This window comes from Numenius arquata, chromosome 13, assembly GCF_964106895.1.
Source record: "Numenius arquata chromosome 13, bNumArq3.hap1.1, whole genome shotgun sequence".
In the NCBI taxonomy this organism is placed as follows: domain Eukaryota; kingdom Metazoa; phylum Chordata; class Aves; order Charadriiformes; family Scolopacidae; genus Numenius; species Numenius arquata.
In genome coordinates this window covers 1,160,076-1,304,254 of record NC_133588.1, presented here as the reverse complement: position 1 = coordinate 1,304,254, position 144,179 = coordinate 1,160,076, and the positions used below count along the sequence as shown (strand labels likewise).

Below are 144,179 nucleotides of genomic sequence, written 5' to 3'. Positions count from 1 at the left end.
GGTGTAGTTGTGGCAACCCACTCTCCTGGTGTTGAAAGTGGACAAACTCCTGCAAACCATGATTTGCGTTGGTACAATTTATTGCAATTTCAGATGAGTGCAAACAGTGCACATTTTGGGGGAGTTCTTTGGTTAAGGAAAGCAGCATAGTGTCTGTAAACTCAAGATGTGCTTGAGACTGATGTTTGAGGGCATTGGTGAGGTGAGAAACCAAGGACTATCAGATGTTTATAGAGGATTAAGAAGCTTTAGAATTGTTAGCCTCTGGTAATTCAACTTCTGGTCAGACAGGAAGGATTATCACTGGAAAAAGCAGAATAATCTTTTCGCCCTTTTTTTCTTTTCCCCCTTTTTTTCTTTTCCCCCTTTTTTCTTTACTTTCTTTTACGTCTTTTCTCTCATCAAGAAAATAAATGTTACTTCAAAGATAAAAATGTAAAAGATAAATCTTGAAAATTTCTAAATGAGGATTTTTAAAACGAACACAATATATTGTGTTAAGATGAGAATAACGGAAAATAACAGGACTGTTGCCGTTTGAGTTAGGACCAAGTGTACGTGTCTGGAAATACGTGCACCAGTGTAAGGTGATCACAATATTGCAGTGCTAAAGGACTGTCTTTTTGTGACACTGGATGACACAGGTCTCAGCAATCATTTGGTGTTATAATCTGCATGACTACATATCAAGGTGCTTTGAAACTAATTGCACACAATAGCAGACAAATTTTAATGAGTAAATAAAAGGATATGGGGACTGGTGGGTAGAGCCCACATGAGAAGGAAGAGAGGCGCTTACAGCACATTTCTGTAGATTCGCAGATGATGGAGAGATTTGGACGAGATTTGCAAATGTCTCCTGTGAAAGACTTGCATATACAGATCTGTCATCATAACATCCCCAGCTGGGGAGTATTTTCATGTGGGACTATGTTAATTCCTTGGGAATGGTAAAGGGAAAAAGCATAAAGAGCTACTTAGTGTGTAAAAAGAAAGGGGGATGTGGTAAGCGGGTAACCATGAGCTAAGTGCCCGTTAAGAGAAAAATTCTTTAAGTTGATCTTCTTCCTTAACACTCCTTCCTCATCCGTTCACAGATATATCCATTGCCTTTCTAAGTATGCATACAGATGGAAGGCTTGTACCGGATGAATCAACTTTATATTTTATTTTTTCATATTTCATAGTTTGTATTTTAAAGATGTTTGTAAAAGTGAAGTTTTCTTTCTATATAACCACTTGCCTAATTCTGTTTATACAACAATTTAATATAAGATACTTAAAAGGAGAACAGATATAGTAGGAAAAGAAAGTGAATTTTTGAATGTTGCAACTAAGAATGTGAAAGGCTAGTAGTAAAGAGTGTTAGACCCGAGTTCAAATCTGGAGTTGCAATGTGACAGTTCCAAACTCAGCAGCTGGTGCTTATCTAGATGTCTGACAGAGCAGAGCTTTGACTTCAGTAACACATACTCTAATAATTCAAATGTTATTTAGTTTATATATGCATCAGGGAAGACCCTTTGCAGTTGAAGTCATTATTTTGTAATCCTTTTAAGGTAAACCCTGTGCTTGCTGGTCCTCTGAGTTCTACGCTAAGTGTGGCTGGGTAAATGACAGCAAAAACTTCCTAGCAGCCTTAACTCTTTCCAAAATCATGATTTTGGAGTGATTTTACTGCCTCCTGCTGCGTGTTGGGGAAGTTTGGACTAATATTCCCTGTCTGCAGCGCTGTGTACTGAAGAGCTTTGGGCTAATATTTCCTAGATGATGGGCAGAACACTCACCTTCTAACTGGTATGTTGGTTGTTGATCCCATCAAGGACAAAAAGCTGACTGTGTTGATAAGTCAGTGGAGGAAGTTGGGAAAGTGAAAAAAATCATTAGTTAAATGCTTTGAAATGACTGTGGAGAGTACCCACACTGGGTGAGTGCTCGGTTCAAGCCGCAGTTCCTTTGAAGGTGTACCAGTGCCCATCTGCAATGGAGGAACAAGCCTGGGGAGGCCAACAGGGTGGCACAGTTTTCTTGCAGCCTTGTGAAATGATTGTCAGAGTTTTAACTAAGTAACAGAGTGTCTTTAAACAGCTAATTCCATCTAGTTTCTTGCTCGTGTTATTGGTGATTTCGAATACTAAACTCTAAAGGTAGCTTTCAGGATGAACTGTCTGGCAAAGTAGTTCCGAGGGTTCCTCCCTCACATCCAGGCGCCTAAAACCTAAGGAAAGAAATGGCTTTCAGGTATCTGTAAGAATAGAAGTTTTCTGTTAGATAACAGCCAGTTTCTTTACTTGTTCAGGACATCCTTGGAAAATAATCTTTCATCTTCCTTCCCCCATATTCCCTTCCCCATGCAATGTTTTAGGTGATAAAATAATATAGCTTTAAAGCACCTGAGATTAGATACCCTTCTGAGACCACATGTAAGAGACTAAGATATGAAAATGATGTACAACTCATTGCATTCCTATAATTAGGTAAGAGAGAGCACAGTATGTCTCAGAACACAGAAAGGAGGGTGAAAGAAGATTTATAAATTTTTTTTTGAAGGGAAGATGTGGCAGCAGTATGATAATGATCTTGTGCCCTGATTCTTCATCACTCATATACTGTAAGAGCTGCCATTGTGAAGCAGATTAATGTCACAAAAAGGTAGTATAAAACATATTATGTCTTTCTTTTCATACAGTTTTAGAAACATGATTCCACCCGAGTTTGTGTACTTTTTTGTGTAATTATTATTACTCTGTGCAAACTTCATTTTAGTGAAGCATAAATTTGAGTAGTAGTTCACACTTTCATTTAATGAAAGCTGATCTCTAAGGCAGCTGGAATACCCATTTTAAAAACAGTGCTTGTATTTGGAATATGTATTATTTGATTCTTGTGAGTTAAATACTCTGAAAGACATGGTTCTCTACAGAGTTCTCATTAAACTTTACCTTAATAGTTGAGCAAGATTTTTATTTTTTTTTTTTTAGGGTCCTACTTGAAAACTCATCTGCTTCATCTGACTGTAGATTCAGTGTATAGAATAAACTCAAGCTATATAAAAGGGTTAACAGGCTTAGGTTAAAAGAAAAGCATCTTCCTGGATCATCCAGGGAAAAGCATCTTCCTGGATCAGTTTTTTAAATTGTTTTGGGAGGTCTGCAAATGAAAAGATAGGGAAAGTATATGTATATGGACAAATACATATATGTGTGTGTACATCTATGTATTATATAAATGTATTGCAGAAATATGAATATATATGTATTTTTATATATATTATATATAAAAAGTAAAAGCATACATATACAACTTTTATTTATACATGTAAAGAGAATGATGAATTGACCAAGTGTTTCCTCTGGATTTATTTTTTTTAGTAAAAACATTGGAAGTGCTACTTCTGAATACCGTAAAGCCTCCTGAGATTTAAAATAACCTGTTGGCTGTGCTTGCAGTTGTATCACATGGTAGTTAAGCGTGTTAGCACCAACTATATTACTAGCACCCTGGGAGGATCCACTTCTGCCTCCAGAAACTGATGTCAGCAAATAATTTTGAAAATGGTCTCACTTAATGTAGCTCTGCTGGCAAGCAATGATTGGTAAGAATGGAACAGATTTTTCTTTTTTTAATAAAAGCGATTACTGTAAAATGTTCCAGTAGTGACCTTGAAGAGTGAAGTAGATCAGTTTTCAAAGACTGACATTGAAAATGGATTTTGGGATACAGTCCGTATCTATTGCAAATTATATTTGGTCTCAGTCCAAAGGTGATATTAAACCTTGAAAATAAATTCCTCTCCACTAACCCAATTTATATAAAATTTGTGTTTCCTTTGTATATAATCTTTTTCCCCCCAAAGATAGAACTAATGTAAAGTTTCATGTCTACGCATACTTCTCTAGTAGAAAGTCCATAGCTAAGCTAAGATCCTTAAGGCTTGCATATCATTGCTTGTCCCCCTGCTTAGAAGCCCTTACCTTAAAATTGAATATTCTTTGGCAGTTGCTCACAGTGGCTCTGACAGCCTGGTACTTTCTTGCCCATGTAAGCTTCTGAAGAATTTTTTTACTGGTGCAAAGTTTGCTTTTTTTTGTTTGTTGCTACCATGTTTTGTGGATACTTTTCAAGAATTTGTAAGGTTCCATTTGATTTTTATTTATGTATTTTTAATTTTTTAAAAATTTATTTGTGGGTCTTGCTGCAGTAGGTCAGCCTGCATCTGGAAGGGAGAGACAGGGTTGTTACCACTGTTACAAACTGGCATAGAACTAAGTTGTCAGAGTCCTGCAAGGTAAGGTGGAGTCTTATCTGAGCTACTGACTTCTAAGGAGACCAGAAGACCCCAGCTTCGATGCTTTGTGTATGTGGAGGGGTACATCTCATTCTTAATTCCAAGAAACTGTGTAAATCTACGTTGCTCTGTTTGTAGAGGAGGAACAGAGCACTGATTTGTAATGTTGGAAAAAGTCAGAGCTGTAACTGAATGACTTCCCTGGTGGCTTTCTATCAAAGACATTTTTAAAGGTATTTAAGCACCAAACTGTTCTTTGTGCCTTTCAAAAATCCCTCCTGTGAAAACAAAGGTAGTTTAGAAAGGCTTTTCAATTGGAACGCCTTTGATAAGACTTCATACTGGTTTCACAATTTTAGGACAAACATTCTTAATCTAATACCTGCTTGCTTACAAACAAACTTGTGCTTCCCCAAATGCATTCTTGGTAATAAGGAGGCCAATGCTACTCTTGGGCTATGGACTCAGTTTCCTAACACAAAATCAGTCGTGGTGTTCATTTTATTCCATGCCACGTAAGGGGTTCCCGTGAGGTCAGGGCCTCACTACGCTTCAGGCGTATTGAGATGCCATCAAAACACAGCTGTTGCTGCAAAAAGTTGTAGAACCTTTGAGGACAAGGTGTAGGTCATAATCACAGTGATGGAGGGTCGCTCTTCCTGCATTTATCAAATACTCATCTCTACGCAAAAATACATCTTAGTGACTATTTTTAGGATCGTGTCCAAAAAAACGTTGCTTTTTTATATTCAGATTGCATGTATTTTCAATAATCATGTTACTTCTGCTGTAGATCTGGGGGGGATATGCCTTTGTTGTTTAATAGTAGAGCTAGTTTAATTTTCTGATTTCAGATCTTGTTAACACAAACTGCATTTGAAAATGGTATTTTTCATTTAGTGAAATTGCATTAATGGGGCTAAAACTTGCTCAATAACTGCATGGCATTTTAAAGAATTTTGTGATAATTTTTGTATGCCATGTGGTACCAGTTTACAGTACTTGGTGTCCTTTTTAAGGAATGTAAGACTAGAAGGGACCATCTGGGTTATCAAATACAAAGTCCTCGCAATTGCAGGCAACAGAGAGAGAAGTCTCGCTGGTGCAGAAAGGCCCAGAGAGGGTGGTTTTTTTCATGCACTCTCCCTCGCCAAAGCCAATACAGATAAAGCACTTCCCAAAACCCTAAAATAAAGTAAAAAAATATTTTTAATTAAGAAAGTGAACGACCGTTTCAGGTTTTATCGTGGCCAAGAAGAAAAGCCAAAGTGTAATGCATTGCATACAAATTGCAAGAAAAAAGAAAGCACTTAAAATTAGCTGAGAACAGGATTTAGAAGAGCTGAGAGTTTTTGCAGGTTACTTATTGTCGACTGTATTTCTGAAAGCAAAAAGCGAGCCATTAGTTGGGACACAGACTGTGTATAAACCTCTTAGCAGTTTGGAAGGGCCATCAAGGCTCTTGGGGCATGGCTGTCCAAAGCACAACTCTCATTCTGAGCCACAAGGAACATGTCATTTCATAGGATAAATTATCTTTGTCTTCAAGATGAATATAAACTAACGGTTATGAGAAGATAGTCTAGTAATGCAGCTATTCATTGTAAACATTTTTTAGTGGGTTGATTTCAAGTTAATTTGGAAAAACAGCATCTTTTGTTCGGAGAAAGAGACTGCATGTGTTACCGTAACATTATGCAGATCAGCACTCATTACAGTAACATTTAAGTTGATTTTAATAGGAGAAAGTTTTCAGAGCCATAAAGGGGACAGTCAGTTGTTTAGTTCCTTAATGAGATCCTTGTTTCTGTCTTAGTGTTTCTTGAAAGATGTATCTTTTTTCCATATTTGGGAGAAAATGAACAGATGAATGTATAGTCTATGTATTTGGAGTTTCTTAATCCACAGGGGCACATACTATATTAAATTAATCTCCAGAAGAGATTTGCACATGAGGGATTTTCCTCTTCCCTGACCCTTTCTCCCTTGGGATCTCTATACACAGTAGAGAGATAAATTCCTGCTGAGTTTTAGGTTTGGGGTTTGGTTTTTTTTGTATATTATCTGTGATTACTTTTAATTCTTTTCTGTTGTTTTTAGGAAAATTTTAAATCATAAAGTAAAAACACATTGCCCTTTTCTGAATGAAAGAAATAATTTAATCCTATGGAGAAGGATGGACTGGCAGTATTAAACATGCAGATACGCACTAAAATAAATCCACCAGCTCTTTTCTACAGCTCTTATATGAGCGATTAGACAACAGCTTATCAGTTCTGCTAGTCATTGTTAATATATGCAAATACATACATGAATGTTCATGCACACCTACACACTCGTCAGTTCATATAGATGAAGTCTTAGGTGAAGAAAGTCATGAGTGTGGTTAAGGTGGTATAGAGTAAGTTCCCTCCTGAAGACAGGATTTCCAGTGCTCCCAGTTATTTTTTGACATGTCTCCCAGCTCCTGCCTTTTGGCTTTGTTACTGTCAAAGTCACACGGTTGCCATGACCCGTTCCTGGGGAACACGGAAGGAACAGAGTTGGGACTGGTGGACACATTCTGTCTTTGGGTCTGTACAGCTCCCACTTGCTCAGACTTGAGCTGCTCAGGGAAATACAAGGAGAAGAGCTGGTCTACAAGAGTAACACACACAAGGAAAGACTGAAATACACGAACGTGTGGCTGTTTGTCTGCTGTTGGCTCCAACTGCTTATTCCCAGTGAGGGTGCCTGGTCTGCTGAGAGGTTAGGAGCAGGTTGTGCTTCATTAATAGAAAATCTAAAAGTGAGGTTAGGTTGTTTGCCATAACTATATTATTAAACTGCACATACTTGTGGATTTTAAATAATTGTGTTTCTTGCTGTTTGTGCAGATTTTTCAGCTCACTTTAGTATATCTTGAAAGGGTTTTAAGTGTTACCCTCAGATGATTTTCGGTGATACCTAGAGAAGTTAATTGATTTTGGAAAAAACAAGTATATGCATTAGAATGATTATTTTAAAATAATGATTTGTGTTTAAGAGTTGGAAGCTGGTAACTGTGGCCCTCTCCTCTAGCTCTTATTTAGATACAGCTCAGGTAAAGCTTTATTAATTTGATTGGGAATTTTGCCTAGCAGAGATTGTAAGATTTGTTTCCAAGTGTCATGTTTAATTTATATAGAACCCATACTTATTTAATTTACAATAATAACAGAAATTATCTAAAGACTTTCAAAATGCCTTTTAAAATTATAGTAATATTCAGTTAGAGCAGTAGGATATAAAGCTATTAAATAACTTTGTAGATGCCAACAGAAGTTTTAATTAAAATAATTTAGGTTTCCTCATGCTTCCATAAACTCAGCACACAATCCGGGAAGTACAGAATGCTAGATAACAAATTCCAGAGTGTTAAAACAGGTGGAAATTAAAAAAATAAAGCATAATAAATAAAAAAATGCCCCCAAAATCCCTGTTTATTTCTCCAGTGACTGGGAAGCTCTCTCTTTTCCTTCTCTTTCCGAACCCTTGCAAAGAAATAAACCACCGCAGGAACAGAAGCAGATACTGTTTCATCACTCATGCACTGCGTAACCTCAACACTTGCAGGGGTTTTTGCCTGTTACTATCTATATCTGTTTTAAAAACTGTACTGTTGGAGAAAAAATTCTGCTTAGCATTTCCAGTGCAAGCACATAAAACAACAAATCTGACAAACAGTCCATTACTGAACACTTTAAAAAGTGCTGAATAGCATTTAGTTCAGAATTTCCGAGTGATACTCTAACAGCGTTGTTCTGAAAGATAGGCAGCAATCATGCTGGTTAAGCAGTGTTATTTCTTTGTTGGGAGCTTCTTGCATTATTTTTATGAATATAATATTGCTTACTCTTTATTGTTGTTTCTTATTGTTTCATGTTGCTTTACTGTTTGCATTGAAAGGGTTATTCCTTGCGAAGTTCACGTTTTATGTCTGAAGGAGACAACGAGTAGCTTTAAATAATCCCTCTGACAACATTTAGTAGACTGTGCTGAGAGCTAACAGTTCTTGGAATTTTATCCGGAGTATCTCAGGGTGTGATACCAGATAAGAGTTGAGGAGTTTCAGCAGACTTAGATTGAACTAACCTTCTTTGATTAAAAATAAAATCCTCAGAAATTACTGTGAGGCCCCTCCAGCAGACAGAAGCCTTCTCTGGGATAAGTTGGCCCTAACATTTATGTTTCCCCTCAGTAAGATATAGGAAGAATTTCCTCCTTCTAATTCTTTCTTCCATTGCTGTATTCCCATGTGTAATTAGACAGTATTAATTTTGAAAGTCATTCTGGGTCTCTCCATTTACTCAGTGGTCTCAGCTCGTCTGGCAGCTGCAATGCTGCCTGATTGCCTTGGCTGAGAAACGGGTGAAGGAAGGTTCAGTTACTTGGGGCATTATGACTTGAGGGATGATGCAGTTGTACCTCAAGGGTCCGATCTTTCTGGGGATGCATTTCTAAGGATCCCTCAAAAAGATTGCAGACTGCAAAGGTGCAGATTAGCCTACAAGAGCCATAAAGCCTAGCTGAAGAACTATGGAAGATAACTGTAGGTTTTGTGTAGCCGCAGCAGGGGGGCTGCCTGGATGAACCTGTTCTTTCCCTTAGTCTTGAGGTCTTTGCAACTGATGCTCTTTGATCTGTTTGTAATGACAATTTGTTGGAGGACTCCAGTGTGGGTCATTACAGTGAATAATATATTAATATGCTGAATGCTTCCAATTGGTTAGTCGGGGTGTATGTATGTATTTATTTTTTTGCCAGAAAATTATTTTGGTGGGTGGCCAAATCAATGTAAAATTAAGTAGATCACAGCAGACAATTTTAATGTTAAATAGTTGTGGCTACCGTGAGCTACTCTTGGTATGAGCTTTCTCTGTGAACCAAATATAGCATCTATCTTTCGTGCATTCCGGATTTGTACTGATGTAATGATTCTGAAGTCACAATTAATAAACTGAGAGTGAGTTAGTCATTATATCTAAGTATTGTGTCCTTTCCCGGGAATTTAATCAGTAATACCATCTACAATTAATTTCAACAACCCTAAGCAGGTTACAACAGACACAGGAGCAAGCATATATTCGTTACAATCAGGCAACACCTTTATTAACTGTTCAGATTAAAATTATAATTTGAATTAAAATTCAAGTGAGGCCCATTTGCCTTTAACCAGTTTCTTGGAAATAATCACTGCTGAAGTACCTATTGAGCCATTTCATTAACCTTTAGGAGAATGCCTCTAAGTGTTGCTCCTTGGCTGAGATGTTAATATGCTAGTCGTGCTGATGACCAGTTCACAAAAGCTGAATTAGCAGCTGCATTTTCATTGATCTACGAATGAAGAGTGCTATTTTAGAGCTGAGGGCTGTTCTCAAACAGGGATAATATAGCAAACATTAATTATGTTGATGAAAATGCATCAGTTTTTAATGTGATGAGTATGAAACATATCTTATTATATATATGATGAGAAATCTTATACAATGAATAACAATTTGTCCATCAAAGACACCAAGATAGACAGTTACTGCACTCCTAAAAGCTTATGGTGTGAAGGGGTGAGACACAGGGCAAGAAATCAAGTGATCTCAGTGGGGAAAGCTGCTTGACTAGCATTACACAGCTGATTGTTGCCTCCAAGAATAAAATTCTTGTCTGTTTTCAGAGGGCAGCTTGTCTTCCGGTACGCTGACTGCCTGCAGGTCCACTAGCTCATTGGGCTCCTGATCAGTGAGGTACCTCCCTAACCAGCTGTGCCTAAATTCAAGGTGTAGCACAGCGCAGAACTCTAGCAGGTAAGTCAGCTTGGACTGGGAAATGGGGCAGTGAATGAGGAGATGCCCACAGAGGTCCAGAAGCTTGCCTAAGGGCATTTGACAGGTATAGCAGCAGGAATTAGCTTTGTGTCTCTGCCACAGCTCCTGCCGCTCAGCTGTTCCTGCATCCCCCAGTCTCAGCTGCTTGTGTTGTGCACTGGCGAGGAGGCAAAGGCTGGGCAGCACTTGAATTGGGACCATACAGAGATGGCAGAAACGGTCAAGCACGTCTAGAAGTTTGTGAATCACTGCTTTGTCCTGTATTGTCTGCCATAACCTGATCATTGCTCTTGTCATCAAGGCTTTTCCTCCTACCAGTGCAATAAAAGAAGAGTGTTAGAATTACAGTGTTAGGCTGTTGTGGAGGTCACTCTTTAGTCCTGGCTTGACAGTTCAGTTAGTTCACTATCACTGTCTCTTTGAGATAAAAGCCAGTGACAAGAAATGCATCTCTGGTTCATTCCTGTAATATTTCTCTTTAATTTAGCGTATCTTGAAGGTAGGGTTTTAAATCTCAAGGTAGGTAAAAGTGCTACCTTGAAAGCAGTCATATGTTGTTTAACTAGAAATGAGTAGAAACAAGATGTATTAGTAGCACTTACATGTCTGAGCGCATGAAAAGAAGACTGTGAAATAGAAGATGTTAGGCACAGGATAAAACAAGGCATGTTGTAAGATTTGGGTTTCCTGCTGTGTGAATGGCAAAGTCTTTTGTTTTTGATGATGTGTTTTGTGTAGGTGTACCTAAACTGTTCCTCTTTGGGGAGTTTCCCTAAAGAAGTAGTAGTAATAGTAGAAATAACAGTACTACAGTTATACTCCCTCAAATAAGAAGAAATAGAAGTGATCCAAAGGATTTTTCTAAGGGAAAGAAAGATGTGGTCACAGACCATACAGAAAAAGAAATGGGGACGTATATGTCTAATAGCTAGTAAATCACTAAAAACTAGGGCTAACAGGTTAGTCTCATAAAGCAAAACAGAATGTGAAGTCACACACCCTGCATTATGATTACTTTGAGTATTTGATGGGAACATTGCCTAAATTATCCATTTATAAATATGAGGGTTTTTTTTTCATTGAATTTATGCTTGAAGTCTGTCCTAGCCTAACCATGTGAAACTGAAATGATAGTGGTGAAAGCTCATCTGCTTGCAGCCTCCTCGTATGAGGCACAATATCAACTACTCCTCTTCAGCTGTTTTCCCTGCGGTTGCTGGAGTTACAGCTGATGGCTGTGTGGTGTGCTGCCCGCCAAGTCTCGAGAGTGTTGCCGCAGACAGAGACCAGCTCTTTTGCAGGTAACGGGAGAATTCAGACTGAGGGCATTCAGGATACAAATGTATTTTGTCGTTAGGAATCGGCGTGTTTTCTGATGACAGTGATAGTTTGAGGGTCTGACTACTCAGTGCCTGTCTGGGAAACATGCTGAAATCTGTAGTTTGTGACTTAGCTTGTAAGGAAATATGATCTCTATATATCATAAAAATTACTTAATGGTGATAGTTATGTGTTGATTCTTCTGCTGATGATATTTTAATATGAAGCATTGTGTATTTTGTAAAAGCAAGCAAAGATGTAGTTAGAGGAGAGCTAACCAAAGCTCTCTTCTCTTCACATTGTGACTTGGGAGAGATGACTGGATTAAAGAAGAAGTGACGTACCAAAGCAAGATAGCAGTACGGTTGGTAACCAAAGTGTGCACGGTTTGTTAATTATTCTGATTATCCCAGAGATATAATCCCAGAGATTATTCTCTTTTGAAAAAATGCAGTTTTCTGGTAATCATTTAAAGCATTTGGGAACTGAAATCGTGCGCGTGCACAGCAAGGTGACACAATGCCACCAGTGGCATTCGGAGCTTTCACAGTCTAAAACACGCCATCCATGTGCTTTGTTGAGGGCAACTTTTTTTTCTGTTTATGGCACTGCATATTAAAACCTAGGTTTTTATAGGTGAATTCTTATTTCAAATTCACATGAGCCATCCCTATCCATTTAGACCTCAAAAACCCAGTGGGGTAAGAATTGAGCACTCGCCTCGGTGCTTCCCGGTGTTTGGGCTGGGAGGTGATATGTACAGGCTGTCCTAATTCAATTCTGTCTGCCTTCTCTGCATGTCACTCTGTTAGCATTTCCAATGTTGTTTCTAACATGCAGTTTTTTTGAAATGCAATCAAATTAAGGAAGAAAAGGTCAGTAATAGGAGATCTCCCTTGGAGGAGTTTGTGGCATCTGACACCTGTACCCAGGTCCCTTGTGTCCTGGTGACAGAAGCTGGCATTCAGCTGCTGTGGTATTAATTTAATTTGCAGGTGGCACCACCTTTTGTGTGTAGCAATAAAAGGGAAAGCAAGCATTTTGCATTCAGTATTATTCAAGTCCTTTACCCTGACATTTATTTTAAAATATAGCACTGGTAGTGATGAGTATTAATCTGTGTTTTCCAGCATATTGTTTGAAGCCTATCCTGAGGTTACCAAAGAAGGTCTTGTGGGAGGTTGCTTAGGAGGTATAGGGGCGTGTAGGAAGTCAGAAAAAACATTTTTCTTTTCATTTATTTATAGAAACTTCCCCCCAGAAAGCCCATAAACCTTTCTGTTATTTCAACTTTCCAAATATTCTACTAAGTGCAACACAGTAGAGAAACGTTTGGGGGTGAACTCTGCCCTATAAGACAATCAGTGTCTGTGCTGTGAGAGTAATGCAAAGTTTGAGGTTGCTGAACTTCTTTCCTCTACCAAGTCAAGTTTTGCTTCAGAGCACTTTTTTCACATGGGCGTTGCCACAAGTAGATGATGTGAGTGTCTTCAGAGACTGACACCGATTGTAACTGATGCAACGGCGTGCTTGAAAAGCCACAGCTACGGTCTGGAAAAGGCTTAGACCTGGCTGAACTGCTCGTGTAGATTTGTGGGTACGAGTTTCCAGTGTGTACTTTTATAAATGTGACATGTAAATATGTGTTCTATAACTGTAGCTAGTGAATGGAAATAGCTCGCTAGAGGCCCAAGACGGGGAACAGCCAATGCACGTTTGCCTGTAGACATCAATGTTGATTACATAAGCAGCCTTTCCCTCAAAACTTGTTTGTCAGAGTTCTTACAACTGAAAAGAGGGATGAATGCAGTAAAACAAGGCAGCTATTTGGCTTCTAAAAAATATTCACAACCACAGAATTAAGGCTTTTATTTGTTGTTGTTCCGCTTTGTTTGTTTGCAGATAATGTTGCAGCATAGAAAGTCCTGGGATGTAGACAAGAATAATCAGTAAACCTGCATTTAAGTAATGCTTGACTTCAAAGAGCATCTTTCATACTAGAGAATCGTTTTTGGAACTCAGATGAATTTGCTTTGAATTTACTTAGCTTGTATTCATACCTTCCTTTCTTCTGTCAGTTCCTTGTAATTTCATGGATACTGTGCATCAACTGTGTAGTTAAAAACATAGTATAATGGTGACATAATCAGTATGCCAAGCAGCATGCAAACGAATCTTGACAGGTTCGTGGTTTACCAACAACAGCTTTACAAGATTAGGCTGGAGCTTTCAAACTGGCCGATGTGAGTTGGTCACTTGATTTCTCATAATGCTGAAAATCAAGTTGTGTTATCAGGGGAGCGAGCAGCAAAGTGGCCCTGGCTCCACTGCTTACCAGTCGCGCTTCTTTGCCTTATTGGAGCCAGTCGTAATTCGCAGTTAGTTTCAGTATAATAATTTCAGAGAGTAATCTTGATCTCTGCTACAAAATTACTTCTTCAAGTGCACAAGACAGTCTGAAATACAAAGGAAAAAATATTCATTAGAAAAAAGGGAACATAGTAATGCTTTTGGGGAATTAAAATTGGGGAATTCCCCCCACTGTTAGTGGGGGAAATGATTTGGTTGTACTTCAGTTCTGAACATAACTCTTAAAAAAGTGGGAGTTTTCCATTTAAAAGGTACGATGAAAGTAAGCATTTCAAATTTTCAACAAAAATCGGGTTGGAACTTGATGATCTTTAAGGTCCCTTCCAACTCTACCCATTCTATGATTCTATGATAGAACAAAAAAAAACAGAACACAAACTTTCTTTATTTTAGTACAAGAGTTTTTTGTCTTTGGAAGGATGAAATGGCTTAATCTTGCGTGTCCTGGCCTTACGGATTTCACCCTGTAGTATTTCCCATCAAAACAGATCAATGATCCCGTGTCACCAGCTGGTGTTACCTGCTCCCGGTGTCCTGTGGCAGGTCAGTGGTCTCAGCCCAGGCCCCGGCCAGCACTCACTACAAAGTGCATCAGCGGTGCCCGGGAACGTGGCTGTGGTTTTGGCTGTAGGGCTCAAGGGGGAGTGAACATGGCTTGTCAATAAATAACTTCTCCTCCCTAGGAAAAGGTCAGTCCCTTTCGGATAACTGTGTAGCCTGTGGGTTATGCTTGTCGGTGGTGTCTTTGTGGGACCAGTCTGCTACTTACAGCTACCACAGTTACTTCTCTCAAACCTATTACAATGAGTTGTCCTTTTGATGTGGAAAGCTTGACATTTAATTCCATAGACACGAGTTTATTGTTACCTGTAGCCAAGAGACACTGGAATGTGAAGTTCTGCTTCCCGTGCTGTGCTCTGTAGCTGTATGTCAATACATGAGGCTTCTGGTCTCTTAATTTATCAGTTTAACAACTGTCAGATTCATACAACAAATTCAGAATAAAAATAAAAGTTCTCTTTTGTGAATTCGCTTCACTAGAGGTAATTCAAAGACTTTATTTCTTCAGTTTTGCTGGTGCGTTTACTGCACATAGAAATAATTATCTGAGATAAAAATCTACTGTACTTTGACTCCTGTTGATAGTGAAGCTCATTACACCCCCATTATAATTATTAACCTCTTTACGTATACCTTGTTAAACACTTCAAAAACAGGCATCCAGGGGATGCTGTTTTAAGAAACTATTTAAGTGATCAGGATGAATTATGTAAGATACTAACAGTATGTTCCCTCTACATGATCTCAAATCTTACAAAATTTGGGATGCATAATAATCAGAATTCTATAAATAATGTTATTCTGTCTAACCATGCTCTGGTACTTTCCCAGTGTGCATTTGCTTCACTAATGCAAATTTACCTCTGGGAGTAGTCCTGTTAAAGGCAGTGGAGTAGGACAAGCCACGGCCAACAAACAAATGGCATCTTTGCCTACAGTACTCGTGTAAATATATGTCCTGCAAAGTGTAGCACAGGCACGGGGCAGTTTGCAGAGGCAGAAATGTAACTAAGAGCTACTAAAGATCGCATGGCCTTTTAAAAAAGAAGGACAGTTGCTGTTTCATCACTGAAGCTGTGCCATTCAAACACAGGCTCTCAGATACTGGGATGTGACACCGTCAGGTTTGTAGTGGGCATGGGATAACCCAAAGCCAAGGAGATGAAAAGACCAGAAATGAAGCATTCCATGACTTACATCTTTTTCTTTGACAACTGTCCTGTTCCATGCAGGAGATAATGCTTCCCCTGGAATGTGAATTTCATTTCAGTGCTGAAGAGCTTCACTTCCAACACCATAGCCTTGGCCACACAAAGGCCTGCTTTTCTCATAAAGACAGCTGAATTTTTTTTAGGAATGTATTTCTGCTCTACAGAATAACTCTTAAAAATTGAATTCTGAAGTGAATCACAGTGCAAAGTGAGTTTATTTAAAGGCAGGACAAGACTATGCTGGTTTGGAAGATGCAGCAAAAGTCTTTCTAGCTTTAGGCTATTAACGAAGATTCTGCTGTGTGAGTGCTGCAGTTAGCACTTGTATCACCCTAATAATATGCACAGGTATTGTACATGTCTAAGGATGCTCTTTGAACATAATGGACTGCACAGATGGCCCGAGGAATAGAACAAACTTGACAAATGCATTGATGCAGGTCTTTTCAAACCAAAGCACCATTTTACTTGCCACGGTAAAACTGGTTGTGTAGAAGCTGCTAACACCAAACTTTGTGAAGGCAAAATTAGTTGCTTGCACTGTGAGTATGCATCAGAGAGTTGGTAAAAAAAGAGAAATGCCAGTTCTTTGTTTTTTCTGACTATGTTTTGACCAAATTTTAACACAGTCTTTTTCTCCTCCCCTAAAATAGCAGTATTTATTTGTAGTATCATGTCATCTTGCTGAACGGTTGCAACAGTAAAGCCGACCTGAGTAAAAGCAGCGGTGAGGATGCAGGATGCCTCCTCTGCATCCTACAGGTAACACTGAGATCAAGCTTCTATTGGAGATAGGCCCAGTCAACACTTCTGCTTCTCTAAAGATTTGTTATTTGGATTTAGATCTTCACTTGATGTGAATCTTCACCTGTGTGATTCCTATTGATGTTCATGGAATCATGGGATTGTCAGAGTTGGAAGGGACCTCTACAGATCATCCAGTCCAACTCCCCTGCTAAAGCAGGGTTGCCCAGAGCACATCACTCAGGACTGCATCCAGGCGGGTCTTGAAGATCTCCAGAGAAGGGGACTCCACCACCTCCCTGGGCAGCCTGTTCCAGGGCTCTGGCACCCTCACCGGAAAGAAGTTTTTCCTCATATTTGAATGGAACTTCCCATGTTCCAGCTTGTGCCCGTTGCCCCTCGTCCTATCGCTGGGAACCACTGAAAAGAGTCTGACTCCATCCTCCCTCAAACTCCTCTTTAGATACTTATAAGCATTAATAAGGTCTCCCCTCAGCCTTCTCTTCTCCAGGCTAGAGTCCCAGCTCTCTCAGCCTTTCCTCATCAGGGAGATTCTCCAATCCCTTAATCATCTATGTTGCCCTATGCTGGACTCTTTCCAGTAGTTCCCTGTCTCTCTTGAACTGGGGAGCCCAGAACTGGACGCAGTATTCCAGTTGTGGCCTCAGCAGTGCAGAGCAGAGGGGGAGAATGACCTCCCTCGACCTACTGGCCACACTCTTCCCTATGCAGCCCAGGATCCCGTTGGCCCTCTTGGTGACACATTGCTGGCTCATGGAAAGTTTACTATCCACCAGGACTCCCAGATCCTTCTCCTCAGAAGTGCTTTCCAGCAAGTCCATCCCTAACCTATATTGGTGTCTGGCATTCTTCCCCGCCCAGGTGCAGGACCCTACACTTGCCCTTGTTGAACCTCATTAGGTTCTTCTCTGCCCAGCTCTCCAGCCTGTCCAGGTCACACTGGATGGCGGCACAGCCCTCTGGGGTGTTGGCCAGCCCTCCCAGTTTGGTATCATCAGCAAACTTGCTGAGGATACACTCTGTCCCCTCGTCCAGGTCATTGATGAATATGTTGAACAGGACTGGGCCGAGTATTGACCCCTGGGGGACACCGCTGGTTTCAGGCCTCCAACTCGACCCTGCTCCATTAATTACAACGCTCTGAGCTCTGTCACACAGCCAGCTCTCAATCCACCTCACTGCCCCCTCATCTAGCCCACACTTCCTCAGTTTCCTAATGAGGATGTTATGGGAGACAGTGTCAAAAGCCTTGCTGAAGTCAAGGTAGATGACATCTGCTGCTCTCCCCTCATCTGGCCATCTGGTTATAACATCATAGAAGGCTATCAGATTGGTCAAGCACGATTTACCCTTGGTAAATCCATGTTGACCACTTCCAATAACTTCCTGTTCTTCAACGTGTTTGGAGATGACTTCCAAAACGAATCGCTCCATTACCTTCCCAGGGACAGAGGTGAGGCTAACTGGCCTGTAGTTTCCCGGGTCCTCCAGCTTGCCCTTTCTGAAGACTGAAGTGATATTTGCCTTCCTCCAGTCCTCAGGTAGCTCTCCTGTTCTCCATGACCTTTTGCAGATGATAGAGAGTGGCCCAGCAGTAACATCTGCCAGTTCTCTCAGCACTCATAGGTGCATCCCATCAGGGCCCATGGACTTATGGATATCCAGTTTGCCCAAGTGGTCTCTAACCCAGTCCTCCCCTACAGAGGGAAAATCTTCCTCTCTCCAGACCTTCCCCCTTGTCTCCAGGGTCTGGGATTCATGAGGGACAGCTTTAGCAGTGAAGACCGAAGCAAAGAAGGCATTCAGCAACTCCACCTTCTCTGTGTCTTCCACCACTAGGGCACTCACTTCATTCATCAGTGGGCCTACATTTTCCCTAGTCTTCCTTTTTCTGTTGATATACTGAAAAAAAACTTTTCTTGTTGTCTTTAACCGTAGTGGCCAAGCTGAGTTCTGTTTGAGCTTTTGCTGTTCGAATTTTCCCCCTGCATAGCTTTACCACATCTTGATATTCCTCATAAGTTGCCAACCCTCTTTTTCAAAGACCATAAACTTTCCTTTTATTCCTGAGGTCCAGCCAAAGCCCTCTATTTAGCCAGGCTGGTCTTCTTTCCCATCGGCTCATTTTTCGGGACCCGGGGATGGCCCTCTCCTGTGCTTTTGAGAGTTCCTCCTTGAAGCATGACCAGCCTTCCTGGGCACCTGCGCAGGTGAAATACCATGCATTCATGTGCACAGCTTCTGGTTATTTGTTAAAAGCTGTTTCAATTAAACATTTTACTTTCAGTCACAATGAAAAAACTGGTAATAGTTCCACTCAGTAGAAGTTTTTAAAAGCATATTAAATATTTAAACTTTTTTTTTTTTTTTCTGCTGATGGCTAAGAGAGGCATCTAGTGTGCATCATCTGTTGGTGATCACAAGAACACTGCAGGGATTCCTTTTAAATATGTAAATAAACTACTCCGTCCCTCCTGCTCATTGTGGATGTAGAAAACTTGCTGATTTCATTGTAGTTGCAAGAGTAATTAAAAAATGTAGTTGCAAGGGTCAGGGGTGTAAAATGAAATACCTGTACATTGTCCTCATCTTCACAACTGCATTTAGTAACAGAAAAACGTAAACTACTGTATTTTTAAGGAAAATAAAAATCTACAAAATAGCAAGGGGAACTTTGTGTGCAGATATGCATACCCAAATGAAGTAGCTGCTCATTTTCACTCAGTTGTTGTCTTTTCCTTTTAAATTCTTGTTGTGTTCTCTTACTGGCTTTTGCTATTCTCTGATAGTGGTAGAAGTGTTATAATGTTTGTATTTAGCAGAGCTTCTCTTGTTTCTTTTCTAAACATGGACCACTTTGAGGAACAACACGACAATTTTGATATTTCAGGGTGTATTATGGATTAAGCATCATTTTGTCCATGCTACAAAAATCAGATTTCCCTTTTTTGTTGTTTTTCCACAGAGATATGACATCTTTTAGCTTAGAGATAAGATTCCCCTCTTCCCAGCCTGCTTCAAATGTTGTGTTCACTTTGTTCTACCAAGTCCATGTTGTCATCCCCCGCCAACTCCTGCCCAGAAACACAGTTATGTGTGTGGAGTAGGAATCTCTGAAACATGGAACCTGAAAGGCTGGAAGCACCCAGATGTGAGCCAGGATCTGTTCTGCCAGCAGAACAGCAGACCCTTAGGCGATATAGCGGAGAGTGCCAGAAACCTGGTTCCTATCAGGCAGCGCTAGCAGACTCCAAAGGATGCTTCGGAACTGAACGTTGCTTCCTGGGCTCTAACAGGCCAGAATGTACTGAGCATCTTTCCCAGTTTGTCAGGAAGGATCAGAATTTTCTGTATAACCCAACGCTTAATAGAAAGTGTAATAAGATTTAGGATGACTAGGGAATATATTGCAGTCCTTCTGGTTTGCATTCTTGTGAAAGTCTAGAAGAATTTAATTTTTTTTTCAAGAATGCTGTTTTGGTGGCAAACACATTTTAGAAACTCCTGCAGGGTGTCTCTACAAACGGGCAGAAGAAGAGTTGTGCAGTTGGATAGTCAGTGGGTTCTTGGCATGGGTCTTATTAGGTGTAACTCACTGTTCTTCCAGAGACAGGCAGTGTGCAAGCAGCGTGTCACTCTGGGGCAGGTGGGGAAGAGCCAAAACGGGTCTGCACCACTGCTCTGCGATGGGTTTCCTAGGTGTAGGTGGCAGGAGGCTTCCTAGAATAAACCTGCACAAAATCTTCTCTCTGCTTTCTTAGGAGTGGTTTTAAGACAAATCACTGAACAGATTTTGTGGTTTTAAGTATTTCATTCAGGAGTATTTGAGAGATTAATATCTTTGTAATAGCTAAGCAAAATTCAGCCATGTTTTATGTAAAGATGGCAATGAATGTTCTTAGACAAGGCACAAACTGATTGCATGGCATTTTTTTTTAAAAAATCATATATTGCAAACTATCTTTTTTTTATGTCTTACTCTGTAGCAAGAAATGAAAATACAAGAGGATTGGTGTACTTCAGTCTACCAGTGTATTACAGTGAAATGGATTTACAAATGAATAAACAAAATATTTTTGCTTGAATTTGTTACCACATTCGAAAATTCAAAAGTGTAGAGTGCTGTGGGTTGTTCTTTTTCTTTTGTTTTTAAACAGAAGTTTAATAGACTTGTTTGAGAAATATGCAACTAAAATACTTACGCTTTCTCAGAACAATTTAGTCTTTAAGAAAACCTGGAGTTTGAATTCCTGCATTTTTGTCAGAGGCTGATATGGTAACAAGTTTTGGGGGAAAGATTCAATATTTATGTGCTTGGAGTATTGTTGATTCTTTTATGATTATCCACCGTACATTTAGATTGCTGTGAATCCTGAGGAAACATGACTTTGTCAGTACAGCAGGAAATTGTGAATTAAGGAGTCTAATCTCAGGGTTTCCATAAAAACTAGCTAAGTTACAAATGCTGTTTTTCCAATTTTCCATTTGTAGGAGATGAATAAATGTACTTTAATTTTGTTTATAGTGGTAGCTGTATTTTAATTCAGTCGAGTTGTATTTTAATTTCCTTTATAAAGAATTTTGAGAATTGTAGGTGACCTTTTTTATAGAACAGATATTTAGAGGAGGGATTTGTGTTGGATTTACCGTAGGCTAAGATAACTTTTCTTTGCCAGCTGTTAAGAACAACTTCAACAGTATAAAAATACCCACTCTGGGGAAAATTGATGACTTGAGAATTCTATCTCATCAGCTGTATTGGACTAACCAGAAGCCTGAAGGCTCAAAGTGCTGCCTGAGAAAGTCCAGCTTTTCATTTTTGGGGCGCCTGTGCTCCCTGACCGTTTCTGGAGACGTGGCTGTAATCAAGGCCTCTGGGTTTCAGATGGTGAAAGATGAGTAGGAAAATCTTTTATCGCCAATTCTGTCTTGGGCACCCAAAGCTAATACTGTTCCATCTCACTAAGATTTGTTAAACAAACCATCTACAAAGATCAGATTTATTTAGCCATTATTGAATTACTCCAGCTCCTGTAAAATACGAGGCTAAAGCACACTAAAAGGTGATTTTGTAAATAAAGCCCATTCCATTTCTATTGTATAAACAGAGCTTAGTGTCACAGACTCATGCATTTGAATGCTGCAGTTGTCTCACTACTGAAGTGCACCAAATAAGGTCTCAAAATAGAGAGTGTTTAGCTTTCCAGGTACTGAGTGAGATCACCAAGTGGTCAGATTAATTTTTTTTTGGTCTAAATCTTGCCTGATAGCAAAGCTTTTCTGCAAACTTAAAGCTGTAGGAAGTATTTGCTGTTATTTTCAGGCATTACAGGATACGCCGGTGATTCTACTTCTTACCAGTTCCGAAGGCCATAAATATGAATTGGTAATTTGGAAATATGTGATTGTGTCTCCTGTACAAGAAGAGACAGTTTTGCAGATTAGGACTTTTTGGTATGAATTCCTGAAGAAGTTACTCAAACAATACACTTAAATTTGTTTTAAAGTAATGTCCTTCCTGATCATAACTGGCATTGGTCCTCATGTTACTTAGTTTGCATAACCATAGATATTTTTAGAGGCATTTGTGGCACCGGTGCCTCTAAAATACAACAGAAACTGTGAGTCTGTTTCTGTTTCCACTGAAATAAAAATAATTGATGAAAGTTTCTGGAGTCTGGATTTTTAGATGAGTCTTTGCACTGTACAGTGAAGTCGAACTAAATGCCTTATTAAAAAATGCCTACATGGCACGTATCTGACTAGTGAGTTTACAGGCTGCTATTGATGAACTCACATTCAAATAACAGAACGCACAGAGTTTTAGAGGTATATTTCAGAATTTGGAGTTGGATTGGTGAAGTTTTCTGGGTTTGGGTCAGGCCTGCTGGGAGCCATTAACTCCAGCTGGTGTGTGGCTCAGTGTAGACACACGAACTCTCTGTCCATGGTTGGGATTGCAGTTCATATGTGTAAAGTAAAGAATAAATCTCTTCTAGACTTGAAAGACATGATGTATCCCTTTATGACACCAGATCTAAGTTTTAAGCACGTAAAATCTGTTGTGTCAAGGTGGAATCAAGGTTGCTGGCAGGAATATAAAAGCTGGTTGTTGAATCACAGAATCATAGAATGGTTGGAGTTGGAAGCGACCTTAAAGATCATCGAGTTCCACCCCCTGCCCTGGGCAGGGACACCTCCCACCAGACCAGGTTGCTCAAAGCCCCATCCAGCCTGGCCTTGAACCCCTCCAGGGATGGGGCAGCCACAGCTTCTCTGGGCAACCTGGGCCAGGCTCTCACCACCCTCACAGCAAAGAATTTCTTCCTGAGATCTAATCTAAATCTCCCCTCTTTCAGTGTAAAACCATTACCCCTCATCGTATTGCTCCACTCCCTGATAGAGTCCCTCCCCATCTCTCCTGTAGCCCCCTTCAGGTACTGGAAGGCCGTTATTTGGTCTCCCCAGAGCTTCTCTTCTCCAGGCTGAACAACCCCAGCTCTCTCAGTCTGTCTTCACAGGAGAGGTGCTCCATCCCTCTGATCATTTTCGTGGCCCTTTGCTGGACCTGTTCCAACAGGTCCATGTCCTTCCTGTGCTGAAGACTCCAAAGCTGGACACAGTACTCCAGGTGGGGTCTCACGAGAGCAGAGTAGAGGGGTAGAATCAACGAATTCAGCTTCAATTTTCCATCCATTTTGAAAGAAAAAACCTGACATATTTCTCATGTTTTTCTATTGGTTATAATTGTTTGGATATATTTTTAATGTGTGTTTCCATATATTAACATAATTGAATTTATATTTTAATATTAAGTTTAAAACTTCATCCAGTTTAATTTAGGTAGCAGAATGTGTGTGGGTATGGTTTTTGGCCTAGGAATACGATCTGGGACTAACAAAATGAGATGGTTTGCTTTTGTAGATAAGACTCCGTTGCCATGCCACACATCACTGTAAAGCACAGAGCAAGTTTCACACTCTGATCATAAGCAAGTTTTCAGCTCTGTGCCAGAAGATCTCCCATTGGGGGTGAGGAGGCATATGGGGTACCATGCTGGCATGAGGCTTACTTTCTCACTCAAGGTGATCAAGCAGGAGACCAGCTACAGCCAGTCTTCTGTCAAATGAAGAGGATTACCATCTCCCTTCATTGTGGTGGCATATAGGTGACAAGAGCTCCCTTTGTCACTACCCACCCAACGCCAGTACGGTGGGCTTGTTACAGAAGGGCTGGTTTGCTCTGAGTAGTCAATAGACTTTTTAGCCCTCTTTGAGGTCCCTTAAGCTACCGAGGCTGTGGTTAATGACAGCACCGTATTGGCTTAAATGTACAGCTTTTACAGAAATCCAGTGAGAGGCATCACTGAGGTTCCAAAGACCCCTTTTGAAAATTTAGCCTAAGTGCTCGGTGCCTCTTTATTTGGAAGAGAGATTGCATCATCATAACCCTGCTCCTCACTGAATACACCAGAGGCCTGAGCAGCCTCTGTGAACTTGTGGGGGTGGTTTTGTTCTTTTTTTCTGCAGACACGTACTTAACTGCTGACATCACTGGTATTCAGTAAGACTTGTAAATTCACACTCCTTAATTTTTTTTTTTTTTTACAGGTTAGTTCAATTAAGCTAGACATCTTGTTTATAATGGCTTCTTGCCTTCTGGCAGCCTATGGACGTAAACGAGACAAGCTGCAGAGTAGCTGGGTGATATTTGATTGCCTTCTTTATAAAGAAGGAAGAAAGTTTAGGGAGAAACTGGTAAATGAACATCACAATGGCAAGTCTGCAAAAACATTTTCCTCCTCCCCTTCTCGTTCTGACAAATCCTTAGTTTGAATGGGTACTGCTTTATTCATCAGTATACACTGAATTCAACTTCTCGTATCATAGTAGATCCATGTTTTTACTAAGTTTTTGCTTAGATGTTCAAAAGCTGTAAAACTGTTATTGACTTAAGCAGAAGATAAGGTGAGCCAGTAAGTGCTGCTTAAATTCCCTTACCCTACATCTTGAACTGCTTCATGGGGTGACTCCTGTACAGAATGACAGGATTCAATTAAAACATCAAGCTGTGAGGTGATCACAAGAGAACAGGAAGACATCTGCCTTAGAGCCACTGACACCTTGAGATGGCTGCATCTCTGTAATCACAGTCATGGAATCAAGCATGCAAAACAGTTCACCCCTACGCTGCCTTTTGGAGTAGGTTTTTTTTTCAGAAGGGTAGTTAGATGTTGAACTAGACACTAATTAAAAGCATGTATAAGAATAATCAGGTGAAGGGGACTGGCTGAAGAAAGGAAGAATCTCTGAAGTGTGTATGGGAGCAAAACTAGATGACACCATGGAGGAAAGCAGAGATTAAGTTGTGGCTTGTCTGATAAGAAAGTATGGCAGCCCGAGTGAGAATTCTCCCAGATCCTCATTTCACCCATTCTCACTTTCAAACACAAGTTTTTGCTCTTTTGCATGGCGTAGTGATAGCTTTGCTGTAAGCTCTGTTTCTCTGCTTCAAATTGCAATGACAATAATGAAATAAAGTTAACAAGAAGTCAACACCATCTAAATAAATCACTTTTCTAGAATCCAGCTTTAGATACATACTGCTACAACTTTCACTAAAGACCAAGCAATTGTCAGGATTCAAGAAAAACTAGTTTTAATGAATGTGTGTGAATTATGTCAGGCTACCCATAGAGAAACTTCCCAAATCACTTCAGTGGTTTTATTCTGTCTTTTTAAAAAAACCCTGATCTTGCAGTGATTTACATGTATTTTAACAATACAGTTGAGATGTTAATAGCAAATTTGAAGAAATTTGAGTTGCCTGATTTTGAAAGTGTATTTTAGTTTTCTAAGAAAAAGGAAGTTCAAACTTTTCTGACCATTTCTAGACTGTCCGTGTAACCTTGTTATTGTACCATTTGTTGTTTTTCTTCTCTTTCTCTATCATTTGTTGACTTGTATTGTCCTTTATTTAGTTTGCAAGTTGTACTGGAGCTAGGAACATCTCTTTTGATCTATGATGTCTCTAGCATACTTCTGGGCATAATTATAATCATAAAAATCTTTGAAACCTTTCCACCTGATGTCTTGTTATCGCTAAAGTTGAGATGTTCTATACTGGCACCATAAAAAAAAATTAAATAAAGTCTTTTTTTAGCCTTCAAACACTTAGGAAATAATAAAAAGAACTAAACAAGACTGCAGTTTACGTCTTTGTAGCGTACAAAAATATCTGTTTCATTGCAATATCTTAAATTCTCCCTTAATCTCTCAAACCCCTATGAATAAAGCATTGGATTACCAAGTAATACCTTTCATCACAAGGAATTAGGCACTTTAGCTTTAGGCTGCATCTAAACCGTTGCATTAGGAGAGATGTTACTAATGTCATATTTTCCAAGTTGCAGTTGACTCACGTGGTGCTTTCCCTCACCCTTTAAATCCTTGCAGAGACAAAATGTGTTTCTCGTGACTCTCTCCATTCTCTCTTTTTGGGTGGCTTCGAGGGACTACCCTGCGTATGGTTTTGTAGCAAAGAGACGGGAGTAGGAGACCTAGTTCCTGTTCCTGTGTGTGCCAGTGAGGCTGGAACAGAGCTTTGGGGAATTGTGGGATTTTCTTCATCTATAAGATTAATAAATTAGGATAATATTTTACTTGCAAGAAGAGTATTTTTAATTAGGGCCTTGGTGTGCTGATGTTTTCTGTCTGTAATATGCAAAAATTTAAAGGTCATCCAGCTCATGATTCCCTCCTCCCTTTTCTCTAGCTATTGTATTTTAAAACTTGCTGTGGTACCAGAGTTTTGGTACTTCCATATCATTAGTTGTGAGAATTCTATGAGAATTCATAGAATAAAATGGATGAAATGCGTTTACTCAAATCCCTATTGGCTAGAACTGAGGAATGCAGCTGGCGCCTGCTCAAAAACTGTCAAGCAAATCCCTGATTTTCAAAGGTACTATCCCTGTTTGAGGCAGAGGAAGTGTAGGAGTCCCTGGTGTGGCCTTGAACCATTGATCAGGCCTCAGCGTTTACAAAGAATTACATTCTTGCTAAATGTTGTTAAAACAGACTTCAGTCTGAACCAATTTGCTTTATGACACTTGTGTCATCTTATCCTTCTGACTGCATTCATTTCTCTTCCTTTTGTGCTAATACACATGATGGTGTGTTGTATCTACAGTAAGCACAAATTCCTTAGATTTAGCATGTCCCCATAATCTGGATAATTGCTTTTGTCAAGCCATTTTAATTGAGTATTTTATGGTTTGCTGGACAACTGTGTGTCTTGTACATTATCAATGCTACAGTTCCGTAACAGAACCAGCATGGGTTATGTTGGATTGATTTTTTTACTTCATCACATCATCGAGCAGGCGTTGACTACTCTATTTACAAAATTGTCACTTGAAGTCACATTTCACTAGGAGTTGTAACACCCTGTCATCATACGCTTCAGAAAAAACTTATCTATAGAAAACCCAATTAGACAAATTATTAGGGATCCATTGGGGTTCTGCACTTTTTCTGGTGTGTTATTTTAAAATAGTAAAAGTCAAATTGACCTTATTGTCTGCAGCACAACTGCAGCTTCCAGCAGAAAGGTCGTTAGCCTGAAAGTTGGAATACAAGGCTTGCAGTCTGTCCTCACTTCCCATGCCCCAACCAACAGTGTTCTGCTTACCCTTGGCACTGCTGTGAACAGGAACCTCTCTGGTCCGCTGAGCGATTATGTAAAGAGACAGGGCTTTTAGAAAGCGTTTTAAGCATCCAATAGAACAGAATAACTACTTTAGAGTTTTTTCTTGTCTAATGGTAATTACATAATTGGACAGGTTTTAAGTTATTTTTTTCAATCTGATATGTAGATGCCAGAGTCTCTTTTGAACATTCTTACTAAAGAGTCCTAAACATCATTCAGGAAAACAAATCTGCCAGGCTTCCCCCTATTATCAACAGCCTAAAATGCCTTTGGCAATGAGTAAATACCAAGCATTTGTTATTTGACACTGACTAGTCACTCATTTATTTAAACTCAAACATGTTGCATAAGATTGTGAAAGTTATGCTAAGCTAATAATTAAAAACAACAAAAAGCCCCACCAACCTCCCTTGATCCAACCTGTCAAATTTCCATCTAAATAGTACCATCAGGGCAAAAATACAAGGTACCGTATCTCCCACTACACATACGTGACTGCCTGGTGTTGGCCAAAGGTGCAGTTGGCTGGGGGCAGTTGCAGGGGTGTTATCACACTCAGAAGGCTGGGGGGATGTTGCTGCAGTACAGCAGCTGCTTTTTCTTCTTCCCCCCACTTTGTATTTTCAGTCAGGTTTTGGTAATCTTTCCCCGATAGTAGTGCATGCGTATTTATTAAGCGCCATTTGCTGCCTTGAAGATTCTACATCTCTGGGATAGAGCTGTCCTTGCACGCCCAGGGCACAGCGGTTGAAAGCAGTTTTCTGTTGTGGTGCTGCCATCCTTCTTAATGCCTGTGCTCACGGACTCTGCCTTCTCTACGCTGTTTGGGTACCAACTGCTTGGTTTCGCTTTTGAACGCCTTTATAATCTTGTCCCCACTCAACCTGATTTTTCTCATTCTATTTTAGAATTTGTTTCCCTTCTCCAGTCAGTTTTTGTTATGAGCCCTTGTCATCACCTTACTAGGTTTTTCAGACTGACACTCACTTCCTTGGCCCAGGGTTGTCTTCACTTCTGGGAAGAAATACCTACAAAACGATCTCATCTTCATCTGTTCCTTTATTAAACAACTTCTTTGCCGTGGGGCCTACCAAAAATGTGTGGCTACCAATCTGATGTGCTGTGACTACTCTCAGTCCTGCTGATAGAGAATCTAGACTGAGGGAAGAATTTTCTTATCATTAATAAACAAAAAATATGTATGGTAAAAAGAGAGCTAGTTAAGCCATTTATGTTAATACCTTACTGCTTCTGACCTGTACACTAGACTCTCTGTTGGCAAGCTGGTATTGCATGTGTACCACCATTAAAAATATGCTGACAGTAGGAACATAAATCAGTTGCAAGGGCTTGGTTTAAAGAAACAGAAATCTAAAAGGTGAGAGAAAATTGAAGAACTGCATTTTTATTCTGATTCTAAGGCGGCACTGCTTTATAAAACTGTATTTCTCTCTTCTATGTCCCGTATCATTGTTTTATTTGCTATTAAATAGAAATGCCCTTCTGTCTCTGGGTGCCCTGCAGAATGTTTAAAATACACATCAAACCACTATTTCTTAATTTTGGCTCCCTGGGAGCCCCAAATTTTAATTGAACTTGTGGCAATAAATATACGTATGTAATTTTCATCTCTCCAAGATGTCAAAAATAAAGATGGGGTTTGAAGCATGGTCCAATGTAGATCCTCTGTTTTGCTCATTTGGTGAATGAATTTATCCAGTGCTGCTTAATATTATTTACATTCTACACTTGACACTTGAAACATTATAGATGGGAATTCTGCCATCATCAGCCATCCAGCTTTGCTCTTCTTACTGCGTAATGTCACAGTTGCAGTTTATGGGGGGTGACATTGCATTCACAGGTGATACCATTCTCAAGGCTGAGAAAGTTTGATTAACGCGAGTGCTTCTTTTTTAAAAATAATTTACATTTCATATTAGCAAAACCTGTGCTAAAACCTCAACTTACTACAAGTTGTTAAGATGACTTAAATTACTTTCTTAAAAAGTATGTAAGCTCTATGCTTACAGGAAAGCTTTTTTTTATTATAAGATCAGACCCCTCACAATTTGAGGTCTTTGGTTAATCATAACATTTTCTAAATACCTCAGATCAGAGTTTGCCAACTGGTGGCAAAACTTTTGAAAGATATCAACTGTCTTCAGAGGAAAGATGTGAAACTGTTTTTCTTACTTGAAATATTCAATTAATATTGTTTCTTTCAAAGCTGAAAATTGGAATTTAAAAACAATGATGTTAATGATGATTAATTTATCTTTTGCTTAATTATTCACTATATGTAAGAAACCTGTAATAGGAAATCTTATCAGGAGGTTTTCTGGGCTTTAGCTGAATGAACTGAACTGCAGCTTGAAATAAGTAGTGAGCATTAAATACCTAAATATTAAAGCAAAGTAGTTTGACTTAGTAGTTTTAATAAACTGAATATTAAAAATTTTAAACCCTATTCAACCATACATAGAGTATTTTAATTGATTTAAATAAACTCATTTTGTTTTAAAGGGCAGCAAAGCAAATAATATTTTATAGCAAACAAATGTTTTCTGCTCTTAAATACAAGGTGCCGTTGCTGTTGTCATTGCCACCACATTACTTTTTTTTTTTTCTTAGGACTTTGGCAACTCAAGCAAATATAACTCTAGTGATAAAATACTAGATGCAATAGTCTTTTAGAGAAGCCTAGAGATAACTTCTAAACACCATTTGCAAGGTTCCATTTGCACGTTAATATAAATAAATATAAATATTAGTGTGAATGGATTATAAAAGAAAATAAACTCCAAACTGTATTTCTCAACGTAAGGCTTAAAATTCATAATAGAAATGTGTTTCATGATAACATTAGTCACGTGCAGTAAATGGTCAATGGACTGCTTTCATTTGCAGAAATACCAGTCCCTTGTTGTTGGAGTTGCCCTAGATCCATTGTCTTTGTTAACTGGCTATCAAAAATGCTAAATTAAACCAAAAAAAAAAAAAGGGGAATAATTTAGATTACAAGGCAAAATTGGTATGAGAAAATCTGCTTTAAACTTTGAATAACTGTTGCATATGTTTTGTGTCTTTTGTTTTTACAGATTTCCTTTTTGCCTCGGGAGCGATTCGTTATGGCAGCCTCCAGTGAACAATGACATCCTTTGACAAACCTAGATGCCAAAAAGTCAGACGAAAACAGTGGCCTTGTTTCACTTTTACTCTGGGACAGTGAAATGGTGCTCTTAAAGTTTTGTTATTGACTCTCACTGGAAAAAAACAAACTCCTGACTGGACGTTTTTTCCCCAGCCCTCCCAGTGTTCTTATGGATGCTTGACACAGTGACATCATGTAGTAGGCCCTGAAGTGTTGTCATAATTAAGTTGCAATGGTTTTATACACTTCCCCATTTCCCAACAGCTTTCTGTCAGTTCTGCATTCTTTTTCCTGGGGCCTGATTTTCCCATGTTACTGGTTAGCGGATAGGCTTGTAGCCTCTTTTGTTCCAACCACCTATGAAAAACGTCAAAGAGCAGATGATCCATGCTATTTTCATGCGCTCTGCATCATTATTACCACTCCCATCTACCTGGCACTCTTGGTAGCCTCTCTTCCTTTTGCTCTGATTGGCTTCTTGTTATGGTCCCCGCTCCAGTCAGCCAGGCGGCCCTACATCTACTCCAGACTAGAAGACAAGACCCACGCCAATGGAGCCACGCTGCTCACTGAGTGGAAGGCTGCAGGGAATGGGAAAAGCTTCTGCTTTGGCAGTGCCAATGTTTGCCTGCTGCCGGATTCTCTGGCAAGATTTAATAATGTTTTCAATACACAGGCTAGGGCTAAAGAGATTGGCCGCAGGATCCGGAATGGGGCGAGCAGACCACAGATCAAAATATACATAGATTCTCCTACCAACACATCCATCAGCGCAGCAAGTTTTAGCAGCTTGGTCTCCCCCCAGGGTGGAGAGAACACTAATCGTACTGTTAATGCTGGCATCAAAAGGACAACATCAATGGAGTATAAAGGAGACAATTCTGGCTCAAACAACAGTGAGGATAGTCGAGAAGATAAAGGTGGAGCTGGAGAGTCAAATGAGGGAGAAGAAAACACTTGCATTGTCCGCATAAACGGAGAGGATAACGGCCACATGTCAGACACAGAACCAGATCCCGTCAATGGCCAGGCTCATGCCAGTGGCCCAGCAGAGCCCTCACTGGAGGGTGACACAGAGATCTCAAAAACACCAAACCACAAACAGAAAGAAGGTGATTCTGGGAGTTTAGACAGCTACTCCGCTTCACGAGAGTCCTTAGTTAAAGTTCGCGTTGGAGATGGTACAGTGGACCAAAGCACTGTCAACAACAAGCTCCTCTACAAAGCTTCAATCATGAAGAAAACTTCAGTGCGGAAAAAGAAACATACAGATGAGACCTTTGATCACGAGATCTCCGCTTTCTTCCCTGCCAACTTGGACTTTCTGTGTTTGCAGGAAGTGTTTGACAAAAGAGCTGCGGAGAAATTGAAAGAGCAGCTTCATCACTATTTTGAATACATTGTCTATGATGTTGGGGTCTATAGTTGCCATGGCTGCTGTAGCTTTAAGTTCGTGAACAGTGGTCTACTTTTTGCCAGCCGCTATCCGGTTATGGATGCTGCCTATCACTGTTACCCCAATGGAAGAGGAACGGACTCCTTGGCTTCCAAGGGAGCCTTGTTTCTCAAGGTAAGAGCCTTTTTGAAGCCATAAATATTGACTCTATAGATGTGACAAGTTATAAAGTTACATATTTTCTCTCAGTCATTTCTGTTAGCGTTGAAAGAGTCACTATTCAGATCTAGATTACCTGATCTAACCTATATATAGGTTTTGTGGCCTAGATACTGTGTTGAAGTGATGGATGTGCATGAAATAATGAAGGACTTCTGGAGGCAGAACTTGAGTATAATTTCAAGTGTCAAAAACGGACGTAGTTTTCGTGTCATTTTAGTTTCTTTGTTACAGAAATCTCTTTAGTAACATGCACAAATTCTAAGCTTCATAACAAAGGATCGTACAACAGACGTTACAGTTGGAAACCAGCTTATGCATGTTGTGTGTTTGTGAGGGAATCAAAAGTCCAAATGCCAGTAGAATAAAACTGAAATAATTGCAATGAAACAAATGGCTGTCCCTCTCTCTTGGCTGCAAAAGAATTGTTAAGGAGAGTAAACAAAAGGATGCCTGGGACACAGGGGAGCAGAGAGGTTTTTCACTTTATTAACACAGTTTACTTAAATTAACTAATAGTAGTGAGAGCAGGAAACCTGGGGTTATACTTCAGTAAATCATGAAAAGTAGAAATAAAAGCCTGCACGTAATGATCACGAGTCTTTTCCAAGAGTGCATAATTCTTGGATGAGTCTGGCTGTGCTCTTTATAAACTGGAAAGCGAACTCTTCTGATTTGTGATTAATCGAGAACCAAAACTCTGTGCAGAGATCCAAATCTGTAGAACCAAACCTAGACAGATCTGAAGATCTCCCAGGACACAGAATTTCAGATTTTATGATTTAGTCACAGTTTGGAATGGGTTTCACTGACTAAAAACTGGACTTTTTTCGAATGCTAGCAAAATACATTAGGTGCTCAAATTATATGTACTTTCTACTGCATGTTCTCACAACAAAAAAATTTCATTTTTCAAAAAAAATCATTTGTTCTCAACAAAAGCCATTAATAGCCATTAAAAATATGGATTGTTAATAAGGATCAGTGGGGGGTTTTGTACCCGCTGTTTGTAATTTGTAAAAGAAGCAAAAACTTTTGGTATTGTGGCTTATAAACCCCCCAAATATTAGAATTTGCAGTCTGATAGTACTCCCATATTTCATATACATTTGACATAAACAAAAGCCTATCTATATATGAATACAGGTTTCCAAAAATTGGGTCTGAGCTTTCTATACTGTACTCTTACGTGTTTATAAACAGCTAAAGTTTATTTTTTTCATCATAAACTGCTGCATGCAAAAAATGAACATACACATTGTCCAATGTAAATATTGCCAGGGTCATAAAAGACTACCCTTCAACATATGCATACAGTAGGGATTAAGAGATTAAAACCAATCTGCTTTCAGCTGCCCGTTGCTGAGTCACTGGTTTGCTGCCCTGCCTGGCAGGCTGCAGTGGATCCATTTCTCTTGCAGAAAATTAAGCCTCTTTTCAAAATTCCACTGGGAAGATGAACTTAATTATGGATTCGAGTTGTTAAATAATGTTACAGTTGGGCAGGGAATAGGGACCAATTATTAGGAAGATTCAAAGACGACGAGATTCTTTTAAAATGACAAAATTCTGGCCCAGCTAAAAGACTGTTTTTCCTCATGGCTATGTCATTCTGACATACTGTACTTCATACCTAAAATATTTTTCATTCTGAGTTAAGTCTATCCTGATACAAAATTACTTTCTGTCTTAATTGTACATTAAGTGATCATTGGTCATTTCTTTGTTTGACAAAAAAAAAAAAAGAAAAAAAAAAAGCAGGAATTATCTATTTAATTTTAGCTTTGAAACAAAGTAGGTTTGAAGGTTGTTTTTCTTGATGTAGCGTTTAATCCGCAACTGAGTGTGTGTGGACTCCGGAGACAAAAGCTACATTAAGTAAAAGCCTGGCTTGTTTTTGACATCAATGAGAATCAATCCATTAACTTCAGAAGCCCCGAGGTCTTACGCTTTGGTACCTCGCTGCCGCCCCCGCGAATCCGAACTGTGGTTGGAAGTGTCTTTCTAGCCAGTATGCTGCCATTGGAAACGGACAGCTTATCCATACTTCTTTTACTGGCTCTTACAATATTCTGTATGTATCCAGTCTGGTTTATATCCATTTTTTTTTTATCTCCAATATATTAAAATAATCTGTATTATTCCGGTCTGGAATTTACCTCAGTGTGGTTACAAAGACAGTAAGATAGCATTGTGGAACAAGAGCTTCCTGCTCGCTCCCCATCCCGTAGTGGCACGCCGTTACGTCTCTCTGTCCCCTGCACTCTCTGCGTTTGTCGATTCCTGACCCCTGTGGGAAGCACGGTGCTCCCATCTCTGAAGTAGAAAAGACATCAATTGAGTTTTGGTTTGGAGGTATACTTATGAAGACTCTTCCCCTTGCACAGCTTCCAGCTCTGAATAAAGGAGCAATTGCTCTGTATATTGTTTATAAACAAAAAGTTGTGAAAAGCGAGTGATTGTATGTTTTGAAAATATGGATAAAATCACTTAATGTTTCCACTCACTGGAAGGATGAAGCCTTTTTTCAAATCTTTCTGAATCTCAGGAAAGACCCAACATCCAAATTCCTAAGAATGTTCTGAGAAAGAAACTGGTTCTCATTTAATGAGTGCGGTTTGGCTCCTTACTACAAATATAAATTAAAAGCCTCAGAACTAAACATTTAATGAAGGTTGAATTATTTTGAACAAAAAGGCAAAACTGTCTTGGGGATGTTGTGTTACTTAACAGATCCCTACTGCTGAGGTCCAAGTGTTTCACACATTTCTGTGCTTTCGGAATAGGTTCTGTTTCCAGTGAAGAGGAAATGATTTTCCATTGCCCGCCTCCTCCCTGCCCTGTCCTCACCATCTAGATTGTAAAGTTCAGGTGGAGCTTTGGAAGGATTTGAGAGATTTCCTTAGTCATACAGAATTATTTTACCTGAGAGACTTACACAGCTCAAGGGTTATTATTAGTAGCTATAATCACCATCAGCTCTTACGCACTGCTTTTCATTCATGTGTCTCAGCGCGTAACAAAGAAAGGTCAATATCTGCTTGAGAAGGAGAAACTGAAGCACAGGCAGGTAAAGTGATTTGATTGTGGCTTAACACCAGGGGTGTCACAGCCAGGGAAAGAAGTTGGAAGTAAATCATGGAGGCTTTTAAGGCTCTTTCATGCTACTGACTTCCTGCTGCCCAACAGCTATCCGGAGACCTGCGCAAAGGGATGTTGCTCGCCGTGGCCTGTTCTTTTCCGAAAGACGTCTGCCACACCGGGTGCTGCCGCCAGCCTTTTCCTGACAGGTTACAGACTGTTTTTTGCATTGGTGTAGGCTGATACTTTCCAGGTCAACCTCCAAGAAGGCATGAGGGTGACGTAGCTGTGAGGAGCTGTTGTGTAAAGCCATTTTCTTGATAACTGCAGGACTAATTTACGTTCAGCACTTTGATCTCTTCAAATTCTGGCCGTGTTTCTGTCTCCAATGTGGGGGTCTTGTTGGGATGAAAGAGGGACACAGTGACAGAAAAAATATCATAGAAGGAGGGGGGAAATGTCAGTTGCATCCAAGTGACACTTTCACGTCTGAAGTGTTAAACCAGTGTTCCCAGTTGCCGCTAAGGGCTCAGAGGAGAAGTTAGCAAATACATAAATCAGCCAATCCATTTTCATACTTTGACATTCTGGGCCCTTGGGAGACTCTGTCATGACTCGCTGTTCTAGCGTTGCATTTCACATTAATTTAAAATGCCTGAGAAAAGAACCCTTTAGTCTGCTTTGTAGGTTTTATAACTCCAATTGTCTCTTGCTGCTGCTCTGCTACAGAGAGGGGAGGGAGATGGGACTGACGCAGATGCTACTCCCTGCTGGCGATTCCAACTGAAAAGCGAGCTTGTGTGGATCTATATGTGCCGCGGTGCAGGTTGCAGTGGTCTCAGTTACTCTGCAGCTGTTGGCTTGATACGTAGATAATTTTAATTCACAGTGGTTTCGATGAATTTAAAGGGAGTTTCAAAATACAGTTTCAGAAACTGGGTGATGACTTTGCAGCCAAATCAAGTGTAGAAGGTACCAGTGAGCGCTGAGCAGAAACTGCGTAATGTGTCACCTGTTTGTAATTTACCAGAAGGTTTCAAACCATCATCAGTCCTTAGAGAGAGGGGTTAGTATGTAGCCTTAGACTGTCTTTCAGGGATGCTGTGTAAGATTCGGACAGTAGCGTAATAAAAGGAGAAAACAGTCTTGACCTGATGCGTTACTGAATTGGAGAGCTTGTCCATATTTTTCCAGATGTATCAATCTAATAAAAACTGTCACTTCTGCTGCCAAGCTTTGCCTCTCTCTTATCCTTAAATTGTGATAGCTGTAACTGTAAATCTAAGCCATACAAGACATGTAAATGCATACTTGGGGTAGGGGGGTGAATGAAAGAGGTATTTTTCTCAAAATGGCTATTAACTGAGGAGGTTTTGGAGTGGTTTTCCTCCCACTGAGACTGGGAGATATGGGAATACATTGCATAGAAGGCTGTTCTTCCTGTTGTTCTTAGTAGAAAATTATTCTAGGTTTTGGCATCTGCCAAGAGAGAGATTTTTAGCAAAAATAAGAATGCTTGCTTAAAACACATTGTGTGAGCATAGAGCAAAAGCAAAACTGCAGTCTGATGTACGTTGTTTGAAGAGCTAATAGTATTCTAACAAAAGCAAGAGGAAAAAAATAGGTCTTGTGCTTTTTTGCTAAATTTCTGGAAGAACTTGTGTTTAATTAATATTAATTCCTAAGCTTATTAACAGATTTACTTTTCAAATTCTCTGAAAATTAATGCTGTTCTCAGGAAGTACAGTAATTGTGCAGAGAACATGTTATTATTCATTGCTTAAAGGAAACCTAGCAACCTTTGCTTTATGTGCAAAGCTGGACTTGTTTCCAGAAGAGCTGCTCCGGCGGTGACAGATGGTGGAAGGAGCAGTAGCTCTGACTGTACAACTCCTTTGAAGCCCAGTTTTCACTCTTTGCTACTCTCCAGGTGCCCGTTTTGTCTGGTAAAATGAGGGTTCCCTGAATTATTGTGATTCTCCTTTTTGATATTACTGATGCAGATACACGTTGCTTGGGTAATTATGCTGTCCTTACTGTCCCATCCCAACTTCGGTGTGTTGTGGCTGAGAGCGAAGGGGCAGCTTGAGCTAGGCAGCTGCACAGCATATTGAGGGGAAGCTTTTTTTACCCAAGGATCGCACAGAAAAGGGGACTGGTTGTTTCCTGAGCCCAGTAAAAAACATCATCTCAAGATTTCAATGGTTAGATTTTCTTGTCCGTGATCAGTTGTCCAGTACCAACAGTTATCCCGAGATGTATAAAAGAAATGTCTAGTGCTGTTCACGAATTTGTTTAGAGAGCTCTACAGCTGTGCCGTTTAAGTCAGGAGGGTAACCTAAACATTTTCCACATGTTCGGTTTCTGCTATAAAACGTTAATGCAGAAATTGGATAGAGTCCAATAAGCTGCCTGAGACTTTTTTAAAAAAGAAAAAAAGGACCTTACCGTGGCACTGTACCATGTTCCTTCACTTTAATTAATGTTACTAATCACAGTCTTTTTCTCCTTCATTAATGGGGACAAATTAAAACTGTTGTGCACAATGAAATACAGGTTTAAGAGAATGTGAGTTGTGGGCTTTATCCTCTTCAGCAGAGGAAGAGCCCTTCGTTCATGGCACCAATTTACAGCTACTTTCCCCTCACATAAAAGCTTAATGAAGCTTCGCCAAATAACTAGTTCTCTGAGTTCGTGGAACAGTAATTGTTGTCATGTGGTAGGTGGGGAAAAATAGGATTCTGAAATAATGAAGTACAAATGTGGCTAGAAAAAAATGCAGAGCACCAATTGGAATTTTAAGCTGACCTCTATAACATTTTAAACTTTTTACATTTAATATGCATTAGTAATATATTTATTATAATAAATTCATAATTTAACTAATGCATCTTATTTAGAAGCTGCTGCATATCCCTGAAGGCAGAAGGCGGAGCTGTCAAAGTACTAAAAATAAGATAGGTCTTTTTACACTGTATCTAAATTAACCAAAAAACTACTACAAAGAACACAAAGTACAGGAATAAAATACATCTTACCGCTAACCTACGTCATCTCTGTGGGACAGGAATGTTTCAGTTGTGAATGTGAGTAGCTGCAAGTTTTCCTTGGCACCGGAACAGTAGCAGGAGTGAAGATTGTGCACAGTTTGACTGACTGTTCCAGTTAGTTTCCTGGTGCCAACCCTCCTGTTTGTCTTGGGCATGTGCTGAAATGAAAAAAAAAAAATGTCCAGAAGATACAATTTGGGAGATAATGGAAAAGTTGTACTGGAAAAAAAGACAAGCTATATTTTCTATTTCTTTCATTTGTCTTCCTCACTCTATTGTTTGCTCATTATTTTTGCACAGGCTGTCTATAGCGACAGTCCCACAGTCGCTGAAATAGGGAGGTACAAACACTGTACTGTTACCAGCACGTCCCAGAGCATCAACCCGGGGAGCTCTGAGCCACGAGCGCACGTGGGGACACACTCCTTGTGCACATACAGTTGCTTTATCTGCAATAATTCACTTGAATCTCATGCTCCTGGATTTTTAATGGAGCTTCCCTTGAACTTAAACAATATTGGCTACATATGGTAAGCTGAATATTTTTGTGGGAGTAAGTCACTGTCACATCTCCTGTAGAGTCTGTTTCTCTGCCCTGCTCTTATTATCCATCTGGGTGTTTTATTTCCAAGATAAACAGTAACTCGAGGCCCCCACTTAGACGACATTCTTTACAAATGCAGTGTTCATGCTTTTGTTTCTAAGCAGAGGGTTTTTCCCACAGAGCGTGCAGATGTGCTTTTCAGACTGGCTAGTTTTAATTCATAATATAAGCATCATTAGCTTGGTTCTTGCCACGACTGGGAGTTTGTTTGCTGTAGGGCTCGAGACTTTGGAGACACCCTCTTCCAAAGAACAATGCAGGAATCAGTACTACGCTTTACATTTGTTCCAACTGCAAAACTGACACCTTTATGGGCAACTAAGCTGATGAAATGAATGGTTTTGCTCATTACAGTCCAAGATGTGATTAAATATAATGGCTGAAGCTAGAGCTATTCCGTGTAGCATCCCATCTCCCTGAAGGAGTCTTGGTGTTGCAGTCAGATTATTTACCTTTCCCAGTTTGTATGGATAGAAACCCTTCACGTTGCAGGGTACACATTTAAGAACCTGTCTCCTTCGTTTCAGATTTTTTTGAATGGCTCCCTCCTGGCCATGGGAAGCTTCTAGACATTGTCGCTAAAGGTTAAGTTCCCCTCATAACAAACCTCTTGGCTTTGTCTATGCATTACTGGTCAGTGTTTGAGAACCTAGTTTCACTCTTTAATCAAGTGAGATTTCTCATGTATGGCACGGCCCAAAGAACATTTCCTTCCAAGTAGCTGATGATTTATTAGCACAGCAATGACACGTTTGAAGCTGATATTGAAATCTCCCTGCTATTTAGGTAGCATTTCCCTGGTCTTTGTTTAAGTATCTGTTGATGCTTTTCTTGACATCCGGATGTAATAGAACCGTTTTGCATTGCTGGGACAGATGTGTGTAAATATAAATGGTTAAAGACAAGATACTTGTCATGTTTGCAGCTTTGTATATGTATTATACTAGGGTATGGTAAACATGAGATGTACAAGATTTTCCAGTTACCTCAGAAAATTCCCATGATAGCAAGTAATGAGATTGAATTTACAGTTATTTCCTTCACTCAAGCTCTAAAATTTCAACTATTGCTAATTATATTTTTTTTCTTGTCAACAAGATTCTTTCTGCCATAGCCTTGTTGGCTTGATTTCTTTCATGAGCACTATTTATTACCTGACGCCAGTCTAACTGGAGGACATACAATCCTCAGTCCATATAGGACCAGTTTCTGATACACAGTTACGGGAACATACCGGTTTGCATGGTACAGCACAGTACCAGCATGGGCTCTCCAGCAGACTCTACTAATGTGCTATGGCATAGAGATTAAACCTTCTAATAAAAAGTACTTGATGTCAAGTACTTTTCTCTACTCCGACTGAAAATAAAAATTCAGCGCTGTCAGTTTCACATTTATTTAATTTACAGGCAGAGGACAAATGTAAATATGTAGAAACTGGCATTTTGAATTCCAAACACAACCTTAGTGCGCTTTCTCCTTTATGGAAAAAAGCCTCTTTCTTAGTGGTAATGAGCTTTTTATGCCGCTCCAACAGCTAACAAAATGTGACGTTCAGTAACAAGATCAGACTCTACTCCTACCTTCCGAAGGTTTGACTAGTTTGATTACTTAAACTTTGCAGATGTACGGAGAATTGGAATATATTTTGCATATTTCAGCATAATATTGAAAAATATTAACTCGTTTCTGTCAAAATTATATAATTAGGACACTTTACTAAACCATGGATAAATTTTCTCAGTTTTAATTTTACCTCTGTATAACATAAGAATTTAACAGGATATAGCATAAACTTTTTCCTGTTGTAATAATTATCCTATTTTAAAACATTGGGAACTTAATTTAGATATTACCTTCCTATAAATTTCCATAGATACAGAAGAGTGGTCCATGATGCAACTAAGACGATAGAATGATTTTTAGAAAGCACCATCTGAAGTAGTCCCCTACCGAAGGGGATACAGATACAGAGCTACTAAAATGCAATGGTTGAAGCGAACTTAAGCCAGGCTTTTGGTGAAGGAGCCGCTCTGCTTATTTGCTTATTCCAGAGGTCAAGTAGTTTTCCTGTCTGTACATCCCATAGTCCTTGTCCATCTGTGAAATACCAAATTACACTGAAGAAACAGATTTTCCTTACTGCTTTATTTCAGACCATATTTAATGTACTTGTGCTTCTGCTGGGGACTGACTAGGTAGCTGCAAGGATATTTATTTTCTCTCCGAGCAGTTGTCACAAATGTTTGCCTCCGTTATCATTACACTCAAAGTGATGGTGGGTTACATTAATACTGCCGGTCAAAAAAACCAACCCAACCCCAAAAGTCAAAAAAGTTGGAGGAAATGGAAAATCTGGGAGGCAAGCTGCTTTGGATGTACTTCCACGCCGGCACTTTCCAAGGAAATTCTTCTTATCTTAATGTCTTCAGCTCTTGCTTTTCAGCTTTTTTAAAATTAGCAGGGTGTTTATGAAAGCCCCTTTCCTTTTCCCCTCAGGGGTGTGTGCAAAGCAGCCATTGCTCCGGGCACATCAGAGCCCTGGGGCACTAGCCCCTGGGGCGGCGACCCCCGAGGGCTGCGCTTGCCCACCTGCGCAGAGCAGTGGTTGGTCTTTCTTCTTAGAAAGGTCCTCTCTTCCTGTCATTCTTTGAGAGGGAAAGATCCCAAGTCCATTTCAGTACAGATATGTTCACATTAGGGACACCACACCATACATATTTATTTATGATTAATGGAGATGACTGTGATCCTCTGCCTAAACTGCTTGGTGAGTACAAGGCCCCGTCAGGCGCTCCGTTAAGGCTGCACAGGAAATTCTAAAGCCAATTTCCGTTGACTTTTTTTCTCAACTGACTATAATTTATGTTTGGGTGTTCAGATTTTCAACTTAAATCTTTTATGCTTTTTGGATAGAGACACTGAAAATGATTCCATCTGCTTTACAGAATCCCAGAATGATATGGGGTTGGAAGGGACCTCTGGAGATCATCTAGTGCAACCCCCTGCCAGAGCAGGGCCACCCAGAGCAGGTTGCACAGGAACTTGTCCAGGCGGGTTTGGAATGTCTCCAGAGACAGAGACTAAACCACCTCCCTGGGCTGCCTATTCCAGGGCTCACAGGAAAGAAGTTCCTCGTCATGTTTAGATGGAACTTCTTACATTCAAGTTTGTGCCCATTCCCTCTTGTCCTGTCACTGGGCACCACTGGAAAAAGACTGGCCCCATCCTCCTGACACCCATCCTTTAAGTTTTTATAGGCGTTGATCAGATCCCCCCTCAGTCTTCTCTTCTCCAGACTAAAAAGACCCAAGTCCCTCAGCCTTTCCTCATCAGAGAGAAGTTCTAGTCCCCTCATCATCTTTGTAGCCCTCTGCTGTACTCTCTCCAGCAGTCCCCTGTCCTTGTTGAACTGGGGAGCCCAGAACTGGACACAGTGCTCCAGATGCGGCAGAATAGAGGGGCAGGGTTGTTCAGCTTGGAGAAGAGGAGGCTCCGGGGAGACCTCATAGCGGCCTTCCAGTACCTGAGGGGGGCCTACAGGAAGGCTGGGGAGGGTCTGTTTACAAAGGCCTGCAGCGACAGGACGAGGGGCAATGGTTTTAAGCTGGAGAAGGGGAGATTTAGATTGGATATTAGGAAAAAGTTCTTTACCGTGAGGGTGGTGGAACACTGGAACAGGTTGCCCAGGGAGGTGGTTGAGGCCCCTTCCCTTGAGATATTCAAGGTGAAGCTCGACGAGGCCCTGGGCAACCTGGTCTAGTTGGGGGTGTCCCTGCTGACTGCGGGGGGGTCGGACTAGATGACCTTTGGAGGTCCCTTCCGGCCTGGACCAATCTATGAATCTATGAATCTAACCCACACTTCCTTAGCTCACCTATGAGGATGATATGGGAGACAGTGTCAAAAGCCTTGCTGAAGTCCAGGTAGACAACATCCACCGCTCTCCCCTCATCTATCCATCCAGTCATGCCATCATAGAAGGCTATCAGGTTAGTCAGACATGACTTCCCCGTGGTGAATCCATGTTGACTACTTCTGATAGCTTTCTTTTCCTCCATATGCTTTGAGATGATGCCCAGAACAAGCTGTTCCGTCATCTTTCCAGGGAAGGAAGTGAGGCTGACCGCCCTGTAGCTTTCTGGGTCCTTCTTCGTGCCCTTTTTGAAGACCGGGATGACGTTGGCTTTCCTCCAGCCCTCGGGCACCTCGCCTGTTCTCCAGGACCTTTCAAAGATGATGGGGAGCGGCCCAGCAATGACTTCTGCCAGCTCCCTCAGCACTCGCGGGTGCATCCCGTGAGGACCCATGGACTTGCGGATATCTAGTTTGCCCAAGTGTTCCATAACTTGATCTTCCTCAACCAAGGGGAAGTCTTCCTTTGTCCAGACTTTCTCTGTTACCTCCAAAGTCTGGGACTCCTGAGCAGTAAAGACTGAAGCCAAGAAGACATTCAGCAATTCCACCTTCTCTGCATCCTCTGTCACCAGGGCACCCGTCTCATTCAACAGCGAGCCCACATTTTCTCTAGTTTTCCTTTTACTTCCAATATACTTGAAAAAGCGCTTCTTGTTGACTTTCACATCCCTTGCCAGGTGTAATTCCAAGGAGACCCTGGCTTTCCTCATTTCATCCCTGCATACTCTAATGGCATTCCTGTAATCTTCCCAAGTGGTCAGTCCCTTCTTCCACGCACCGTAAACTTCCTTCTTCCACTTGTGCTTTTTCAGGATCTCCCTGCTCAACCACGCAGGTCTCCTGCTTCCCTTGCCTGATTTTTTTGCTCTTAGGGATGCACCGATCCTGAGCTTGGAGAAAGCGATATTTGAATATCAACCAACCCTCTTGAGCCCCCCCCCACCTTCCAGAGCCCTAACCCATGGGATTTCTCCAAGCAGTTTCTTGAAGAGGTCAAAGTTAGCCCTCCTGAAATCCAAGGTTTCAGTCCTACTTGTTGTTTTGCACATACTACCCATGATCCTGAAATCTATCTTTCCGTGGTCACTGCAGCCAAGGCTGCCCCCAACCTTAATGTCCTCCACCAGTCCCTCTTTGTCTGTCAGAACTAGGTCCAGTAGTGCTTCTCTCCTTGTTGGATCCTCCACCACCTGAGTCAAGAAATTACCATCAATACACTGGAGGAACCTCCTGGCCTGTGCAGCCTTCCCAGCAGATCTCAGGGTGATTGAAGTCCCCCATGAGAACCAAGGCCTGTGATTGCGAGGCTACTTTGAGCTGACTTTAAAAGGTCTCATCAGCTTCCCCATCCTGATCAGGTGGCCTGTAATAAACACCCACAACAGTGTCCCTCATATTGGCCTGCCCCTTAATCCTCACCCACAAGCTCTCAACTCTCTCTTCATCTGACCCCAGGGAGGACTTTAGGGACATCTCCTCACTCTCTATCCATATCCATCGCTTTAGTCAATAAGAGGATTATAAGCAGCACATTCTTGTTGTAAGGCAGAAAACTTCACATGCAGTATTTTCAGTGTGGTTACAGTAGATGGCATTAAAGATGTACGACATGCATACCTTTTCTCTACAGGAAGAGAGACTCCCAAATTGTAAACTAGTAGAGACTTTACAATATATAGTTTTCAGAGAAAATCTGATTTTGAATTACTAAGTTTGGAAAATATAATTCATACACATTGTCTGGCCTAGATACTAGAGGATATAAACTAATGGTTTCCCACTTTTCTATTGGAATGGCGTATGTTGCATAAAAAATTGAGAGAGAATGCTCCTTTAATTCACCAGTGACATTGTGATCTTCACACCAAGGCAGCCTGAGGGAGGTCTGTGTAGCAAAGCTTCTGCAGTAGTCACTAACAGCCATCCTACAGATCAGCATATCCTTTGGGACTCTGCTACAGCCTTGTGAGTTTAGGAGAATTCTCTGGCCTAGGGGCAGATCCACCAGTGATTGTATTTTCCTCATCTTCCTCTGCCTTCGCTCTCCCTGAAGCTGGTTAACTGCATGGGAACAGCAGAACACCATCAATATCTGTTTGGAAAACTGTCTAAAGAAGGACTGAACAGACTGAGGACAGAATAATGCAAGTTGTTTATTACTCTTCTAGCTGGAACAAAACCTGAAAGTTACCAAGGCATTGTTGAGCAAAATGACTTCTAAATTCACTCACTGCAAAGCTGACTTTCCAGTTATAAAATGAATCAGATGGTTCTTGGATAGCTGAAAAACAAGAAAACCAACCAACCTGGCAAAATTGCGTCTGTATCAAATGTAGCTCTACATGTTATTTAGAGGTGTCAGATGAAATTTGAGCCTGGCCTTGTGAAGGAGTCATCTGTGGGTTTGGTTTCTGAGCCCTGGGTACAGCTTTCCTCTGTGGGCATTTTCTTTAGTAGTCCATGCAGTGTTCCCACATTAATTCTCAACAGGAAAACCATATGCTCAAACTACTTTCTTGCCTCAATCCAAATCTTGATCCTCAATCATCAGGAATTTTGATTTGCAGCTGTGTAAGTCCTGAACCGCCAAAACCTTCAATAGAGTTGAAAACCTAAACCAGAACTTGATTCTAATTTGCTTGTGTGTTCACCAGCAAATACATTTTTAAAAGATTGTTGCATATGATACAGCTGAGGAATCATACTACATTCCAGCTTCCCTGAAAGCCCTGCCTCTTCTGCATGTAAGAGCAGGGGCACACATTGTGTTTTCATCTGGTTGACAGATCTGGAGGCTGCTGCCGTGAGCTGAAGAATGTAAACACTTGGCTGAGACACAGCACCTTTGTAGAAGAATGTAAAAAAATCCATGAAAACCCAAAACTTGCTGTGGAATGCAGAAAACATAGACAAACCCAGTATTTATTTCATGTTTCATCCTTTTCCCCAGACTCCCTTGGCATTTTTTCCTTCTGCATGCTACACACCGAGCACGAGACTGCTGATGGGATTACATGGCACTTCAGTGGTGGGCCTGGGTCTTGCCCACAAGCAAGAGCTGGGATGCAAAAGGGTGGCAACACAGCCGGGACAGAACTTCACAGGAATGTGAAGAATGGGAGGAAGTCAAATGTTTGCGTGTGTTGCAGATCCAAAATCAAAACACTGAAGTAGTGGCGGTCAGGCAGGAGTCAGTGTGCCAGCAGTAAGTGGGACACCAGTAAGCTCCAGCGTGTCTCTGGTGGTTTTTTGTGTGCATGTTTTCAAAATGGACCTGGATGGAAGGAGTGGTGGAAGAGGCCAATAATGTGTACAGAGGCCGTGCAGCCGGGGTTAGAAGTGGAGTTGTATGAGCTCTTCCATTAATCAGCTTTTTATTTCTTCCTTCCCTTCCAGGTGCAAGTGGGAAGTACACCTCAGGACCAAAGAATCGTGGGATACATTTCCTGCACTCACTTGCAAGCTATTGCAGGTACTGTCCCAATTTTCACTATTTCTAGGCCTGTGGGGGTGGTATTGTGCAAAAGTAGCAAGCATTGCTCCTCCGGTATTTCTGACAAAGTGCAATGTGCATTGCAAATGGCAGCGAAATAGCGAAGACAGACAAGCATTTCCCCAAAGCTTCACATTTTCAATCTCAGAGTAATTAAATATTATAGGACACAAACAAAGAATATCCTTTGAGAGCTTTTCTTCTCTTGCTCCCTCTTTACCAAATACTGTTATTTTAGCTAGTACATTTCTATCATCATTACTCAATAGTATTTAACAACTCATATTAACATATAAACTAAAATTTCTTTGTACATAACTGAGGGATTATCAGAAGATAGAAGTTGGGACAGTTTTTCCATCAGAAGTCAGCAGCTGGTATAAGCCCAAATTCTCTGGTTTTTGACCTGCAAATTTCAAATATAAATGTCTAGAAAGTTAATACCCTTACTAAGAATTCTGTTGGTCATGTTTAAAAGCAGTTCCACTATTACATTTAACACACCGTGTCACAGCATGCTCTGTTTATTTTGCATCGTAGCTATCAGTTCTATACTTAGAGTAGGTGTAGTGATAAAATAAAAGCCAAATCTACAAACCTTTACTTTGTGCAAGATCCAAATTTAGTTTAGCCAGAGGGTTTAGTTTAGCTAAGGGATATCAGGTTGGATATTAGGAAACATTTCTTTACTGAAAGGGTTATCAGGCATTGGAATGGGCTGCCCAGGGAGGTGGTGGAGTCACCATCCCTGGAGGTATTTAAGAAACGTGTAGACATGGTTCTTCAGGGCATGCTCTAGTGTCCAAGATTACTGGTTTGTGGTGGGGTGCTGTGTGGGTGGGTGATGGTTTTTGGTTTGGTTGTTGTTGTTGTGTGTTCAGGTGGTGGGTGGTGGTTTTGTTTGTGGTGTTTTTTTTTTGTTTGTTTGTTTTGGTTTTTTTTGTTTTGGGTTTTTTTTTTTGTTTTTTTTTTTTTTTACTGTTGGTTGGACTCGATGATCTCTGAGGTCCCTTCCAACCACTACGATTCTGATTCTGATTCTGATTCTGATATCCTTAGTTGCATCTATCCTTAGATGCAACTGCGATTCTCGTGCTGCCGAGAGCTGGAGAGCTTGACACAGCCCTCCCAGCCTGCCTGAAGACAGCGCCTCTGCCGCAGACTGAGGCGAGATGGTCACGTATTATAAATGGTAGAACTTTGAACCTCTGCGCTACAGCGTGTCTAGGGTAACCCCGCCAGGCAGCTCGCTTGCCTTCTACTTTGTCAGTGCTTCAGTCGCAGAGAGACAGGCTTGGGAACAAAACTGCCAGTCCCTGAAGTCCATGAGAGAGACTGGATAGTTCTAAAGAAGACTCATGAATTTTTCAGCTACATTTTAACAATGTAACGTCCTTCTCTGGCTTTCTATTTTTAGCTCTGGAATTATGGTAATGTACTGTGAGATTGCTTTGTGGAGCTGAGATTTGTTGCTGTTCTAGTTTAGGTTATAAACCTCCACTTCCAGTCCTGTTCCTTTTTACTACCTAGTCATGTATTCTCAGTAGGTCTTTGATAACCACATTGTGAAATCCCTGAAATATTAAAGAGGAAGAGGGGGCAGGGAAGAATAATGGGGAAGTAATGTTCTGTTTTCAAAGTCAGCCTAAAGCTTCTTCAAGGGTAAAACACAACCTTTCATTTTCCTACTTGTTTTTGCTTCGTATTTTTAGGCTTATCTGGTTCAAACTACATTCAAATAGAGCAGACAATGATGTAAGAGTCTAACTGTCCTTTGATATATCATATTAGTTTATGTAAGGAAATGAAAAACTAAAGTTCATAAGTTTGGCAGAGCTGTGCTTTCTGATTTGTATAATCTGATTCATAACATTTCACACATTTAAAAAATTATCCGAAAAACACTTCAAGGATGTAAAGATGTGGTATCTATAAAAACAAGCGCTGTTTAAAAGGTTAGCCTTTAAATCATCTTGTCATACATGGCTGAGTGCAATTTGGCTTCCCTTCTAGGCTACATAAACTTACACTTGACAGTTCTGATACTTACATGAGTATAAAATGAAGGGATCTGACTGCTTATGGTCGGGGATGAACTACTAATGCTTTTATGAAGAGACGGGCTGGCTCAACTCTGTTCTGAGCAATTACTATTTCTTCAGACCTGACATTCACCTTTTTCAATAAAACCTTAGAATTAGATTTAGTTTATCCTTTCAGTTCTCTACCTATTACTGAACAGTGCTAGGAAGCAGCTCTCTATTTCCACTGTGGAAATAGCTGCGTTTCAGTGACAAATGAGGGGATCCTTTAATGAGACTTGAACGTAATTATTTTCCAAGGGGCTGTTAAGTTTACATGGTTCTTTTTTGTCTTTCAATTAGTCAGTGATTAATGTTCTGGACAGGTTTTGCTGCCTAGAATCCACCCACCTCCCAAGTCCCTTTGAGTCACGCCTTTCAGACACCTCACCAAGCCATGAAAACAGAGTCAGCCTCAGGCTACTCCAGCCCAGGCCCAGCTGATGTAGGATGCTGGATTCTGGCTCATAACCCCGTTCATGTCGCAGTTGGGCGTTCAGCGTGAATCTGGTCATCAGCAGTGCAGGTACTGGCAGCTCGTGCTTCTCTAGTGTCAAGTTCCACAAGCCTACACACAGCTTAAGCAGAACTCGGCTCAGTCCTGAGAGATCCCTCAGTGTTTGGAGGGATCTGATGGTGCAATCAGGAGTAACCTCAGTGCTAAGCATCCCTAGGCAGTGATTCCACAGATGTTTCTGAAACAGCAAGGCTGGCATATCCCCACCGTGGCAGCCTGCCCTTGCCCCCTCCTCTCAGTTGTGCCAGGCTCCCTGTCAGTATATCCCATAGCATGTAGCGGTTAAAAACCTCCACTGGATCTTTTCATTTCCTCTGTCTAGACCTGTCAGCTGCTTTGTTCAACATCTTTTCAGAGTAGGACAAAACAGTCTTCCTCAGCCTGTAGTACCTACCTGCAGCTCTAACTAAAGCCAGTATTTCACTTAAGCATTTCCAAAGCGAATGGAAAGTGCAGGTATGATTATCTTATAATGAACAAAGGTGAAGTATTTATTTATGGTGGCTGAGGTTTCCCACACTACCCTTTCATCCTTCCACAAAACTTGAAGCTGAAGAGAACTTGTGAAGAATTTGGAAAGGCTGACTGCAGGAACCAGTCACAACACAATTATTTGCATTTTTCCAGGCCAGTTACTGAGGAAAAGAGTGTAAAGCAATTAGTACAAATCTGTATTCTCTGGTTAATCACTGGTGGCAGTCAATCAGACCAGTGATTCTATCTGAATGTTTAATTAGAGCTGAAGGCTGGAAGAAGGAGAAGTTGAATGTTAGTGTTGGGAGTTACTACCTAGTTCTCTTCTGTTAATACTTATTGATGCTATTTCATTTCAGCAGCAGTTTTTGAAATGTCTGCTCCCCTGATTGTTCTGGATACAGGTTTGGCTTCTCCTCTACTCAGGTGATAGTTCAGTTATCTTCATTCTTCATCTCCAAAGCTATTGATCACTGGGAGCTGGTCAGACTGAGTCTCACTGGTGACTTTTGCATACAGACACATGCAGTACCTGCTGTGGAGCTGCAATAAGCTGGATACCGTTAGTTTAATATTAATCTCAGAAAACAGTTATATTCCAGTTGCGTTACGAGGATCCCATCTTTTGTCATGGTAGTGTACTAAAGTGCAATTACTTCTGTGACCTCTAGTGGGCATCATCAGAGATGTCAGATTATCACAAGTTCTACCCTTTTTCTAAAAAGAAATGAAAGTCATCTGTTTCTAGATTTCCGAGGCTATTTTTCTGTAGAGCCCTGAGGTCATCTGGTGTCTAGTGCTGCTACAAAAGCTCAGCTTTCTTACCAGGCAGATGTATGTCACTATGTAGTTAATGCTTTTTTAATAATAGCAGTGCACGTTACCAGACAACTTTTGCAATATCCTCCTAAAATGTTTTTGCCTGTCTGGTTTTTTTCCCAAGGGTTTTCTGTTTTGGAGAATTTTACCTTTGTGCATTTCAGTTAAGTGGGTTTGCTACATCGTTCATGCTGGTCTGTGACAGGTTGCTGCCTGAGTTTTATGCCCATATGGTAATGGCTGCATTATTTTATCACTCATCCTAGTGAAACCATGCTAGATGGGTAATTCACAGAAAATGCAAAAAGACCTGGACAGTTCAGGGATATAAAAGCTGGTCTTAGTTGAGCAATTGACATAATCAGGATTTGTAGAGAGCAATTTATATAATCAGGACTTTGTGGGGATGTTACTGCATTCTTGACAACACGCACCATGCCTAAAAGTTACGCTATGAGGAGACAAAGGCAGGCCAGAAGAAAGTACTGGCCTAAGGAGATGAGACAGAATAGAAAGATTCAGTTGCTGCAAAATAAGGACAGTCCATGAATTTGAATAAGCTTCACCAGGACTGTGAAGGCTGGGCCTGTTCAGCTGCAGGAGGAGAAGGCTCAGGAAGGATCTTACCGAAGTGTGTAAATACCCACTGGGAGGGCTGTAAGGAAGGTGGCAGCAGACTCTCCTCAGTGGGGCCCAGTGACAGGACGAGAGGCAATGGGCACAAACTGAAATGCAAGAAATGCCGTGGAAACAAAGGAGAACATTTTTTATTGCAAAGGTGACTAAGCACTGGAATGGGATACCCAAAGGCTATGGACTCTCTAACCATGGCGCTATTCAAAGCCTGCCTGGACATGGTCCTGAGCCGGCTGTGGGTGACCCCGCCTGAGCAGAGGGGTTGGGCTAGATGATCTCCAGAGGTCCCTTGCAAGCTCCTGCTTGCTGTGAATCTGTAATTTTGCTGTATCTTTAGTTAAGCAGAATGTGTATGTTAGTCATGCACACCTTTTGTGGTTAGTGTCACCTGCCCCAGGCTGTATTTATTCCACGTGACCTATTTCTTGTGCTTTTGTCTAGCTACATCTTCACTGTAGGGCTTTCTTGTGCTGCTGTAGCAAGGGAGTTTCTTGAGTTGCTGTAGCAAGAACACATCGGTCTGGATTTACATCAAGCTGTGCGAGTAGGTAGTGTGTGAGCTGGAGGTACAAGTAACTAGAAGCTTTAGGTTAGGGAACAGATCCAGGAAGCACTTGTACCTGCTTTTATATTACAGCCCAACTGGTAAAGATTTGTTGGGAATAACACGAGTGGAAGAAACAAATCAGATTATTTGCTGTTGGAATTACCAGTCTGAAGAGATAAGTCAGTGTCAGAACCTACTTAAAGCTCTCCCTTTCCCTGGTCATGCTGTTTTTAATATTTCTTTTAATTATTTAGGATTGTATCAAATCATGCTTGGTTGAACATTTCTGATTCAGTTTATATTTAACTGTTGTTTTACCAACCCCCCCCCCGGACCCGAGATGTACTTGACAATTCCAACCCTTCACAGGTTAATAGTGGTAGGAAAATGAAGAGCTAAGGCCTGAAGTCTGTCCGTAGGTTAACGCAGCTCCCGAGCACTGCCCCGTCCACGTTTTGAAAGCCTGTAGAGTGCTGGTGACAGCTGCAGTTGAGACGAGTGAGTAACAAGCTATGAGGACGCAGACTTAAATACTCCCCATCTCCATAGTGGCCACTGACAGCAGCTTTGGACGTATACGTAACTGATGTTTCTAATTTGTGTTTTACACCTTTTTAACAGCCAGCACAAAGTAACAAATTAGGTTAAAATAAAACTGTAGTCAGACTAAATTATTTTGGGATTGCTACTTTTCCTTCTGATTGTGGCATCTGAAAACAAATCTTTTCTTTTGAAGAAAAGTAACGGTCTGACTTGACATATCATTTCAAGTCTGAAACAAGCAAAATAGTAACTGTTAACGATAGGTACAGTGAAAACAAAAGAAAAAGAAAGGAAAGACAATATGGTAAACAATTATTTCTAGAGTGTGTCTCTTCCTGCTCCTTTCCTCACATCAAGCTTTTCCTGTAATCATTTTAAGAGAGCCAGTAATTAATTTTTTCTTAGACTTCATGTCACTTAATGTGCTTGAAATGTATGATTAGTTGCTCTAATTAAAGAACTGATTTGTGTGTCAGATGGTTTCACAAACAAAAAATATTTGGCAACCAATCAATCTCAACCCTTTCATATCACTCCTACGAAATGGGGCACATCCTCAGCACACGTAGCCCAGTGTAACTTCCCTGCAACTGGGTAAAGGAGCTGGTTCTTTATTTCTGCAGTGCTGCCTGCCCCAACCTGGATCTACACATACCTTTAAAAATACAAAACAATACTTCCAGTTTAGGCATTCTTACTTGAACACAAATGTAAGATGGACTCTCTGATGGACTGCTACAGCATGAGTGAGTTGAATTTACCAGTGATGCATATTTACTAATAACCAACTGAAAGTTAAGTTTTTCATTTTTAAAAATTAGAAAGCAAAGCAAAGAAAAATCACGTGGTTTACCCCAGAGCATGCTGTCCAGTTTTGCCTGAGGTAGGATTTTAACTCTGAACTCCTGATTATAAATGTAGCACATCAGACCACCCCCCTCCTGCGGCCAGAAATGTCATTTTAGCTGGTGGTCTGCAGCACAGATGCACTTTGTCTTCTTATTTCTTCAGATGTGGCTGGTATGATTGATTCCAGAAAGAGATATTTAAATCATCAAAAAGTGTGGTTCCTAATGAACTTCACAATGGGCTGAGCACTATGTTCTGAGTATACCATTAGCCACACCTTTTTTTATCTTGTGCTCTTTTTCTCAAGTTGTTTAACAATAGCTTAGCAACAAATATGTGGCTGTGTAACATGGTTTCATGTTTTTGTTGTTTATTTGTTTGTTTGCTGCAGGAGATACTACTGTTCGATGTGAGCAACTGGATATGCTTCAAGATTGGCTGTCTGAATTCAGAAAATCTACCTCCTCCTCCAGTACAGCCAATCCAGAGGAGCTGGTGGCATTTGATGTAATCTGTGGAGATCTCAACTTTGATAACTGCTCCTCTGGTAAAACAACGGTTTCTTCTCCTGGCATCTACCTATTCCAAAAAGGAATAGGAAGGTTCTCAATTCCTCTGGGTTACAGCAGTATACAAAATTGTGACTGGTTTTTGCAAGCAAAGATTTCATTCCTACAGATACTTCTAAAAAAAAATACCAGCCTTGATATGAGCCAAGAAGAGTGGCTCACACTTATGAGCTCTGCGGAGTTATTTGCTTAATGATGTTTTTTAAGGCACAAAGGGCAATAATTTGTGACTTGTGGTAGCAATAATGAGGACAGATCTAGTGGTTTAGCTTTACTTGAAATTAGATAGACACCTACTGTCCTAGAATTTCAGTTACTAATGAAAGACATGTATGTTACGGGATTTTTGTGGAGAAAAAGTATGAAATTCATGCAGTTAAAAATAATTTGATAGTGCATATACACATGCATAGGATGATTGCAGGAGATTAATGCTGCAGAGAGAACTAAACATTGCTGAATCAGGTCTTGGAAAAAATTAACTGATGCTTTGTAGTTCTGGGGTTTTATTTTATTAAATTTTTAATATTTTTTGTCTATATTTAGATGCTGAGGGTACTAGAAAAAGAACTCCACAAAACCATAATTAATGTCTGGTGAGTTCACAGAGACAGTAGCCTTTTCCAAACATAAATATTGTGCTCTGTTAAGAGTTAAATCGCCAACAGAGAGTGCAGAGCATTGTGTTTGTGTATCCTCTCTGCCTTCCTGCTCGTACAGCTCAGGCACCCAGCTGAGCTCCTTGCTGCTTCTATGTGATGGCTATCTACTCTGCTGGTTTGGAGCTGGCAAATGGATCAGCCGTGCCCAGGGACCAGCGGGCCGCACGGCTGACGGCTCAAAGGCCTTTTGTGCGAGTGGGCCAAAACCGAACTGCTGAGGTAGGAAAAGCACAAGGCAGGTACAGTGAAGGGTGGGTCATCAGAGGGATTTTGTCTGTGCTGTGTTAGCATGGAGATGTGCAAGGTGCAGGTGAGCTCAGGCTGCAGCATTCGAAGGGGGATTCAGCAATTCAGACCAGAGTTTGTGGCTTAACAGGTGAATTTGTGAACTGCATCTAGTGTGAGTTCTGCAGTCCTCATGAGAAGCCTAGGTAAGTCAGGCTGAGGGCAAGACCTGTACCAAATATAATTTTAAAACACAAAAAGCAAGCATTTTCTTATCTCAAAAATTAACTAATATTCTCTAACCTCATTACTTCTATCAGACACTTGTAATGGAAGCTTTTAACGAAGATGGAGAAACATTTTAGTTGGGTAGAAAAAGACCATCAACCCAAAGCTCAGCCCTTCTGTTGCTTGTTTCTAGCTTGTATGTACAGAAAGTACATCAGTCACAAGTTTATGATCCTAAGTAAGCTCAGAATTGTCAGAAGGTGCTGGCAAGTGCTCTGATGGGTAGAAGAATCTGTTATGCACTGTGGAGGTGAACAGTTAAGTGGTAATGGCTACAGAATACTGGAGTTAAACAGCTATTAGGATAAAATATAACAGTAGCAGTGGTAGTGCACTTTTAGGGAAGGAAGGAAGGAAGAAATGTCGTCGAGATCAGGTCTTCAGCTAGCCAAGCTGCTACACAGACAGGCTGAGGCAGCAATTGCGGCAGTCCCGATGAATGGAGAGAAGCTGGGGGATAGAAATGGACACATCTGCTGTGATTTGACTGTTTGCAATATTGCTGGATGGATGGAGCGGCCTGGAGGCAAAGATGTCCATCAAGGAAATAAACAATCTGCTGCTTACCCAAAGGGAGACTGCCCAGTCACATAGCAAATGGAAAGTGAGTGGGGTTGTGCCGCATGAGAGAGAGACGGGAGCAAAGCTGTGAGGCAGAACATATGGTCAGCACTATCTACCTGAGAAGTTTTGGCACGCTAACCAAGATCTTGCACAAGTACAGAGTATAATTAATGCTGTTGTAACCTGTCTTTTTAAAGCAAAAGTGAAAAAACCCTACAATAGTTGTAAATATTGCAGCCACTGCTAAAGAGGATTGAAAAGTAGGTTACAAAAAAACCATTTTTGCTATCTCTGTAGCTTATTTACATTCCCTCCCCTTAAAATTCACTCAAGCCTGGAAACTGAAATTAAGCTATTTCATTTGTTATTTTTAGATTGCTTTCTTTCCTTATGCACTAAGCAAGGTTAACGCAATGTTTTAAAGTTTTCTCCTCCATTTTTACATTACTCATTGTTTTAGGGGCATTTGTTAGCATTACAGAAAATGTAACATTTTGATTTTTTTTTTAAACAATAATTAGCTTCCTGTAATTCTGTGTATGATTTTCTGTATTCTTTCCCACTGCACAGACTGATACTGCAAGTAATTAACGTTTCAGTGAATATCAACCTTCTATTCACAGATGTATTGACAGTAGTTTTCAAAGATCTCCAGGTCCATGATCAACCTTATGCTTATGACAAATTTTCTGCAACTCAGTTTTCCCCTCCAGCTTTACAGAACGTTATGAGAACATTCATACAGTGAATTCACATTTAGTGGGAACATTATTAGAAAGTTACTTACTGTCAGGTTGCTTTGGACTGGCTTGCGCAAAAGTCTATTACGTTTTCAAACCTTTTAGCATAAGATAAAATGCCTTCCAGTCAGACTGATTGTTTTATCATTTGCAAATTAATCACAATAAAATCTTAATCTATCTTAGATAGGTGATGCTGATTATGTTTAGAATGGCTTTAATGATTTAGGTAGTGTCCCAAGCAAATTATCAATTGCCTGTCCTTTCTCTTATCTATTATAGCTTGGAAAACATTCAGTGAATTCTTCTGAAGCAAGCAAAGCAGAAGCTCTTATTTTCAGACTTACCAAGATGTATATATACACCCACAAACAGCCTTTCACATTGTGAAGTCAGTCCAATTTTCCATTGCGTGATCTATTTCAACCTAAGTTTTGTACCAGTGTAAGCAATGCAATGTCAATGGCAGGGTAAGGAAAAATGTTGAAAAACCTTCAGTTTACAGGTAGAAACTACCAAAAAATGTCTTTCATAGAAAGACTTTGCAGGGAAGCACTGTTATTAGCAAGCATTTGTTGGAATTTCTAATCAAGACAAGATATTGCTGTGCAATAAAGCTACTACTGAACTGATTCAATTCACTATACTGAGCAGGAAGGAGGACTTGCCTTTTCTATTGTGGCAGGACACACAGTTGTCCATGGTTCACAACACGTAGCTGATGTGCCTTTTCTTGGGTTTGCTCTTTCCCTGCAGAGGACAAGCTGGAGCAACAGCATTCTCTGTTTACACACTATAAAGACCCGTGTCGAATTGGTCCTGGGGAGGATAAACCATGGGCAATCGGTAAGACCTTCTCTAGCTGTCAGTGTATGAACATTTACTTTTCTGTCACTGACACAACATCTATAAGCAGCAGGTAGTTCAGCTAACTGGCAGTAATTTGATAGAGACCAAATATTTACAAGGTGTATTTCTGTAATGTGTATTTTATAAACCTTAACAGTGTCTTGTTGAATCATAATTAAGAACCAGAGACTTAAACTTCAATCCACATTCTAGAACTTATGCATCGAGCTACTTGAATGCCTTCCCACACCTATTCTACTTTTAAAATAATTTCCAGATTTCTTCGGGGGGAAGCCAAACTATTGCTTCTGTACTTTCTGCATGCAGCGAATGCCTGCAGCTTTTGATTAGAATGTTCCATTTGGTGTTTGATAAATATGTAAGTGAGATGTAACAAAGCAATTCAACACTATGAACTTGTTGGGTTCACCTTACAGAAGATTTCCTGGAACTCCGAGATATTCATACCTGGTGAAACTCAGTTGAACTGGGTAAAGTTTTAGATCAGGAATTAAGACTTTTTCTAGAGGAGCAATAAGTTAAGATACTAAAGGTAAGAATGTGGAACTGTTTAATAGTGTGGCTTTACTCAGTTGTAGCAGAAAAAAAGGAAAACCAGAGACACTGGGGCTGAGAAAATTGAAGAGCGGAGGCAACGTTTTGAGAGGTGGCAGGCAGTAGGGAAGTGTGGGCAGAGGAGAAGTGACACAAAGCGCTCAGAGTGGTCCCCTCTCCCACATGGAGGCTGTCCCTCACACACATGTGTCCCCGAAGCCTCCCGAGAGGCAAGTCACAGGAGGTATGCTGGAACGGTCACATCTCTCATTCTTTTCACAGGTACCTTGTTGGATCCTGAAGGATTATACGATGAAGAAGTGTGCACTCCAGATAACCTACAGAAGTATGCAATTCTTAATCCTCCCACATGCTTTAGACAAATCCTTAAAAAGCCAGTTCATTGCTTGCTATTTAACATGCCAAAAATTGAGGGGTGTTTTATTGACTGTAAAAAAAAACCAAACCCACAGCCAAACACAACTTTTTTACTCAGGGGCACTTGGGGAAGAGGAAAAGAAGGGAAGGAAAAGTGGCTGCTTCTCTAAGTCTAATAGCATTGGCTTCAGTGGGTGAAAAGATGAGAGCAATTGCAGTCAGTGGTTTTATGTCTCTAGAGTTGATCCTACCTGAACAGGCCCATAGGACAAGAAACTCTGAGCACTACTGGAAAGGGTACGGAGACAGCTTGTTTGACAATCTTTCTGCAGGCAGCCAGTTCCATGGTCATGGCACTGTAAAGGACAGCAACAAAAGGAAATTTAGTTTTCCTCAAAAAAAAAAACCATAAAGTTTGAAACACCACCCCCAACCCAACAACTACTTGCCCATTCCAGAAATTGGCAGAATTCGATACACCTAAAAAATCAAGCTCACAAATATAGAGAGGAATTGAATAGTACCTCAGACATAACTAGGAATAAGGCGTAATATCTATTGGTGATAGTAGTGCAGGATTACTTTTAAGGAGGGTTTGATACTGAGAAATAGGTATCTTTGGTTTGAGCTTTGGTTTGATACTTAAGAGAAATATAAAAAAACCTTAACGTGCAGAAGTCTTAAGATAAATTTCTTGAATAGCTGCACTGTTTGTTAAATAATATGCCAGTGGAAAATTTACTTAATGAATGCGATAATCCTTTTTACACCTTCTCTCCCTTGAAGGCAGTTTAATGGACTAAATATGGTATTATCATGACTAACTATAAAACATATTCTAGCTGTTCATTATCCAAATATACTAAAGAGGTAAAGTTATTTGAATTAATAAGTCTGTGCAGATGCTTCAGTTAACATGTATAATGGAAATGGTACATTATGTAGGTACAGTTTATGTTGGCATTTTTACTTGCTAAGTACAGCACAATGCATGGTATAGCTGGACACTTCACTGAAGGTAAGGCTACCTCTTGAAGTCTTCCTTCTATCAGTTTTGACAAAGAAATTGAATTCTAGACATAAGGTCTGGGTTTAGTTTATATTCAAAATAAGGATTTGTTACAGCAAGTCACACTTTGCACATTCAAGTGCCTGCAAAATTTCCAGGCATTTCTATGCATGCGTTGAAAACATGAACTTGGTACAAGTGAAAGGGATTTCTGCAAAGCAAAAGTAAGGTAATTCGGCCCTACAATCAAGTTTGCGAATGCAAATCTGTATGTGGGTGTAACATTCTATTTTATGGTTTCAAAAGCAGGCTTGGAGCTCTTTAAAAAACAAATAATGAAAAAAAACCAACCAAATCCCCTGTGTTTTCAAGCAGCCTTTAGAGACAATCTGTCACCAAATTACTTTTGGGATATTATTCCCTGAAGAGTTACTTGTATTCAGCAATGAAGTTCCACTGACAAATACACTACTGATAGATAAAAAGCCATCAAACGATCAATGAAGATTTAAGAGCGTAACTTCCACTACCTATGTCTATGTACAGCATCCCAGTATGAATTAACTGGAAAGTATTCTTGACTGTTGATAACAGAATATACGCAAGACATTTTGCCTACTAAAAGTGGCTTTCAGTTTGTTTTCTGCAATACATTACAATTCTTTTAAACTGATGAAAAAACCCCTCTATTAGACCAGAATTTCCACTAGCTTTTTGTGCACATCTGCATGTGTACATTATGTAGATGTGCTTATATATTAGAGAAACCTTCACTTCATGAGAAGCCAAGGGAGCATGCCCTCCCATCTCTGCAAGGGATCGGTAAACATAAGAATTCCTAAATAAGTTCAGTAAAATTTAAAGCCCTTAATGGAATCTGGGCTTTAAGGACATTGAAATGTTAAATAGCACAGAAGCTGTGCAGCGCTGTCTAGCTAACAATTATAATTCATATACACAGCAAAACAGGGTACAGCCTAAAATCGATCCTTTCTTAAATTTTTCAATAATAAATCTTCATCAAACTTTAGAGACATTTAAAACAGACATTCAAATTGGCAATGTAAGCTATCCAGGGAATTACTTCTTCATCAGCACTCTTCTCTGGTTTATAAATAAAATTAAGTATTTCACATTACTAAACTAATTAGGCCATAAAAGCAGCAGTACAACTAGTTCTTAAATATCTCTTTTATGTCAAGTACAGCATACGTAAAACATCGGACTAGAAGAACATACTTGGTACAAATAACGAGCAAGTCATTTATAATTATAGAACAATTAGTAAGCTAGATGTAACGATCTGGGCGCTGCCACAGCACTGGAAGCCACACGAGCTTCTGCTCAGAAAGGCTTCATGAAATGCACACAAATCATCTCATTTCACAAAGATGACTGTCACTTCAAGCAAAGCACTGGAATAAGCCCATTTTTGTCTCTAAGCCCTGAATGGAGTCTGTCTCAGGAGAGAACTTTACAGCACAGCTAATAAACAAGAGTTAAATGCGAATTTTTCCAATCTCTACTGCTGGATGGTGGCTCACGATTCTGGGCAACAGGCTGCAACACCAGTGAGAAAAATCTTCCTTAACTGGGGTGAACGAGAGATGGTCCCTCAAGCTTTACAATGAGGTAGTAAGTTTTGCTTTATGGCTCCCTTACATATCCTGCTCTTTGTGCTCCTCTGTTCGTTGCAGCCCAGTCAGCACTGCAAACCAACCATCGCCCAGAGCTGCGCGACACAATTTTCATACTTAAACTTTGGAGTTATTTGGGACTGAAAATATTTCAAGGAAAAAATAAAGTTCCAATTACTTTTTATCCTCCGTTTCCTTGTGTCCTATGAATTAAGACAATTATTCCGACACAATTCAGGTTTAGTTCTGCAAATCAGTCATAATTCGGTACGTTCACTTAAATTGTTAGCATTTAACTGTTAGCACAGCATAGCCAGATGTCCACTACTTGTGTCTGCTTTCTGTAGAGACAAACAGCAAAGCATTGCATACAGAGTGGTACAAGTTTTAGTCAGAAGCAGATGAATACACATTTACAATTAGTTTTCCTCATGTATTTGAAATTAACATTTCCCTTCTGTGAGCAGTTGTGCAGGTTAAGTGAATAGCCAGCATTCACAGACTTTTAAAAGGATGTAATTGAAGCTAAAACAGATTCATCTTTTAAATTAATGCAAATAAGATTATTTTTTTTTTGCAGTAGTACTGCAGCGCTAATCAGCAGTTTCTTTTACTTTGTTACTTAATTAGCTTTGCCAAATATAAATACAATTTTTGAAAGAGGTCAGTCCCATCAAAGAGCTTGCTTTCTTGAACGTACAAAAAGAATTTCAGGCAGCAGCTCTTTGTAGAATCAGCTCACAAATGGGGTGCAGACAGTAACCTAATTTAACATGAGTTATTAGATGACAGCCTAAAACTGAATAAAAGGAAGTTTACTTTCATAAACTGATTACGATAAACTCGTAAGAACCCTCAGTACCTCACTAAGTCCAAAGAAGGTTCAGAAAGGTTCTGATTAAATAACTATGACCAGAATTTTGTCATTGTTATCTTTTGAAGACACATGAAGTACTTCTTGTATGCATCAACTGACCCAAACTTACAGATTATAACACTACTGAGACCTAGTCAACTGTAGCAAGTGCTGTGTCCCCTCTGCCACCATTCAAGTCCTTCCTGAGACAAAATTTGACAAAGAAACCATTTGAATCTCAAACATTAAAACACATCACAAGAGTCTGGTGTTTGTCTCTTGTTTTTCCTTCATTCTGTACTCTCACATGCATGCATTAAAAAATTTCTAAACCCAACCCCATAAAACCCATCCAAAGTCAAACCTTAAAAACTGGGTGATCAAAAATATCTTATTTTTTTCCAAGGTGAAATTAAAGGCTTTGTACCTGCTAGGACCCAAGTTCATGGCTCAGTGTTTCTCCTGCGACAGTTGATGATGTAGCTTAATGGCGTAATCAACTCTTTCAAGGGAAACCACAGAACCTTGAGCTCAGGTTTTGGCAGGTAAGTAAAGGAAAATGATCTTCAAGGAGGTGGTTTTGAAAGTAGTTTGTGTTTTGAGCCAGATAGCAAAACCACAACCTGATCTGCCCCTCTCTGCATCCACAGTTACCATGCAAAACAGCTATGATTGTACTAGATCTTCACTCTCTGCAGAGTACCCTTCCCACGCAGTCACTGTATGCGACCCGCTGTTTCTGCACACACAGCTGGGTCTGTCGCTTTGGCACTCCTTCGGTAGACCTTTTAAATAGAATACAAGGAGGCAAACCAAGATTCCTTTTAAATCCAATACAACACAGCAAAACAACACAAAAGAGCACAGCAACATAGAATTATTGCAAAAATAGAGTGGCGGGGACCTTTGGGGGTTATCTGGTCCAAAGTCACGTGCAAAGCAGGGCTAACTTCAAAGTTGGATCAAGTTGCTCAGGGCCTTAATAGTCCTCTGTATAAAACCTACTGTTAAGGTTTAAGCACCCAAACTAAAAATTGTAATAGGAGAGCTGCAGCTTATTTGCCTGAACACGAGACCGGTACGTAGAAAACCGATTCTTAATTTTGACTGCTTCTGTCTGTGGTCTTGGGCTGGGTAATCTCCATGCAAGATGGGGGCAGTCCTAACATACCTGCTGAGTAAGTCAATCTCTGTAGAGGAGTTTAAAGAGTGTCACATACAGGAGTCAAATAAACGAGGCTGTCATTACTAGTGAAGTAAGTGGTTGGGGTCCAAGACACAGTAATCTGATGCTGAGGCTTGCTCAAAACTAACTACCCTGTGCCCAAATGTGTCCTCCCGAAAACCATTCCTCATCAATACCCCACCTGTAAAGCTGGTTGTCTTCATTTCAGACGGAGTTGCTCTGATCAGCATGGAGAGGTTTGTATCGAAGTACTCAGGTTTGTTCTAAAGGAATCCATGAAACAGTTTTCTCCTCAGCAACACTGGAAATCAGTGGAGGTGCTGTAGGCTGCCATATACAACAGATACCAGGCAGGCAAGGTCCTCCTCTCAGATGTTGGTTCTCCTGGCTACAAGGGCAGGTCCACCAGTACAGCACAGGCCATAACAAACCATCCTCGAGGCTTTAAGAGCACTGTCAGCAGTCTGTACAGCCTCATATTGCAAAATGCATTTGGAAGAAGATGTGCTTTACAAGTTTAACAGTCCTTTTAGACAGGTATTATCCTTACTGCGGACTGGGAGAGAACCTAGTGTAATGCACAAAAGGACAGAATGAGCAAACATTTAAAGCGCTTGTTTTGATTTTTAATAAAATAGGGTGCTGGAAAGTGAAGAAGGAAGGAAAGGATACTTAGTCTATCCCACCAGCAAGAACCACAGTTCCAGTCAAAAGGGGAGGAAAGCATCACTGAAAGGAAATGGGAGGAGGATTGACTATATGCTCTATACAGAAGAAGGTCTCTACCTGGAATGGAAAGTGGTGAGTTTCCGAGTTGACAAAAAAGGCCATAATTTATACAACAAACTTGTCTGGATGGCACTCTAGCCCGTTCTGCTTGGGTTCAAATTTGTACTCCAAGAAGAACCTGCTGCTTTGCTATTTTCTACTTTTGCATGCAAGTACTGAGTTTGTAAACCTGCTGCAGAAACAAATTTAAGGTGAGTTTAGGGATTTTGGTAGCAACACTGGTAGATAGGCTGCTCTAAGTAGCTGGCCTGTAAGAGTGGACAACTGCATTGTATCAACTGAGCCTGAAGGTTGCTCCACCCAGCTTTCAGAAGCTGGGAAGCAGACAGCGTTTCCTACACAACTTTAATGTGGTCCTATGAAAAGCTGCCAGAACAAAGGCTGGAATTCAGAGACGCAAGGAGCGGGGTTCCTGGTTGCCTTAAGTTTCCTCAAAGTTTAACACCTCAATCTAATGAAGACAGGTTTCCTTTTTTAGCTGCATGCTACACCTAGTGCAGTACAGCCCCTCCTCCCAGCAAGTGCCTCTCTACGCACATGGATTACCGGCTGTCTGGAACAACACAGATGTTACAGAAAAGGAAACAGATTTCATCCCCAGTAGTTCAACTGTGTACTGTATAAATGCTTCACCTCATCAACTGCACCACGCTGACATGCCCTGTGCGCCAGATAGCTTACCATACTATGGTCCCATACATCTACTAATACAGTAAGGTAGTTCAAAGTAACTAGAAAGGGACATAAAAGATGAGTCTTGGTGTGAGGTATAACAGACCAGTTTTCCAGTTCCTTCCTTCTTACATCTGTTTTCCTTCTGCAGGAAGTGGAAGAGTTCAGCTTTATTACCCAGTTAGCAGGCTTGACAGACCACCTACCAGTAGCAATGCGTCTCATGGTGTCTACAGGAGAAGATGACCCTTAAAACTGACCAGCTTTGAGAGATGAGAAGAGGGAAATGTTAACGATATTAAGAAAATATCAGAGGATAAGAATGAACTATTCTGGTGCCACATTAGGCAAGATGACCAGACCTGACCCAGGCTACTCCAAGAAGGCACCAACGATGACGGATATACAAAGGGAAGAAAGGGAAGGGGTTGTGGCCCAAAGCCACTGTCACAAGTTGCTCAGGCAACAGGGCAGGCCTGTACTACAATGCTTCACTGTGGACCGAACGGAACCAAGATGGAAGTCCTAATTCCTTCTGAACCAGTGCCATTCTTACTAAACCATGTTTTTATACTAATATATAGCACAATTTAGTTTGTAATTAGTCTGTGAGTTAGTGCTGCTCAATGGTTTTTTGCATAATTTCTTTGTATAACTAAGAAGCTAAAGCTTTTTTCCTTTTTTTAGCCTGTTAAAAGTCGTAGTAGCGTGCTTGCATCAGTAGCATGCGCCCGCACTGCATGCCACTCTGAGATAAAATAGTAAGATACCATGGGGAATATCAGAATGGAAGTGAGTTCAAAAATCAGATACCAGCCAAAGCAAGGCATTCTGGGACTGGCAAACCCTTCTGTCATTACAGATAGACCTTAAAACAAACAAAAACTATCCCATTTGCAGACCAATATCTTCCTGTCCAATTTAAGGATACTTAAAAAATTTGAAATTAAGTCTTTTAAGAACACAGTTCTACCCTTATTCCAACTGTGTTCCCACTGAAATTATGAAGTGTTTTGTCTGAATGATGACTCCAGAACTGGGCCTTTAGCTTTCTAAGCGCAACTTATTCCCTTAAGAAGTATAGTTCCCCTGTAATGTCTTTTCTTTCTTTCCCATACGTGGGGCAGTTCTGAATTATGGTATGGGATAATATGTATGTTACAGTAGAGTGAATAGATTCCTGTAGTACCATTGGTAACACCAGAGCCAACATTCTGCCTTAGCTAGAGAGAGTTAAGTGGGAAATAGCTTGTAAAATGCATGCTAGATATAGAGTTAAAATAAGTGTAAGTGACCTTTTGGGAGAAAAAGTGTAGAACAGTGTATGACTGATAAGGCAGGATAACCCAACAATTTTCCAAAGGAATCAGTACACTTAAAGGGAAAGTGTAGCGTGGCTAGCTACTAGAGAATAGATCTGTGACTCTATGTCTGCGAGACAATTCTCCATTTGATATGTGCTCGCAGACTCTAACAGGGGTCTTGCCATCTAATGCATACCTTCTTTCCACTGCAGTTCCTTAAATGTGGGGGCTCCCCTCTGCCATCTTATCCCCATTACCTGACCTACCCAGCCTCTCTAACCTTAACAAAAATAATGAAAAGCTGAGAAGCAGGTCCATAATGAGACTTGGCATCTTTTTAGGGATTTACATTCAGAAGGGTTTGTGTTGTTGGGAGAACAGTAAGACCCTTTGCGTATGAACTGATACTTAGTTTCTTCTGCCTACTTCCTGTTCAATTTTAGTGTTACTTTTACATTACAAATTCCCTGTGCTGAAAAGAGTTAATCTAATACTTATACTTACTTTATTAAGTAAACTGTTTTAGTTATGCTGGCCACAAACTCCTGAAGATGCTCCTGTTTCGGTTTAGTTTATACCTGCTAGGAATCACCTTGAGCTAAATCAGAGTAGATTAAAATTAGAAACCCCAGTCTGCACAGCCTCTGGTACTGGCTTAATTAGCTACAGTAAACAGAACTTTTCCTTAGATCAGCCTGATTTTGCAAGTAGAGAAACTCTTAAAAGTACTGGACTAACAGTATTGGCTAATTTCAAGTAGGTAGTGGGCCACTTCTCATGCTCTCCCACTACACCTGGTCTTGACCCTATTTATGCCTCATTTTCCAGTCCTGGCATCCCTTCAGCAGCGACTGCCTCTTAAAAGTGTACTGTGCCAAACCATAGGGTAGTCTGCAAGTGTCACCCGTGGGGACTCAACAATGGAACCAGATTCACTCAATTCCCCTTTTTGATAAAATTAGGAATTCAAGTTTACAGCATCAGAGACTTTAGTGTACTATCCCAGTGCACCACCAGTTTCCCACTTTGTATGTTTCTCTTTATACAGAGGGTGCACATATGTGCAATGTGTTTTTCGGGTTTCTTATCTCTCCACCCAATTCAGAAAGACTCGTACCTGAAACAATGCTTTTAATCCTATTTTCTACCTTGCTTGTATTTTATTAACCTTTTTAAAAAAAGAAACAAACAGTATCAGTAGCAATTTGTGTGCTGTCCAGCAGCTATTTCTCAGTAGTAAGATTAAATATAAGGTACAGTATTTTTAATAGCTTTCCTAACAATGTAAATTACAATTTGATATCAACTTCACTGAGTATCAGTTGCAGGAGCTGAATTTGACACTGTGTGGGATATAATCATAAAACACTACTGCCAAACAATGCTACATTCACAGTAAAACTAACATGGTCTAAATTATTTTTAAATTCGTTCTGTGGCTTTGTGCTGACTAAAAACCAGGCACTTTTGTCTACTTTTTGAGATATGTGGAGAAATATTTTTTCAAATTTGAAGTAAACTGTTTTAGATTTTGATGTTCTTAGTTTCTCAGTGATCAAGAAATGGATAATTGTAAAATGTTCTCTTCAAACAATACAAATACATTTAATCGGTCTAGGTAGTTCTTACTAATTTACTGTCTTAAGGATCTAACTTTGCAAGAGTGATGCTGGGAAGTACAGCATTGTGGCACCACTGTACAGCTGCTCCTTGCTTTCTTTGCATTGATCCTGTGCCTTCTCATGCCTTGGTACGCTTGCAGGAGTCAAAGAGCGAATGTACCGGTAACCTGTAACCAACAGGCTTTCCTTTCCAGCAGAGCAACATCCCGGAGAAAAATGAGTTTTGTCTACACCGCTACTACCACAGTTCCATATACTATCTCACATAGATACTGGCAGGATATCAATCATTACAAGCCTTAGACAGATACTATTTAATAGAATAGTTGCATTTAAAAAAAAAGGGGGGGGGGGGGGAGCAGGGGTAGCAAAACATGCCCAGGAAATCAAACCCTGGATCGCTTTTTCAGATGTCAATCCCACTTTGCTTAAGGATAGCATGACCCAATTTATTAGTAGGATGTTATTTATAAGAATTTTGAGTTAAGCTTACTCTGCTATGCTTACCCCACTTTGTACAGGAATTTCAGGTATCTTCAAGAAGTGGGTGATAATGCTATTCTTGGTTTAGTAAGTGCCACTCAACAGGGATACTGTAGATGAAGCGTCATCTGTTTTTATAAAAACTAGGTAACATTTTCTGTTTCTCATGTTCAATTTGCATTTTACAACAGTGCTTCTAGAACAAGTGAACAAAAGACACAAATGAGGACACTGAAAACTAAGAACTTCCAGAAGTTTCAAGGATGTCAGGTCCTTACAAAGTTGGTACCTTTAGATCACTTCAGAAACACAACCTATAGAAAACAGTACGTAGCCTCTTGGGCACACTCAGATCCAGTTAATCTGTGCACTGTTTGTCTGAGGGTCTGTGGGATACATAATCCATCTGCTGTGCACCACAGCTCAGCCACCAAGGACCAGGGGAGCAACGCCTCGTGTACAGCTTATTGCTATGTGGTGCTGAGACCCTGGCCCAGAGAAGCTGTGGCTGCCCCATCCCTGGAGGGGTTCAAGGCCAGGTTGGACGGGGCTTTGAGCAACCTGGTCTGGTGGGAGGTGTCCCTGCCCAGGGCAGGGGGGGCTGAACTGGGTGATCTTTAAGGTCCCTTCCAACCTAAGCTGTTCTATGATTCTATGTGAAAAAGTGCTTACTATAACTAATTCAAGTGGTGGTCAGCTAGTTTTATTCCATCACAAATCGGATGCCTAAGAGAAGCTGTCTAAAGCAACCAAACTGTACCACAGGCTGGCTCCAAGAGAAGCCTGCAGCCTGCTGAGGTGTGGCCTGCTCTAGAGAAACCCTGGAGAAAGCTGGTACGAGTTTACCTATCTTGTGCTGGTATTACGACAAGGTTTTGACCCAGAAGCACTCTCAGCTAGTCTGGCTAGACCCTCGGTCCTACTTGTTGGGTAAGACAGTAAGATATAAGGAACTTAAAATTTCAATAAAGATTTTTTTTTTTTTTTTTTTTTTTTTCTTAAATGGCCTTTGTTTGGTGGTCCAGATTAAGCAGATCTGACTGTCCCCAGTTTGGTCTCTGAGCTACCCTGGGCTCACACAGCAGCATGTCAGTGTCAACACATATCAACAGCTCAGAAATGAAGCATTTTTACCTCCTCCTGGCACTATAGGATGAGAACAGAAATACCATTCAAACACTTTGAAAAACTCCCGATTTTATCATCCATTGCAATGAGGGTTAAATTGTTACTGAAGGTCTCATTTTTCCATGACATCTTGTTTTAAATATAATCTTGATGCTTTTAAAGACTTGTATTATTGCTGAGGTTTAGAAATCCTATAAGAATAACCTTTTTTATTTCAATGATTTTTCGGTATTGTATCCTTCTGGAACCTAATGTTTTTATATGGTAAGCACACACCTTCTGACATTTTGTTATAAATGTATTAAAAAAATAAAAATTTAAATATTTTCATTGGTTTCTTTGCCTGCAAGAAAACCACAATCTCAGACCTGATTAAAACAAGGTATTTTGAACAATAGGGAGGGGTTTTTGTCTTTTATTGGTGCTGAAAGGAATAACTGGTTGATGCAAACAAGATAATAAAATTTCAAGGCTCAAATAATTCTGTGCAGTCCACTTTTTCTGGTTCTGTGGAGTCTGACAGCACTAACAGAAACCTGACTCTGAGACGCAGTCCAGTGGGTGGGTCAAGTATGGTCTCACTGTGCTATGCCTATTCTAGTGAATCTGCAGAAAATGAAGGGCAAAAGAAATGAGTGCTTTTAACTCCCCGTCTCCCTTTGCTCAAACATCCCCCTGCACAGTCACAGCCCGCTCAGTTTTCAAGGTGTGCAACCTTCAGGCAAGCATTCACAGTGCCTGCTGCAGGCTGCAAACCTGAGCCCCGCATCTCGCGCCAAGTCCATGCTTTTAAGTATGAGGGTATCCACTCCACATTGCATTCCGCTAGCATTTAATGCAAGACCACAAGAGCAATTTCTTTTTATGCAGTTGTGTATTTTGACATCTCAATATTTATCTAGTCCCTGAACTAACAGAAAGCAGGTTATTACCTTTATACTGTCCAACCAAAGTTAATTAAAAAAAACCACAACAAAACAAAAGCCCCCATGTACATATGTCCTTAAGAATTCCAGTGATTTAGCAAAACAACGTGAAGGGAAAAGAATCCATTTTACTGGTTCAGTCTTTCTCAACAGTCCTCAAAGTCTTTTATAAAAAAAGCCAGTAGGGAACCCCCACCTTGAAGAATTTCTTTTTCCCACAAGCAGAAAGGAGGCAATCAGTGGAATGCAAATGATAAAGCAAGAGCACCGTGTGCATATTTCTTGTCATTAGCTCAGAAAGCAACCACTCCATCTTGTGAGACAGGGTGCTAGAGATGGATCTCTGCAGCTTTCTCCACTGCTGTACAGGTGATTTTTGTCTGCATTCTGATGCTACTACAGCATTGCACTTTGACAGACTTCCTTTTCCAGTGGCAGATTCCTAGTATGTGCCTCTCCTGCAACACCTGATCTATTTTTCCATAGTTGCAATTTGCATTATTATGTGAGTGGCTCAGAAATGGCTATAGAACCACAAGGTAAAACACAGTAATTCTTGACAGTTTGCTTCTTCCAGATACTTAACTAAGAAGAACAAGTATAGAAAATTGTCACTCCTTCCTGCTCTCTCTGCCCCCGGAGTTGCACTGTAGTTTATTATGAACTCGTGCCCACAGCTGCCTGACAGTCAGCACTGTAACTGCATTGCCATCCGTCTCTTTGGCTATTGCACAGATTCGCTTGGCAAAGCACCTACTAAAATACAAGCCTCCCTATCCCACTGAAATTCCTGCTCAGAGTGCTGCTGAAACTGTTATTCTTCTAGAGCCCTTCTCTTTGACTATTTAATACTTTGATGTACTAATTCTCCTTGTTGCAGCAAATTCAAGTTGCTCATCTACATTTTCACGGCCTTTTGAAAGACACGCTCTTACCCTGTACCGTTGTTTTTGACTAATCCAGATTTCTACATCTACCACTCCTAAATCTCTAAGCCCTTCATATTTTCTTCCACACTTTCCCTGACATTTAGGGAAGGCTCCAAGCAGCCATTTGTGAAATCAGGGAACGAACCTTGCTAGAAAGACTGGCAGGAAAACAACAATCCTCTTTCTCATCTTTTACATAACGGCAGATTTAACAACTGCTCCTTATGACCATAAGATATGAATGGGAAGAAATGCGCATTAATTGCACCTAAGACTAGAAGAAAAAGGGAGGAGAAAAAAAGTAGCAACAGTAGTGACATACTGAGTCTGTGTGCCCGAAAAGATCATGGAATCTCCATCAACATTTAATCTGGGCCATATATTAATTCCCTTTACCTCCTCTGACCCCTCCAAAACCCCTTTATAGGTCTGACGAACATTTTGTACTACTGGACATCATATGAGCTGCTGAGGTTGCGCTCAGCGCTGCACATGCCATAGTGCCCACGCTGATACCATTGCCTCTCACACTGATAGAGGGTTTTCCAACCTGTGAACCCAATCCACTGGCCTTCACTGTCTGTTATGTCCTCTCACCCTCCTCCTGTCTGACTCACAGACTCTTTGGGGCAGAAGACCGTGTCACTGTCCTGTCTTTATACAGCACTCAGCACTACATTGTAAAGGAAAATGGTTCCTAGGCACCAAGAACCAAGTAAACAATAAATAGAAATCACAAGAGATTAACTATAGTAGAAAAATGCTACAGCCTTCCTGTGTGCTTTAAAGAACGAGGTTAATTGTATATAGTCACATAAAATAAAGGGACATTTTCCCCACGTCCCTATTAATATACTAGCTTTCAGCTAGCTTTCCTGTCCGCAAATTGCGTAATTCCTAGAAAACAGCACCTGCTTACTCTGTTCCCCTGGAAATGTCCATAAGCTGATGCTTCACCTTCCCTCAGTTCCCACATAAGCATCCCATACACACGCCCGCACACTCTGCGCCACTGCCAAGCCCTCCCTTTCCCTTTTGTAAGTAAACCTTTGATGTCTCCAAAGCCAAGCCTGGCAGAACAACTCCAGACTGCCTCAAGTGCCACAGTACAGTTGGCAAGCCACATGTGTCACAATATCCTTTATCTGTATGAACACTGCAACAAAAGCCTAAAGCTTCTTACATCAAGTAGTTTTCACTGTTATACTACATAGCACAACAGTTTTTTTGCAAAGCTCTGCTAAAGCTCCTCAAGTCATGGCAGCGTGTGTCCAAAGCAGCCAGAAGCCTTAAAAATCCCACTCTTATTCACAAACGTTGGACTCTTCCAAATCCCAGCAACAAGATGTGTCAGCCTGATTAGCTCAATAGAGACCTTAATGTGATCCTGAATGCTATACTGTCATTAGTATACTGAATATTGATATCTCTGACTGCTTTCCACCCTGCTAAAATGGAATTTGCCTCACAGATACACACATTAAACACTGTATTAGCTAGAAACTGATATAAACCCTTCTGCCTTCATGATACAAAATGGAGGATGCAGTGTTAACACCAAAGAAACAAAGCTGCCCGTAGAAAGGACAGTAACGTCTTTGTAAAGCAGGGGGACACATTTAACTCGTGGAGCTGTGATTCCACAAATGCCTGGCGGAATGACCCACACAGAGTTCAGGATGCAACTAGAGTAAGAACTGCTCTATTCCACAACAATCCTTCTGTAATTTTAAGATGCTGGATGATGCAGTACAAACAACCAAAGGGGTTTCCAGTGCTGCCACAGCATTGTGGGTTCCAGCGCCTGCACGAGCAGCCTCCAAACACTTCAGTATTTGAAAGAAGTAATGTGGGAGTTCAGAACCTGAAATCACACAATAGCAATATATTCCAAATGTATCCCACTGCAAAGAACAGAAAGAGATGAGCATGATGAGGGGAAGATGATGTCTTTCCACATCAAGTGTAATTAAGTACCTTTGTTCTCATTAAAGAGGTTCATGAACTTCTAAATTAGCAGAAGACTGTCAGCTCGAACGCCCTGGCCCTGCTGCAGTTCGGGTAACATCCTCACTACCTTTTCGGATCTAACTAGGTGTAATTGCTACCTTCTCTGTGTTTGGCTGCAACAGGCTCTTAAATACCTTTCAAATGCCAATCCAGAATTTTTAATACTCAGCAAAATCCAGCTAGATCTTTCTCTGCAATTAAAAACTTCTCCTGAAGTCAACTGTCACACTGTCACCAGCTTCAGCAAAGCCAATATTGAATAATTTATATCGCTTAGTAAGGACCTTCAGAATATCAAGGAACAAAAGGCAATCGCAAGGTCTGCAAGACACCAACGGAAAAAAAAAAATCCTTGGCCTAGTATGGTGCCAAGCACTATGCTAAATATATTTCTAATGAAAGGTGTATCACACGAGTCAAACTAATTGTTAGTATGCAGCCTGGTCCATTATCTCAGCCCCAAAATAAGCCTGTTATGAAACAAGTATTTAAACTCTATTTTCTGTTACTCCTTAGTTACATATAATTTCTCTTTTCCACATTTGCCGAGAAAGCTATTTATAGCCACAGCAAACTCAGACTTCTAACAAAACGTGTTTTGTATCCCACAATAAGCACATAAGGAGGACTTCATGCTGTAGTTACTTCATTAATTATTAGATTGGTGTTCTTGGAACTCCGTGGCACATATGAACTACCAGTGCTCTTATCCACAGCTGACCCTGAACGTCCTACCAACCCACAGCAAAATCCTCAGCCTCACCATTCTGCAACTGGGTGTTCCAATGTTAGAGCAAATTAGAAGCTGTATATGTAGCAGTTACTACACACTACCAGAAAGAAACGCTGAGTCTGGTTAAATGCTGGGTAGTGGCTCTGTACCCGGTATAAGAGGTCCTTGTCCAGGCCTGTATTCCCAGGGGCTGACAATTAGAAGGAGGTTTCTGAGCACTATACCAGACAAGTTCAAAACCAGCTTCCAAACGACCACAATGGAATGCAAAACAAACAAACCAACCTACATTCCTCTCTGAAACCCCACTGCTTTTAAAACAGTCTGATGTATTTTTAAAGACAGATTATATGCACAAGTCCTACTACAAGAAGGGACTATAGAGAGCAACCCGGAAGATCCCACTCAGTCCTGTGCCTGGTTTGAGGACAGGGGAAAAGTACAGTATTTCTTTTGCCTCTGGGTAATGATTATTTACAAGGGCAAGCATAATTATCTGTTTGGGATCTTCAGTTTATTCTTTTAAAAAAGAATTTATATTTTTATTCACATTTTAAACATGGGCAGAATTGTCACTTAGTAGTAGAAACTCTTCAATTATGAATAGCTCCCTATCAAAGCTCTATGTAAGAAGACTGTGCTTAAAGCTCCCATCCAGTGTGGGGAGGGCAGAGGAGAATGGAAAATAACCAAAAGGAACGGAAGGAGATGCTTGATCTGCAGGCATGCTATAAAGACACAAGAGCATCTGAAAAGGAAAAAAAAAACCAAAATCAGCAACAGAAAAAAAAGTTAAGAACATTAAAAAAGTCTAAATGGCACTTAGTTATTTGGGAAACATTCCACAGTATGTGTATTGCTGACTAGTTTTCTGAGAACCATGACTACACCTTGCCTTTACTTTTAGAGATGCTTTTTTATTAAATCTTATTTTAAATATAATTATTTGATTAGCTGTTGCCCGGCCAACCCAGGGAATGCAAATACAGACTGTCTCAAAAAGAGAATCACAGCTCTCAGCTTTTAAGAGAAGGTAAAGAATGGAGCAGTGTATCTAGTTCCCAGCTAGAGGCAGAGACACAAGTGGAATATTCTGCCCATAAGCAAAGGGATACAGGCAGCAGCATCCAAGAAAGCTGCAGGAAGCTGGCACTGGATATAAGGCATTGCATCGATCTGAACAGATGATCTCCTGTGAGAAAATACCTTTATTTATTCAGGCAAACTACATGGCTTAGCTGACTGGCACTGTGACAAATACAAAAATGGCATCATTCTAAATGGGGACACATTCTGCCATCAAGGGAGCCTTCAAAGAAAGAGAACAGGCTAAACAGCACTTAAAAGGGCCATGTCGCATCTTTACCACAAACCTCCTGTTGATACCTTATGACTGCCACTATGTAAGAAGAAACACACTGCCAACCACATCTGTACATTAGCATATCTACAAAAGATAATTAGAGTACTCCTCTCCATAGTGCAACCCGGACACTACCTGGGTTAGGAAGAACTGCTTAGGCGATCCAAAGTGCTGATGCCCCTTTTGGAATGGAAAAGCTACTTCTACCCTGCTATTTCATTCATATCATCTCTAAACATCAAATAAAAACCATGGCCTGGCAGTGCAGGCACTGCACACAAATACACTAAGAGACTGGCCTTGAGCTTCCCTGATAAGCAAAAAAGACAACACACAGAAATTAAATGCTTTGTCAGTGTATAGCCATGAAACCCGTGGAGCTGAGCGCCTTGCCACAGCAGACATAAGGCCTATTTCATATTGAAATATGAAGACAGCCTTTCCTAGATTTTTCTCTGCCTCTTCCCTTTCTGGAGGCTTTTCTTGATGTGTATTGCAGAGTGCATGCCAAGATAATCAAGAAAAGGTGAAAACATAACATTTAACATGGAAGTTGACCTTATGGTTCTGCTGTGCAACACAGAAGGAACTGCTAGTTTTTGCTGAGCACTAGTCAGCATTATGCAAAAAGCGGGGGGTGTGTGTGTGTGTGTATAAAATCTAAAAAAAAAATCTAAAAAAAATTTTCTTAATGCATGAAGGAAAAGACATGCAACTTCCCTAACAGTTTCACACAAAACAGGAACACATACTAAGCCATCTTAATGTAGTACACCAGCAGAGTTTTCAACACAAGACCGTAACATTAACACCAAGATCTTTACCCCTCAGCATGCTGAGCCTGGAGACTTGAGATTAGTGCTCTCCAATGACACACAGGCTGCGTGAGATAACTTTCTTGTAACCTCACCACACTTACCCCATGCCTCACCAGTGTCTTCAGATAGGTCTGGGTTTATGCTTCAGTTCCAGATGCATAAACTTTAGATGAAACATTTTTGTAGGCAGAAACACCTTTTGCTGAAGTGCCTGCCTAATTCTGGGAGACTTCCTGGCTTGTTTTTCTGTTAGCCCCTGACACTTCTGCTGCGCTCGGAGGACAGACAGCCTGGTCAACAGGGCACAACAGTGGAAGAGATGGCCATTGATTTTAAGCAAGGCCAAGGCTCAAGGAGGAGCAATGCCAGCAAAGGTCACTCAAGGGATCATTACTTAAACTCCCTGAACGGAATGAAACTGCTAGAGTTGGAGTCCAAAGACCACTTCAATCACTCAGATGAGAACACACTACCAGAGACACAAAGCGGCAGAGACAGCTGTCTGCGTAGGCAGCTGGGGCTGATCCCTGTCACTTAACACAGGGGGTATGATCAAGCTGAAAACTGTAATTTGCTTTCAAAATGGAGTGAGATGTTGTAAAACAAACCAGGGATGACTGGACTTTAACATAAAGAACCCTCCCCTGAATTTTCAGCCTTGCATGTATAGATTACAATAGAATTAACACTAAGTTTAACCCAAAACTGGACTCTGCAATTACTATTTTCCTTTTATCCCCCACTGCCCTCCCCTTGAGCAAGGAAAGCTAATAAATGCTAGCCATAACACAGAAAGGTATCTTGAAGTGGGGCAAAACCCACAAAACAGCCTTACATACTGTTTGCCTCTTTGTCAGCACGGCTTGGGAAATAGCTGTTTAGACATATTATTTGTAAATGCGTATCTAGGAGAAAAATGAAAGTTCTACAGCAAATTAAACCTAAAAGCAAGTAAATTTCAGTTATATGTAAACAAAAAAATACCTCCAATTTTAAACCTTTTGTTTATACCTCTACAGAAAGAGGCTAATTTTCCCTCTTCATAAGCTTTCCCCTAAAAGGGCCACAGGACAGAGGCACCACCCTCAGGAAAGAGGCTATGAGAAGTATTACGGAGAACTGTTAGACAACATCAGCTGAGGAGGTAAGAGACCTTAAATGCTGTTTTAAAACACCAGGGGCGTGAACATTTGATACTAAAGCCACTGTCTTGGTCCTTAGCCTACTCAGTACTTGGTACAACATCGCAGGATACACACGTGGCAAAATAGGAGGCAAAATTATATGGTATAAATATTCTTTTCATAGCAGTTCATTACCCATATGTGCCCTTGGCTTCTTCAATATGAGAGTCACACAGACACGCTCAACACGAGTTTTTGTTTCTTAAGTCCCACTATTACGTCTAAAACGAAGCAGGCCTCTAAGCCAGGCAAAGTTTGTTCCCTCCTGCAAACTTGCAGACTGGAAGCAAGTGCTGACACAACTTATTTGACGTGGAAAGCAGTGAGGCTGGCCGGGCGGTGCAGACCCGCCGTGGCAGCAGGGTCAGGCACAGCCCGCTGGGAAGCGCCACCGCGGCGAGACGGGCGAGGGCCCGCGCCGCCCTGACTGGAAACCGCCCGTGCTCGACGCCCAGGGCCGCCCGCCGCGGCCAGCCCCGAAGAACCCCCGCCAGCTGCGCGGCGCAACGCCTCCCCGGCCTGGTTTACGGCTGCCCTCCCGCGGCGCAGAGGCGAACGGCTGCTCCCTCGCCGCCTCCCCGGCGACGGGCAGGGAGGACCGGGGGTAGGAAGGGAACATGTCTCCCGCCTCCCCTCAGGCGGCGGGGGGCCAAAATGGCGGCCGGCGGCGCTGAGGAGGGGGCTCGGCCAATCAGGAGCGGGGTGGGCACGCTCGCGAGGGCAGGGGCAGCGGGGCTCCATGGCTGCGGCGGGTCGGCCCCGGGAGGAGGAGGGGAAGGAAGAGGAGGCGCTGCCGGACTCCGGGGGCATCCCTGGCCAGAGGGCTGGCTGGCTGCCTCTCCCTCACGCCTTTGGAGGTTCCAGGGGAGCCGGGTTATCGCTAATTAAGGAAGAAATTCTTTGCTGTGAGGGTGGTGAGACCCTGGCCCAGGTTGCCCAGAGAAGCTGTGGCTGCCCCATCCCTGGAGGGGTTCAAGGCCAGGCTGGAGCGGGCTTGGAGCAACCTGGTCTGGTGGGAGGTGGGGAGGGAGGTGGAGGGAGGGCAGGGGTGGGAGCGGATGATCTTTAAGGTCCCTTCCAACCCAAACCGTTCTGTGATTCTATGATTAATTAATTCTGAATGCACTCATGGCCCTCCACACCTCAGGGAGGGCTCATCAGCCCTTCACTGTAAATGACTTTGCAGCTGCTGAGAGGTAGGCATGAGGTGATGCGTGTGGACCTACAGTACAGTCACTTCAACTGTTCCTCGAAATGCTGCAGTTGAGAAGAAATATGACATTTTCAAGTGCTGCAGTGAAGGCTGTCTGTCTCTCCCACCCCCTTCATCGCCGCAGCTTGATTTATTTGCTGATTCCCAGGGTTGTGAAGAATTGGTTTCTTAGATACTCTGACATGAAGCAAGCAGCTGCTCGATGGGAGCACAGACACAGCAGGATCCGTCAGCCTCGGGGAACAGGAGCCCACTCAGCAAACCACAGCACCCGCTCTTTCTCTCAGACCAACACTTCGCGTGGAGCGCGATGGGCATAGCCAGAGAGAGCAGAGGCTGCAGAAAATGCCCGGCCCGAGAGACAATAGTTACGCGGCTGCTCTTGAGTAAAACCCCCAGGAACAGGAGGTTCCATGGCCAGTCTCTAAGATACGGCACCCACAGCCCTGCACCATCTGACCTGCCGCTGCCCAGCTTTCCCTCTGCATACCGGGAGATCATTAGCTCTTATTCTTTCATTAGTGCCCTTGTCCACAAGAAAGGCATCTTTAGGGCTCTCAAATCTGAGACAGAATCCTGCTGGGGGAAAAAAAAAAAAGGGAAGAAAAAAAAAAGGAAAAAAAAAAAGTGGGTTATCTTCATGACACCCTTTCAAAACAAAAACAAATGTAAAAAAAAATATCATCTATATATTAAAAATATAGTTTGTATATAATATATAGATATATATTTTTTATATATGTGAAAAACCCCATGGTTTTAATTACTCAAGTATCTAAGGATTTGCTACCTCTCAGCCTTTATCTGCTGTATCTCGGTCAAATCTCCTAAGGCTGCATTTGAAATCACACTGTGCTAAGAAAACAAATGATTAAAGCAGAGCAAGGGAGTCAGGGGATTAGTTTATTTTGCATGGCCTCCAGCAAATCATTTTTAGCTCTGAGGCCCTAATCTTATAGTGAGCCTGGGGCAGATGAAACACTTGAACACCCACGCAAATCACACTTAGTTTTTCCTCATCTGAAAAATGGGGATAACAACACGCGCCTCTCTGAGAGGCACCTTGATTGTTAATCTGCATTAAACGCTTGGAAACGTGAAGTTTTAAAATGATGAAGTATCAAACCAAATTAACATTCTGCAATGCTGTCGGAGTCAATAAGGCAGAATGACAACACAAGCACCCATTGTATACAGCTCACAATCATCTGGAAAAATCTTAACACTGGGAAGCTGTAATAGTCTCTTCCCCTCCTAACAACCCACTGTAACTACAAATAGAATACAAAAGGCGAGTGACTAAATGAATTAGACGTGAACTGCATCCTCAATCTTGTTAAACGCAGGAAGCCTATATAGAGCAGTTTCAAAAGGACTAATGAAGGAGAAGAGCAAGCTCCAGGATATCAGATCTCCGACTGCCCAGCCTTCACACAAAAGGTACCCGTTTTGCAAATAAAGGAACAAATCCTGCAGGTGCTGCCACGATTTAGAAAACACCCTTTAAATTAAATGCAAGAGTTGTCCATCATTAGGGCCATGACAATTTCACTGTCCTGAAAGTATTATTCAGTATATTTAGCATGAGACACTTTGTTGACTGTCTTGTTTTTTATGGTATGCGCATGCATTAGGCTTACTAGCAGTTACCGCTTTTTAAACTGTTTTTCCGCTTCAGTGCACATATGCATGGTGTATCATAACATCACAAGCATTTTATTCGCATGAGACAGCTGCACTGCAAGTCCTTATGAGAACTAAACATGATCTGAAAATGCACTAAGCAATTTAAAAGTGGATTCTCAGCACCCTCTTGTGGATTTGTGCTGTGATAACTACCAAGCAGTAGTAAAACTTTCATTACAATTCAGAGCTACAGAAAAGTTACTCTTTTTGCAGCAAAACTACAATAGGGAAGTTAAAAGCAAATGGCCTAACTTTGTAGCTTATGTTTATTTTTAATACCTGACTAAAACCTGCATCTTTAATGTAAGCTTCTCTTGTGACACTTTAAAAAAATCTGTCCGTTACACACTGGCTTTTATATAATATACAAGCTGTAATACTATTAGTTGAGTGGTGGCAGGGGATCTCGTTTTTATTAAAACACGCCTCTACACCTGCAAGCCTAGTCAGGATCAAAGCTGTCATCATTTAGAAAAAAAACCTGCCTGTAATGGCCAAACACAGTAAGTTTCTTCTAAGAGAAAAGAGGCTTCTGGCTCTGCTTATTAAGATGCCAGTAGACAGAAGCTCTTCCAACTCAGCACATCACGGCAACGCTTCTGTCAGCTCGGGGAACAAACAGGAGCCTGAACACCGCTACTGGGTAGGTATGTTTTTCTGATGCAGTGGCTTTCCTCCCCCACGTGTACGCTGGCAGTAAAATGCCCCGTGGAAGAGGACAGAGATAAAAGTACTTTTTTTGCTTTGTTTTTGCATACATATATAAGGAATGGCCAATATAAGCAGCTGTTCTCCACAGGATTTACAGATTACACTAGGTTTTTAAGTCCAACCTGAAGAATTCACAGAAGGAAAACCAATACATACACTAAATACTCCTATTTACATGTGAAGAAATCCTTCCCCAAGTCTCCCACATTCCTATCAACACAGTTGTGTTCTGCATGTATCAGAATTTAATGAGTGGTGTGACTTACATGAAATCAATCAAACCACACACGTGGTAAAGGTTTGCTTCAACAGAACAGCTTCCAGCATGTTTTATCCAAATCCTCAAAGCGCTTTCAGTGCCTGTCTAAATACTAAGCATAACCAGCAAGCATTAGTAATGTTGATCACACTCGCAGTGAATTAACACACGCATAAGGTTTCCTAAGCACATCCATCAGATTTTACTCCTCTAAGGAACCCATAGGTGCTAAAATATGCTCAGCATTCCAGAATTTTAATTTTTTTGGACAGGACTGATACAATTACCACTCCAGGTATACTGAAATTTAAGATGTTTTTCCTCACATGCAGATAATATGATTCCTATTAATTGCCACAGTTCAGTTCTGGAAGCACAGTTCTGGAGATAGGCCAGCTACTGCATCTACCCTATGCCCTTCATTTTCACTACACCCACCTTAGAGAATCTCAATAGTCTCAAGTCTCTCAATACCAAGAGTTCAAAAAGATATCTCTCAGTCGCCATGCCTGGTACCCACCGCAGTGTCCACACAGCTTCAACATATATAACACTGATAATAAAATACAAATTCCCATCAATGGATTTCTTTCCTTTGGCGTTTTAGCAAATTTATCTGTTTTATTTTTTCTGAGGAAGCATGATTCAAGCACACACATACACACTTATCTTTAAGAAAGTTAACACGACATTAAAATACCGTAAATTCAGTTGTGGGTTTGTTCTATCTTAGTTTTTAAACATATAAATTCTAATACATTGTTATCTAATAGTTGTGATAGTTTCCTTTGGAACACTGTACGCTTCTGTTAGATCCAGAATCACTTGTGCAGTTAAATGCAAAGCACCTTCGGAATCTCTTCCTGCTGCAGAACAATACCAGCAGCTCCCGCTCTCTGTGTCAGGCCTCCAGTAAACACAGGAGGCAGCAGCGGTTTTTTCTGCTGCGTTATCTCCTCCAGAAGAGAAGCTACACAATGCAAGCCTTATGCATTCAGCCTCGCACAACTGTCTCTGTGCCTTTTGCTTTTTCATAAAGGTCTCAGCCTTCACCATTGAAAAGGTTTGGCCATATTATTGTTCCCTTTACAATTGTACAGCTTATGTTCCCAGTATATGCCACCTTACTTTCTGTGCGCTAGGATCAGTGTATCAAAATTTAGAAACAATCGTTTAAGGAAGAGCAACCTATATATTCCACTGCAGTTTGTAAGAAATGAGAGTCTGAAGTTAAGATATCTAAAGTACATTTTTGAAGAGTGAAATCCACAGATCTCAGTAGGCGCTGCAGGGTTCCTGTGCTAGCAAAAAACATTAGTCATGTTAGTGACTATTTCAGAAAAATAGTTCTGAAAAATTTAGGAATATTTCAGATGACTTCCAAGTCTATAAATATGATCACAGTCTTAGGAAGAAAAATAGGAAAAATCCCTACTCACCAGAATTCTGTACCACGGTGACCAGGAAAGCGTAGAGTTGGCTCCTGCTCACTCACGGTTTCTTTATGGCACTTTTTTCCCTTTGCTGAAGCTACTGCTCAGAGGAAATAGCAGTAGCTTTGGAAAGCAGAGTTCTCCCTGCTGGCTGACATAATTTAGGACAGGCAGTGCATAGATTTTCTATTTCCCTTAATAGGTCACACATACAAAATGGATACACCAATTGATTGTTCATCTAAAGCAGAATTAATTGCATATACACGGTTACACACTAGAGTTTCTGGCAACATGATTTGGAATGCAACTAAGAAAACCTCAGTTGTGGACATGTACGTTGTTCTGCAACAGCACAACTTTGCTTAACTGGCAGATATCAGTTGGACCTCCAGCGGAATGAGTATAAGGTCACATTTTTGATCATATAATGCATATTAAATATCTCCTACAGATTTACTAGTTTTTTAGACTACATCTCTTTTTCTTTTGTTTCTGGCCAGACTACCCATTGGAATTTTGTCACTTCCAATTAACCCAAATATCTACATTTTCTAATTTCCAGTTACTTTGTTCCAGACTTTGGTCACTATTTGGGAAATCTCTCTTCAGAAATGCAGCAGCTCAGACTCCAGCAGAACGTCACTGCTTCATACTTTCAATTCACTGACCATTTCAGTTCAATACCAGCCGCAACTTACACAAGTCTGCAAGCAGCTAAAGTTTCCTTCTCCCTATTAAGTTTACTGATATAAATATATAGCTTGACTTGGGATTTCTTTTTGTGCGCTCTGAAGATTATTTCTCATTTAAGAGTGACAAAAGCAAAGCCTAAAAATAGATGAGTTTAACTCACTTGTATCTACTGTTGGTGTAAGCTTCACTGTCTTCATCCACTGATACGCCATGCAATAACAAGCAAGTCAACTGTTTTGTAGCCTAACAACATTACTCAAACCCCCAAAATACCAGAGTTTCACACTGAAACAGATGATAACAAGTATATGCATAAACATATCTAACCCTGTCAGGAATATCTGTCCTTAAGAAAAGGTTCCTCTCTACCTCCCCAACTATATATTTTGAAAACAAAACCAAAAAGGTGTAAAGGGTATTTCAGAACAGTCAGTTTGCTCTCTAAGCACAATAAAAAAACCCCTCTGCCATACAAAAAAAATACTATGTAAGTTTATTATAATATAGGAACATGAGTAAAAGTAAAGTATTTTATAATAGCTTAAAATCCATGGCAATCTCTCCTGTCTTTGTGTTGAAATTTATAGTGTAAATGACAGCACTAGGAAGGTCTGACAGAGTTTCTGATTCAATAACCGAACCGAAGAAATAGACAGCTTGCTTGCAGTGGGGATTCCATTCACAGTTTCCCTACAGGACAGAGTTAAAAGTGAAAGCAGTCAAAACTCTACGATATTATTACTAGATAGTAATAAAGCAATTAAGAGCACAAGAGTTCTTGTTCCCAGCTCAGTATACAATGATCAGATAGTTATTGCTTCCATTGCCATCCATTCCGTTATAGGAACACATAACTTGCAATACCATATGCTAGAGGAAAAAACGGACTTGGTCAAAGAATATTTGGATAGAATATCGAAAATACTTACTCCTTCCCCTCAAAATTTTTGCTTTAATTAAACTGAGAAAAGAGATTTGTATGAGTAAATTCTACTTTGAACTAGAATCATACTTAAGTTCTAAATGTGGCTCAGAACTATGGCAGCATTTGGATCCAATTCAGACTCTCCCATTTTAAGGTACATCTCCCGTTCCCCCCCAAAATATGAACAGATATTTCTACTAGTTCTGTCCATGTAGTATTCAAACAGCGTAACAAAGAGCACTGCATAAACCAAGCATGGCCAACAGAGACCCACTTTTCAGCACTGTAATCCTACAGACTTGGGCATAATAAATTAGATTGAAGAAATACCTTTTCATTTGAAATTTGCATCAGTCCTGTATTAACGGAGATATCAGCCGCAAGATGATATTCCATCCACAGAACTGCTCCATGGCTCTTTCCTTTCCTGGGTAGAGGTGGAAGATCAAAACCTGTTACTTTATCCCAAACTAATAGCTTAAACACTGCACCCATTCCTCATACAGTTTAGGCAAGATCTGTAAAACCATGAATAACTTGTTTGCTTGAAAAAAAGTTGAACAGCGTAATGACTTGGTAAATGGGTAGTAACTTTTTAAGTATCTGTAGATATGGAATCTAAAAAAGACAAGGAAGAGGAAACTATGCCGTAACTAAATCATTTAACAGGCACACAGTCATTTAATAGGCACATAACATGCCATAAATTATTTGGCGTATCTGGGGAGTAATTCCTTCAGAGACGCCAGCTCTATTGTTTCTGAATTCTGATAAAGTATCTACCACATATCCCATCTCGCTTCAAGTGCCTGCTCCACAAGCAGCAGAGGTCACGCTAGTGTTTTGCCTGGAAATACAACAACTGGTGCAAAGGCACAGAGACCCCATGCAGATGGTTCTGGGTTTTGAGAAACTTTGAATTTTTTTTCACAGAGAAACATAATTACAGCAGTGTTTGAGCTACATAAGGTCTAGATAGTTAAAAATTACTTTCCCCTGTTTTTAAATTCTTAACAGCATTTCACGTTTGAATGGAATTAACTACAATCTGTAGATAGATTATAATCAAAAATATATCACAAGACGTGACATATCAAGATTGTCAGAATTATAGTTAAAAGGAAAAATAGTGTACACGTTAAAGCTATTAAACAGAGTAACTTGGAAAGCTAAATATGAGCTTTTTCTGCAAGAACTCAGCAACAGGGAACAAAGAGAAAGATTATAAACATCCAGACAATGGTTTATTTTCTCTGAACTATAAATTAATCTGGTTTATTTTTAAATCATGGCAACATCTAGAAAAATGCTATTTTATACAGTCATATTATCTAAGAAATTACCTTTACTGTTATAGCCTATTGTGAACAGCCACAGGAAATTCATGTCAGAGTAACTTCCACAACTTTAGGTCACATTTTTAAAAACTGTCAAGTATGGTCCCACTAGTTAACTATTATAGTTAACTATACATTCTCTATATTTTATATATATACACACACGCATTATATATATATATAAAAATATATATATGGATATGGATATATATACACACACGTGCACACAGACCTTGTATATGAGACAAAAAATGGATTATGACAAGAATATTTATTGCAATGAGAAAACTCACCGTAAAAGCTTTACAGAACCCTCTGTGCTGAGAGAGTGTTCCGGTACAGTATCTCTGAAGTCAAATGTCAAAACTTCCTGGGGGTCAGAGAGTGACTTGCAAGGATATTCCCACAGAGGGTGAGGTTCTGCTTCCTTGGATTCCCTAAAATTCAGAGAATTCTGAAGAACGAACGAAAGAAAGAAAGAACGGAAGAAAGAAAACTATTTGAAAACAATCCAAAGGCAAACAGTCCCCGTTTGCAAGTTAATTATGTATCCTGAACCCAAAGTATTTAAGCAATAAAGTGCAAGAGGACAGGACTGCACTTCTTAGGCACAAGGGAAAACATGTACTACGTGCATGAACTAATTGCTATGACTACGGTCCTCAGCAGTCGAACAGAAACAGGCACTTTTAAAATACCATGCATTTAACTTCTCTTCTCCCTTGAGATGAATTCTACTCTAGAACTGCCTGTACTGCTCCACAATGACTATAAAGGCAGTCTAAATGGCTAACTCAAATACGGATATCTACAATACAGCTCTAGAAATTGATACAGATAAATCTCACCCTTCATGTTTATCTCTCAGAAGTCAAAAAGCCTTTTTCTCTTTCAAAATAGCTGCAAGGGCAAGTAAAGGCCACAGGATTCATCTATGAACAACTCCCAGAGGATTTGATTTCAAGCTCAGAACAAAACTTTGAGAACAGTATTTTTCTTTTTGACCAAACAGACTTATTTTCAGAACAGCACAAAGCACTGAAGAGCTTGGCAAATGAGAAGAAACATACAATCCCAAAAACCATGCCAGAGAAGTTACTGTTTTGCAAGAACTAAACAGCCACCATATTTATGAAAAACTAAACCAATGGTGTTCTGCCTAACATACAATTTTTTCAACTGTCACTAAATACTTTTTTAAGCCAAGGTGAGGTTTGTCCTGTTTCACTGAGACTTGTGCTGAAACTATTTTCAGTCGTCTTACTTTAATCATATCATCCATAGTCTGGACATCAAAACCTTCACAGGTGCCACATGGACTTCGGATTCTCCATAAGTCCTAAAAAAGAAAACAGGATTTCGTTTGGCTTTATTAAAGGAAATAGGAAATCTTAAAATAATTTTAGCTGTAGATTAGACATTTGGTAACAAGTCAGATAAAGACTCTTTACTATCTATACATTCCTAAACCATTAGAACTACTGCAAGAATCAGAAGACAGTGTATTCTGGGAAAATGTTTTGCAAGTCAGTTAGTCCTTTAGCCACTGATTTCAATTTTCATCCCCTCTAAAGAATATGCCACATTTCCTACCATCTCTACGCACAATTTACTTTAGAGTAGGTATGAATTTGCCAAGATTAAACCCTTACAGCACCCCCCCATTTCCAGTACCCAGCACAGGAAAGTGCTCCCAGTTGCATCAAACATCTTACGGCCTACTGGACCACCATATTTCACTTTAGCACTCCAAAGACTATAAAAACATTTTAGGCACTTCATACTATGCCTCTCACTGACTTTAGCACTCCATCACCTCTGCACCAGACAGACAATGATTCAGTTCAACTTTTGCCTTTTCTTAGACTGCATTAATGGTTTATTAATAGGACAAGAGTATTCACTAGTTGTGAATATATGCATTTTATTACTTGTTCACTGTTGCATTTAGCAACCTCAAATGTTCCTGCTTTACAAGATGGCAGCAGAACTACTATAAATTTAAATAAATGCGGTCATAATTTGTGTCTGAATAGAGCATGAACTAGAGTGACTATAAAGAATCTCTGAATGGCACACCTGATAGAACTATCAAATCAGATAGGTAGCATCCTGCTCTCTAAATGCAATTATGGACCAAACAAGTTTATAACTAACATAACTTCATTAAATTCTTTCTCCCGGATCCAGCTTTTGCTAATTGCTTAACTGTAAAGACATATCCCTATTCTGACAAAGTAGAACAGCCTACAGAACCAGGTCTGCCAAATACCTTACAACACTATGTCTGTTCCTTCTGTTTAACCAAGAACTGGAAAATGCAGAGGTTATTTTAAAAAGCCCACAGACTCTAGGCTTTGAGTTTACATTGACCACTGAACAAAGAGGAAAAGGTAAAATTAAAGCAATAGCCTTTGGAATCACTTAATGGAATGAAACGCAAGTTAAATGTTCTACCAAAATAACTATGTGGATCATCTCTGAACACAAACCCGTGCACAAAAGTGTAAAACTGAGGTTCAGTAACATTAACGTTACTCTACATTCTGCTACTAGATGGCTGAATAATCTTAAGTCATCACTCTGCATGCTTCAGTTTCCTCATCCAGAACATGAAGAGAATAATGCTTACTTCCTTACAAAAATGCTTTGAGTTCTGGGGAAGTAAATCCTTTAGATAAGACAGCATGAAATTAAAATTAATTGCTTATTTCAATCTGATTACTGTTGATTAGTCTTAAACATCTGCTTCTTGTTACAAGATTCAGATTTACACTATTTACTCAGTACATATTTAAATTCTCTATGTTTTTGCAGAAATCTGAAAGATATGTAAAACCATCCAGCATAGCTGATTAGTCCCAGAAGGAAAAAGAACATACATGTTTTCACATGCACAAATCAAAGGCGGAAGTAAGAGAACAAGGTTAAGAGCATTCAAGTAAGGAAACTGTTAAGGGAGGGAAGGCTCAGACACAGAAGTACACAGCTGCTGAACCACACAGAGGGAAGAAAAGAGAGAAACGATCTGGTATTTTTAACAGCTGAACTGAAGGTTATGTTTATGTGAAAATTCGTTAGATTATAGGCTTTTTTTTTTTTAATTTATAGATATGTATATTTTAGTTATACAGTTTCAGACTGAAGAGTTCCCTCACTTAAGCTACTGGACAGAAACTTTGAATATTAATTATGAAAGTACTTTATATAATTTCCATTGCAGGTAAACTCTTCACAATCTTTACTGACCAAGTCCTTAATAACTGCAAGAAAGTTTATACCTTTGTACAATTTCTGAAAGATGACTTTTCCAAGTATTTTTAAGATGTGACCCCTATTATGCTCAAATTTGAACTGTGCAAAGCCTTAAGTGGTTAAAAAAAAAGAACATGCAATTATGAATCCTGCCTACAGTCTTATACTCATAAAGCATCGTTTTAGAAACTGGTATTTTGCAGAATATCTGATTTTATAAATAACCACAATTCTCACATGCTTCAGCGATCTCTCTTTAATCTGGAGAAGTATTTTGAAATATTCAGCCCTTTCATTTAAAATAGTAAATTTACTCGAGTTAATTTTCTGACAAGAGATGGCTGAAAGAGCAAAACTCATCTTCAAGATGTCAAATAGTCTTTTCTCAGGTGGTCAGCGCAAAACATATTGAAGTGGAAGTATTAAGATGAGAGAAACTTGTTAAAAAAATCCTGGAAGAGTAAATATCAAATGGATATCTCTAAACAATCTCACCTGAAACTCCACAATCATCATGTGCAAAGAAGCAGACTGAGGCAGGACAGTGACATCGCTGGTAAGGTGGCTGGTCACAGCTGTCCTAGCGTACCAGAAATACAGGTTATGCCACGGCAACAAACTTGTTGTGAAAAACGGCTCTCCCACAAGAACAGAAATCTTGGCAAAGAAAGGAGGAGATCAAAAACATTACAATAAAGAACAACAACTCAATAGCACAGGCCATTTATATCTTCAATAGTTGACAATGCAACACTGCAAGTGAAGTCACCTAAATAAAAACTGCTGCTGCTCCATAAGGATTTAATTACTGCATATGCTGCACAACAGGCACCTTCTTCTGTTTTCAGTTAGCAAATTTTAAAACTAATTTTCCTGCAAAAAAGTTTGAGGGAAAAACTTGCAGTTTTAGGTTGAAAGGCTTTGTAATGAGAGCAACAGAATTTTGAAATTTTTAATTTAAGGATGTTAGTACTTCCAAATATAGACTGCAATCTTCTGAGTGGCTTGAGGAAGAAGAGCTACAGCTAGTAGCACATACACAGTTAAATCAATTTACCTGCCTTAACAACTGGTGTAAATTCTGCAGCAAGGGAAAGTCACACCCTTTCAAAAACAAAGTGAACCCTCCCTGCCCCAGCCCTTAGTCTCATTTAGTTTCAGTGGGACAACGACTGAACCATCTACTCATTACATTTCATATAAACTGGGATGTCATGGGATTCATTATGGTTACAAGTAGCACAGTAGGAAAGCAAGATCTATTTTCACCTTCTGCTCCCCCCCACCCCACTGAAATTCAGTACTGGACAACTGTAACATACCTTTTTATCTTCCAAATGAGAAGACGTCAGCAACTCAGGACGTGCTTCTATTATTTTAATTTTATCTTCAAGATTATTTGCTTTAAAAAACTAAAACAAAGAGTCTTTATCAAAAGCTACAGTTGAGACTCAAACCCATACCAAAATAATAATTTTATTTAAAACAAAAAAAAACCAAAAAAACCAATAGCCAAAAGAAATTCTAAAAAACTGCCTACTATAACTCATCAGGATGATACAAGTCTACTCTTGAAGGGTGCATGCACTTAGAGCCAACATGTCACACCTAGTGAACCAAAGCACATGCCCTACGTATTCCTTCAACTAAGTATATAACAAGGCAGATAACACAAAAGTTGCCTCACCTTCATTCATTTGTACTTTGAAGCATATGGGAAGGACAGTCAAGAAAGATAAAAATTACTTCAACTACGAAAACACTGCATATTCAGCTTCTGTCCAAGACCAGGTTTGCATCCTAATTTGCCTACTGCTTGTGTTTTGTACTCCTAAGCCACAGGCCGAGGCAAACTTCTTTCAAATATATTGTGCCAACTAAAACAGACACAGCCGAACGGTGACTTCAGGAAGCTGCTTCCAGTCACTTTCTAGAGATTAGCTGCCTCTCCTGAACAGCCTCCACTCCGCTGGCAGGGCCTCCTCTGCTCTACCCCAAGGGAGCAGTTGAAACGTGCCTTGCAGTTAAGAGCCACTGCCTACTGTCTCCTACAAGCCAAACAGCAGAGCAGGCATTCCCAACTCATCCCAGCTGCAAGACAGAACTGCTAGATGCCACTTTCCCAGTAAGACCAGTGCAAGCTATGGGATGCTCTCACATTCCACTAATCCTCAGAAACAAGCGGGTCAGCTTTTATCACCAATGCAATGAGGGCAGCAGAGCAACAGCTCAAGCAGATAAGCCAACAGGCAACTGGAAGATCAAATCAAGCACTGACAACCATAATTCCCTCTGCTCAACTTTCCCAATGGCCTGTTCAGCTTGTGGTTAAAGCTATGAGATGGGACATATCTCCAGTGGGATGTATTCCTCCAGGCATTTGCATAAAGCTCTGTACAAATACCAGGAAAAAATAAGAACTCCTCACCCCCAATATATCCTACCTCCTGCAGTCTTGTCAAACTGTATGATCAAATACATTCATTAAACTGATTTAACCTCCAAGCAATTGATGCAAGGACAATCGAAGGCATCAGCTCTGGCCTTAGAAATGCCATGAGTTCATTTACTGCTTTAACAGAAAACTGAATACTCACTTTTTCCATGACAGAACGGGACACAGCAGAGTTTTCCAACGTAAACACCTAAAGAAAATACACAACAGTTAGTCAAACTAGCTTTATAATTTTTAATTAAAAGAATATGTAAATGAACAATGCAGGAACCATTTTGATGCCCGGGTGAACACAGTTTCTAAGAACCACACACCTGTTCCACAGCCCACTGTCATGTACTTTTTTTAACAGAAACACCCTACATAGCTAACGGCTAAATAATGCTGTTTTCACAGCCATACAAGAAAAAACCCATCAGAATGCAAAAGTTTATTTTCCATTTTTAAGATTCACATAGTATATTAGTATTGCTAATTTGCTCTATAGGCATGTATTTACTTCTGAAGAAATGCAAGCATATTGCCAGCGTGCTAAATATACCTCCAGCAGCACTTACTCCTTGTAGGCATTATTTAACATGATCTGACTGTATCAGCTGCAAAGAGTTCAGAATCTGCAATGCAGCACACCAGCCTTTTGAAGTAAGAAAAAAAATCAGGCTTTATTCAAAATTGGTGAATAGTTAGGCAATATGCTGCCACAAGGCTAGGAAAACATTATGGAAATCTCCATCTGCCCTATTCATTTCCACTCTCCTCAGAAGTCATCTGTGACTAGCCACTACTAAAGACAGAAACACAGGGACCATGGATCACTGGTTTAACTCAGCATGTTTATTTATTTCTATGAATTGCCTAGCATCTTCCTCAGGATTATATAATGTTACACATTTCCAGATATTCAGTCCAATTATAATAGATTTTAGTTTGAAGAGCCCCATTAGAGAACATATCACATAAGGTATATCCGTAAGTGAGAGAGCCAGGCAGCTCTCATTTACACACAGACCTGGTATTCTTACTGCTTCCTACTTGCTGTTACAGACCTTCCACTTCAGACTAGATAATACATGGAATTATGGAATTGCAAACATAAAGAAGAAAAAAACTGCCAGACATTTAGGTTGGTAGAAAGAGCATTTCCAAAAGCATCAAAATACTAGCTGGCAAACAGGAATGAGGAACACCACTTTCATCCAGGGCTACAAACATCAAAACTGGTAATTATTATGTCCCTAGACTTCAGCTTGATCAGATATGAATTTAACCCCCATTTCAAAATAATGGGAGCCTCTTTCTCACTTGCCACTAAAGAGGCACTGGAAATAATTAAATAATGGGCTGGAAATGCTGAATTATACAAGAGAACTAAAAATACCAAGCTAAAACACAAAGATGAGAAAACCAGGAAGAAGTACTCTACCTGCTTTGCTCCAAGATAGTGAGCCAGAACAGGCAGCAGGCTGCCATCACTGATACAAAGGCAAACACTATCTATTTTCAGAACCTGCAGAAAACAAATTGTCATTGTTATTCCTATTCCAGATGAAAAAGTTTTCAAATTCTAGACATTTTGGTGGTGTTTTTTCCCCACTTTATATACTTCTGTATCGAGTAAGATCTGGAAAATACAGCGATTAATATAACCAGGTCAAGCAGAACACAACAGTGTAAGAAATACTCATGTAATCCCCTCGTTTTAGTCAGAAAAAGTTTGCTTAAGAACGTATTGGGTGTCTTTATTCAACTACCAATACTCCTTCTAACAAATACACAGAGCTGCTACAAATTCCTATGCAAAAATGGCTGCTTACAATTTAAAAAAAGTAATACCAAAGTTTTCATGACAAAATGTAACTTACATCTCCTGATGTAAATAAAATATACTTTGTGAGCAAAGCCCTTTAGCAAGAGAGAAACAAATTCCATAAATAATTACTGCAAATAAAGCAATATACACATCTATAACAGGGGTCAAAAAACCTACAAGCAACACGCACTCACTTTCATCAAAGACTTGATGTATTGGCGTGTTCGGTTCTGATCATTTAATTGCCCAAAGCGTGGCCTGTTCCAAAGAAGATGAGCCTGGCATCTACAAACAGGGCTCTCAACACGAACAGCTGCTTCATTCTCCTCTTCTCCTCTGGAAAAAAAATTTCAACAAAGTATTAACTACACTACCAGTACCACGCTTTCGCAAACAGGTACATTTATGCATTTTAGCTAGTACACACATTAGCGCCTATGGAGTCCACTGTTTCTTCTTCAAGTTTACTAGTTCTCCAGGGACTTTTTTGTAGCTTGGCATTTCCAAATGAAAAGAAGAGAAAGGGCTTTTTTTAAATTTTCACTTTTTTTAAAAGACAAAACCAAGAACCCCCCCAAACTTTCCAACTAATTGTGATGGTTAGGTATTTCAGGCTTTGATCTTCTAGTACAAAACATACTCATTTGGATTCCTAAGTAAAAAAGGCACATAAAAATTCAGACATTAACTTTTAAAGTTGGCACTGATTTTTAAAAATCTTAGCTGCTATTGTCATCACAAACAACATGATTAAGCTCCTTTTAATTTGAGCAAAAGGCATTAATGTCATAAAGACAGTGCTGACTAGGAAAAATAGAAAACAGAGATGGAATGGCAATTATTTCACTCGTTTACCTTTAGGCCAGACCAGCTGAGCTGTATTTTAGGATTTCCAAGAGCCAGCCATAAGTGGTCTTTGTATCTCTGTCAGAGAACTCTACCAGGTATAAGGCAAGAGTCTGCAGTCGAAACCTCAACTGTGTTTTTATGCATAATTTTTTTCACCTGTGCATTGCCCATGAAGTGGGCTTTAATAATTTTCTAGTCTTTAGGTTCTTATCTTGCTCTTCTACACAATAGCTGCTCTAAGAGCAGCAAATACTCCAGACTGGAGTAAAATACCACCCTTTTACACACGTGTATTTTTACCGGGCTTTCTGCAGCTTGTACCACACAGAGTACTTGTCACGACAAGCAGTCAGGTACACCTTCTCGCCCTGGACAATTGGCTCCTCATTGGGAAGAAAATATACACATTGCATCCAGTGATCCCTCCACTGAAAAGGGTCAATAAACAAAACCTTAGGAAGTAACTCATAAATAGTAAATGGAAAGTAAACAAATAGCAGGAAATCAATTAGTAAGGTTGGGCACAACTTTGAAACACTGATGTATGACTAGTTAAAAGAATCCTGTTCATATCACGGAATTGTTAGAGTTGGAAGGGACCTCCAGAGATCATCTAGTCCAACTCCCCTGCTAAAGCAGGGTTGCCCAGAGGACATCACTCAGGACGGCATCCAGGTGGGGCTTGAAGATCTCCAGAGAAGGGGACTCCACACCCTCCCTGGGCAGCCTGTTCCAGGGCTCTGGCACCCTCACCGGAAAGAAGCTTTTCCTCATATTTGAATGGAACTTCCCATGTTCCAGCTGAACAAGCAAGGCTGAATAAAGACTAATACCGTGTATTGAATAAATGTATTTTATATAGATTTCTTAGAACAGAATAAGCCTGAGACCACTGACTTGCTGACTAGCTAAGCTGGTCTTTTAATCAAATGAAAAACTAATCCAAAATACACTTTGCATTTACTAATGCTGTTTCACCTCTATAGTTCACTTATGTTAGAAACCTGTATTAAATTGTTGACAGTGACCAGTGCTTGGAGCCTCACGCATCAAATGAGATCACTTAGTGTCACTTTGATATGACAGTACAAGTATTCCGTGTTTCAAAAAGCTATTTTCTACATTGCAAATATTCCAAGCTGATCGGTCATTCCAAGCTGACTGAATGCTCCGAAGCTTGATAGTTTCAAATTTTATTCTAAAACACAGTAAGTGCAAACAATCATTTTGTAGCTTCCTTTTGACTAAGTTCATCCTACTAGCAAATACATTCATTTAGAAACACAGGAATCTGATTTCATAGTGACCTCCTGTTTCTCTAATTATCCAGTATCAACCCAGCATTTTCATACATCTGCTTTTTTATGGGAGTATAAATATGTTACCATAAACTTATTTAGAAATTTAATAGAAGAACTACATGGAAGCAAACTATAGACTAATATTTTGACCAAGGATAGAGATTAGTTAAGGAAAAAATAGGTGGAAAACTTTATTTCTTAAAGTAAAAGAAATAAATAAAATAAAAATATCTGGAACAGTTCCAGTTTCTAATCTTTACACTAAAGCTTACATTTAAGTTTTACATTAAAAAAAACCTAAACCGGGTACATACTATAGTTAACATTTCTATGATTTGCTTATTTAGCACCTTCCAACACATAAAACATTAGCAAAGTTCCTATGCAGTTTAAGGAACAGCTGCTTAAAACACCCAGTATGGACTTTACTCAAAATAATTACTGATAGTCATCTAACAATGGTATCTGAAGGCTGAGTATTTTACCTGGAGAGCAGAAGTGGATTTTACCCAGTATGGAGCCATTGTGCAATTTATCATCCCCCAGGGGTCCATGTCAATATCCCACCAGGAAAGTACAATTTGTGCCTTGCCAGATTTCACAGGCTCCAGCTGCACTCTATAGGAGGTAGAGGCACTCCTTACTGGCTTACTGAAATCCACACTGCAGAGAAGCATGAAAATTGTAAAAAGAAAGAGTTCAGCATTCTTTGGAAATTCTCACTACCTTCCTAAGCTAAATACACAACTTATATAAGAGGCATCACAGGAAAATTGTTTTGAACAAAACAATGCCTACCTTACCTGAACATTGTCACCACATCGCTAAGGACAGTGAAGTCACTTGAAGGCATCTGGTTCAGCTGGATATCACAAACAGAAGGAACACCTGGGCAGTTCTCCATTTCTGAGGGGGAGACAATAATTTTTTCACCATCTTCAGCTTCGACATGAACAGGAAACAGTTTGTTCCAGGACCACATTCTTTTGGATTCCACTAATTGGACATACACTGTTGCCCTGTGAGGCACTGCCTCACATCCTTCCTGAGTGTTCAAAACAAAGGGTAAATGCATTCAATGAGTCTGACTTATTAACACGCATGAGAATTAAATCAATTGAAATGTTAACCAATTTCAAGAAAAGTTGGACTAGGAGCTTTGAAATCTTAAACACAAATTATTTCAGAGACTTCTGTAACATCAGAGCACTTTCTCTTTGTCTCCTTATCTGTGAAGTACGATACACCTACCTGTCCTGTTCAGTATGGTTCAGCAAGGCCAGATTACTTTATTGACCATGTAACACTATCAGTGTACCAGCCTCAGTTAAACTTGCATTTCCATTCTCATTCTGAAATAAGAGATCTATCTCGAGCTTCTCAAGGGAAACAATTACTGAGGTATCAACATTAAAAAGAGAGTTTGTAACTGCAGCGAGTAAATACGAAAAATAATGGCTCAAATGTTTATGCAATGACAACTTTGCATCCATGATTAAAGAACAGATAACATGCAAGTTGTTCTAAAAAAAACCACTGTGAACTAAGAGCTTACTGTGAAGTCCAAGAACAATGCTTTTACAAAAAAAGACTAATTACAATTTAGAGTTTTATATGGAGAGCAGTAAAAAGTTATGGAGCGCTACTGTCTTTGTATGTAAAACTGGAGAAATGAGACTTAGAACCCAAAATAAAGTTTAGCCATCCACATTTTAATTAAAGTAAAAAATTAGAAAGGGAAAAAGAGAAAGCCCTAGAATTACCCCTATAGATTATATGTCAAAAAACCTGGATATTAATTTGATTGCAGTGTTTAAAGTATTTCCACAGGCAAAAAGCATGTGGAGTAGCAAGTGCTCCTTAGGAAAAAAAAAAAACCACAAAAACAAACCAATGCCTGGAGGTGAGGCTGAACAAATCTAGGAGGAAAACTTAATTTTTTGAAAACTTAATGGAACAAGCTACTATGGAAAGCTCCAAATCAGAACTGGATGCCTTTCTGGAAGGTATTTATTAACCAGCAAGTTACAGGTTTTAATACAAAACAACTGTCATTTCAGAGCCCGTGATTTACAATATGAACTCCAATAGCTTTATTTTAGAAATGAATCTAGTAAATTATTCACTGAATAAGAAATTAGCACAGCTGATGGTGTATTTACAAAGGACACAGAATCCTAAATCAAGTATAATCTCTATCCTACTCCAAAACACAGAAGAGTTTCTCTAGGGATAAACGTGACACACTAGCTCTGTTTTCTTACCTGTACAAGGTATTTGTGTGCATGTTCATAGGTTGGTAAAGCTCCTTCTCCTATTAGCTCTGTATCAAATAATTCTGTTACCAGGATGTTTGCACGACATTGCATATCTCCATCTAAAAGACACAATTTAATATTGTAACATTAAGAAAAAGTCTTTCAAGAAGATGCTATCCTGAAAACCTAAGTAATTTAAAAAAAATCTTAATCCTGTTAGAGAACCTGCTGAAGATTGCAAATTATTTTCCTTTAAAAGTTTACTATGAAATACAAATGACTACTGAATTACTATTACAACACTTCTTTTTGAAGTAAATTTCCAATATTACTTCCTAGAGCATAAAGGACTTGCTCATTTTAATTAAAAACATGCAGAAAATAAGAATAAGATATATTCCTTCATGGTTTTGAGGTACTTTGCAAGTTTTCTAACCCCAGCCTATTTTTCTCACCTGGGCCAACTGTGACTTCAGTGGAGTGTTTGTTGATTACCTTGATCTTGTCACGAAAACCATTTTTCTCCACTATCTTCACAGCGGCATTAGCCATGGGCTTGAAAACCTGTAAATAGCAAGAGTATAACAAACCGGTAAGCTAACATTGGCTATCAAAAATGAAAGGACACCAGCACAAAATGCAATATACTTAGTCCTGTAAACATTTAACATCTGTGTCTTCTCCTATGTATGACGTTCATGACCATGAAACAAGGCAGCAAGCCTTACTTCATAGTTCATAGAGCTCCAATGTCACTGTTACAAACTGAGCGTCAGGTGTCTCCACAAGCTACTCCAGTTTAACTTTTGAAAGACAAGGATACACATTAAGAATATTTTAGCACATAAACAAACTCATTTATTTTTTAAAATAAAGATATATATGCATCAAGAGAAGCCCCAAGAGACTTACACGTATGTGCTCAAGACATAAAATAAATAAATTAATAAAAGAACCCAAAACAACCAGCACAAAACTAGTCACTGAAGTATGCCAAAAATCTTTTATTAACAGAATAACTATGACGAGAATTGTTGTTTCCCTCAGGACAAAGAGAAGAATAGAGAGAGCGCATGGCTGAAAAAGATTAAAACGATGAAGAGCTTTTTCAAAGGGCTTAATGTTCATATCCAGTTTTTAAACTCAAAAATTTTAAATATTCTGCTCAGTCACACAATCTGATTACTTAAGACATTTGTGGCCACTCTGGAAACCAGCAAAGCCCTCTCCGATTGCTTCCCGTGTCTACATGAAAGAGGACTCTCCCTGAAAAATGATCATAGGGTAAAATCCTCCACTAAAAAAAATGTAGTTTTTTTACTTGGATAAAAATCACATAGCATTCTTTCAACTATAACCCACAGACAAGTGACTTTTCTCTTGGTTTCTTCAAATGTGCTTAAAAGAAAAAAAGCTAAATGGGCCAAAATGTTCCTGTTATTAACCTTAATACAAGTAATGGCTGCTAATGACCATCAGGATGTCGATAAAAACACAGATGCTTTATCTAATCACAGAGAATGGAAAAATCATTTTATTATGATGTGGTCCATGTTATGATTAAGTGGTCTGAGAACCCATCTCCAAGAGCTGAAACTTATGAAGATTAGCAAAATGGTTAGAGAATACTCACATTTTTCAAAAACTTGGTTAAATTTTTCCATATTATGCTTGAGTTTTGATAAGAAGTATAGAAAACAGAATACAATAAAACTTGACTTAGTAATTTTAATCTGTACATTTACAGAAACTGTCCCAAAAGTGAAAAATGCACTATACCTTTTCAACTATATTCTTGTAAGATCTAAGTGTTTTTGACACATGAAAGTATCAAGCTTGCATTTCAGAAGCCACAATACAAAATAGCAAATGCATCCGCTCCAGTAATCACGCAGATGAAGAGGCTATAAACACGTATGCAGAAGTATATGCAACCCGTAACAAATGCTTACCTCGACTGCATAGCAGAAATCTGCACCTGCTGAAGCCGCCATCATCGACAGCAGTCCTGTGCCAGTCCCTATATCTAGAACAATTGCTTTCTCACCTCTTTCTTTTACTCTGCTCACTGCAGCACGAATACCTTGGTAATATTTCACATTCTGTGGAGGGAAGGAAAAAAAAAATCATCATCAACCTTTTATCCATTTATACTTTGAATTTTCGTGCAGAAATCTTGCATTCTCCAACTGTGAGTTTATAATTAGAAAAAGGCCTACGGACATCCTGGGCGCTATACAGTCACACCAAAGCCATTTTCAACAAAAGGTAATGCTTTTGGAGGGATCAGTCCATTTCAAGTGCATCAATTTTTATCACAATATTCACATCGTCATTGATTAGTCAGCTATTTAGAGCGCACGCAAAATTTACATTTTCTGGAGCAAATAGCAATAAGATCCATGTAAGATACTACTGTTACTCTGATCACTTTTCCCCTGCCTACTCTAAGATATACCTTTCCTATTGATTTATCAAGCCTTTCCAAAGAATACACTATCTTTGGACATTATAAATTTGGAAGGTCTGCTGGATCCCTTTCCGAACAATTCTATTTAACACTTTTGATACGCAATTCCAATAGAGCTGTTTTAACCACTTAGACACAACTTGCTGTCTCTATATGGCTTATTAAACGCCCGATCCCACTGGTATTTTGCAATTCAATATGAATTCAAGACTCAGAGTAGTCATCATAAAACTCTTTAAAGAGGCTATTGACAGAACGGTTGACTAAATGGCTGGAGCAAAAAGAACATTTAGATCATTCACTCCAGACTTTATCATGCCTATCTCACTTTTCTTCTCAATCCTAAGCAGTAAATAAGAGCTAAAAATACCACAAAATAATAAAGACAGACTTTACTTACATTCCTATAAAAACTAAGAAGCCTAGATTCACATTTACAGCCTTTGAAATTTCATCTAATGAGCTCTCTTTCAAAAATGCCAAACACAGAACAGCAAAATCAGCTACTGAATGTAAATACCATGTTCTACAGTAAACAACAGAACACTGGAGTCAGATGTAAGAAGGCATCTGTTGATCTAAGAGCAGGTCTGGTATCTTAAAGAGTACAAATCTGATCATTTCATCTTTCAGAGAAACCAGCACAATTGTTCATCGACAGCTATTCAAGAGAAAGGAAACAGATATTTTCTCACCATTCAAAAGTTTTTGGCTTCTATACTTACTCTGTCTTTATCATGAAGCATATCTGCATAGCGTGACCTACAATAAAAAAAAAAAAAAAGATTCCATTCAAAATACTACATACTGGAAAGCACAACAAAACTCCTACATCTTACACAGCCTCCTATGTCTTCTCTTACTAAGGCAACCAGTCCCCATAGTCTCCAAATGCACAGATAACTGATGCACTCTTGAGGATCTGAACCGTTCCCCAGATTTAAGGAATAACGCCATTTCAGTGATTTGGTCACCAGCATATAAATGAACTAATTAACTGCTGGCATATATCCTCTCTTCAGCAATAGATCCAATGCAAAGACCTAGGGACAAACAGCTGTGAAACAATAGCTGGGACAGATGCAGCTTCATACAGAGCAATACACAGCAAGGAAAGACAGCCTACTAGTGGTCTAGCATTTGTTACCAACATCTAAATTTCTTTGGTCCCCATTTCTTCATGAGGCACACTACTTAAATATACCCCAAATTCTAATCTTCCCAACTTCTCTGGCTGTTACTACTACACACTTAAGTAGTTACTACTGCAACAGACAACTGGAAATTAGTTGTTGCCCTGGGTATTCAAAAGAAATTTAGTCAATGCATTTTGCCACAACTCAATCACTGTCAGTATTAAGATCAGCATCACAGAAAATGTTTAAAAAAATTTAGAAGAAACTACTTGGAGAACATTTCACAGAACTCTACATTCACAGTTCTGTCCTGTACAACACGGGGGACTGTAACATCTAGACTGTCCTGCAGTCTGTTCACCTCACGCCCTTCAAACTTCTGCAGAGATAAATAAAAAATCTGTCCTAAAAGCAAGGGGTCCTAAAACCCTAAAAAGGTTTCCTCTTTTTTGTAGCTTTAGTGGAACAACAAAGTACTTTTTTCCAGCATACCTTGCAATTTCCTGATGGTAGTCATAGTTCTCGTCCTCTTCTAACCACTCCATCGCACCAGTGGTTGGATTAGCTCTTCCACAAAAGGTCTTCATGATCAATATCAATTTGTATTACTTATATATTATGTACAGTTTTGCTGCCCTGGCTTCAGTATAATACCCATAACACTGGCTGTGAAAAAAACCAAACACCACAAAGCTTTCGGTGAAAACAACAGACATCACCTTAGCTCTAGATCCATATATATATATATATATATATATACTTTCCCTATTACACCTGCCTTGGCCAGAAACACCGGTGACTGCCTTATGCTTTCTCTATAAGGATGTTTTAAGCTCCCCCAGCCCTGCTCATGAACTCAGTACGGAGAAAAAAGAAATTAATCACCATTAAATTCTCCAAGGAAAACAAATCCCCTGAGGCACAGCACGTCGGGCCGGGAGAAACCAGACACCCTCGCTACAGGGTCCCCAAACCTCCTCTGAAGAGGGACCTGCGAACGCTGGCAGCGGCAGGGCGGGGGGGATCGGCCGGGACCCCGGGCCGCGCTGGGGAGCGGCAGCTGTGGGGACAGGCCCGGCCGCCAGCAGAGCGGCTTCGGCCCAGACCTCTCCCGCCTCATGAAAGGGCTGCAATGGGGGACGGCAAGCGCGCTCTTCGCTATCCCCTGCCCGAAACCTGCGCGGTGGCCTCATCTCCCCCTCAGGGCCCCGAGTCGGCACCTCGCTCCACGCTCCCCGCCACGGCCGCCGCCGCCACCACCTACCCCTCAGGCCGCCTCCGCGTGCGCCGGCCGCCACCTTCCCGGCCTGCACCGCGCGGGGGGGACCGCCCCTTCCCGCCCTGCCCGGCGGCCGCCATGGAGCGCGCGGCGGTGCTGCGCGTCAAGCGGAAGCGCGGCGGGACGGAGCCGGCCGAGGCGCTGCTCCTGGCCTGCAAGCGGCTGCGCACCGAGTGCGGCGGCGCCCAGCCGGTGGAGAAGGGCCTCTTCAAGCTGGTGGCGACCGTGTCCTCCAAGGTACCGCTCCCTCGCCGCCGCAGGCCGGTGCGGGCCGGGGCCGTTCCTCAGGCGGGCGAGGGCGGTGTGGTCCGGCCGGGGCGTTTCGTTGTGTTCCTGAAAGGGGCTTTCGAAAGCGGCAAACCCGCTCCGGGCTGGCAGCGCTGCTTCCCGCGGGTCTTTGCGGGTCCGGGAGAGCAGCGTCTGGGTGGGAGGTGTTGTAAGGGCATGGCGGCCCTCTCTGTGCCCCTGGGAGCAGGCTCCCCTGCGGGCTCTTCGTTAGGGAGCTTGGCGCAGGGCACCCCCCGCGGTGAGCTGGGCTCAGCTCCGGCTCTTCTGTGCTGACAGACCGCTCTTCGCTTATGAACTACAGACCAGGCAATAAGCCTGAATTTCTGCTGCTTGAGGTGCTGAAGCTCAGCCCTACAAGGTTAACAGTGTCCGTCCGCTGTACAGCCTTTTATATCGAATAAAGTTGGTACTTCTGAGGAACCGGTCTTCATTGGAAATTGTAAAGGATATTACGCCTTGAATTAAGGACCATCCCAGTCTTCAAAAAGCATTTGGTTTTGTTTGGAGGGTTGTTCTGTACCACAAAGTATATTGTTTGAAAATCAAATTGAAGCAGGCTTACAATTTACAAATGTCTTACACTTTTTTCCCAATATCAGGAGACTGTTACAATAGTTATGTTGCTGAAAGCAGTAGAATTTACTTGAATGTTGTTAGGAATGTTAGTACTGCAGTCCTCAAGTAGGAAGTACCAGTAATAGTAGTTATTAATCACTTCCAGGAAGGAGTCTGGCTTACTGTGTTGGTGGTGTCATTATATTCCTCCATTTTGTTCCTCTACCCAGAACGAACCACTTCAGAAATATGTTCAAGAAGTGATCACTCGAGAGAAGGCAGCTCAAAGTCTGCGACCCTCTTTAGGAAGCACTCAGCGGATCATTCAGGAGCTCCGCTCTTCCAAGCAAGAGCAAAGGAAGGAAAACCGTTACCGTGTGATAGCCAGCCATCGTCCCGACTGTGCCGGAACAGCCGCACCTGTCAAAAATGGCGAGCCATCGACTGATGGTGACAGATTGGACTCTGAGGCAACGGAAGATGCTTCACAAAAGGAGAGCGGTGCCGAGTATAAGAGTTCGGACTGCTGTGGGAAATTCCAGTTGTTTGATATTGAACAGGAAGAGGAGGTGGTGGAAGACTCCAGTGTAACTGCTGCAAACCCTCAGGTCAGCAAACGAGCTTAGGGTACTTGAAGTAATTTGGTATCACTGTTGACTGGTACATGTGGGCAAACTGACCGCTGTGGAAGGTTTTTGCATTGTAAGTATTCCACTGTTTAATAGGAGCTTTAACTAGGTATTTGCAAGCTGGAGTATTTTACAGGGAGTAACTTATTTGAGGATCCTTAAGTGCGCTAATGTTGTTGAGACAGTAGCCAGCTCCACACAACTGTCTACAGGAAGGGCTTGTACCGCCCTGGTTTTCCTATACCCTGCTCAGATGTATAAATTCTCACATTCATCTGTCAGGTGGATCTTGATGGTTTTTGATTAACTTCCCTACCTAGAAAAGAAAAAAAAAAATCTAATTTGGAGTCTTCTTACCTACCCAGATGCCAGGAATGTCGCTTTTAGGCAAGATTCACTGAAGGAAAAGATACTTTTGAGCTTCCCCTTCTCATAATTCCAATACAAGGTTTTATTGTTTATTTTGTTTTTAGCAGAACTATGGATGTTTAACGGGCTGGTTAAGCCTCTACATCCTGTTTCTGTATTAAGAGTTAAGTATGTTTTCAGTTTGAGGAGTATCTGCTCAATGTCTAGCATGGTTTTAAGTAGAAGCAGCTCTGCCTTCTATGTAGGGTTGACCCTACAGAGTGTTCAGAAGATTTTGTATCCGAGACTCATAACCATATGGAAAAGAAGATAAGAGGGCTGTGTATGCTTTCTTTAGTAGCTTCTTCACTGTATGTGTGTGTATATATATATATTTATAGTATTATATATATATTTAGTAGTTTCTTCATTATATATATTTGGGGAGGGACTCTTTAGCAGGGAGGGAAGTGACAGGACAAGGGGTAATGGTTTTAAGCTGAAAGAGGGGAGATTTAGATTAGATCTCAGGAAGAAATTCTTTGCTGCGAGGGTGGTGAGAGCCTGGCCCAGGTTGCCCAGAGAAGCTGTGGCTGCCCCATCCCTGGAGGGGTTCAAGGCCAGGCTGGACGGGTCTTTTGAGCAACCTGGTCTGGTGGGAGGTGTCCCTGCCCAGGGCAGGGGGGTTGGAACTGGATGATCTTTAAAGTCCCTTCCAACTCTAACCATTCTGTGGTTCTATGATCTGTAAGTACACACGGATGCTTTACTTATGCAGCCCGTCACAGCTCTGAGGAAAACTTAAAATGCTTAATGTTAAAGAAGATACTTGGGTGAGGAAGAGCCCAACCAGCTGTCATCCTTCAGCATTTCCTACAGGCTATTTCAGGGCTTTGCCATCAAACATTAGTATGAACTCTCGCTTTTTATTAAGCACGTAGTTCAAAGAGATGTTTGAGATCTGTTAGTTAACTGTTACCTGTCACTCTGCTGATTAGAAAAAACAGGAATGAAACCGATGTAGCATCAGAACTTACAAGCAGTAAGTGTTGAAAGTAAGAAGTAAGCTTTCTTTTTCATTCTGCAAGTATTAAGACATGAGTGAAAGGCTGGTCTAGCTGTTCCTCAGAATTACTTAAGTAGCTCAGAAGACACCCCTGTGGATTGGACAAGATACTCTGAAATGCTCTAGCAGAGAAAAATTGGCAGCAAAAACCTGCCTGTGTAGACCTTCAAGTGCTGGTCACTAAAGCAAATACATTGGAAATAATTTATTAGGAAGGAGAAAGCACAAAGAAATTTCTACAGTGTTTATGTGGGAAATTTCTTCTGTGTTTCAGTGAGGAAACAAGGAAAGAAAAAGCGTATCTGTAGGGTGTGTCGGCCTTTTCCTGTTAATCTCTCATGTTGTCATTGTTTCTCCTGCACACTTGGTGCACTGTAATCTGCTTGTGTATTACCACTGCTACTGTATGTGCATCTTTCCTGCAGCACAGGCTGCCTTAAAACTGGTCTTTTCAACCAACACGTCATCAGAAACAGATGAACAGTTCTATGAGGTTAGTCGTATCCCCTTCAGTAGTTTCTAATGAACTTGTCCCAGAAGTTTTCTGAACTGGGCATGGCTGGATTCACTGCATTAATTGGAAGATTCTTCTGTGTCTTTCTGTTCTAGTTAATGTTCCAAATACCAGCATTCTGATGGAAAAGCGTTTCGGTTGAAGATTTCAGAATGTCATCCTTAGCTAGCTGTTGGCTGCTGTCTACAAAGGCAGTTGGCTGTAACTAAAACTTTGTGTGCACGACTTCAGTGGACATATGCCCTTTTAATATTTTTATTTTTTCTCAGCAGAAGACTGATCCAGATGTGATTCTTTGCAATGCAGTAGAGATGATCCGTGAGCGTTTAAATGTTTCTGAAGACGTTAAAAAAGAACACCGTGAGAAAGAGGAGTATGTTTATGACATCTACTATATGGAAACATCAGCCCCTGGTTGGATCGAAAATATCCTCTCTGTACAGCCGTATAGAGAAGAATATGAACTGGTAAGGATGTGGGAAAACAGATCTTTCTTAAATAGAAAGGTCACAAATAAGCATGCTTAAAGTCCTGTCATCAGAAGTTGCCAAGAAAAATCCTTTGGGGTACTACAGACGCTCAGCGGTGTCTGTGTTCAGCTGTTTGTAACTGCCGGTCCTGTGTTCTTCCGGGTTACTGTTGATTCAAGCAAATTCTGATATGACAATGAAAACTGAAGGGACGGTGCTCACCTACTCTGAAAAATTTGTCTGGCTGCAAATTGCGAAGTAAATTTTGGCACACAAATGTAAACTTGAAGCAATTCACATCTCGTTTGTGACTAGGAGGCAGCCATTAAAATGTAGTTGTAAATACAGTTGGGTGAAAAAAGGAACATGGGAGGTACGCGTATCTTTTTCAGTATTTGGGAACTTGACTTCAATCTTAATATGAGATATTTTCTTGCAATAGAATTGTCCTTTGGTAACTGGAGTTAGGAAGTTAAATGTAAACTGAAGTCTTTCATTGCGTAGATACTGTGATCAATAGACTTGCATATCAGGAACTTGAAGCTACTTTTTCTGCTTCCACATCTATTACACGACTGCTGAAGCGAGGAGGGTTAATTTAGACATTAACCCTGGCCTTTAAATGCTGAACCGGAACATTTAAATGCATGGCTTCACTGATTTTTTTTTCACCTAAAGCAGATTGCTGTGCAATGGTGAATGTACTGACAGCCGCTGTGTGCAGTGTTGGATAACTAACGCCTGGGGTAGATCAGGGTCTCTTGGCTCTTTGGGACCTGTGTAGTATCGTATCGGTGGGTGAAAAAGTGCTTAATGCCAAGTGTCTGTATTTGTACTGAATGTTGTTTTTTGTGTTGACGTGCAGGTAGATAATGATGATGTTGCGGGGGAAATATATGAAGATGAAGATGATGAAAATGATGAAAATAACTGGCGTAATGATTATCCTGATGAAGACGAATTCTTGCCTGAGGAAGAAGGTGATGGAGAAAAAGGTCTGCTTGTCATAAATACTGTTCGCTTTCATGCTGTGAACATTTTTGCGTGCTGTCTCTAAAAAAAGCAACTATCTGAGCACTGCTGGGGTGGTGTTCTGCTCTTGTGGGTTCAGTCTGCTTAGAGAAGGATCACCTTTCTTGGAACTACAAGAAACCTTAGTGTTCTTGCAAAGCCAACATTAAGAACTCCATTTCAGGCTGCTGCACTTGCAGAAGATGGCTTGTTTTGGGAAGGAATAGATGACTTGGTTCCACACGCTTGTCAAACGCTGTCTTTGCTTTCTTAACTCCTCATCCCAGGGCAATCCAAGCACAATTCAAACTTCATTTAATGTAGAAGTTGTTGACTTTGTATTTGTTACTGTCCTAATGTGTTACTCAAGAAGCTTACAATAGTTTGTTAATCTAATTGTTTAACTAAAAAGAAGTGATAATCTAAAAGTATTTATGCTCTTTCTTTAGAGTCTGACGAGAGTTTCAGTGATGAAGACCAATGTTACAGGAGAAGAACATGGAACAAATATCAGCAGGAGGTTCTACAGGAATTTGGATATGATGAGATCCAGGATTTGGATTCTGACTAACAGCCCTTTTTTGAAGGTGAAATGTAAACTGAAGATGAAATTCTGCTGTTGTGGTAGAATTGAAAATCCAGAAAGCTGCTGATGGCTATGCATAAGAATGCTGAACTAAAATAAAAAAAAAAACCAAACCAAAACAAAAAACCACAACGAAGGAAAAAAAACAACCCCTCCAAAATGTCGAAAACCACTGTTTGGTAAAAGTTGTGCTCACTGGGACAGCAGGAATCCAATCTTTACATGGACGAGGTATAAGCTAAATTTTTGCCTGTCTGGCTTCTGAAGCTGTTGGTGACTAGCGCGGCTCACCCTAATGCTGCTGCCCAGGCATGAGTATTAGATACTGGACTGGGATTCTAGTAAATGCCAAAACCTTTTCCTGCCTGGCTGAGCAGCCAACTTAGCTGGTAGAGATCAGACTGATGGGTGTGAATATGCCACTTGACAATATAAATTTTTGTTCCAAGCAAAAGATACTGTATGCTTTAAAGTAGATTTTTCTGTCCATTCTGTGATGCTGAGGTTCTGAAGGAACTTTTTTTATTATTATTTTTTAAGAAAGCTGCACACCCAAGCGTTTGTACCTGTACCAGCGGTACCTCCACATTGTACACAGAGGCGCTGTTGGCAGCAGCCCTTCTTGTCATGACAAATTTGTCAGGTTTCACAAGAAGATTAGTATGTTTGCCGCAATGGCAAGTGAAAGTTCTGGAAAGAAGGCACTCTGTCCTAGTGCTTCCTACTGTATTTGTTCCTAAGTTTCAAGTTACCTTCTTTACATGTGTTCGAGCAAGTGAAATGCCTTGACCTGTCCATTTTATTGCTGTATCTCTCCCCAGTAATTTTACTATTGGAGTAGAACAATATATATGTATTTAAGTTGTAAATAAAGAATTTTTGACTGAGTTTTCTTTACTCATTGAAAGATCAGAGGAGCTGGTACAGCTGAAGCCGTATCAGCATTTTAAACTGTATTTATCTTTAAAAGAATTTAATCTGCCTGTTTGGACACCCAAAGTATTTCAGCACTCTCCTACTTGAATCCATAAGAAATAGCTGACGGGGTTAGATCTAGGTCAGGCAGGAGCTGCAGGTTGCAGCAGGGACTTTAGGTCAATTAGTTCTGGCTGGTGATGTCAAGGTAATAGAGGCAAAGTACTTTTTTTCCTTGGTTTCACAGAAAGGTTAATACAGCTGTTGACCTATGGCACGACCGTAGCCTCTTAAAGCTACGCCTGCCCCTTGAACAGGTGTCTCAACTTAGATCCTGGATTCATTCGAATCATACGCAAGATTTCAAAGCTGCATTATAATAGCTAAATGCTAATTTTCATTAAATACTGAAGAGAACCCTACGTGTTTATGTTCTAACTGTGCACAAAGTTCCTCAGCTAGAATTTACCTATCATCTTAAATGCCACTGCTGCTTCATAAAGGTAGCCCAAGACTGTTTGATGTTAGTCTTCAGGATCTACTACCATTTGCCATGATCTGCAGCTTTTTGTTTCAGGTAACCTCGGGCAGGGAGACGGTACAAGAATGCAAATATCCTCACTACTCAAGTGCTTGATGCAAATGCGGTGCAGCATATGAAGCGTGCATTGTTTCAGCCGTATTCTTGTGGTTACAAGATTTAGTTCAGCTTCAGTGCACAAAAATCTGCACACGCGGACACGCTCAGGTTAACTGAGGTAAACATTCCAAAATACGATAAAAATTCCAGGTATGTTTTTGAAGTACATCCACTCTGCTGGCCAAACGGGCTGGCTTCATGTTACTGCTCACTGCACCAAAATTCAGTATCAAAACGTCCTGATGTTAGGCTTTGTCCTGGTTTGAAGTAAAACAGAACCAACTTTCTGTTCCGTAATTTTACATCCCAGCCAGGCCTCTTCTAACTCTCTGAAATTAACGGCATATTGTGGAGAAAACTGCTCATTCTCGGAGTGATCAGCCCAGTGTTTGTGCTCCGTGCCAAGGGATGGTGTGCAGGGAGGCCCTTGCTTATCCTTATTGCCGTAACAACCAAGGGCAGCCAATTCCGTTATTTGCCCCGTTGGAGGGTCAGAAGCGGAAAAGCCTAGAGGGGTCCCACCTGTGGGGAGAAGGGGACAGGAGAGGTGACCCAAACCTGACCAACTAGGGTATTCCATCCCATCTGCCCCATGCTCAGTATAAAAGCTGAGGGATCAAAGGGTCAACTCTCTTCCTTCAATGGCCGACATCCTAAGAGGACTCTGTCTGTCCATCTGCCTTTGATCCCAATCTGTATGTTCCAGACTCCAGAGCCGGAATCCAGTTCCCATTCATCGCTGAGTCCAGTCTGGGACTTCCCCAGTGCCTGCCGGTGACGTGACTGTCCTCCTGGGAGCTTGATACAGTTTTGTATATATTATATCTATTTCATTATTTTCTTCTTTTTGATTTTAATATTAATTCTTCATTAAAGTAGTTTAGTTCATTCTAAACTTCTAAATCTCCTTATCTCTTTCTCTCCTCTCTTTTGGGGAGGGGGGGGAGGAGGATGATCTGTCAGTCTGGTTTTGGTAAATTTGGCCAAAACCACAACAGGTTTACAGCTTTGGAATTACAAATAGTACAAACTAGTATCAGTTTGTATGGCAATATTACTTTTTATTTCTGTTTTTATTCCTATTTTCTCTCCCTGCTACTTAGCTTTCAAGATACAGTTGCTGCCACAGAAAAAAGAAAGTGCTTTGTTCTGTGAAGTTCTCGATGGTCATTTCTAGTGAACAGCACTGAAATTTAGCAAGGGAATTTTCTGACTGCTGAGGTAACACTGCTAACATGTTTCACTAAAACAGTTCAGAAACAAACGCATACAAGCAAACTGAGCACTTTAATTTTGGACGTTTGATAAAGCCTGTCAGAAGTTGACCAAGTGCGAACAAGCTAACAGGAAAGAATCATCAAATGTTAATCAGATCTTCAGTGCAAAGGAGCTTTGTTGATTAAATCCTTGCCACGGTCAGATACCACATTTCAGTGCAGAATAAAATACTTATCTGTAAAGGAGAGAGGTTGGTTCAGTCTTTAAATAATGTAGCACAATTTTATTCATTTTTTTTTGCTAACAATGACAAGTTAGGTAGTTTGTTGGGACCAGCTGTCTGCCGGGATAAGAACCGAGATGGAACAGCAAATAATTTCATGCGAACATCCATCACAATTAAGCTAAAAATGACTTCTGTTCTTTTGAGTCAAAGTGTTTTTCAGTCTAACTTAAAAATGCATTACTTCACCACCTGGTTCTGCAAAATCTGATTTGATCCATTAGCTCTTACCATTTTAATACCAATTCTGAAGAAGGAACAGTATTGACGCATGGCTTGTGTGCCTGAAATGAGTAGGTAATCATTGTCCAATGAAAACATGCCACAGTTTAGGAGGGTGACATGAGGGCACGATTTGTGTGAGAATCCAACTGCAAGTAAGTACATTTCCAGTGTTTCTGAAAGACCACTGGAAACAAATTTTCCCATTTTTTCCAGCTCCATCTCTTCCCTTTTGTTGTCATAATTGCTTTATCCCCCCTCCTGTTTCTTGTAATGGCTTTGAATTTTTAGTTGGATTTGATTTCTAACTTCTTTTCTTCATTTGTGTCCATCTCTGTTAAAACGCAGTAACAGAGCAGCTGCATGTTCCGTGTGACTGCACCTGCATAGGAAAGGGAAGATAAATCAGAAGAATAGCCACCTACTCAACTCTAATTACACAACATGCAGCTGAGCAATTAAAGAGAGTTGTCAAGAATGCTGCCTCACTTCTCTTAAGGGAAACAAAATGATGAAAGTTAATACAAAAAGTGTCTTCCACTCCTTTTTTTTTTTCTAAAACAGATAATGTTTATAACTGTTCCGTTGATATCTTAGGTTGTTTTTCCTCTTAGGCACCCCGTCAAGTAACAAGAAAAATCTTTTTTCTCTCTAATTAAGAGTGGAAAATTGGTAGAACAAAAAACTGAAAGAAGACCTTCACATAGCACACAGGAAAGTGACAAGATTACTGAGTATTTACATATTCGCTGGCTGCTGCAGCACAGCGAATCCTGTTGCATTCTACAATTCTGCTATAAACCTTCCTTTCCACATCCCTCATCGCTGTTTTATCACACGGTGACAATGACAACAGCGTACTGCTGGACAGAAATGTGCAATTTAACTGCAGCAATTCAATAGAAGGCAAAATTCCATCTGTGACTGACATAAAATCTATCTTCAAACAGCTGGTTCAGTAAAGCAAGACAGGTAGCTTGCATTACCAAGGCTTTTTGTGCACTGATTGAAGAGAAAGGTATAAAAATGTAGAACAAAATCTGTAGAAACTGGACAGCCTTTTAAATATACAGTAAATAGGGGTAAAACCATCTAAAATCAGTATACCCTTTTTACTGGGTCTGACTGGGATGCAGTTAACATTCTTCATAGCAACCCACGTGGTGCTATGTTTTGGATTTGTGGCTCAAACAGGGTTGGTAACACACCACTGTTTTGGCTTTTGCTGAACAGTGTTTGCACAGTATCAAGGCTTTTTTTTTTTTTCCCTCCCACTCTGCCCTCCCTGCAACTAGCAGGATGGGGCTGGGCAGAAGTTGAGAGGGGAGATGGCCAGAAGAGCTGACCTCAAACTAAGCAAAGGAATATTTCATGCCGTAAATGTCACGCTCGGCAATAAAAACTGAGGCAGAGGAAGAAGAGCGTGCACGTGGGAGGGTTTCTTCAAGGTGCCTGTTGCTCGGAGACCGACTGTGCAATAGCCTGCTCGTGGGAGGTAGTGAAGTGCCTGCCTTTGCATCATTTGGTTTTTCTCCCCTTTTTCCTTCACTTACCTTCCTTTCCCTCACTGTCTTTATCTTGACCAACAAGTCTTCTCACCTCTCTTCTTCCTATTTTCTCCCCCATTCTGCTGCGGGGTGCTGGTGAGTGAGCGGCTCTGGGGGTGCTTAGCTGCTGCCTGGGGTCAACTCACCACAACCCTTTTCATTAACAAACCCAGATTCACTTCTTTAATTTTCCTCTTTCCTAACAACATCTCCATCTACAAAGAAACTTACCTAAAAGCTTGTTGATAAACTGAGGTCTCCTTGATGCAGGTAAATAGACTCCCAAGAAAAATACTGGAATTCCAGATAAAGCAATGGCAATTCCAATCAATGCATTTAGAGTGTCACTATAGAGGGGCACTACCACCAGGAATATTGTGCATATACAGAATATTATTGGGAAAGCCACACTCAGCTGCAGACAGAAAAAACGGAACAGAATGTTACTGAAATATTCATTGTTTACAGTTAAAAGCATTTTGGTGAGAATTACAGACTTTTCCCTCTCAGTACCACTTTGTAAAATTATCTGCTCCTCCTATTACACATCTGGCTATTTGGAATCATAAGCAAATTGCAGAATTATTCTTCAACAGAATTGCTGCTAAAAATCACAAAAGTAATCAAGTATGGTAACTGCTGTCTTGAAAGAAACTGTGTAACAGGATGAAGTGTTTTTAGAAAAATCCAATAAAACCCAGGAAACAAGAATGACTTTCACGTAGCTTATCAACTTCAAGTACAAGACGGTGGTGAGAGGGCGAGGTATTGAACTGAAACACCACCAGAGCTAAGTGTGGTCCACACTGACAGAATTAATTAAGCATTCCTAATTTGAGATTTCTAATCCAACAAAAAAGGCTAACTACCATGTTAGCCTCATGAGACACTCTCCAGTTGACAGAGAGAAGGAACAGTGATTGAACTAACGTATAATGACAGAGTATACTGTTACAATAATTCCTTACTCTTACCTAGCAGACAAGCTAGCTTCCATGGTACAACATAGAAGGAAAACCATGTTTTGCATTCTGATCAATTTGTAACCTTTAGGGATAACGTGTATGGCCCAGATTTTACATAATACTTTTACATTATGTGGAAGAGAGGGATTTTAAACAATTCTGTAATAAGTAAACACTACCTTAAGAGGCCTGGGTCGATCTGGTTCCTTCCAACGTAGATATAATTGTCCAGCGATAGACAGACCAACAAAAAACCAGTAACTGAAACTAAAGTAATTAATAAGCTTGAAGACATCTTCCACAGCCAGGTAAATAAGGGTCATAGCACACTGTCAGAAAAGAACAGGAGTGAGATGAACAACAAAAGTTTGAAACTTCTTTTTTATGCAGCTTTTTGCATGAAAGTAACACCTCTTACTCCTTGGTGTTTGACATGACTTCATGCCTCTCAAAATTCACGCTGTCAGAAATCACCTCAATGACAGTTCTCTCTTGCGCTTTTTAAAAGTCTTCCTTTAAATAATTCATATAGTCACACCTGCACCATCGAAAAGCAATAATAACTTACATTGAAAAGCAGTGCTGGCACAGGTGTGAACCTCTGTATGTGGATCATAGACAACAGATCAGGAAGGTGACCTTCTCGAGATCCTACAAAAAATAGCCTGAAAAACACAAATCAGAGAACAGATGTTGAGGCCACAGGTGAGAAAGAATGTATTACAGAAAATCAAAGAACAATACCATTCAAAGTAAGTATTTAAACCACTGAATTTCCATCCTTTACACTGGTACATGGATTCAACCCTTCTGGTAAAGATGTACTGTACAATCACCATTAAAAGATATGCAAGCTTTTAGAAACATGGTGTTAACACCCATTTTTAGAAAACAATCCTACAGGTAAAATAGAAAATATCTATAGTAACTGAAATAAATTCCTTTTGTTTTGAAAAATTTTAAAAGCCAGCAGTGAAAACACTCCAGCTCCTAGCAGTGTAGTTTTCAATGGCAAGCGGAAGAGATGGCCAGGTCTCTGAACAGAGCTCACTCAACCACACGCTCAAAAAACAAACACACATTATTTTATTACCAACTGCAAATTGTTCTGTACAGACTACTTCACCAGATCATACTCATAATTGTTCTAAGCACAGAGGCACTATGCATACATTCAATGGACAGGAAGCATGTGAAATCGCCTGAATAAATCTATTTAAAACATTCACTAGTCACATCCACAATCAGTGCTCAGACAAAAGCTTCTTTACTGTATCTTAAGCTTTTTGACTGCAGCTTAATAGCAGTAGCAACTTTTAAAACCTTTTACTTTTAGAAAAACTTAAAAGATACTAAGATTTTTGAAGTCAGTAAGTTTTAAGTAAATACATTTGAAAATAAGAACTTGCTGGATATATCAAGTAAAATGGAAGATAATCCAAATAATCAGGTGGCCTGAGGACTCGCTACCCAGACAACATTCACTTGATCTTTAATTGTACTCTGCACACACACAGCTAGGGAGGCTTTGGGGAGGTAAGGCAGCAGTAAGGGTGTATGTGAAGGGGGAGGGGGATAATAATATCACGCTTGTCTGTGACAAGCTATGGGGTAACACATCAGGGTTAGAGGGACAGGGTGCTAGTAAAGACCTTCAGCCTGTTGCCCTGAGGCACACTGGTGACACTGCACTGCAGTCACGGTCTTATGGAGATGAGCCAGGGGCTCTTGAGGTAGTTGAAGTCAACAGAGAAACACCTGTGAGACACCTCAAAGTGTAAGAAGGTGGCACAGCCAACAGCCCAGCTGAAGTGCCTCTACACAAATGCACACAGCATGGGCAACAAACAGGAGGAGTTGGAAGCTACTGTGCTGCGGGAAAGCTATGACATAGTGGCCATCACTGAAATCTGGTGGGTTGAATCCTACAACTGGAGTGCGGCTATTGAGGGCTACAAGCTGTTCAGAAGGGACGGGTGAGGAAGGAGGGGTGGAGGTGTTGTCCCCTATGTTAAGGAATGGATAGAGAGTGAGGAGATGTCCCTAAAGCCCTCCCTGGGGTCAGATGAAGAGAGAGTTGAGAGCTTGTGGGTGAAGATTTAAGGGGCAGGCCAATATGAGGGACACTGTTGTGGGTGTTTATTACAGGCCACCTGATCAGGATGGGGAAGCTGATGAGGCCTTTTACAGTCAGCTCAAAGTAGCCTCGCAATCACAGGCCTTGGTTCTCATGGGGGACTTCAATCACCCTGAGATCTGCTGGGAAGGCTACACAGCCAGGCATGCATAAGGCAGGAGGTTCCTCCATAAACCAGGAGGTTCCTTCTTAATTTACCATCAAGAAATTGATGGTAATTTCTTGACTCAGGTGGTGGAGGATCCAACAAGGAGAGAAGCACTACTGGACCTAGTTCTGACAGACAATCAGGGACTGGTGGAGGACATTAAGGTTGGGGGCAGCCTTGGCTGCAGTGACCACGGAAAGATAGATTTCAGGATCATGGGTAGTATGTGCAAAACAACAAGTAGGACTGAAACCTTGGATTTCAGGAGGGCTAACTTTGACCTCTTCAAGAAACTGCTTGCAGAAATCCCATGGGTTAGGGCTCTGGAAGGTAGGGGGGGCTCAAGAGGGTTGGTTGATATTCAAATATCGCTTTCTCCAAGCTCAGGATCGGTGCATCCCTAAGAGCAAAAAAATCAGGCAAGGGAAGCAGGAGACCTGCGTGGTTGAGCAGGGAGCTCCTGAAAAAGCACAAGTGGAAGAAGGAAGTTTACAGTGCGTGGAAGAAGGGACTGACCACTTGGGAAGATTACAGGAATGCCATTAGAGTATGCAGGGATGAAATGAGGAAAGCCAGGGTCTCCTTGGAATTACACCTGGCAAGGGATGTGAAAGTCAACAAGAAGCACTTTTTCAAGTATATTGGAGGTAAAAGGAAAACTAGAGAAAATGTGGGCTCGCTGTTGAATGAGACGGGTGCCCTGGTGACAGAGGATGCAGAGAAGGTGGAATTGCTGAATGTCTTCTTGGCTTCAGTCTTTACTGCTCAGGAGTCCCAGACTTTGGAGGTAACAGAGAAAGTCTGGACAAAGGAAGCCTTCCCCTTGGCTGAGGAAGATCAAGTTATGGAACACTTGGGCAAACTAGATATCCGCAAGTCCATGGGTCCTCACGGGATGCACCCGCGAGTGCTGAGGGAGCTGGCAGAAGTCATTGCTGGGACGCTCCCCATCATCTTTGAAAGGTCCTGGAGAACAGGCGAGGTGCCCGAGGGCTGGAGGAAAGCCAACGTCATCCCAGTCTTCAAAAAGGGCACGAAGAAGGACCCAGAAAGCTACAGGGCGGTCAGCCTCACTTCCTTCCCTGGAAAGATGACGGAACAGCTTGTTCTGGGCATCATCTCAAAGCATATGGAGGAAAAGAAAGCTATCAGAAGTAGTCAACACGGATTCACCACGGGGAAGTCATGTCTGACTAACCTGATAGCCTTCTATGATGGCATGACTGGATGGATAGATGAGGGGAGAGCGGTGGATGTTGTCTACCTGGACTTCAGCAAGGCTTTTGACACTGTCTCCCACAATTTGACACTGTCTCCGTCTTCAATATGACCAATGACCTGGATGAAGGGATGGAATGTACCCTCAGCAAGTCTGCTGATGATACAAAACTGGGAGGGGTGGCTGACACACCAGAAGGCTGTGCCGCCATCCAGTGAGACCTGGACAGGCTGGAGAATTGGGCAAAGAGGAACCTGATGAACTTCAACAAAGGCAAGTGTAGGGTGCTGCACCTGGGGAGAAATAACCCCCTGCACCAGTACAGGTTGGGGGCTGACCTGCTGGAGAGCAGCTCTGAGGAGAAAGACCTGGGAGTCCTGGTGGACAACAGGTTGACCATGAGCCGACAATGTCCCCTTGTGGCCAAGAAGGCCAATGGCATCCTGGGGTGCATCAGGAAGAGAGTGACCAGCAGGTCCAGGGAGCAGGTCCTGCCCCTCTACTCTGCCACATCTGGAGCACTGTGTCCAGTTCTGGGCTCCCCAGTTCAAGAAGGACAGGGGACTGCTGGAGAGGGTACAGCAGAGGGCTACAAAGATGATTAGGGGACTAGAACTTCTCTCTGATGAGGAAAGGCTGAGGGACTTGGGTCTTTTTAGTCTGGAGAAGAGAAGACTGAGGGGGGGTCTGATCAACGCCTATAAAAACTTAAAGGATGGGTGTCAGGAGGATGGGGTCAGTCTTTTCTCAGTGGTGCCCAGTTACAGGACAAGAGGGAATGGGCACAAACTTGAATCATCTAAATATGACGAGGAACTTTTTTCCTGTGAGGGTGGCAGAGCCCTGGAACAGGCTGCCCAGAGAGGTGGTGGAGTCTTCATCTCTGGAGAAATTCCAAACCTGCCTGTACACGTTCCTGTGCAACCTGCTCTGGGTGGACCTGCTCTGGCAGGGGGTTGCACTAGATGATCTCCAGAGGTCCCTTCCAACCCCATATCATTCTGTGATTCTGTATGCACACACACACAGAGGTTTATTTAGGCCTGTTATTTTATTGTGGCTATTCATTACAGGTTCGGTTACAAAAAGTATTTTTGCTACTCGTCATAGATGAGTGTAACAGTAATATGTAAAAATATTCATGAATATTTGTCAAACGGAAAGAGATATGCAGTACCTGGAGGATGCTAGAATTGAAGCATTAAGTCCACCAAAACAAGAAAAGGCTACAGCAATGGGAATTGTCCAGCTGAGGATACCAAATACCTGGTCAGCAAACGTCTAATGAAAGGGAAAAGAAAAAGGAAAGATGAAAATATCTGCAACAAAGCGTATGTTAAACGATGACAACAAAGCTTTTGTAATAAGCCTGTATGGAAAAATAGTAATATAGTAAGGACAATCCATATTGCAGCACAGAGAAGCACACAGCTTTTTTATTCATTTTTGGATTCCAAATAAGCACAAACTTCCTTAGCCAAGCACCTGAACTCACATTTTCTGTGCACAGAAATAATGCTCAGAGGAAAGCAAAAATTTTTTTATAATTTTCTCACCAATCCTAATATATTTCATTAGCCAACTGAACTACAGAACTCAAGTGTAACATAGCGATTACAGAGGCTAAAGGACAAAAATATTATTACATATCTGAAAAAGGAAGTGCCATCTACTATGCATAGATACTAGTTCAGCTTTCTGCAGGTCTGCTTTTTCTATTACTAAAATATAAAAAACTGAAGAAAATTTTTGTATTTTGAAACACCTCCCCCTTGACCTCCCCTTTAAACTATTGGTCTTCATCATAAATTTATGAGTTAAGAAGTTCAGTCAAAGTGGACCAATATTCAGAACTGGCCCTTGTCTGTAGCACATAAAGCTATCTGGATTTGATAGTGGTCAAATTTTTCCTTTAATTACTCCAGGCACAAGATAACAAAAAGCAGTTCATCTTGATCTGTTTTCTGAATGGTTTTGTAGGTCAAAAAAGCCTAAATGACTTAATATAGATTTGATTTCTTTTTTTCTTTTTTTTTTTTTTTTTTTTTTTTTGGTGTGAAACGAGTGATTGATTTTCATGAGACAGCCCCCTGGATATAATGTCAATCTTTAAACCATAAAAAGCAGAAAGAAATACTGACATAAAACAAACTTGGCTGGTTAAAGCTTCCTGTTCTTTGCTGGGGTTGACAAAGTGCTTTGTTCAGCACATCATCCAGGTTAAGGTTCAGAAGGCAACTCTGCTTAGCTGCAAACCACCATCTAAACCATTCTGCTAAAAAGCAAAATTTATTCCATCCTTTTGTGTAATTTAGTTGAGCCCCATCAAAGGCAGATGGGATTTCCTGCTGCTAAGGGACAATGCAAAAGCACATAATCAGTTCAACGGGAACCTTGCCAAAAGGTTCAAAGTCAATGCATCAACTGTGTTAGTCACCCTGATTCTTACTAAAGCACCTCTCTTCCTGAGCTCTTTTAGTGTATACATATTAGTATAGCTTCCCTCAAAATGGAGCTTCAACACAGGGGTGGAAAAATGCACACACACAGATTCCCACAGAAATTACAAAAATCAACACAAGAAAAGTATAAAAGAACTAATCCATGTATGAATTCTGTTTTATGCTGAAATCAGAACATCCATTTAGCAAAAGACCATGCCATGAGAAATGTTTATATCACGGAATACCCTTTTTCAGTCAACTGAAACTGAACAAGCAACTGATAATTTAAATTATTGTATATAAAAGATTTCTGCTGCTCAAGAATAAGTAATTACTAGAGCCCACAGTGCTTCTCTCAGATCCTTATTGCATCTAAATGCAGCTCTGAGAAACCTAGTCTCCCACAGCAGAATGCAATTCATAGTGATCCAGCGAATGAATTAAGACAACTTCTCCAGAACGAGTAAGAATGAGGACAAGATGAAAATTCTAATAGGCAATTGTTGTAATATTTTAAAGGATGATTTAAAAACCTGTAATGCTGATTTCGGAAGCCAAACAGGAAGTGAAATTACTAGACACCAAACTTAAAACTGCTAGAGAATTTTTATATATATATATACACACATACAAAAAGCTAAGATACAGAACTCACTCAAAATGTTAGAGAACTAAGATGTTTAGTAAAGTTGCCTAAAGGATAAGCATTTAGAAAAGTAATATTAAACAGCTAAAGTTAAAGAAGAGAGAGAAAACATACGAATGTAACCTTATGCTGCAGGATGCAAATTAGTTAATATGTCACTTGGAGAAACTTCTTCCCCCAAAAGGCAGGTTGGCTTTTATTCCTTGCAAGCATTTCCCATTTCCGTTTGAAACATATAGTAATGGGCCAGTGTGGAATGCCGGAGGTGGGACTAACTCAGAAGCCATTTCCACCCTATCACGTATATGCAGCCTTTCTAAGATATGCTACTGTGGTTTCACACATCCTGGAAAACAGCAATCCCTCATATGAGCAGTAAAAGCCACAAAGAGTTAAGGCAAAGCCATGGTATCACTGCCACAAGTTAATACACAGGTCAAGACCTTATAGATTGAATTCTGGATGCAAACTATATGATGTGTAACAGCTGTTGATCCAGCTCAAAGTCTAAATAATCAATTTCCCTAGACCTGTATGAGTCAGCCCCTTCAAAAGACAGAATAACCTTGTGACAGCCTTTACCAAACACTGTCGCTTCCAATGTACTTTCTAATGATGTAGTTGGGATTCCTGAGAGAGCAATGGGTGGAGCATTAACTTCAAGAACTTAACTCTTCCTTAAGTGAGGTAAAGCAAAATAATACTTTAATTGAGAATGATCTAGAAAGTTCGGCTTGGTTTGCCAAGTAAATCTGCCTGCAAGCTGATCTTTCAGCAAAACAAAGTTGAAAGCTACGTGAAGTTTGGCTAAACTTTCCAGTGACATTAACTAGCTTAACATGACAAGTATAGACCCACCTGCCATTATGCAGGTGTTTTCTGACAGGCTTTCACCCTCAGTTCTAACATAAAAATCATCCAAGTTTGTGTATTGCTACTCAGACAATAAACACAATTTTATACTTCAGAGTACACATTTATAAATCCTGCAACACTCCCATTTTAATAGATGACAAGAAACGTCTCTCCAAAGCTGAGCTATACTCTCTTGTGAACAACCACAAACCCAAAGATCTCTACGGTTTTTCTGGCAGAAAGTATCACTAAAGCGTAAGTAAAAGTGACCACAATAAGCATTCAACTGTGGGCACTCTCAGAGGGTTATTTTATGTAAGAAAGAAGGGCAGAGAAAAGTACAAAATGCAATCAAGTTATCAAGCACATAAACCACGTGCACTGCGACAAAAGGGGAAAAAAAAAAAGCAGGGGGGGAGGGTAGAAGAGTTAGTGGCTGCTTTCTGCTAAAACTGCAATTGTACCATCATGGATCCTCCACAAATGAGCTAGACCTGGGCTCTGAACTGAGCTCCTGACTAATTCCACTGTAACTACCACTACTTCTGGGAGTAGTGAAGTGCATTTATAAAAAACAAATGAACTGGCAACAGGGGGAAGAATGGAGCATTCGCAAAGGGATGCAGAGGATGACAGAGGAGCCTACCTGGAGGCAGCTATAGCAGAAGCATTTAGTCCACCATAACAGGAGAAAGCCACCACTATGGGGATGGACTTCTTCTCAGGTTTCTTCTGAGAAAGTCTAAAGAGCAAGAAGGATTAAGAGATTAAATTGTCATCTCTGCTATAGTCTGACAAGTCCTGTACTCCAGACTTGAACTACAACTGCTTCTAACAGCTAGGAAACAGTAAGAGAATCCAGTGGCTGGTGTAGCACTTGCTATTACAGATAAAGTCCTTTTATGCCCTCCCATCCATTGGACATGTAAGATATACATATATACACGCACACTGTAGAAAAACATGCACCTGGAATTCTTCCCCTAAGTTCTGATTTTTTTTTCCAAACCATCAACAAAGAATAATAATGAAGGAAGAAGCTTCCAGCCATGCACTTCTCAGCTGAACTGCCCTCATTTCATCATGGCTTAAATGTTACATTACTCCCAGAAGAATGGTCAAAAACTGAATTACAGCTTTGTTTCAAGACATGAATGACTGATTTAACTGCATTTTATTTTTATCTTGGGTTAGTTTGATCTCATGATCATTGGCTGGCAACTTGTGAATGGTTTACAAGAACACTTTTTTGTCCTTTTAAAGGTCCAAACAACAGTTCTATACAAACAGGTTGAACTAAAAGCAGTGGGAATTGCCCCGCACAAAGAGCTGCCACAACAAAACACACAGGATAGTGCCTCACACCCAGTAATTCAGGCACACAAACGATCAGAAAGACCCACATTTATGTTATCAATCACAAGATGAGAACCATTTCATCACACTGAGCCACACAAAGTGCACTTTAGAGGCACATAAAAAATGTCACACTACACTGAGAGCATATGGAGCTGTGAGCACATGCTGGGCTGGCAAAGCACGGAACAGCATTGATCAGATGGATAAATGCAAGGAGAATGTAGTCTAACATGAATAAGAAATTTATACAAAACAATACCCAAAGATTATGAGATGTTTCTATCAGGAAAGCTTAAGAGGCTCTAGAGCCTCTTTATGTAGCTCACTTCAAGATCCTATCACACATACAAGCTTTTCCAGGCTCTGTTCTATAACGTTCTTACCCTGAAAGTCACACAGAGCAGTAAGGAGATTAAAATATATATGCAATCCCAGTAGTATCTTGGAATTGTAATTAATTCGGCTTTAACTTTTCTCGAGGCAGAGTACAAATATATTCCCACATTACAGGAAGATGTGGAAGTCAGAACTACAGTCTGTTTTCTCAATTTTTAGCTTCTCAGGCCTTTACAGAATCACAGAATCTTCATGGTTGGAAGGGACCTTTGAGATCATCGAGTCCAACCACCAAAAAAAACCCCAAAAAACCAAAACAAACCCAAAAACAAACCCACCCACAAACAGACACAAACCAACAATCTCGGGCACTAGAGCATGCCCTGAAGTGCCATGTCTACGCATTTCTTAAATACCTCCAGGGATGGCAACTCCACCACCTCCCTGGGCAGGCTGTTCCAGTGCCTGACCACCCTCTCAGTAAACTCATTCTTCCTGATATCTAATCTAAACCTCCCCTGCCCCAACTTCAGACCATTTCATCTGGTCCTGTCATTATTCCCTTGGGAGAAGAGGCTAACACCCACCTCTCTACAACCTCTTTGCAGGTAGTTGTAGAGGGCAATGAGGTCCCCCCTTCAGCCTCCTCTTTCCAAAATAAACATGCCCAAAAAGTTCCTAAAGGAAACAAAGAAACTCTGACTTACGGCAATCAGGAAGCCACACATGCAAAAAAGCCACTAAGTAGATGAAGTTTTCTTGCACTGCCATAGATTACATTTGTCAAGATACTGTACGACATCTGTCCAGTTTGACCAAATTAGATATAACATCACATATATTAAAGAAAGAAGAGTGCACATCAACTGAAGAGAGAGTCAGAAATTTGTAGAAGTCCAAAAGAAAGCAATTTAAATGTTCAGGTTTCCTCTAATTCTTGTTTCAACCACCATTCTGTTAATAGATTCTACTCACACATAATTCTCTCCTTGTATTATTGGCAATGCCTTTTCTTGGAGAAAAAGGTACAATTGCAGTGGAAGCTCCAGCATGAAATTCTCTCTTCATCTTTAGGTCACTCAATACAATCTTATGGTAAGAAAAACCAGCACTATTCTACTGCATTAATATACTGCATGACTACTGCATGTAACGTGTCTTTTCTGCATGGCCTACATTAAGATTACAGATGCCAGCTCCAACAGTAGAACAGTTTCGTTTATGGCTTCATGGAGGTGCTTAAGATACTTCATCTAAATCTTCTCAGGTGTTTATCCTGTTCTTAGCATTTTGAATAGCTAGTTGTCGAATAAGATGTTTTCCGAAGTCTCTTACCGTTTTCATATTGAAAATATGTAGCACTCAAATTTTCGAGTTCTGGCTCAGCTTTCCAGCTTGGCCTCCCAAGGCAGAGAACTTCTACATAACTGACAACAGGAGTGCTGCATTGGTAGTGAATTACAGCTGACTCCAAGAAAGAAGGCAAATAACTTGCTAAACAGCTCTTTTCTAAAAGCAACTGCGCGTCCCTAATGAAGAATTCTTCCATTAGGAGGTACACAATGTGTATTGCATCCAAAGGAACCTTACTGGGAGGTGCCAGTGCAAGGCAAAGAAAGGGGTCATGACACTAGCAGCCAAAGACAACCAGATATTCTTATTCAGAAAAGAAGCCAGTGACTGGCCAAACGAAGGAAGAAGTAATACCCAAAAAGTCTATGGATAACTTAAGAATTTCTGGCTGAATTCAGTTACAAGAAAGAGACTCATCCTTTGTTAAACTATACACCGTAAAAGAATAAACCAGCCAGAATACACAGCCTCCCATGTTCCTGGTTCATTGAAGGAGGAGGCACGTCGAAGCAAAGCAAGTCCGCTCTGGATAAGTACACCAGCGTAAATTGGATTGATCAACACTGGACTCGCAAGATGCTAGTCAAAGATGCAACTGAAATCATCATCTTTATCTCCAACCTACCAACAAAGCTGTAAAGCTCCAAGAAAGATGACAGCAGCTATGCAGGACAACCAGCTATTTGCTTCAACCAGGAATCATTTTTAGCTTTTCCAAGTAAAAGAAGTAAGCTGCCGTATATCACCTATTATATGAACTCAATCAAAAAACCCCAGGCATGACCAAACAGGAAGCAGGTAACACACTACGCACTGGTAGCCAGAACGTTCTTTCTTGTTAGAAGATGGAGCAGCCCCAAAAGCGCTCGTGGACCCAGCTGCCCTCTCCACGAAAAAAAAAATACAGTGCAAAAAAAATAGTTGTTTAGTGACAGGGGAAGGCGAGATAAAATAAATAAAAGCAGATATTTTAAGTGTGTTTGTGCTCCAGAGTAACTGCTTCATATGCATAAAACTTAACAGTAGGAGTTGTGTTGATTTGCATAAGGAGGTATAACAGAAGTCAACTGTGACACTGGGACCGCAATCTTTGAAAAAGGAAGCGGAAATAGCTTCCCCCCACACCTTTCCAGCTCAAAGCCTTTTGACTGAAATGAATAGGAGAAAGCTACACCATTCCTTCCCAAAATAGCAACAAGGAAAGATTAAATTTAAACTGCTGCTTTACTACAAAAAAGGCTCTAGAATGCAGCAGTATTATTACCATGTTTCTTTAAAAAAATCATTATTGTAATTTTCATCCTACAACTACATAGAGGGCAATAAGGAAACTACAGCAATCTGTATCATATATCACATGTAGAATATGTGAGCAGATCAAAGATGCTCATTCTCATCAGATGAGTTTTTGGATTGGCTCAATTCTCATCTGCTTTTTTCATTCATCCCCTGACCACAATGCTCCAAGTCTCCTTAAAGATTCCACTGAGAATAAAATTCTCTTCTACCACCCAGAGAAATTTCACAGGGAAACATTTACATATCTGCATTATAGGAGGGTTCTGAAATACAAACCATTACAGTCATTAGCTCCCCCCCCACCCCCCTTCACTAGAAAACTATGGGTGCATTATTAGTGTTTTAATTTGGACTGCAAGTGCATTTTTGAAGCAACTCTCCCAATTACTGACACTTACTGCTTTTCGGTTCCCATGGTTCAGCATCGGAGCTAAAGGGTGCTTCCCTTTTAGAACAGGCTAAACTGGAAGACAAACTTCAAGAGCGCACCTACTGCCCTCCCCAGCTGCAATCCAACCACGTGTAAGCATTCAGGCCACAGGACATCATTACGAGTCGTCCAAAGTAAAATACCCCTGAAGTACACATAGTGAGTGTCAGTGTCAACTGTTCCACCCTACAGACATCCTTCCAGAGGTCCACACTACTTGCTAATGTATTAGTAGATCATGTATTAAAGATAGTTTCATAGAACTGGGGAATTAAATTCACATCAGCAATGAAAAGGGATCTTTTATGAGTCATGTGTTAAGTATTAAACTTCAGCTGCACTTTCACCGTATCATTCTAAAAGGGATGGAAAAAGTGGCAATCTGAAGACCATTGTTTGCCAGCTGATGAGACATCTCAGCAAAAATGCCTTTGCATAGAACATTAGTTAAGCTTTTAAGTGCAAGTATTTGGCAATCCTGAGATCTAGTGAAAAAGCGCAGCTCTAAACCAAATTAATGACTTTGGAAGTCAAGTTCCATGAAAACTAGCATAAGAAGTAAAATCCCTAATAACTTTTGGAAATCACAAACATATTTTTTCATTAGATTGACTAAGGATTTTATATCATTCTTAAGTCTTCCTTTTTTTCTCCTCCATGTCCAGTGCATCCTATACTAGAAAGGCAAACTCAATCTGTCCATTTCTAAGTATCACAATTTCATGTAAAATTACACAGCATATGTATATACATAAATGTATACACACACACAAAAATAAATATATACTCACACTTCTGGTCAAGAACAACATCGAGGAAAATTAAATGAAGGATACATAAAATCATAAAAACGTAGGCCTGGGTTTCACATGTGTAGTAAGGTTCAGGCATTCATCGTCCCTCCTTTATCTGGCCACCCATTGCTGCTGCAGTGCTGTCACTTGCTGCAACACTGATTGGACAGGCCCACAGTGAATCATTCCTGTCCTTCCCCCAATCTGCCAGGGGGGATCAGTTTTCCTGATCCCATTCACCAAATGGATAAACCTCTGTGATGACAAAGGCCGGGAACAGTAGAGTAGGCACAGAATACTCTTAGAGGATAGGCTGGATTGGAGAATTTCATTGCTGTCAAAGGAGTATATTTTCCATGTCGTTGTTAGAAAAAAACAGTAGTGTATTGCTTTACAGAACTCAGGACAGACAGTGGACTGTATATTGCCTTTTAGTTTTGTCTGGATTAATTAATTCTAGACAAGAATTGAAAATTCCATTATGAGTCACTGGAAGGTACTTTATATGGTGAAACGCTGGAACAGGTTGGCTGAGGAGGTGGTAGATGCCCCACCCCCAGAAACATTCAAGGTCAAGTTGGACGGGTCTCTGAGCTACCTAATCTAGTTGAGTATGTCCCTGCTCATCACAGAGGGATTAGACTAGATGGCCTTTAAAGGTCCCTTCCAACCCAAACTATTCTATGATTTTATATGGGATACCATAGCCTACAAGAGAAATAAATATTCCTGGAGATTTTAATTACCCCTTATCATATGCTGATTCAAAATAAAATATTTTCTGTCCTTGTCTTGTTTTGTTTCATTCTGAAGTGTTTTACCAAGTTTTTCACAATATATTTTATGACAACTTCGTCTTTCCATATTCCAGCTAAAAAGAGGCAAAGAATTGAAAGTTCATTTACTTTCAATACATTTTGAAATAAACATCTGCATAATTACATTTGAAATAACAAGTTACAGCTCACATTTACCATAATCTATTTTGAAAGCTTATATTAAATATAAATATTTCTCAAGCTTGAAAGAAAGTCAAGTAAGTGCTTTTGTGGAATCATCTGCCTAAACACCTGAAACAAGTTTGCTCGTTTGCTAAGCCAGTTGCTAATCACAGTAATCCTCTGTGGGAACAGAGTGAATACTTGAGTAAATACTTCCTTCATTTTGATGTATTTAAACCCCTCTGTCTATTGTCTAACTACTTAAATTATAGAAGCCAACGGGGAATCTAAAAGGGAGGAAAGCTATTTCTTTCCCTCCAATTTAAATAACCAAAAAGAAGATGAAATTTTCCAAGTCTAAAGGATATAGTAACCAGAGGTATCCAATTAATTCACTGGCTACAGTGAAAAAAAAACCACACCTCTACTTTTGTTTAATGATTAGCTTTAAGCATACCTGTTTTGACAAGCTTTTACTTTAAGAAGCTTATATATTTTAATTGCATTTAAGCTTCCATCCATATACAAAAATAACAAATTTCAAAATATTAAAAGTTGTTGGAATTAATACAATATTGGTAAGACAGTGATTTAAGTTATTAGAAAGGAGGTACAAAGCTAATCTTTGTCACAGCTGAGCTGCAACACATCCATTTACTGCTACGCACTGCCCCAATGATTAGCGCAACAGAATACAGCTCAGCGCAACACTGTTCTGCAAACCGCTCCAGCTTGCGAAGTACTGCAGCATAAAGGAACAGAGAAGACAATTGTGTACTAATAAATTTAATTTACAATCAGCTCGAAGTGCACAAGTCTAATCAGCATCTTTGCAAACTTCGTTAACAAGATTAATCTGTGTTTGTTTTAATAAATCTGATAATATATTATTATTATACATTATTTAATTAACTACTTTTCTATTTAAGATTTAATTATTCATAATGAATTGTTCCGTCCTCCTGTATTCACTGAAGTACTATAATAAACTAGGGATTTTTTTCCTGTTTTGTTCCTCAAAATGAAAAGCATCCCTAAAAGGTGAAAAGTGACTAATATAGCAAAATACCACACGGTCAACTTACCACTGCCACGGCATCACTAGAAAGAACAGCTTCAACATCCAGCACCGTATAGTAAGCTATATTGGTCATAATATAGATAATAGTCACAATGGGCATAGACACTGCAATAGCCAGTGGCAAGTTCCTGTAAGACAAAAAAAACCCAAACCCCACAACTCAGGAAAAAAATATCCATTAATAACAGCATAAACCTATTTGTTTGCATTCTGTACCTTACAGATAAAAAGACAAAATAAAGACTTCAGAACAGGTATCTCTGGGAGAGTTTGATTTCTTTTAAAACTAGAAATTCTAACATAGAATATGGGGGAAAAAAAATGATTTTTTTTTTTTGCAATAACTTAAAACCTAAATTACGTGTAAAAAGGGATTCTATGCAACTGCTCTTCAAGTACCCTAACTTCAGGGTTTCCAGAGCAGTAATAATAGCCTTCAAATGTACATGCTTTAAATTATTTCCTATTGTCCATGTTAATTACTACAACTAGAACTGAAAGGGGCAGAGTCTGAGTCAGTGCACTTCTTCTCCCTGGGGAACACTGTTGTTCTGCTAGCCTGTAGCTTCTTCACTGCTTCTAGAGCCAGTGCAGGCAGATGCACTAAACCAAAGCAAACCAAACCCCTGATCTCATCTGCACTCACCACTGCGACAACTAACTGGGCTGTGTAACTGCAGAAAGCAGAGGTGCAGAGGGCAAATCCAAAATTGCTACACAGCTGCAAATCCTGGGATGTGGTGTTATCTTACCGGCAAACGTGTCTGGAAAGGAATACAAAAGGAGTCTAGAGTAACATGAAAACACTGCAAACCTCTAGACGTAAACAGGCAAAACTTAATTTAAAGCTGAGATAAACTCACAGCCCTGAGTCTGCAGCTCCATCGGGAGCAAGCCTGCAGAGCACAAGCAGAAGCAAACTTTTAATTTTAGGCTCTGGCTATTCTCAGCCTTTTTCTTTCCCCGAAGCTTGCAGGGATATTCAAATGTCTCAAAAGGGAAAGTCTCACATTTGCCCAGTTTGAAATAAAACATGACATGGTGACTTGGATGAGTATTTGCCATGAACGTGTTTTCCAATAACAACAGAAGAAAACCAGCAAAACCCCAACAAAGCAGAAAAATGAAACACACTTTGGAAGTTTCCTCAAAAATTTCCTGAAGCCCAGAACTCCAGCTGCGTCTGTCTGATGCTGTGGAAGTAGAAAAACAAACACACACCACAGCCCCTCCATATAAATCAGTAAATTAGTAACTGGGAGTTCTGACTCCGCTTCCAGATTGCACACTCACAGCAAGGCATCTGTGAACCTCAGTGCAGACAAGAAACAGAATTAGAAACCACTTAATAAATTAATTGAGAAATGTTACGTAGTGTAACAAAATCCTGAAGTGGCATTTTAAGGACTGCAGCACCCAACATTAAAGCTGAAGGACTACTTAAAATTTAAGTTGTGGATTGCAACTTTTGACTGGACAAGCATGAGGGCACCATGAATCAAATTAATGTGAAAAACATGTAATTCTTGGGAGTAATTTTATAGCAGTCTGGAACATCTCATTATTCCTAATAACTATGAATGTAGAAAGCTGAAATTTGGAGTTCACTTTACTACAATCGTTACCAAGAACGAAGCTGGTATTAGGCACTGATGCCTATGAATAGCAAATGAATCTAAAGAAATTTTCATCAGCTGAATATCTTGTGAGAAAAATTATTTTTCAAAACAATACATCTAATACAAGAGTTATCCAACTTGTAACACATAAGAATACACTAACTCTAAAAAGATGAAAATGCATTGCAAGAGCACTCAAGAGGGGAACTCTTTCAGTGAAAAAAAAAACAATATGAAGGACCAAATGACTGATGCAAACACAAAACGTACATCTCTTCTGAACACGTAACAAATATTTGCAAGACAATTTAAGGAAACACTGTCAACCTGAAATTCAGCCTGACTAAAAATAGCTATTTTTAGAGTTAAAATACTTATCTGCTATTTTATCTTTTGAACAGATAACTTCCCTGGTTAAATAAATGCACAGCATAGAACTCAAGGGGAACAAAATAAACAGCAGAAATTCAAAGTCAGTTGGGCGAACTGAAACAAAATCTCTCTTCCATTCTTTATCTTCCAGTCGTAGCAAACTGAGCTGTTGCTTGTAATAGGAAGTAGAAATGATCAAATGGGATTCTATTTTTATGTTAAAAGGCATCTGCTTACAGGCTCACGACTGAACCAGATTAGTCAGTCGCACTTTTTGAGCATAACTTCACGGAAAATATAACATTCTAAAATATGAAATCAGAATTATTGCACAGAGAAACACAGCACAGACTACACTCATGTAACTGTTTCACTGCAATATTAACACCTGTTCTAATTAATCTTGAACTGAAAGCTTATCAAGCATTGAATAAAGCATCCTCCAATGGTCTTAGTTATTAGTATCCTGTTTTGTTTTTTAATGTCATTTAAAACTAGTAAACCTTTGCTGCTGGTTGTTCACAGCCTCACCATCTAAGTACAGAGCAGTTCTACTCATTTCTGTATTGACTCAGAACTCATTAGTGAACGACAGCCACAAAATGAGCAACTTAGTAACTATCCAGGTTTAGAAAGCTCAAATCGTTTACCTTTCTGGGTTTTTGATCTCTTCTGTCACAAAATTGAGCGTATCCCAACCAGAGTAAGAAAACAAGGCAGAATAGAGTGCAAGGGAAATGTCTCCAATATCAAAAGAAGATCCCTCAAAAGAGTTCTCAAAGTGCGATGACTGTCCTGTATGTGGGAGAGACACAATGAAGATAATATGAAGATAATAAAATACAGCAAGTAATTTTTTTTTTTTTTACTTGGCACACAAATACAAAAAAACTTCAGAAACCCTAATTCCTTAAAAGCTGCTTATTAAGCTCTTTCCAATTCTACTCTGTGCTCCTGCCATGAGAATAAGCATAGCATTTAAATGACTTAACAATTATGCTCTGTGGATGATTCTATAATTAAACACCTAGTTTGTCCGCAATGGCACAAAACAGTTCAGGAACATAAAGTTCAGACTAAACTACAAACAACTGGCAGTGACAGCATTCAGGCTAAGGGTATCTTTTATAATATATATATATATTTATAAAATTATCCACTGCATCCTTCTGTATCTTTTTAAACTTTCAATCATTTAGTCTACGCAGAAAACAAAAAGATTACAGTTGATTTTAGATAACTACGACAAAAGAGAACAAACTCCTAAATGAATTTTACATTTTAGCTATTAAAAACAGAAAACTGAGAACAATTAACAGAACATAAAATATTATTGTTGCTCAAGACAAAATTTCCTCAAGGTAAGAGAAAAAGTGTATGGGTTTTTTGGCACCAGTATTTGTGAGAACTTGTGCCATCTTTTGGCTTTAGGCAAGTCAAGACAAGCTCAGCAATGGCAGTTTTATATATTCAGACTATTTTACACACACACATGAACACCAGATACAGGAAGGTGAGTAACTATGTCAAAACATGCCTTCTATGTTTTGGAACATCCTGAAATATTTGGACTTCATCAAAACTGGCCAGGGCAAATATTTGAGGCCTCTAAACTGTCTTCCCTTCTTTCTCTCTTTTTATCCTAACCAGACATTGCTATTCCCTTGGCACAGACATAGGCAGAGTAACTGCTGAGTTGGAAACAGAGATGGAAGAGAATATCAAGGAAGTCAGTACTGAAGAAGCTCACAATCTACAAAAGAAGGGATGGGCAGATGTGTGAGGGAGTTAACACTCCAGCACGGTGCTCACATACACATTCCGTTCACAATAATTACCTTGCTCATGGACTTTCAACAATAACCAGTTAGAGCAAAGGACACAAATTGCCAGATTGCCAGGGAAAGGCCTTTATGGCAGGTTTGAAAGCAGGGTATTTTTTTTTAAGCTAACACACCAATAAATTCTCCTCAAAGAAAGGGCTAAGAACAAAACTGAATTCAGAATTCCTCTAACTTGAAGGCACAATGCCCAACACACATAGATTCAAAAAAATAAATAAATCCAAAACCCCAGCAACTTTCTAATTCTCAACAGCTATAATAGAACTCAGGACTCGAGCAAAAATACAGCTGTTGTTCCACAGATCGAGTTACATGTTCTTAGAAAACTATTTTTACTTTAAGAGTCACTTTCATAAAAAGTTGCAAAAAATTTATTTTATAAAAAAAAAATTCAGTTGATCTCATTGTAAAGTAATATGTTCCTTACAGAAATTTACAGCTTTCTCCACTCCCATTGTATTTTGCCAGCTCTGTATTTTCCTCTTTTCATTTCCTTTATTATTCCGTACTGCAGGCTGTAAATTGCACAACAGTGCTGAGTGATCACTTACCTTCTTCTACCCCGTTCAAAGTCAACTGAGATAGGTCAGCTTCTCATGATACAGTATCATGATAATGCCTAACATTGGTGCTCTCAAAGTGGTTATACTATGCTTGTATTGAGGCTTTTGATAACACATACAAAGGTATTTTACAGTCTTTAGACAATTTACTTAGTTTAACTGATAAATACAAACCTTTGCTTTAATTTTATAAGCTTACCCTGGCATATTTTAACAAGTCCGGTTATGATGATGACAATAAGTGCAGTGACTTTAGCGTAAGTAAATACATCCTGCACCCGTGTTCCCCATTTAACATAGGCACAGTTTATAAATGTTAGAAGACCTAGGGAGAAAAAAAACAAAACAATAAAAAAAAAAAAGATTATTTGAACAATATTCAGTTTAATTCATCTTTCAAAGAATTTAAATTATACAGAAATTCCTTTGGGCAAACATTAAAATAGTTTGTGAAAAGTTCTTTCCGCTTCCTTGTTAGTCTGAGGACGAGTTCAACATCCATGGAGTATTTGCAGTACTGAATATGGTCACAGGCGATTCAATACTCTTTCCCAGTTGTATTAAACTGGATTACTAAGTGAGGTTAGAACAGATCTGGCCAAATAACAAACTTTTTATAGCTAATGCAACGTTAATCTGGATTTTCAAGAAGTGACAGTAAGTAATGAGTATTCTGAATACATTCCTCCCTCTATCCCAAAATAAATCAGTGTCAAACCAATTGCACAAGATTGTAATGGACCCTGAAGTGAGACTTTCAGATTTCACAGCTGTTTTGGTAACAGCAGCTGACTGAACTTACTCATATGATCAACTTCCCCAACAAACACTTCTAGAGCTGTTGTTGAAATACACTGTTCTCATGGCTCTCAACATTTTGCTTTTGCATTTATTACTTTTTCCTCAAGTGGAGAGCCAGACAGCCTCTTCAGTATTCTTTACTGAACAAAGTACTAATCCAGTGCATATTTTTCTTATTCAGATTATCATAACATTATTGATTCCAATCCAGAAGTTTAAATATTTTCCCCAAATCTCCTGTTTTTTTCTGTAGCTAGTAAAAAAGTGGTTATATTCTACTGTACTTTATCTCCAATTTTCTTGTACTATGTATTTTAAATATGCATATAAATAAAAACTAAACATGATTGTTTAAGGAGTAAGGTAGTAGCAAAAAAAAATTAAATGAGAAGATGAGATAAATTATTTCCTTCCCCATAATCCAAGAATAATGTGATACTATTAAGATAAAAATGTACTTAGCACAGTTATGAAGCGCAAAAGTAATAACTGCAAAAAGGTAACAAAAGAATGACCTCAAAAGCACGGCACTAGTATACCAGACAGCCCGGCCAAGTGGAATAGCTGAACCAGATTCCACTGAGCTTGGCAGCTGTATCAAATTTCAAGTCAGGAGCTGCAGCTCCCAAAGAGCCCTCCTGAAAAAAAAAAAAACAACTCTGCTTGGTCTCAGCTCTTCTATTAACAATTGGTATTATCCATGGAGTATTTGCTCACAGAGTTTATTTTGGCCATTATTTTTTTGAGCAACTTTCATCGGGAGCAATTATTATTAACTCATTATTTTAGTGAGTTAGGGCTTGGTCTCTACTTCAGATGAGATGCTACTGTGTCTGTTATCTTAAAAATAAAAAAAATGAAAAGAGATAATCAAGAATCTGAACAAGCCACATTCCCCCTCCCCTTCTTTTACCAAAACTATTCTTTCATGTTTTCTTCAACTTAATTATCATTTAGCTACTTAAACTTCCTAAGAACTGTTTAGTTCTGCAGCACCAGACACCACCCCCATTTCCAAAATGAGTGACAAAGTAATGCTGCATAACACTAAGACTGATCTCACACTAGATCTAGTATTGTTACTACTAGTTAAAAAAAAAAAAACAACACAAAAAACCACAATAAACCACAATAAAAAATCCCTAAAACATAACAAACCCAGCCATTGTCACATACAATCTGTATCTAACCAATGTTCAGAATTCCACTCCCAGCAAATTAATTAATAAAGTATTAATCTTATCCAGAGATAAGGATTTGACATGCATCAGCCCTGCCAGGCCAAGGAGAAGTGTAGGCTTTAACAGGAAGAGCTAAATGAAGTTGGAGAGCAGGGGTGAGAGTAGGAGCAGGGCAGAATAGGCATTTAAACCATAAAATGGACCATTAAAGTAAGTTATTCCACCTACATGAGAGTGATATTGCTGTCAAATATCTCCACTAAAGAAAAAGGTGCTGAATGCAGCAAGCGTAGAGGACATCACATTGTGTTCCTACAGCTACTATATAATAATTCTAATTGAATCACTTTGTCTTAATTTCTTGCTTTTTGATAAACTGCTTTTTCTAAGGGTTAACTCCCCTCAGACGTGAGACATCGTAAATGGAAGAGCAGATTCCCCTGCACTCCTGAAGCTGTGCCTTGGGACAGTATTGGTTTAAGGATTGTGAACATGACATTACAGGTCCTTCGTTTCTTTCCTGAAGTTGTAACAAAATGTGGACACACATTTGGAAGGGAGAAGGGAGACGGAGGGAACAGAACTGAGTAAAGTGACAGATTTTTTGGAAGAAGTTTGTTATTATTCTTCCCCACTACCTGGACATGGACCAGAACATTAGCGCTCTCCCAGCAGTAACAAATTAACTTACAAAAATGGAAGGGGAAGCCATAACGTTCACTGCCAGTTATGGAGGTCAAGTATTTGAAATACACACCACTGCTCTGTCTCTGCCCTCTCTTCTAGTCCTGTGCCCTACAGACAGCTGTAATAAGGAACTTCAGAGCTATTTCAATAGGCTCCCTGTTGCCTCAAAAAGGAACCAGGTAGGAACAGCACATCTTCTCCCTGTAGCATATTATTAGCAGTAAAAAAGCCCAAGTTCTGTATTAGCTTTTGTCTATGACAAGAGCATCAGGTCAATAGGGATGGCAGACTCCACAGCACACAGCGGTAATGATCAGTACCTGACAACAGATGGCCATACAGACTTTCTGAAATATATTTTTCACTGTTTACTGGAAATGTAATACATGTATATAAACACTTTTAATAGGAAACACCTAAAATTAAATGAGACACACAGAGTACAATCATACAGTTTCACTCTCTTGATACAGCAGAACAGTCCTGATTTGAAGTACATGGAGAGTTATTCCTCTGTATCGACTAACAGAGCTGCTACCTGATTACAAACATTTCAAGGTTTTATTTGCACAGAAAATTTCCGCTTTTCAAAACAGCTTTACAACAGGTACTGTTGTACCGATGTTACAGTTAATCACGAGGATAAAGAATAATCTTGAATGAATGATCTTTTGAAACCCTACCAGAGCAATTACTTAAGGATGTCTACGTCGAGAAGCTATTGTAAAATAAATTACAGCAGAATTTATAGCATAAAAGGTATTCTGCAACAACTCTTAGACCACACCAAGAGTATCTTGAAGTTTGATTTAATATACTTTGAGGGAAAAAACCTGTTCCCGCCATTTTTGCCATGTAAGTAAACTTGGAAGAGTTAAATACCTTGTTCTGCTTCCGAATGAGAAAACGATAATTCACTGACTGAACACCTGCAAGTTATTCATGTGTTGGAAACTGTTCTTTTCCCCACTGTAACTCCAACCATTGCAGATTCGGTACGCAACAACTCTGGGACTTTAATCAAACTTAACCCTGGACAAAAATATAACATAGTAAATTTCAAGAAATACTTACATTCACAAGCAGCTGCTATGAGCCGGCAAGCCAAATATGGAGGATCACAGGAAGGGAAGAAAGGTTGAACTATGTAGTTAGCAAAGGTGATGGCAATAATTGCCTGGCTAGTTGGCTCAACAATTAGGAGTGAGGTCCACAAACGAATAAAAGCAATGAAGCTCCCAAAAGACTCCAAGATATATGCGTAGCTGGCTCCTGACTTTGTAATAGTGGTTCCAAGTTCAGCATAGCAGAGAGCTCCAAAAACTGAAAAAAGCCCTCCAATTGCCCAAATTATTAGTGATAATCCATAAGATTTGCTGTAGATGAGAACTCCTTTGGGAGATACAAAGATACCTGAACCAATCATGTTGCCTACTATAAGGCTTATCCCATTTATCAAAGATATTTCTTTCTTCAGTTGCAATGTATTTTGGTTTCCATCCTGCATCTCACAGCTGTCACTTCCATCTGTCCTCTCTGATTTATTGACGGGGCTGTATTCAGCCAGCGAACTATGCGACTTCGTACAGTCTGTCCTTTCTCCCATTGTGGAAATACTGTGAATTCTCCACGACTCCAAATCACAATCTAAAACAAAATATAGACAGCTGAAATCATTATAAAATTTTTTATCCCAAGAATTTCTTGCCAAATTTTCTTTCTACTTTTTTACCTTATGATTTACAAATGTAAATGGATAAATGCCCTTTTGTTGCTTCACACATTTTCTTACACACAGGTAAATTCATAATAGTTAAACAGAAAAACCAACAGAGAGAGCAAGAGACAAATTCCAATATAGCTCAAGCTGAGAAAGGAGCTTCTGCCTTGAGAAAAAAGCCAAACAACAAACACAAACAAAACCATAGAAAGGACAGAATTAAGTGATTCCAATGTTGAAAAGGAATAAATAACAGATAGAAGCAAAGAGGGGTGACATAGAAAAGCAAGCACTGTAAAACCAAGCTGAAGTTCTAAGCATGAACATAGATTTATTACAGTACTAAAAAAATTGATCAAATTATTGTATGGACAAATGTAAATTATGAGTGAGAGAGTAACAGGGTTGCACGTTATTATTGCAGTGTGGGCTCTTGTTGTTGGGAACATGAAGAGATACTTACTCCAGAATCCGCTTGATCCAACTCTTGACTTCTGACTGATATTACAGTTCGCTCCCTCATGCCTCCCTGAAACTGTTCTCAGTTCCCACTTCCTCATTTATTGGAGTTATCTAAGAGTGCAGGCTGTACATGAAAAAGCCCACAGTAGTTTCAATCCAAATTCCTCCATTAACAACTGTATTTAACAGTAGTTAAGAAGACAGAAATGAAATAGTTTTTTTCCTCTGCTTCAGAATTGACCATTTGGAAAAGAGCCCCCTTCTCAAGTCTCCAGGAAATTCTCCCATGCCTTCCAAAAGCGAGTTACTGCTAATAACATTTATTAGCACAGGAATATACTGAAAATTAGCAGTAATTCTGAATAAGGCTCATCTTATAAAAGTTCAAGTAAATAATCTATTCAAGGAACAGTCTTGTATGGAGAACAGCTTAAATTGCAAATTTGCTTTTGATTACTACGTTATCAGCTGCATAAAGAACAGTCCCTACATAACTGCCAGAATGCACGACCATTCCTATGCCCTGACCCTCATTAAACCCTCAATGTATACTTCAGCCATTTACTACAAACCAGAAAAATTTAAAAGTCTGGGTCAAATAGAATAAAGCAGCTGATCTAGCAGGCTGGGGGGAAAGTTTCTGCACTTTTTTGGGGTAACACTAGTTTTGCAGAAGGTTTTGTTATACCAACAATAAACTCGTCAACTAGGAGAACAAAACCCCTGAGTATGAGGATTTTGAGTCAGTATGCACTCACCCAAACTACATATATATCTATGCATCCAGCAATACAGGAACATACAAGGTTTTGCTCATGCAGTTAGAGGCATACCTTTCTGGAGGGAAAACTTCATAATCATACTCCTCTTTTATTGTAAAGCCAACACCTGTATTCTACAGTACAGAAAATCTGACCTGACATCCCTGAACTAGAATAGCTTTAAAAATGTGAAAATTATAAAGATTCTTTTCAATCAATAAAAATGTAACTTCTACTGAAATGGAGTACATATCATTTACTGAAACACATTACATCATTCATCTCTAAATTGCAAATACGATGGAATTATAAGAAAGCATAAATGTGTAAAACAGCAGGACAAATAATCAAAGCAGATGTCTTCCCGAGTAATTTGACCATAAGAAGTGGATTTAAAGAACACTTGTGACTCGTAAAAATAACATTCAACTCCAAATTGAGTCTTTTCATTTCTATTTTGACTATGACAGGACAGTAATTACAAATGTATTTCAGAAGGCAAATCACTCTGAACAAATGTCAATGGAAAAAATGAGAATACTACAGCTATTATTCTGACATCCATGACATACAACTGATCACAGCATGTTTTCAAACTGGCATTCTCCGCCTTTCCAGCTAAAGGATAAAATTGAGTAATATGTTAATAACTGACTCATGGATGTAAAACATCATTTTGGTGATAACTACACAGCTTTATGATACCTTACTCCACATATCCTAATCATCATTCCCATTTCTTCCTGGAACACCTTTCAAAGTACGACTTGTGCAGAAGCATAAACATTACTTGGAATACTCAGGCATTTAGATTATTTGATTTGATTCAAATCCATTGAATCATTCAAATCAAATCGAATCTGATGTGTGCACACACAGGCAGTTTTACACTAAGAGTAACTGTGATTTACCTCATGGTCTGAAGTTCAGAGGTACAATTACCTGTAACTACAGGCCCTGTCACTGTTCAAATACCTCCATTGCAATTAGTAGCACGTGACTGCCGTTCTATACAATTTTGTTACCGATGACCTTGACTGTTTCTTGCCCTACTCTACCCAGCAAATAACAATCGCAGTATCTCAAAACCGAGCTTGTTTTGTCCCCCAATAACTCTTTCTTCCTCTCTGAGTCTGCTTTTGTTATTCCCAACTTCAGGTATCTGCTGATAACTAGGATTTGCATGAAGGTGTGTGCAACAACTCACTCAAGATTTGGCATCTCATTCTCTTCTCTAACCTCGTTTGGTTTATATCCTTAAAGCCTTAAGGGCAGGACTTGATTATTTGCCTGAGTCGCATGTCCTACTACACCACCTCTACGACAGGAAAAAACCCAACTATCAGCAGGTTTTTTCCCTACAAGCACTTCACTTAATCCTAACTGGAACTAAACTCAGCAGCTTTGACCAACTGAAAAAAAAAAACTACAAAGGAATAGAGCAAGCAGAGACTATAGAGGAAACTGAAGCCATATCAAGGTTAGCAATATAGAGAAAAAAAGCACATACATTAGAATCCATTATTTTCTCACAAGACCGTTATTTCTGTGGAAACAGAAGACAGGCTTGGAAGAGAAGAACCAGAGAGGAACAGTATATGTTTTCTAACATACAACAATTAGCTGCTGTAATACTGCAGCTAAAAACACTGTTGGAATGACCTCTAATGCTGCCAAAGCCTTGCCACAGGACTGTTATGGCTAATGCAGGCTTATGCCTCCACCCGAAGTAACGTGGATTTCCTCATCGCTCACCCTTGTGCAATACAAAGCATTAAACTCTTTTTTTTTTTTTTTTGCCGATTGTTGCAGCTGTGAGGAATCTTTTTGCTGATACACGAGTTTTTTGTTTTGTGGTTTGTTTTTTTTTTTTTTTTTTACTGAAATGCCATTGCCGTTGATATAGAAAGCTTTGATACAAAACCAGGACAGAGTGACCTGAAACTAGGATCACTTCATTGTCTCACTAAAAATATATATTCTGATAAAGCCTATCACACTTCGGCCGTGTACCAAAGGAGTTAACGGAGGTTAACCTGCAGTTAGCAAAGTACTAACAATGCATTACAGGGTGGCCCTCCTTTAAGAAAATAGAAAAAGGAACCATCCTCTCAGATCCCCTCTCTCCTACTGAGCAGCACAGCTGCCATTTGTTCAACTTGGGGTGAACCTGCAAGCGGCTTAATGACCGAAGTGAAATACTGAACTGCTAAAAGCTTACTATGTTTTGCTATACTTTTATACAATACCTGCTAATTAGCAAAGATTTCTAGTGTTCTTGCCTCTGTCTTTCCCACTTTCTTGATTGCATAAAACAGCTCTTGTTGTAACATAGCTTTACATGTATACTTTTCACTATTCACACATACCAGCTGTAAAACACCTATTTCTGAACACAACGACTGGCCCTTGGGGTAAGAGTCAAGATTGCCCTACACAGGCAAACAGCATGAAAATCTTCAGGGAGTTAAGCACCAACAGGGCAAAGGTTCCAAGTCCCTGAAATGCCTATTCCTTGCAATGTATATATTTAGGCACCTCACAGTCCGAACATTTCAGTGGGAAAAGCTTATACCGACAGGAAGCCCTTGCAACAAAAGCAGTTCCCAATGTAAAGATCTAATCTGTTCAGCCAAGTCTTTTGTGTTTGCATACGCAAACACACCATCTTTAGCACTATAAAAAACAACATAAACCTTTAATCAAATAGAATTGGTTGCAACACCCATTTTTTAAAAAAGGATAAGGTGTGTTTATCATGTAAGAAGGTATAAAAGAGAAGTCACTGTGTCAATCATTCACTTGACAGTGTATCAATGATAGCGGTAAGACCTGTCTATAGACAGCTGCACAAGAGATGTTCAGCAAATGCACATACTATCCACATGTTCAGACAAATCCTGAGAAAGACTATGAACACTTAACGAGGGAAAGACCTATAATCGCCTCACAAACAGACATTCAGTTACAATGTCTCAGAAACTTTTCAAAATTTTCTGAAGTACCAATCCTAGACAAATCCACCTCTGTAATATTAATCGAGATTTTCAACCAAGTCACTTTAAAGTTAGGGAACTGTGCTAGCTACAAGTGGAAAATGACATGCCACTATAGCCTTCACACTTCTAATTTATTTTTATATTTCCAAGGGAAAAAATAGAAGCAAGCTCACAACAACGGACTTTGTGGTAGACAGTCTTGATTTAGACAGAAGTGAGGTTGGGAGTGCACGGAGCAGCTGCAGTAAGAGGAACATCTGGTGAAATTTATACAGCAAGACCCAGGTAAAGACAGAAGAGACAATAATAGAGTTGGTTAAAATAATTTACCTTATTTTTTTATGCTGGGGCACAAAAGTCTAAACCTTTAAAATAGGGGGGAAAGTAATGTCAGAAGGCACCCACTCACCTACAAATCTGTGCTCTTTAGCTCCAACTTACAGCCACACCCAAGCAGATTGCACGTAAAAAACACATAAACAATCAAAATCACTACCAAATGCCAGCAAGCAAAGCCATGCTCGCCTGAGGCTATTACTAAACCCACTTCGGTTCCCTGCGACAACTAGTTAAGAGAGCAGTTATAATTACATGCACCAGCCGCCCAAAAACACCCTGCTATAACCCGACCTGAGTACCAGCCCCCGCCCGCCGGCTGCCAAACCAAATAAAATACATAGCTCCAAGAAAACCACCCTCAAAAAGCCGGGATGTGCACGACAAGACGGGCTTGTGGCCGGCGGGAGCGGCGTGAGGAGACCGGCGGCCCTCAGGGTCACGCCGCAGGGAGGGAGAAGGATTTGGGGTCACTTCGCTCCTTCGGTGGCCGCTCGCTCCCTCACCAAGCGGTGGTTACCCTGTTTTCCTTACAAAATATGCGAGATTCAGGCATATTTCATGCCTCCTGGACAGCCCCGGTCGGGAAGTGGCTACCCGGCGCCTCAGTCCTGAAGGCGCCGGGCAGCCGCTTCCCGCCCGGGGCTGTCAGGGCTGAGGTACCCTCAGGTGCCGCCGCTGAAGGCCCCCACAAAAAAATAAAATAAGCACACGCCATTTGTCGCGCTGCCACCCCGCACACCTGCAGCCGGCGCGGCCCCGGATGCCGAAGGGGAAAAGGCGCGGGGAAGCGCCGGGAAGCCCCTGCGCCCAGCCGGGCTACCAGCCGCCTTCCCCGAGTGTCGGGAGGGAGGGAGGCGGCGCCTCAGCCGCCGTGCCGGGGTTCCCCGCCAGACCTTCCCCCGCCGGTTGTGGCGGCGCGGTCGCCCGCATTACCTCCGCTCCCGCCGTTGTCCGTCCCGGGGATGCTCGCTCGTTGCCACACGACATGTGATGGCGGCCGCTCCGCCCTGGGCCCGCAGCCGCCGTCTCCGCTCCCCTCCCCCCAGCAGGAAACCGTCTGCCTGAGGGAGAGGCCCCGGGGCCCGGCCCCCCGCCCGCTTTACCTAAGCCGCGCCCAGCTGGGTGAGGAGGGCGACGAGCTGGGAATGGGTGACTTTGACCCTTCTCCTCAGCCGGGCCGGGAGCCATCCTTATCCTTTTCCTCAGGCACAAGATGGAGAAGAGGCTTAGCGCTGACGGTACGGAAACGGAGCCTTTTTCCTCAGCCTGGGCTCACTGGAGGAGCCGTGGGCCCGCGGCCTGGGCCTGGGGCTGGCGCAGGTGGAGGTGGGCCTTGCCCTTACCCTGAGGGGAGGTGAGAGCCTCGGGGACACGGAGCAGCTGCGAAGCACCGGGGGGGGTGACACGGCCCAAAGTTATACGCACATGAGCTTTCACTGAATTTTCACTGAATTTTTTAGAGTTGGAAGGGACCATATAGATCATTTAGTCCAACTCCCCTGCTGAAGCAGGATTGCTTAGAGAATGAGCAGGATTGCTTAGAGAATGAATGAGCTTGATTTAAAATGAATGTCGAAGCCCTTAAATGAGGGTCGAAGTGGTGACATTTTGGGGCAGGACTACTAGGTGGTCGGCATGAGCCATAGAGGATATGGAAATAAAAAAGGGAACCCCCTAAAATACTACTGTTAGCGTGTTCCTGCCCTCAGGAGGGGCAGAGACATGCCCAAAAGTTGGCTCCAATAAAGTGCATCTAATGGATCTCTCAAAATTGTGATTAAAAGTGTCCGGTGGTATTTGAAAATAATAGTAAGCAATTTGCTGTTCAGCACAGTTATCTGGGGTAGCATAAGGAAGGCGTTCTTGTTTGCCTTCCTCTGTCAGGTTAATAGTTTTAGCATGTCTAATCCAGTGAACCACAGCCCCTTCTTAATGTTCTTTACTGCCCTTTTTGCTGTTCCCTGTTAGGCAAAGAGAAGGTCAGTGTCTGGAAAGACAACGGGGTTCAGGAGATGTGATAGTCTTTGTCTTGCTCAAAACCATCTAATTATCCCTCCCCCAGTCCATGATTATTATCTACAGTCTCAAATAGATGAGTCAGAGGCGGATTTTTTTCAATAGGATATACTGGGGTAAAAACCTTACAGGCAAATAAAAATTATGAGGCTGTAAAAGAACAGGAAAAGGCACACTATGCACTGCAATACCCATAAACGTGACAGTTAATGCGATGCTGGAGTCCAGTTCTGTTACCACAGGGTTTACATTTCTCATTTCCATACTACATTCTCTCTCAAAGCTTGCTTGTTTTATCGAGGAGTCCTTTTTTGGCTGTCATTGTCCCAGAGACAATCAGAATACAAAGCAACTGCTGCCCTCCTCTGTATCTCCAGATATTCCTTATATTGTGTTTGGAAAACAATGAGTGAAGAAAGTTTTTTGTTAAAAGTTGGCTTTTTAAGTGCACATATGGGAGAGAACTACATTAGATTTAATTTTCAAACTATACAGCACAATAGCAAAACAAACTGTCATTTGCAGGTCATAATCTGAACGATCCTGATCATCTCAGTTGTTTAATTATCTTTGTTTCAACTCTTTGTTTGGCTTCTGTCGCGTTTAGGTCTTGTGCAAGTACATGTACACTAAATCTATCACCTCCTAAAACTACTGACAATGTTGCAAAGCAGCAAACGAAACCCTTAACAGCCCTCCTACGCGACTTTGTTTTTAAGCCATTTAAAAAGAACTGATAGAAGATATCCCCGGAATATAACTCAAATTTCTACAATAGGAAACTAAGTGACTGCTGTTATAATATGAACCAAAAAGCAGTTATTAGATGGTAATAGTGTTTAGTCATTGTTACAAATATTGATAGTGCTCTATTTTCTGTAATACTAACACAGCATTTTTCACCTAGATGGATACTTGCAATAGTTGTCTCGCACATGATTAATGGATTCAGTGTGAATATGAAAGATGCAGCTGATTTTAGCTGTTGCTAGAGTGCCTTTTAAGCTCTCCCAAATTGAATCTATCAGAGACAGCATTCATTCCTCCAAAAAATGGATTCATAAAATGTAAGCTAATTATAAAATCGCCATTAGGAACAAGAAATAAAAGACATAGGAAACAAATTATTAGGTATATGCTGGAAGTACAGTGGACGACATTTTATTGTAGAACATCATTGAAAAAGATTTTTTGGGAAAAAATGCCCATTTGTGGATTTCAAAACAGAAGTTCACCCTTTGAATTCTGAAAACTTAAAATACTGTAGAGGTTGGTGTGAGAGACCCAAGTTAGGACATCAGCATAAGGCTAGACATTGCTTCTGAAGTGTTTGCAAGTGATCAGAAATGAACTTCAGAGTAATTACTTCTTAAATTTTACTATGGAAGCCAGATGTAAGTCTGGACTTGTTACCTGAAACAAAAGATCTCGAAACCAGAAGCAGTGTAGAGAGGAGACATTTATTCGATGTCGGGTGCTAGGTGAAAATCCACAAACCTAGCACACCTTACCAGGGAC

At 40.3% G+C, this 144,179-nt stretch overlaps 4 protein-coding genes across 8 annotated transcripts; 2 read left to right on the top strand and 2 right to left on the bottom strand.

Annotated features, from left to right (window-relative positions):
- The first annotated feature begins 30,451 nt into the window (after positions 1-30,451).
- Positions 30,452-63,678, top strand: SMPD3 (sphingomyelin phosphodiesterase 3). Its single transcript, XM_074158151.1, has 7 exons — positions 30,452-31,789; positions 45,884-45,959; positions 52,838-52,993; positions 56,251-56,340; positions 57,181-57,244; positions 62,603-62,765; positions 63,577-63,678. The coding sequence occupies exons 1-7, from the start codon at positions 30,452-30,454 to the stop codon at positions 63,676-63,678; spliced, it is 1,989 nt and encodes a 662-aa protein (XP_074014252.1).
- A 16,708-nt stretch (positions 63,679-80,386) lies between these two features.
- On the bottom strand, positions 80,387-101,041 carry PRMT7 (protein arginine methyltransferase 7). 2 transcript variants are annotated; one of them, XM_074157913.1, is made up of 18 exons: positions 100,984-101,041; positions 100,212-100,385; positions 99,309-99,345; positions 98,066-98,215; positions 96,569-96,677; positions 96,120-96,232; positions 94,659-94,900; positions 94,341-94,518; positions 92,855-92,982; positions 91,900-92,041; positions 91,319-91,402; positions 90,038-90,085; positions 88,763-88,852; positions 87,936-88,097; positions 85,450-85,524; positions 84,479-84,639; positions 83,179-83,275; positions 80,387-82,613 (listed from the first exon to the last, which is right to left on the bottom strand). In XM_074157913.1, the coding sequence occupies exons 2-18, from the start codon at positions 100,304-100,306 to the stop codon at positions 82,455-82,457; spliced, it is 2,070 nt and encodes a 689-aa protein (XP_074014014.1). In that variant the 5' UTR covers positions 100,307-100,385; positions 100,984-101,041; the 3' UTR covers positions 80,387-82,454. The 2 variants fall into 2 exon arrangements, 1 of the variants encoding a protein (XP_074014014.1); XR_012463519.1 differs by having other exon boundaries at positions 80,393-82,613; positions 84,479-84,622; positions 100,984-101,028.
- A 31-nt stretch (positions 101,042-101,072) lies between these two features.
- SLC7A6OS (solute carrier family 7 member 6 opposite strand) lies at positions 101,073-107,353 on the top strand. Of its 3 annotated transcripts, none has more exons than XM_074157989.1 (5): positions 101,073-101,235; positions 102,072-102,449; positions 104,671-104,865; positions 105,734-105,863; positions 106,329-107,353. In XM_074157989.1, the coding sequence occupies exons 1-5, from the start codon at positions 101,077-101,079 to the stop codon at positions 106,448-106,450; spliced, it is 984 nt and encodes a 327-aa protein (XP_074014090.1). In that variant the 5' UTR covers positions 101,073-101,076; the 3' UTR covers positions 106,451-107,353. The 3 variants fall into 3 exon arrangements, with proteins under 3 accessions (XP_074014090.1, XP_074014091.1, XP_074014089.1); XM_074157990.1 differs by having other exon boundaries at positions 101,077-101,235; positions 105,734-105,848; positions 106,329-107,347; XM_074157988.1 differs by having other exon boundaries at positions 101,077-101,235; positions 104,668-104,865; positions 106,329-107,347.
- Positions 107,354-109,289: 1,936 nt separating this feature from the next.
- Positions 109,290-141,648, bottom strand: SLC7A6 (solute carrier family 7 member 6). Of its 2 annotated transcripts, none has more exons than XM_074158115.1 (10): positions 141,579-141,648; positions 135,439-136,011; positions 131,895-132,020; positions 129,939-130,083; positions 127,302-127,425; positions 116,937-117,040; positions 112,824-112,920; positions 112,435-112,584; positions 111,522-111,705; positions 109,290-110,125 (listed from the first exon to the last, which is right to left on the bottom strand). In XM_074158115.1, the coding sequence occupies exons 2-10, from the start codon at positions 135,968-135,970 to the stop codon at positions 110,031-110,033; spliced, it is 1,557 nt and encodes a 518-aa protein (XP_074014216.1). In that variant the 5' UTR covers positions 135,971-136,011; positions 141,579-141,648; the 3' UTR covers positions 109,290-110,030. The 2 variants fall into 2 exon arrangements, with proteins under 2 accessions (XP_074014216.1, XP_074014217.1); XM_074158116.1 differs by lacking the exon at positions 141,579-141,648 and adding an exon at positions 140,637-140,671.
- Positions 141,649-144,179: the final 2,531 nt, after the last annotated feature.

What these genes read in the sequence shown, in the direction of transcription:
- SMPD3 (XM_074158151.1), top strand. Translation starts at nt 30,452, where the DNA reads ATGGTTTTATACACTTCCCCATTTCCCAACAGCTTTCTGTCAGTTCTG. An exon ending in GGATAAACCATGGGCAATCG is followed by an intron (nt 56,341 to 57,180) that starts GTAAGACCTTCT and finishes TTCTTTTCACAG; the next exon opens with GTACCTTGTTGGATCCTGAA. An exon ending in ACTCCAGATAACCTACAGAA is followed by an intron (nt 57,245 to 62,602) that starts GTATGCAATTCT and finishes TTAATAAAATAG; the next exon opens with GGTGCTGGAAAGTGAAGAAG.
- PRMT7 (XM_074157913.1), bottom strand. Translation starts at nt 100,306, where the DNA reads ATGAAGACCTTTTGTGGAAGAGCTAATCCAACCACTGGTGCGATGGAG. An exon ending in TACCATCAGGAAATTGCAAG is followed by an intron (nt 99,346 to 100,211) that starts GTATGCTGGAAA and finishes TTTTTATTGTAG; the next exon opens with GTCACGCTATGCAGATATGC. An exon ending in TGCAAATTTCAAATGAAAAG is followed by an intron (nt 82,614 to 83,178) that starts GTATTTCTTCAA and finishes TCTGTCCTGTAG; the next exon opens with GGAAACTGTGAATGGAATCC.
- SLC7A6OS (XM_074157988.1), top strand. Translation starts at nt 101,077, where the DNA reads ATGGAGCGCGCGGCGGTGCTGCGCGTCAAGCGGAAGCGCGGCGGGACG. An exon ending in TAACTGCTGCAAACCCTCAG is followed by an intron (nt 102,450 to 104,667) that starts GTCAGCAAACGA and finishes ATTTTTTCTCAG; the next exon opens with CAGAAGACTGATCCAGATGT. An exon ending in ATAGAGAAGAATATGAACTG is followed by an intron (nt 104,866 to 105,733) that starts GTAAGGATGTGG and finishes GTTGACGTGCAG; the next exon opens with GTAGATAATGATGATGTTGC.
- SLC7A6 (XM_074158115.1), bottom strand. Translation starts at nt 135,970, where the DNA reads ATGGGAGAAAGGACAGACTGTACGAAGTCGCATAGTTCGCTGGCTGAA. An exon ending in ACTTGTTAAAATATGCCAGG is followed by an intron (nt 130,084 to 131,894) that starts GTAAGCTTATAA and finishes TCCCACATACAG; the next exon opens with GACAGTCATCGCACTTTGAG. An exon ending in TGCCAGCACTGCTTTTCAAT is followed by an intron (nt 112,585 to 112,823) that starts GTAAGTTATTAT and finishes CTTTTCTGACAG; the next exon opens with TGTGCTATGACCCTTATTTA.